Here is a 144,179-nt window from a genome sequence, read left to right as displayed (position 1 = left end):
ATAAAAACTATGGACTGCAATTTTTTCGAAATAATGCCTAGGAAACAAACTAGATCGCATTTTTAGTGTAGGCATCCATTTTATTCATTGACATTTTTGCATGCAAGCTTACTTTGGGGTCAAAAGAAGACAGAGAAAAGAGAAAAAATAGGAACCAAAACTTAATAGGATAAATGACTCTTTATGTTAGTCCTTCTCTATCCCTAAAATACTTTTTACTGTAGTATCTGGCATTCATTCATTCATTCATTCATTCATTTTGTTGTTGTTATTTATCCAGTTATTTTCTTGCAGAATTAACATTTCAGTAGCGCTGAAGACAGCTCTCTTGCTGTGTTCCCTTGAGAGCTTCCATCTGAAATGAATGAACATCAAGGCCAAATTTGGAACTACAGGGACAGTTTTCAGTTTATTCACTTTATATATATTCACTGAACCCTGAGTCAAGGTTCCTAGGTCATTCCATCTAAATTTACTTGGATATATTTGAACTCGATGAGTTGTCATTTCTTCTGAAGGCAAATTCTGACAAGACCATTAGTGATGCATGATATTTTATGAAAATAAAATGTTTCAAAAGTAAAGATTCAAACTGTGAAATCCTCAGTAGCGTCAAGGAGCTGCGTTTATAATTATTTTTAATTAAATTTCACAGTCAAAGTATGCAATATAAAATTCATATGGATGCAAATTGTTGCTAGGGAGGTTGGACTGTAGCAGAATGTGTTTTGTTGCATTAATTTTTAATTTTCTCTAATTTCTCGTGTGTTTGGAATGTCAGACCAATTTTTTTTTTTTTTTTTTTTTTTTTTTTTGAGATAGAGTCTCGCTCTCTCACCCAGGCTGGAGTGCAGTGGCACGATCTCAGCTCACTACAAGCTCCGCCTCCCGGGTTCATGCCATTCTCCTGCCTCAGCCTCCTGAAGCTGGGCCTACAGGCGCCTGCCACCACACCCGGCTAATTTTTTTGTATTTTTAGTAGAGACAGGATTTCACCGTGTTAGCCAGGATGGGCTCAATCTCCTGACCTCGTGATCCACCCGCCTTGCCAGGATTACAGGCATGAGCCACAGCACCTGGCCCCAATTTTTTTAACGTTGTCTCTGCCTCTGATTTTTTTTTTTTTAATGTTGTCTCTGACTCTGATATCCTTATGTGTTGTTCTTCTCTCCTTAAAAGCTTTTCAACTTCTCATGGGAAATTTAGCTTCCAGATTATGAGGATTTCTGTCACCCTGATCCCCTCTTATTTAACCCTTTTTATTCTATGTTAGATAACTATGAAATAATAAAAAATAAAGGCAAGTTTAACATGAATTTAGTGTTTGTTTTTAACTAACATCTCATGTAGAATGAGTTTAAAGAAAATTTTTGGTAGCATTTCAAAATAAATGTACACCAAACAAATTGTCATGTTAAGGGGAAACGATTCAGAATTTATCCTCTTTCTACCTATTGATCAATACCAGGAAAGACTTTAAATGCCTGTAATCCCAGCACTTTGGGAGGCTGAGGCCAGTGGATCACCTGAGTTCAGGAGTTTGAGACCAGCCTGACTAACATGGTGAAACCCTGTCCCTACTAAAAATACAAAAATTAGCTGGGTGTGGTTGCAGGCACCTGTAATCCCAGCTACTCAGAAGGTTGAGGCATGAGAATCGCTTGAACCTGGGAGGCGGAGGTTGCAGTGAACCGGGACTGTGACATTGCACTCCAGCCCGGGCAACAGAGCGAGACTCTGTCTCAAACAAACAAACAACAACAAAAACCTTTAACCTCAAATGTAGACTATTCCAGAGTTGTGACACTGTATCTATTTAGTACTATCTAGTAATAGACACAATTATTATTATCATCCAGGAGATTTTCTTGTATTGGTGTTTACAAAACAATAAATAACATTTTCATTGTAAGTTGACAATTATTTAACATAGTTGTAGACACAGATGTTAAATGTTTGATACAACAGACATATTTCTTGACCTTACTGCTTATAATATAATGACATATACAGACTTACAGGCAGGTGATTTTAATAATGTGCAGTGAGTGCAATTATTAGGTAAATATGCACCTGAACTATATTTAGGGAACCAGAAAAGGCTTCTGCAGGAAGAGATGCCTATGCTAAAATTTGAAGACTTGGCAAGGATTAGCTAGAGAAATGGGAAAGGTTGGCTTGAAGATGGAAGATGGGAAAGGGAAAGGGTTTTCTAAACAGAAGGAAGAGCCTGACAAAGACCTTGATTTTAAAGAAAGCATGTGTTTGAGGAGTTGAACACAGTTCAAGGCAAGATGTCAAGCAGGATACACTAGAGGATGAGTGTGCAGAGATTTGTAGGGTGTGGAAAATGAAGGGGCTGATAATGAAGCCGTATTAATGAGTTTGGAGTTTAACCTATTGACAGAGTAAAACTACTGATGGTGGTCGGGGACCTTTACTAGGCAGGATAATGGCATAAAGATGACTCTGGCTTCCTTGCTGATAAGGGGTTGAAGGACAAAACAGGGAGAGCAAGAAGACCAGTTAGGAAGTAATAAGTTGTCCATGGAAGGAGCCTTCACTAACGGAGAATTTTCCTGGATTAAGAGAGAGGGTTAAATTAAGACTTTTTTTTTTGTAAAAAAATTTATTCTGGTAAAATATATACAACAGAAAACTTGCCTTATTAAGGGTACAATTCAGTGTCATTGATTACATTTATAATGCACAATAATCGCCACTATTTCCAAAAGGTTTTAATCATCCCAAACAAGAAACATTTAAGAGACATTTAACATAGGACTTGGTGACTTACAGGAGATAGAGTGGCAGAAGCAGTAAAAAGTGATATTGAAGGCTACTTGTTATAACTGTTGCTATCATAGCTTTCAATTCTTTTATTTAATATTTTCTTGAACCTTCTGTGCTGTCACTGTCAACATTTCAAATTCATGCGTTTTTCAAGTGTCTTTGTAAATCTCCTGTAGATGGATTTGCTTTTTTTCTCCAATAATACAACTGTAGAGTGTAGTCCATTCATATTTAGGGAAGTATGGGTATATTTGAATATATTTCATCATCTTGTATGTGCTTTGATCTTATTTTTGGTTTCTGGATATTTTGTAGGTTTTTTTTAACTTTCTTACTGGCACAGCAATTTATTGGAGGTTATTTCTCCCATTTTATGTCATTTCTGGAGCTTTTTAAAGAGAATATTATTTAGCATATATCTAGCAAGATTCTGCCAGTAAAGAAAGTATTCCCATATGTGGGGTTTTTTTTTTTTCAGTTTTTTTGTTTATTTACTTATTTACTTATTTATTATTTGAGACAGAATTTCGCTCTTGTCGCCCAGGCGACTTTATTTATTTGAAAATAAAGTAATATGAGAAGAAATGTAAAGCTCTCTTTCCCATTTTACCCTACTCTTCCCCAAGACCAACTTAATTACTTTTAATGATTGTGCTCTGGAGAAGAGCAACATATTCAGGCTCATTAGTGGCACCTACAATTCTGATTACAATGGCTTGCATTAGAGAAATAATAATTTTTATTTAGGAAAAGACTTTTGTTTAACATATTGCCGATATTCTTGTCTCCCTAAGAGAATGGAAAAGGACAGAAAAAAAAGTAAAATATCAGACATGAAAATAAGAACAGACATTTTTTCTCCTTCTCTTTCTAATAGAAGAGATTGATAATAAGGCAGGGGATTTTCAATTTCAGTCCACCATGGTAGAGCCTCAAATTGTCTATGAGATTGTGTACAGTTATTTAAAGTAGTTATTCATTTTAATTGACAAAATTATATATATTGTGTACATTATGTTTTCAAAAATGTATACATTGTGGAATGGCTAAATTGAGCTGATTTAACATATGCATGACATCACATACTCACTATTTTTTGTGGTAACACTTACAATGTACTTTTTAAGCAATTTTCAAGAATGCAGTTGACCCTTGAACAACATGGGTTTGAATTGTGCAGGTGATTTACACACAGATTGTCTTCCACCTCTGCCTGCCCTGAGACATCAAGACCAACACCTCTTCTTCCTCTTCTCTTCAGCCTAATCAACATGAAGATAATGAGGATGAAGACCTTTATGATGATCTACTTCCACTTACTAAATAGTAAATATATTTTATTTTCCTTATGATTTTCTTAATATTTTCTTTTTCTCTAGCTTACTTTACTGTAAGAATACTGTATATACTGTATATAATACATACAACATTCAAAATATGTGTTCATTGACCACTTATGGTATTGGAAAGGCTTCTCGTCAACAGTAGGCAATTAGTAGTTAAGTTTGGAGAGAGTCAAAAATTATATTTGGATTTTCAGCTGCGTGGATGGCTAGCACCTCCAACTCTTACATTGTTTGAACGTCAACTGTACAGTAATTGTGCACAGTCCTTTCCAAGAGCTGTGAAACTTTACTTATCTAAAAACACTTAGCCATGTATTTGACCAACTGAGCTTAGAATATGCTACTTCTACCCCTACCCATTGCTCTTATCTAGGAATACTTTGTAGTCTATAAAAGAGTATCCTATAATGGTAGGCAATTCTCAGACATAGTTCTAGCCATATTGGTTTAAAATCTTAAATTGTCTCCCTTTGTCTAGAGACAATTTTTAAATTTAAATGCATACAAGGGGAAAACTTGTAATATAAATGGATTATTTTGGACCAGATATAATAGGGAGTGGAAGAACGGTCCAATATAAAGAAAGAATGATCCAATTAATATTCAAATTCATATTAAAGTAGAAAAGCACTCACCTATCCCTGTGCGTGTACATGTTTGCATGTGCTGAATTTGAGCTTAGTTACTCCGCATGACTCCATTTGTGAGGATGTTGTATAGAAACAAACAAATCACTCATTTGTTTGTTATACACAATCGTCATGATCTTCTTGACTTACCTCTGTGCACTCTGCCTAGACTATTTTTTTCCATTCTTTTCTGTGCTCCAACCATAACGTATAGGGGGCAATTGTGCTATTCTAAATATATAACCTAATTTATGCCTCTGTGAATTTGCTTCTGAATTCTCTTTGTCATGAATATCCTTTCTTGCCTTGCCTTTTTTTCCTGTCTTGAAAAACTGTTATTATTTTACTTATATGGCAAAGTCTCCTATATGCAGTTTTCCCCAATTCTTCCACCCCAACCCTCAAAATGTTACCTATTTGCTCCTCTTTGCAGGGATTCAGTGCATGAATCTGTGTTATCATACTACATTCTAGCTTATGGTTTCTATTTGAATATTGGTACCTTCCAGCAACTTGGGCACGAAGGAACATGCCAAATCTTTGAAACCCTAGGAACAATAAAAATGCTTAGCATATAGTAGGTATTTAACAAGTGAATCAGGAAGAGGGAATAAAGGAAAAAAGGAAGAGAGAGTGAGTGAAAGGGGGTTGGTTGGGGAATACATACGTGCTGACTTATTACCTTAGATAAGTTATTACCTCCCTTCTTTTCAGTTTTTTGGAGGAAAAGTAATACCTATCTGGCAGGTTTGTTCTAAGATTCAAAAGAAAGGTAAAAGGAAAACACTAGAAATGGCCAGATATTTTGCTTTACTAGATAAAACTTTATCTAACCTTCATTTACTTTTCTTCAATGTGTAAGCAAACAATAGAGTGCTTTGTGATGAGGCCAGTTAATGTAACAGACCTGAACTAGTGCCAATAATGAGTTTTATGTTTCTTCTGTGTTGAGCAGCTTTCATGCATGAAAACCTTATGAGGAACAAGCAGCTAATCTTAAAATGCATTTTACTGATGCTTTTAAGTAAGAAAAACATACGATTCATACTAGTTAAAATACATAAAGACCCAAGTGGTATTAAAATTGAAGTTCAGTCTGGGTGCAGTGGCTTATGCCTGAAATCCCAGCACTTTGGGAGGCCAAGGCAGGCAGATCATGAGGTCAGGAGTTCGAGACCAGCCTGGCCAACATAGTGAAACCCCATCTGTACTAAAAATACAAAAATTATCCGGGCATGGTGGTGCACACCTGTAGTTCCAGCTACTCAGGAGGCTGAGGCAAGAGAATCACTTGAACCCAGGAGGTGAAGCTTGCAGTGAGCTGAGATAGCACCACTGCACTCCAGCCTGGGCAACAGAGCAAGACTCCATCTCAAAAAAAGAAAAAAAATGAAGTTCAATGTAAAAATAGCCTTAACATTTCCTTAGGTAAAGTTGAACTTTGTGTACAAAAATTTAAAATTTAAAAATTTGAACTAACTATAATACATATCAGGTAAAATAAAAACTTTTTGGGTTCCTCATTATTATGGATATTTGATTACCTAGAGAACAACTATTTTGTGAGTGAAAATAAACAGGAATATTTTATTTTATCCTCATTTAGTTAATCTAGAGAGTTCATTCATTGCTTCAGAACAATTTCACAAATTTAATTTATCATATATTTCAAGATTTACCTGATGAAATATCGATAATAGTTTATACATGTTCTAATTTCAGCTAGGAGGAGCATCAAAGAAATGCACTCAAGTCAGCTTTTAAAACTTCTTGATGACAATTCCGAGGTACCATATAATAGTACCTGAATTTCTTTAGTCTCAAAAAAGGAAAGTGTCACACTGAGGCAGCTTATGCACACTGCACTTTTACAAATCTAGAAACAGCATTCAGCATTTCTGAAAGGAAAAATTAAGATTCATCTCTGTACTAGTCTGTTTTCATACTGCTATAAAGAACTGCCTGAGACTGGGTAATTTATAAAGGAAAGAGGTTTAACCAACTCACAGTTCAGCATGACTAGGGAAGCCTCAGGAAACTTACAATTATAACAGAAGGTGAAGGGGAAGCAAGGCACCTTCTTCACAGGGTGGCAGGAATGAGAAGTGCCAAGTGAAGGAGAGAGACCCTTATAAAAACCATCAGATTTCATGAGAACTCACTCACTATCACCCCTGTGATTCAATTACCTCCACCTGGTCCCTCCCTTGACACATGGGGATTATGGCGATTACAATTCAGGATGAGACCTGAGTGGGGACACAAAGACTAATCATATCAATCTCAATACATTTTTTGCTAAATCTAGGTAGACTCCTCTGCTGAGTGATCATCTATGTAGCACATTATCATCATGAAAGTTTCTGGGCAGTTCAGATACATAAGAGGTATGAGGGTATCTAAAATAATTTTATGACCATAATAAAATCACATTTGGCTTCTGAAGCAATAACTATGGTATGGCATATAGGTTAAATTCTTATAAACCAGCTATATTTAAAACATAGTTATAACTGGCCGGGCGCGGTGGCTCATGCCTGTAATCTCAGCACTTTGGGAGGCCGAGGCAGGCAGATCACAAGGTTAGGAGATCGAGACCATCCTGGCTAACATGGTGAAACCCTGTCTCTACTAAAAATACAAAAAATTAGCCAGGCATGGTGGCGGGCGCCTGCAGTTCCAGCCACTCAGGAGGCTGAGGCAGGACAATGGCGTGAACCCGGGAGGCGGAGTATATATATAGTTATAACCAATGAATAGAATGTAACTAACAAAATTAATTGCAGCAGACTTATCACTTATCTCAGTAAGTGGTACAAAGAAAAAGAGGACTTTTACTTCCATGGACGTAGGCGGTAATCCCAAAACTAGATGACTCTTTGAGAATCTAACTTTCTCTGAAAATGACTGCTGAGATTCCACTTGAAAACCAACATCCTTCCCATCACCATCTCAGAAAATGGATCTTCAAGACTAAAAGATAATCCATGTTTAAATTCCAGTAACATAATGTATTCAAAGCATTTTCTTTGATGAAAATTCACCTTCAAAAATCTATAGTTTTGTTCTCAAATGTCTATAAAATAGAATCTGCTAGTAGTCCTCAAGATTTTTTTTCCCATATTTATCAGCCCACTTGCCTTTCCCTTTGCAAATGACTGTTTAATGCTCAGGACTATGTTCTAGTTATAGGATTTATTCCAAACATTTAATGAATTTTGAAGCGAAAAATTTAATTGTTATTAAAATACTAAAAATATCTGTCTTTTCTTTTAAAAAGATTTCTCTTTCTCTCAGGCAATCAAACTAAGAATTTCTAGTACAGAAAGACATCGTTCTGGTGAATATTTTATGGCAGTATATAAAACAGGATGTTCCTACTATTTTTACTGCCATAAGATTCCAAATATTTTAGAGCTTAAGTTTTACAAAAGTTGCTGAGAATCAACCACGAAAATTGCATGGTAGGCTTATTTGCATTGTGTACCAGGGAGAATATTTTTAGCTCAGAGTTATTTTAGACATGACCGGGTAAAAATGAACTCTCTTACTACCCCAGGAGTATGCATACATTTCTACAATAAATAATGAAGAATGAAAAAGTATGAAAAATATTACTGCATTTGGAATTAGGTCTTTTCTCCAAGTTCTTTGAAGGGAGGTTAATGTGTAAAAGGGCATCCCTATTCATGGAAATCTGAATGCTAATAAACAATACATAATGCTAGTGATTATCACCTAATTTCAATATTTATTAAAAACTGCCATTGCAGAGCAATCAAAGCACATCGCGAATTGTGCTGTTATCTACATTTGGATAAGTTTTCCATAAATATTGAGTCTCAGTCATTATTATTAGTATAAATTATTATTAACTTCTTGGAGACTTGAATCTATATGGAAAATGATTAAATTTTACACTATTTTCTTTTGTCTCTATTATATTCTTTATACATATGATACAAATAAAGGAATAAGCTATTCAATGAGGCCAGTAAAACATATTTTATGGAGAGGGCTATTTCTTAGAAAAACTATAAAGTCACGAAACTTGTTTTTGACACCAACACATTTCCACAGTTAGTGTTGTTTCTTGGCAACTTTTGCATCAAAGACAAACACAACTTCCTTTGGAATTTCAGGACTCTTATGTTGTTCTCATAGTGCTCACAATGCACTATAGAGACCCTGGTAGACAAAAGGTGCATTCATTCTCCCAGCAGAATTCACCTTTCTAATCAGTGAAAAAACAATATTGCCTGTTCTGTGTCAGACAGTATGATAGGAACAGGGTGTGTATTACACAAATGATAATCACTTAAATAAGATGTTTGTAACATTCTTTGCCCTATAATAGTTCACAGTCTAGTGGAAAAGATGGACATGTAATTAAAGCATATTACAATAAAAATAACATTAAAAAGAACGTTTATTTTTCAGGAACGATTTTAAACACTTTTACATGTATTAATCCTTACAGCACTCCTAGTAGGCAATGTCAATATCCCCATTTTATAAATGAAGAAACTACGATGCAAAGCAATTAAGTGCAAATGGGTTATTGCCAAGGAAGAGGACATCTAACTTGACCTAAATGATTCAGACATTGATTAAGAAAGGCTTTATAGAAGCAAAAAGCCTGAATTAAACTTCCAAAATGATTAGGATTGCAATGATAAAGAAAAAATAACGAGACAGGAACTGTGTTCACAATATATGAAGTATGGAAAAAATAGCAAGATATCATCTCCACATTAAATATATATATATCTTTTATATATATATATATTAGCTGGGTGTGGTGGTGCATGCCTATAGAACCAGCTACTCAGAAGGCTGAGGCAGGACGATCACTTGAGCACAGGAGGTCAAGGCTGCAGTGAGCTAGGATGGTGCCACTGCACTCCCACCTGGGTAAAAGAGTGAGACCCTGTCTCTAAAAAAGTTCTTTTAGAATAAAAAAAAAAAAACCAACAAAACAAAAAGAAAGGAACAAAAGGTGAAAAAGTCACACAGATGTGAGAATATATGCCAGATGGAAAGTACCAAGTCAGTATTCAGTTTGCCTAGAATTTAAGACTGAATGGGAATGAAAGGAATGAAGCCAGAGAATTATCAGCTTATGAAGGGTTCTGTGTGCTCTGCTAAGAAGCTTGATTTTATGCAGGAATTTTTAAGATATTCAGCAAAAGAATGAATCTTCACCCTATCAACTGTCACTCACCAAATATAATTTATTATTGTCCCTTTTTTGTTTTTTGCTATGGCTCTCCTTGTCTAATACCATTAAAAATAATTGGGCCGGGCGCGGTGGCTCAAGCCTGTAATCCCAGCACTTTGGGAGGCCGAGACGGGCGGATCACGAGGTCAGGAGATCGAGACCATCCTGGTTAACACGGTGAAACCCCGTCTCTACTAAAAAATACAAAAAACTAGCCGGGCGAGGTGGCGGGCGCCTGTAGTCCCAGCTACTCGGGAGGCTGAGGCAGGAGAATGGCGTGAACCTGGGAGGCGGAGCTTGCAGTGAGCTGAGATCCGGCCACTGCACTCCAGCAGTGACACTGCACTCCAGTGGGTGACAGAGCGAGACTCCGTCTCAAAAAAAAAAAAAAAATAAAAATAATTGGATGTAGATGAATATCTACTAAAGCATTATTTTTTCAAAGATACTTACATTTCATTAAGATATATTTGAAGATAACAAAGCCTTTAAGTTTCTAAGACAGATGTTTCTAGACTTACAATGTGGTTATGTCCCAATAAATCCACTGGAAATCAAAAATATCCTAAGTTGAAAATGCATTTAATATCCTGAAAAACCCATTGCAAAACTGAAAAGTTATAAGTTGAACCATTTTAAGTCCAGATGCTCCTCCACTGAGGATGGAATTATGTCCTGATAAATCCATCATATAAGTAAAGAAATCCTAATTCAAACCAGGGTAAGTCGGATATCATCTGTATTGACATTTCAGGTCACTTGGCAGAATCGTGAGTTGCTTTTGGGCAGAGAAGCCATTTTCTTACTCCTGTGAATAATTCAAATGGTTCGTTACAAGAAAGTTGGGAGAGTAGCAAATTAGAGGCCTCTGGATTCAATGTCCAGGTCTGTCACTCACTTGTTGCAAGTAATTTAGCTTCTCTCAGCTTCTCTAGTCATCCATTTTCTCAACAATGAAATGGGTAGGAAGAGAGACACTGAAAAGCAAGGTTATTTCAAATACCTTTTCAAATTCTTATATTTTCATTCTATGACACTAATCTTGACCTATTCAAAAAGCAAGTTCTAATTGCAGAGTGACATTTCTCTAGGAATATCTTTTACAAAATAGTGTTAACTCTCCAGAAGGGCAACATATTGATGTGAAAAGCTAAAACTTTGGTATAACCTCCAAACATTTAACAGGAGATTTTTTGTTAAATATAGAAAGCAAAATGACAAAACAGTAATGCTTTTCCCCTTAAAAGGGTCATATAATTAAATCTGTACGAATAGTCTTATGCACATGATTACATTTAAGGAAGCAGAGTCACATAATTGAAATAACTTTTCAAACATCACATATTTCAGCAGTGGTGGAGCCAGACGCTAAACCTCTGTTGTCCAATTCGAAGTCCACTGCTTACTTTACCACAACAGTTGTTGTTACATTGACAATTAAGGCTTATCATTATAGACAATTTCATAAGCAATAGGAATATTTTATTTCAAATAGAGTTAGAAAGACAATAGACATAAAATCAAATGTGTTAATCATTTGAACCACAAAAAGAGAAGCTTGCATTTCCAGCAGTGTGTGAAGTGTAAGGTGGAAAATGCAAACCTGTCAATGTGCCCCCATTTCTATAGAACATGTGGTTTAGCAGGATCACTGGGAGGGAACACACACAGCGACCACAGAAGGAGCTTGCCCTTGGAATATTCCTGTTTATTTGAATTTACAACAAAAGTTGATCTTTCATTGGCATTAAGAAGTTATATAGCCTTCCTGAACCTGCTTTTAAAATAAATGTGTCTAGAGTAAAATTATCAAATTGTGTTCCTTAGATGTTAAAAAATATTGCAAAGGCAGTAAAATAGACTTCTTATGGTCTTAAATATGCTAATTAATGTTTATGTTAAGTCTCCAAGAAGGGGTATAAAGGCTATGAGCAATGAAACATTTCCCAAACTGTTTTGACCAATAAAACTTCCCCTACCAACAACACCTACACCCCAAAAGCATGTAAAACAAATGAAAAGGCTGATAAAAATAAGGATTTATGTTTTTCCCCAGTAAAATAGAATAATCTAGAGGCATAGCGAGATAAAATTTAAGTTTTCTAAAGAAGATTTAATAAGTTGATACCTACAGGGCATTTTAATATAAAAATTTATGTTTGTGCTTCCACTATAGAAATACGTAGAGAGTTTTCAATATTTTAGTCTTTTGCCAATGTATAGTGATCAGAAGTGGCATCTTGAAATCAAATATGCTTATTTAATAAGACTATAGCATACCTTGGAAGTATGCAATAATGTGTAGAAAAGTCTGGATGTGCAGAGAAGTTACGGGGGACATAACTGGTAAATGTGAAACAGATTGTGCAGTGATTTATGAACACTACAAAATACTTCTGGTATCCAAATATTAAATAAAATTAGCAAGGAAATATTATATAATATTGTTCTTCCTATTTTACTATAATGTATTTTAGGAACCATGTTTTTACACTATCACAATCTGGATACATCCAATTGCTGATAATATTGGACATGTTTATACAAAGGATTACAATATTTTATTGCTCAGATGTCCAACTTTAAAGATGGGTATTTTATGAGAAACATACAATGTAAAAGGAAAATGCTATAACATATGATTATCTCTTGTGAAACTTTATGTATGAAATAACACAGCTTCAAAATGCATAAAGCAAGAACTGCATTAACTGTAGAAACAACAAACGGGAAAGATAGACTCAAAAAGATGCTAAAGACTTTCTTCCCTCTCTAAGGTCATGAAAGATAAAATACACAAAATATTCAAACAGAAAAGGAAAATATCAATAAAATATTAAATATAATACATACACATAAACATATATACTGATATGTTTCATTATATTAAAAAGAGACCCTTATTTCAAATGGTATGGGATATTTAAATAAGTCAGACAATAAATTTGAAAATAGAAAAAGAACACATGTAATGCTCTTGGGCTTAGAAAATGATACCCAGTGCATGGTGATTTTGCTCGAGTACTTTGCCCTGAAGGACTTTGGAACATCTCAGAAGCAGTCTCAGAACCAAGTTACTCCTTCCTCAAAGATATGATCAGAGATCATCTGCTGTAACTTCTACCTGATCCCCTCACATCAAGTATTGCCTGCCACCTAGAAATCACGCTTCGCATAGAAGTCAGTGGTATCATAATAAACAGCAATCAACAATCCAGCATTCAGTTCCTTTAGCTCTTCTTTCCATTCTAAGTCTACTTTTATTCATCAGAACACCCACATTTTACTACAGATTTCTGCTCTAACAGATACCAGTTTAATCTTTCTCCCTTCTGCTATTTTCCAGGGTTTGTATTCCTTACATTTGTTTACTTCTTTTTTCACCGAGAAGCTCTTAGTTCCACTTGTAACTAAATTTCTTACCCGAGTCTCTTAACTGCCACTCTATTTCCCACCTTGTGTAATTCTCACAAAAGATTCACTTAACTTGATATGTATTTATGATTTTTTTCTCTATCTAGGCATCAGACATATGTTATTCACTATTGCACTAAAATTGATAATGCAAAAATTTTATTCTATGTATCATTTCAGGGAACTTTTATAAATTGCAATGACTGGTAGTAACATAACAATGAATATAATTACTATACTTTTCAAGGATTTACAAAATGTATACTCAGTATAGGAGTTACATACTTAGAGGAATTTAAACTGACAAAGGTACCACCCTCATTTTGGGCAATAGCTAAAAGGAAATAACATCTAATGCTTCAGTTATGTGCAGCTCTTAAGTACTCTTCCCATGGTAATTGCCATTGTGAAATTAATAAAACTTGTCACGCAAATGGTGCACCAGTGAAATTAAGAACAGTAGCTAGACTTTGCATCCTTTTTTTCCCCTCTTGATTTTAACCAAGTAACCTCTAAAAATTAAGGCAACTTTTCTTGGATATCTTAATTACATAGTTATTTGCACAAATGACTCTGTAAGATTTTATTGACATATATCTTTCAAGCCAAACTAACATGGTATTATTCTCTTACAATTGATTGTCATAAATAATCTGGTCACTGACAATCTGATATATTATTACAAGGAAAAGTAGAAAAAAAATATTATTTAGGTTAATTTGACTTCTGCCCCCCAAATGCTTAACTTTAGTCACTCTTTATGATCTAAGAATCTATAGAAGATTAAAAAGTAAATAGCTAACTGCTCTTAATACTAATGATGGGGAAAAGATAAGTAGATACACTAGTGATTAAAAACACTCTAAGATACACTTAGGATGACATCGGTATGCAGATCTATACCAGTAATTACAAACAGAGCATTTTAATTCTTTCCTCACTTTTATTCTAAAGATTTTCATAAGAAATATTTGCTGATTTCAACTTACATATTAATAGAGATGTCGCTGACAAGTTGAGTAACTCCAAATTAGGATGTAAGAAAATGTTTAAAAAGTGTAAAGACAAAACTCTGTGACTAAATGAAGTTTAGTATTCAGGCTTTAATGATTAAATTGACCACTAACACGACATACCCATAGAGGATCATGTGAAATAAAGATGGGTGATATTAGGCAATGTGTGTGTCCATGCAAAATATTAACAATCTTTTATCACAATAATACAAGTCTCACTATCTATTAATGGTATTAAGATATTGAAGAAAAACAAATGAATACTTTATTAAATTTAACTTTCTATATTGACTCACATATTTAGCAACCAAAAATAAATTTAGTCACATCAATATTAAAAAGTAGTTTGCTAAATCACAACTGTTACTTTATAATAACAAATGTAAAAGTAACTGCAGAATAATGATCATTAATTTTCTCAAAACTAAATCACTCACTTTGTATTTAAAATAATAAAATACTTAAGGGGCTTCTTGTCAAGCAATTATGTTTTAGCATATCAATAAACACATTATTATTTATACATAGAGATAATTTTCTGAGAACCAGGAGTCAAGATTACTTCTAACAAATTGATAATCACTACTAATGTGTTTTATTTATTTTTAAAGTGGAATATTTTTTATGTCATATTTTATTTCTTCATGATGACTGCATTTTTATTATGAATGGCTTCATATTGCATACACTAAAATGCATTTATTATTTAAAATAGAGCAGCAAATTTTAAAATGACATTTGTTGTATAAGCAATTTTATGAAATAATTCGTCAATTATTTTTAGGTTAACACATTCTTTGCAAATATAGCATATACTTACTTAAAATCAACTATTTTAATCAAATTCATTTAAACTCGAGTAACATGCATTTTCGAAACACTGAAGAGGTCAAAGATGATGATGATAAGATTCTTCTCTTACATAATTTCAGTTTGATAGTATAAATTAACCATATATACAAAATCCTAAAATGAAAGATAATATGATTGCTATTAATGATAAAAATGATTGTGGGACATCCAGATGAGATGTAGGAGAGATCCTAGACAAATAGCTGATTGATCAATCATTTGAAGTATGACAAGAGTTAGTTGGTAATTAGAAAAGTATGTTTAAAACAAAGAAAAACAAAAAGTAGAATGTTTTTTATTTCTAGGAAAAGCAAAAGTTGTACTAAAGTGAAAAAGAAATAATATACTAACTGAAACAAATAATATTTGCTAGTCAACATTATGCTAAAATTGATTTATTGAATCACTTGAATATTGTTTAACCATATCACTAATCCACAATCAGAGGACAGTATATGATGCTAAAATAAATAAGTCAAGATATCACAACAAGCTTTTATTTAGATAGATGGCAATAAAGACCAGAAAAATAGCTATCAGAATTAATATTATTATCCCTGGGAGCATAATGGCTTAGAAGATGAACAATTATCACTTTTCATTATTAATCTTTCATACCACTTGATTTTTTTATTTTTAAAATGCATGTATAATTTTATTAAAATTTTACATAACAAAGAGAATAATTGAAGAAATAAGTGGAAGAAAAAAAGGATTACAGAACTAGAAACTTAAAAAAAACTTTCAGAAAAATATCTAATACAAAGATAAGAATAAAGAAAATTAAAGAGGCAAAAAACGAAATATTTAGAGGATCAATCCAGGTTGTTCATCATTTGATAAAGGGAATTCCACGATTATCAAATAAGTAATGCAGCTGGCCGAAAAAGAACCATCTTAGGTAACTAACACACATCAAGGTTCTCCAGGAAGGAGATCTTCAGGAACTCCACCAGATTTTTTGTTTCTTGTTTTACATTTTGTAATATAAAGTCACTGGTGATACTCATATAGAAGTAATTCTAAAAGTGACTTAAAGATTAAAATATTAAAACAATTAAATCAAAATAGTTTCAAAAGATAAAACTAGGAATACTACCAAAAGCTACTATTTCAAGTATTTGACAAAGAAAAGAAGCTGAAACTGATGGCTAAATGTATTACCAGTGTCAATAGTTAGGAAGATTTTTAGAATGTGGGAAACTTAAGCATGATTGTAGGCAGAGTGGGAAGTCAGGGAAGGGAGAATACAAATTTACAATATATTGGTGTAAATGTTACACTTTATTGAAGGAATGGGACTTCTTATAGAGGAAGTTACAAGATGGCTTTCTCTTCCCATATCATTATCTTTAAAATAGGTCTGTGGACTTATTCTATACCAATTCTAGATGAAATCTCAGGTGGATAGTATAGCCGTCTTTGTTGTGCTCAGGCATGAATTTATAGTGTCATTTTGAAAGACTAAATATTCCAATCCAGTCTCGTAAATCAAAACACAGTCAATGTAAAATTCTCATTTCATCATTTTGTTTTTATTGAGTCTGGGAAACCTATAGTGGGAAGCTGGGGTGAGGTCAACATCTTTCTCTTGCCTCTTCTTACGTCACACTCACTGGCTACTGCTTGGGCTCAGGGAGTGAAGTTGTAAGAATGAGAAAAGATGACATTTTATGTAAGCAGAGTTGTCATCAGACAATGTTATCCTCTGGCTGAGGCAACTGTCCAAAACCAACTCTGCCATTGGCCACATGGGTTCCTGGGAAACCCATCCCTGATGGTACCCACCACAGCCTCCACTCCCACCCTCAGCCCCCATATCTGGCAAGATGCTTATGAACTGGCCTCAAGTCTTAGCTGCCAGAGGTCATCCCTCTGTTACCGTTATCGCCAATCATCTCCTCGGGTAAAATTCCTTTTAGTAAAGATAAATTCAACCATATTTCTTCCATAAGGCCAACATCTAGCCCAAAGAAAACATAACTGAACTTTTGCCCAGACTTCTGGAGATACTGAAGCATTTCTCTCCTAAGGAAATATTTCTTGGCCAGGCACGGTGGCTCACACCTGTAATCCCAGCACTTTGGGAGACCAAGGTTGGAGGATCACCTGAGGTTAGGAGTTCAAGACCAGCCTGGCCAACATGATGGAACCCCTGTCTCTACTAAAATTCCAAAATTAGCTGGGTGTGGTGGCGGGCACCTGTAATCCCAGCTACATGGGGGCTGAGGTACGGGAATTGCTTGAATCCAGGATGCTGAGGTTGCAGTGAGCTGAGATCATACCACTATACTCCAGCCTGGGCGGCAGAGCAAGACTCTGTCTCTAAATAAATAAATAAATAAAATATGTCTGCACTCTCCAGCTCAAGCCAGTCTCTGACCTTTAAGCTTTTAAAGCATGACTCAGGTCCAAGTCCCTATATATTACCCAACAAAAACAACAATAATAATAGTAGTAGAACATACACCACTCTCTGTGTATCTTCCTGAAAGCTCCCCTCAGCTGATGCTTCCAGTACCTTCTCTTTACCCCTCCATGTCCATTCTCTATCTGGCTCCAACCCTTCCTGTTTGCCCCTGGGATGGTTTGTCACAGCTTCCAGTTCTCTGGCTCTGGTTCTGTCTAGCACCATCAGGAGACGAAAGTGTGGAGGAAATAGGAGCTGAGGCATTGGTTGTTCTGACCCTGTCCCTGCCAAGCTTTGGGTTGGCAGTGGCACTGTTCCTGTCTTAAAGACCCAGCTCCTCCTGGAGGCCTGTCCTCAGCTATGTTGCCACAGGTCTGGGTTCTGAAACCCCCATTTCTGTTTCCCTCTTTAGGTTCAGGGATGGTTATGGTTGCTCTGCTGCTCACACCAGATGCTCCATTTTTGTTTTCCCACAGCTTCTCCACAACTTTATAAATAGTTCCTCTATTAAAATTTTTAATGAAAACTCAGTGTGTTATGTGTTCCCTACTAGGACCTCAAATGTTGTGCTTGGATTAATATGAGACAAGGCACCCTACTCTCTCTATGCTGCTCTTTAACATTTTATACTATTCCATTGATTGATTTGTTTTTTGTTTGTTTGTTTTTTGAGACAGGTTCTCACTCTGTCACTCAGGCTGGAGTACAGTGGTGCAATCCCGGCTCCACTATAGTCTTGAACTCGTGGGCTCAAGCAATCCTCCTTCCTTAGTCTTCCGAGTAGCTGGGATTATAGGCATGAGCCACCATGCCTGGCCCTTACTAATTCATATTAATATGCCAACTACTCTCTTTTAAAAAAATCCTCATCAGAGTCTTACCAAATTTAATGATAAATTATAGTCTTATCTAACCTGAAAGTACATGATGGCCTAATGCTGGAAGAACCAGTTTTATAACTCTAAAAACACTTGGCAGAAGTGAATTAGCACCTCAGTGAGAATGTGGCAAAAAAGAGAAAATAATGAGGTCTGAGTGAAGAAGAAAGGAATGAAATGTTCAGGCAGGAAAATGAGGAGAAATATTTTTTCCTCTGAGATAACAGAAAAGTAAAAAGTTATATGGTTGCAACTTCTAGGGAGGCTGAGGTGACAGGATGACTTGAGCCTGGGAGGTGGGGGTTACAGTGAGCTGAGATTTCACCAATGCACTCCAACTTGGGCAACACAGTGAGACTCTGTCTCAAAAAAAAAAAAAATTGCATAACTAAACATATAAAAATAGTTTCCAAATTTAAAAAAATGAGTGAAATAGTTGCTTCTGAGCATTGTAAATTTTTCAGGAATGCAATTATCCTTAGTCATTTCCCTTAGAAAGGTTATTGATAGTTTTCAATTTATTTATTTATTTATTTTGAGATGGAGTTTTGCTCATGTTGCCGAGGCTGGAGTGCAGTCGTGTGATCTCGGCTCACTGCAACCTCTGCCTCTCAGGTTCAAGTGATACCCTTGTCTCAGCCTCCCAAGTAGCTGGGATTACAGGTGCCCACCACCATGCTCGGCTATTTTTTTTGTATTTTTAGTAGAGACGGAGATTCACCATGTTGGTTAGGCTGGTAAATTGTTTTTTTTGACTGAGTCTCACTCTGCTGCCCAGGGTGGAGTGCAGTGGTGTGATCTTGGCTCACTGCAACCTCCGCCTCCCAGGGTCAAGTGGTCCTCCTGCCTCAGTCACTCAGTAGCTGGGATTACAGGCACACGTCACCATGACCAGCTAATTTTTGTATTTTTAGTAGAGACGGGGTTTTGCCATGTTGGCCAGGCTCGTCTCAAACTCCTGACCTCAGGCAATCCACCTGCCTCAGACTCCCAAAATGCCAGGATTACAGGCGTGAGACACCACGCCCGGCCTGTTCAAATTTAAATTTTGTGATAAAGGTCCTTGAATCTAGGCAAACCCTTTAATGGAAACTTTTCCAAATGTTTATTTCTGCCACGTCCATTCACACATTTTTCAGTATGATGCACATATAAAAATGTGAATATTCTGAGATTTTACCCTTCTTGCAAGTTATCCAACCACAGATTTAGGAATGATGGCAGAAGATGATATGGTTCTCTCACAACAATAACAGTAGCCAGAATACCAGCATGTTTTATATCGGTTCTCCAAGCCCACTTTACACAAGTCAGTATGAAGATGGTCAGATGGCAGATGCTGACACAATGAGTTTGATTACAGGAAAGAAACCCTGAGCTTAGGGAACCCACAGCTTTTATAACAGGAGGTACACCTGCTTCTTCTTGGCAGGGTGACACTATCACAATCTCTAAGGCTCCAAGCCAGCTTGGTCTTTGTTCCAGAGAAACACACTCCACTTTCCAGGGCTTACTATATAAATATCCATGATTAAGTAGTCCAAAGGGCAGTCAGTGTCCCTACTTGTAAGATATGCAGAATTGCAAGGAACACATGAATAACTGTCTTACAATAGCATGTACTTATATTTAACATAAATTTAGATTCGCAATCCCCAGGATTTAAATCCCTGGATTTCTATCTAATCCAGAGCTAGCTTTTTATTATTGCTGTATTATATCCAAAAAATATTAACCTTCTGTTAGGAAGCTTCTATTTCTGAGATTCTGTGTCAGTGTGATTTTGACAATATAATGTTGTCCTCTGTGAATTTACATTAATTTGGGTATATAATCTGTGATATTATCTTGAATACAAGGTATTTAAAATGTTCAATGATAGAAATTCACATATTAAATTAGTTTCCTTGATTTTTGTAACTCAGATTATATAGTTATATGTCTAGAAAAAGAATGCATAATGCTGTAAATTTTACATCAGTTGGGATCTATGACCATTTCGGTCATTTAAAAAAATGTTGCAGAGGACCACCAGGAAACTGTTATTGACAATGTAACATCTGAGTTGAAAACAGATTAATGCAGCAAGCAGACCTAATAGACATCTACAGAACTGTCCACCGCAAATCAACAGAATATACATTCTTCTCAGCACCACATCACACTTATTCCAAAATTGACCACATAATTGGAAGTACTCCTCAGCAAATGTACAAGAACAGAAATTATAACAAACTGTCTCTCAGACCACAGTGCAATCAAACTAGAACTCAGGACTAAGAAACTCAATCAAAACTGCTCAACTACATGGAAACTGAATAACCTGCTCCTGAATGACTACTGGGTACATAACGAAATGAAGACAGAAATAAAGATGTTCTTTGAAACCAATGAGAACAAAGATACAACATACCAGAATCTCTGGGACACATTTAAAGCAGTGTGTAGAGGGAAATTTATAGCACTAAATGCCCACAAAAGAAAGCTGGAGAGATCTAAAATTGACACTCTAACATCACAATTAAAAGAACTAGAGAAACAAGAGCAAACACATTCAAAAACTAGCAGAAGGCAAGAAATAACTAAGATCAGAGCAGAACTGAAGAAGATAGAGACACAAAAAACCCTCCAAAAAATCAATGAATCCAGGAGTTGGTTTTTTGAAAAGATCAACAAAATTGATAGACTGCTAGCAAGACTAATAAAGAAGAAAAGAGAGAAGAATCAAATAGATGCAATAAAAAATGATAAAGGAGATATCACCACCGACCCCACAGAAATACAAACTACCATCAGAGAATACTATAAACACCTCTACACAAATAAACTAGAAAATCTAGAAGAAATGGATAATTTCCTGGACACTTACACTCTCCCAAGACTAAACCAGGAAGAAGCTGAATCCCTGAATAGACCAATAGTAGGCTCTGAAGTTGAGGCAATAATTAATAGCCTACCTACCAAAAAAAGTCCAGGACCAGATGGATTCACAGCTGAATTCTACCAGAGGTACAAGGAGGAGCTGGTACCATTCCTTCTGAAACTATTCCAATCAATAGAAAAAGAGGGAATCCTCCCTAACTCATTTTATGAGGCCAACATCATCCTGATACCAAAGCCTGGCAGAGACACAACAAAAAAAGAGAATTTTAGACCAATATCCCTGATGAACATCGATGCAAAAATCTTCAATAAAATACTGGCAAACCAGATCCAGCAGCACATCAAAAAGCTTATCCACCATGATCAAGTGGGCTTCATCCCTGGGATGCAAGGCTGGTTCAACATACGCAAATCAATAAACGTAATCCAGCATATAAACAGAACCAAAGACAAAAACCACATGATTATCTCCATAGATGCAGAAAAGGCCTTTGACAAAATTCAACAGCCCTTCATGCTAAAAACGCTCAATAAATTCGGTATTGATGGAACGTATCTCAAAATAATAAGAGCTATTTATGACAAACCCACAGCCAATATCATACTGAATGGGCAAAAACTGGAAAAATTCCCTTTGAAAACTGGCACAAGACAGGGATGCCCTCTCTCACCACTCCTATTCAACATAGTGTTGGAAGTTCTGGCTAGGGCAATCAGGCAAGAGAAAGAAATCAAGGGTATTCAGTTAGGAAAAGAAGAAGTCAAATTGTCCCTGTTTGCAGATGACATGATTGTATATTTAGAAAACCCCATTGTCTCAGCCCAAAATCTCCTTAAGCTGATAAGAAACTTCAGCAAAGTCTCAGGATACAAAATTAATGTGCAAAAATCACAAGCATTCTTATACACCAGTAACAGACAAACAGAGAGCCAAATCATGAATGAACTCCCATTCACAATTGCTTCAAAGAGAATAAAATACCTAGGAATCCAACTTACAAGGGATGTAAAGGACCTCTTCAAGGAGAACTACAAACCACTGCTCAGTGAAATGAAAGAGGACACAAACAAATGGAAGAACATACCATACTCATGGATAGGAAGAATCAATATCATGAAAATGGCCATACTGCCCAAGGTAATTTATAGATTCAATGCCATCCCCATCAAGCTACCAATGAGTTTCTTCACAGAATTGGAAAAAAATGCTTTAAAGTTCATATGGATCCAAAAGAGCCCGCATTGCCAAGACAATCCTAAATGAAAAGAACAAAGCTGAAGGCATCACACTACCTGACTTCAAACTATACTACAAGGCTACAGTAACCAAAACAGCATGGTACTGGTACCAAAACAGACATATAGACCAATGGAACAAAACAGAGTCCTCAGAAATAATACCACACATCTACAGCCATCTGATCTTTGACAAACCTGAGAGAAACAAGAAATGGGGAAAGGATTCCCTATTTAATAAATGGTGCTGGGAAAATTGGCTAGCCATAAGTAGAAAGCTGAAACTGGATCGTTTTCTTACTCCTTATACAAAAATTAATTCAAGATGGATTAGAGACTTAAATGTTTGACCTAATACCATAAAAACCCTAGAAGAAAACCTAGGTAGTACCATTCAGGACATAGGCACGGGCAAGGACTTCATGTCTAAAACACCAAAAGCAATGGCAACAAAAGCCAAAATTGACAAATGGGATCTAATTAAACTAAAGAGCTTCTGCACAGCAAAAGAAACTACCATCAGAGTGAACAGGCAACCTACAGAATGGGAGAAAATTTTTGCAATCTACTCATCTGACAAAGGGCTAATATCCAGAACCTACAAAGAATTCAAACAAATTTACAAGAAAAAAGCAAACAACCCTATCAAAAAGTGGGCAAAAGATATGAACAGACATTTCTCAAAAGAAGACATTCATACAGCCAACAGACACATGAAAAAATGCTCATCATCACTCACCATCAGAGAAATGCAAATCAAAACCACAATGAGATACCATCTCACACCAGTTAGAATGGCAATCATTAAAAAGGCAGGAAACAACAGGTGCTGGAGAGGATGTAGAGAAATGGGAACACTTTTACACTGCTGGTGGGATTGTAAACTAGTTCAGCCATTATGGAAAACAGTATGGCGATTCCTCAAGGATCTAGAACTAGAAGTACCATATGACCCAGCCATCCCATTACTGGGTATATACCCAAAGGATTATAAATCATGCTGCTATAAAGAAAGACACATGCACACGTATGTTTGTTGCGGCACTATTCACAATAACAAAGACTTGGAATCAACCCAAATGTCCATCAGTGACAGACTCCATTAAGAAAATGTGGCACATATACACCATGGAATACTATGCAGCCATCAAAAAGGATGAGTTCGTGTCCTTTGTAGGGACATGGATGCAGCTGGAAACCATCATTCTCAGCAAACTATCACAAGAACAGAAAACCAAACACCGCATGTTCTCACTCATAGGTGGGAACTGAACAATAAGATCACTTGGACTCGGGAAGGGGAACATCACACACCGGGGCCTATCACTGGGAGCGGGGAGGGGGGAGGAATTGCATTGGGAGTTATACCTGATGTAAATGACAAGTTGATGGGTGCTGACGAGTTGATGGGTGCAGCATACCAACATGGCACAAGTATACATATGTAACAAACCTGCACATTATGCACATGTACCCTAGAACTTAAGGTATAATAATAATAAAAAAAAAAAGAAAACGGATTAACGATGAAATCCTTTTAGGAAATAGCTATAACAATAAGTTGTACATTTTAACGTATAGTGTGAACTCAATAGAAGAAAGACGATACAAGTCAAAGATAGAAACTTTGGGCTATCAATGTGGAATTCAGCGGAAAAGAACAAGTAAATTTATCCTGGTGCAATTTAACACTGAGCCTTCTGCCAACTTCCCCCTACTCAACTAACCAAGACCTTACAGGATTTGGGAGTATACTCTTAGTGAACACAATTCAGCTGCTCCCAACTTTAAGAAGCAAAACTCTACTTCCTTCAGCAGTCTTTTTCTTGAAGTAATTGCTACTTGCCCGTTTTTATCCTAGGAGTAGTTAAAACCCAAAAGTCAAAATTAATTGTAGGCATAGGACACAGTATCTAAGCTTTTGGCCCAAGGTAGAGAGGCATCCTTGAGACTCAAAGGTGATGTCACCAAGTATGCCAGGGTGACGTGGCCACATGGGTCAAAGCCTTAATTATAAAAAGTGTCTCCTTGTTCATTGTGTCCTCACTATGTAACTTTTTCAGGAGCCTGTGACAGCCATAGAAACCAGATCAAGGATTCTCAAGACCCAGGACTCTGCTAATACTTTTCCATCTCATTGCAGTGAAAATGTCTTCTGCTTTAATCATAACCAACACCACTCACTCTTGCCTGTGTTTAGTACAAAGAGCAAGGGGCAGAGTACTCGTCAACTTAGGGCGAGGAGGAATCAGTAGAGAAAGCATTCATGAAAAAAGGTTTACATCTCAGCAATTTCTAGGCACAAAAGACTTATGAAATTCTAACACTTTGACACAGTTCTTTTTTAGTATTTTGTTAGATACAAATACACATTTTGAAAAATCATTTTATAGCAATTACAATATTTGCCAACCTGTTTATACCATGTAAATTCTATCTATAAATAGGTGGAGAGGTAGTCATAATATTGGGGGGCATGTTGCATAGTATCTTGCACCATAGCTCACTATCTTTTATATAATATGCTTTAGTATGTTCAGTAAAACATTTTTAGTAAAGGGCTCAGAAATTATGATAGAGTAATACCAGTCACAGAATCAAGAAAGGCATCTAGTCTTATCTACAAAAGATTTTAGAAATAATCTTGTATCATAGCCACTAAATTGAATAAACATTAGACCACTTTTTATTCCATTATAATCTTATTTTCTCTCATAATGCTATCCATTAAAGAATACATTCTATTGTAAAAGCTCCTAAGAAAGTATCAAATCTTCCTTTGTTCCATTCCAACTAAGCTGTATTGCCCACCTGTTCTGTGCTTGCTTAAAATATAATGAGAAAATAGAATGACTATCTAAAGTGGTTTTTAAAAAGACTGTATCATAGATCCTGTGAAATTCTTCCTGATTTAAATCCTTTGAGTGGATGGATATCTCAAAATGGCAAATGAATTGGCCACAGAACAGTGCACACTATTCAAGGTTTGTTCATGGAGTCTTATTTATCACAGTGATCTGTGGGCATGATAACATAATCTATACAGTGTTCATTTTTCTCTTAGGTGGTCTGGGCATTCTTAAGCCATTTATTCAAACATTATCTTTTCAATTCTACCTTATAATTTTTATTTCTAAAGCTAAGTGTACAGGTACAGACCAGGTCCCTGTACCTGAGTAATGGTTTTCTAGGATATAGTAAAATGCAGGAGAAATTGAAAAGCAAATGGGTACAGGTGAATTCAAAACTCTTCCCTCCCCACATCGAAGCCCAGTTGAAGGTTAGCATTTGAACAGAAAACATCTTCATAGACATGAATGGGAAAAGTTAATGCTCAGAATCCAGAAGTAAAATGCAACCATTCCTACTCACTGCTTCTAGAAATTACTTTATAAGTGATCCTGAGGAATTCTTTCACTGTCTCTCTCTCTCTCTTCCTCCTCCCTCATCTCTTCCCTCTCCTAATTCTGGCTTAAATTGGCACCTAAGTCAAATGTAGCTAAGCAAACAGACTAGAGTCTCAGTATAAGACAGATATATATGTATGCACAGTACACATATATATTTACATGTATATATATACACACACATATATATGTATTATTTTTCTCCTAATTCTACCCACAAAAGAAGCACTAATTCCTTAAGTGCCATAAGTGAATTTTGTGCACAGATGGTTTTGAATACCTGTCCCTACTGAAAGGAACAAGAGCCTCTTGGAGAAATGTCTGGTTCCAGGGCTGGGACAGAGAAGGTACATGATGAAACTGGAACACCTTTTTGTGCCAGAAAGAGAGGAAGTGCTCAAGAAAACAATGGGGCCATGTCAAAAAGAAATAGGCAATACCTTGAAGGGGTTCTTGCTGACCAAATCTAGGGACAATTTGAGTATCAAAATAAATGAGGATTGCAATGGATTGTAACGATTAAATAAAACAAGATGATTAAATAAAGTAGGAAATTATTCATCTATTATAATAAGCAAACAAACAGATACATGCATACATAAATGGATAAATAAGCAGAGGAGAAAAGAGAACATTTCTTTAAATTAGTGTGCCCGCTGATACATGTGAAAGGAAGCATCATGGAGTGGCGGTGTGGAGGGAGGTGGGGTGGGGAATACCATTTGCAACGATGGTGGTAAAGAATAATTCAGGCAAGAAATATCAGAATACTTATCTTTGGGAAGAGGTGGATGAGAAGCAGCCTGCTTGCATGTTCTCCAAGTGTCTCCTCACAGACTGCGATTCATTACAAGGAGAAAAGTACTAACATTTTTACTTAGCATAATGCATTTAAAGTAAGTCTTGTCTTTATATGTATTAGTACTTCATTACTTTGGGTTTTTTTTTTTGGTTTTTTTTTTTGGTTAAGTAGCATTTCATTGTATGGATATGCCCCAATGAGTTTATTTATTTACCAATTAATGGACACTATAGTTGTTTTCAGTTTGGGGTTGTCCCATATAAAATTGCTATAAACATTCATGTACAGATACTGTACAGACATACATTTTCATTTTCCTTGGTCAAAACCTGGAAATGGAATTTCTCAGTCATACAATAAGTGCATGTATGATTTATAACATAAAGTGCTAATCTGTTTTCCAAACTGGCTATAGTAATTTACATTCTCATCAAAAACATATGAGCATTTTGTTGTTCATCCTTACCAGAACATGGTTTTGTTACCTTATCTGTATTTTAAATGTTCCAATAAATAGTGACATTTTCTCATGGTTTAAATTTGCATTCTCCTAATGATTAATAACATTGGTCATCTTTTTATTTGTCATCACTATCATTGTTTTTTGGTGAAGTGTCTTTTCAAATATTTTACCTAATTTTTTAGCCAAATTGTTTGACTTCTTAATATTGAGTTGTAAGAATCCTTTGTATATTCTGGATACAAATTCCTTATCTGATATATGATTTGCAAATATTTTCTCCCATTCTGTGGATTATCTTTTAATTTTCTTAATGGTGATTTTTTAAGAGCAGGAGTTCTTAATTTTTAAAAAGTCTAATTTTTCTATTTTTATTTTTATTATTTATCCCATTTTCTCACTTTATCTAAGAAATCTTTTCCTAACCATGTTCATAAAGATTTTCTCAGATATTTTCTTCTAGAAGTTCTAGAGTTTTACATGTTACATTCAGGTTTCTGATCTACTTCAACTTAATATTTTTTATAACAAGAAAGGTGAAAATCAAGACTCATCTTTTTTCATATGATCACCAAGTTAATCAAGCATCATTTGTAAAAAGTCTCTTCTTTCACCATTGAAAATCAATCATTGTAGAATACTAGCTGGCTATATATATGTGGATCTATGTTTAGACACTCTATTCTGTTCCAAATTATTCTGTAAATTTCTACACTACCTCAATGCAACCTTATATTACTATAGCTTTATAGTGTGACTTTAAATCAAACCATATGAATCCTCCACATTTGTTCTTTTAAAATATTGTTTTAGTTATTCTCAAGGTTTGCATTTTCACATAAGTTTTAGAATCAGCTTGTCAATTCAACAAAAATACCTGATGGGATTTTCACAGGGATTGAATTAAATTTATAAATCAATTTTAGGTAGAATTGAGATATAAATAATATTTAGTCTTTTATTCCATAGACATAGCGTATCTCTCCATTGCTTTATGTTGATTTTTTTATCAATGATTTTTAATTTCCAGCACACAAACCTTGCTTATATTTTACTAGATCTATTCTGAATAATTTCATGTTTTTGATATATTGCAAATGGTATTATGCTTTTTAATTTCAATTTTCAGTTATTTTTAGCTCATATACAAGGGTGTGATTACATAAAAACATATATTATGTATGCATATGTATATATATGTACACATAATATATATATAGTATATATACATACACATATATATACACATATAATATATATATGTTGATCTGGCATTCTATGACCTTGGAAATTTCACATTTAAATCAATTTAGCATTTTTGTAGCCTTTCTGAGATTTTCTAAACAGCTAATTATAAATGTCTTAATAAAGACAGTTTTGTTTTTCCCAGTCTGCATGCCTCTATCTCTTTTTCTTCCCTTATTTTCACTAAGATCTCAGCCTAATGTTGAATAGAAATGGTGAGAACAGACATCGTTACCTTGTTCTCAACCTTAAAGGGTATTCGTCAGTCTTTCACAATTTAGTATTATATTCACAGTAGGTTTTGTCAACTTGAAAGTGTTCCTTATCTTTCTGATTTGCTAAGATCTTTATAACTACAACTAACAAATGTTGACTTTTATCAACTGTATTTTGCATGTATTGAGATCCTCCAGGAGCTTGGATGTCAGTGCTCCTGTTGCAGGGCCAGACAATAAGATTTGTATGTGTTTTCAAGCAAAAAGTTGAATCTAAGCTGCCTACATAGGCCCAGGAATAAATGCTGTACCCTCAGTTGACAGGGACTAGAAAATTCCTCCTCTCCAGTCAGAGATATGACAAGGAATCTTGGTTCTGCTCTGATTCTGGACACTAAGCAGATAATCAAACCTCAAGTAGATTTTGAACACTAATCTGAAATACAATTATAATAATAGAGTTCTTGATTTCAGACATTAACATAAAAGTTGTTTTTGAGTTCATTATAGAATCAAAGGCTAAATATTCTGAAGAGATATTTCTGCCATACAGGCCACATGGTATCTTTAATTGAGAATAATGAAAGCTAACTCCTCTAAACTCTTCTTACTGTATTGAAATTTAAGGAGAATATATGATAGAGTATGTATTGTTTTCATTCATTCAACAAATATTCATTGAATGTGTCTGCTAGGGGTCCAGGCATTTTTCAGGCTCTGATATGATGAAAGGAAAATATGAAAAACCATGTCTTGTTCCAAGGGGAGATTATTATTATTATTTACATGGTACTGCAGTCAAATGTGTTCAGCTGATTAGAGTACATATTGATTGAGTATAACATGATAGCCTCTCTTAAAGTACTTTTATATCCTAAAATGTTTGTGAGACCTTTCCTAAATAATCACTTATAATCTAAAATATATACATATATGATTATATGTATATATATATATCTCTTCATTATTATTTTCAATAAGAATATAAAAACTGGCTTTGTTCTAGGAAGTTACTTTGCTTTGTGATATTTCTGCATTTATTTATCATCTATACACCTCTTATTAGATAGAATTATACTGAGTTGCTACAAACGAAATAAGCCAATTTCTATACATTATTTGTTTGGTCAAATAATGCCATGTTCAGTCTTTGAAATGTATCTATTCTTCTGCAGTTATTTTAAGATACATGCTTCAGTTTATATTGACAGCACCATACTAATCATTTTATAAAAATATATGAAATTTAATGGCTGATATTCAATATTAGGCATATTTTTTGCTCCTATTTTATCCACCAAAGTAAAGCCTCCTCCTAGTGCAGATTTAATTATTTGAGTAACCACCATTCACCCCTGCTATCAAATATTTCCAAATTAATTACAGGTATTTCCATGTTTTTGCCCTATTTTGATTTGTCCAACTATTTAATTTCTAATTAAACTCATTTTACTTAAGTTACAAACTAAGCAGATGTCTAGATTTGTTGTTGTTTCCAGATTTATTTCAGACATTAACAAAGCTATAGTCGGTCCTTAATATATTTAATAGAACAAAACTCAAGTTGTTGTTTTGCTAATTATTCCCTATATAGATTAAAACATCAATCCCTGTTAAAGCATGCTATTTAGTACTAAGTTTTGTTGGATGAAGGGAGGATCAAACTAGGGCATGTCATTTTTTGACAACAGAGTTAACTGAGTGGCTCTGAATTGCTCATTAGGCATAACTTTCCTCTAACACCATTACATGTGAGCTTCCAGTAGGAGGGCCTTCTCATGGAGGGTGGTTATTCATCAGTCAGGAGGATTTAAGTGTGTAGAATCACCAGCTAGAACCTCCAGTATGCAACAGACTTCCTTCTGCCTTCGTGTGTAATAGTGGTCTTTAAAGCTGGAGCTTTTGCTGAATGTTGTTGATATATTACCACAATATGGAGAAAATGCACACTATTTCCTCGCTAATCCAAAGCAGGCAATAGCATATTTCTAAATTAATAAGAAACCTGAAAACCACAAACATTTATTTCCATAACCTTGTTGCTGACATTAGGATACATGTAAAAATTTAATCCAAGTTCAACTTAAATTCTTCCATCAGTTTTTATTTAGTTGCTGTGGAGTTTTATAGGAAATTCAGATAGCTATAGGTTTCCGCTATAAGCTCTCTTCAATAATTTGATTCTTGCCAATAATAAATCTGTCCATCATGGTAAGTGATGCTTTTGTTATTCAAATTGCCTTATGTTTATTTAACACAAAACTCTATTTGTATATCTCCACTGAAACCCTTGGTAAGTTTTGATTGTCTATTAAATTGTGTTTTAAAATTGGCACTGAGTTTCAAATCACACTGTATAAACTGCCAGTGCTGTGACACTCATTGTTTATTTTAAAGCCATGATAAGTATAATTCGCTTTTCTTCTAAATGGACTCAGTTCCAAGTAGAATTACAAGGGATAACAAAATGTCTTTGAAATAAATTTTGTCATAAAGGAAGAAGCAAACAGTTCTTGATATGAATCAAGAAATTTAGATTATCCTCCTGGCCAAGCAACCACCTGCTTGCAATTTTGTAAAACAAACTTGGCTTCATTGACGTCTCTCTCCTTGTCATAAAGTAAGACAGAAATAATTGAATTCATTATTCTCCCTATCAGTAAATAATTACTTTTAAAAAATAATTTCCTTAAACTTTGAAACTATGACTTTAGTTTATGATTATTGTCTTTAATTATTGGCAATACTTTGAATAATTTAAAAATGCTAGGCTATGCATGTCCATTGTACTCATTTTATGCCTCAAAAAAATCACAATTGATGGATTAGTCTTATTTAGAAAAACATATAGAGCTTTAAGTATAAAAATGCAATGTTGAGGCCGGGCACAGTGGCTCATGCCTGTAATCCCAGCACTTTGGGAGCCCAAGGTGGACAGATCACGAGGTCAGAAGATCGAGACCATCCTCGTGAACACGGTGAAACCCCATCTCTACTAAAAATACCAAAAAAAAAATTAGCCAGGTGTGGTGGTGGGCGCCTGTAGTCCCAGCTACTCGGGAGGCTGAGGCAGGAGAATGGCATGAATCTGGGAGACAGAGCGTGTAGTGAGTGGAGATTGTGCCACTGCACTCCAGTCTGGGCAACAAAGTGAGACTCTGTCTCCAAAAAACAAAAAATAAAACAAACAAACAAACAAAAAACCCAAAAAACATTGCAATGTTGATTTGAGGGTTTTTTGTTGCTGTTTCTCATTAAGTTCACCTGTAAGATTTTACTTTCAATGTAGCATAGTATCATTGATTTTACTTACGTGTGTTATTTTTCATTTTTTTTACTGAGTATACAATATATCTTTATTCTTCAGTGTTATTATTGTTTATATGTCAGGTAGGAATGCTGATCATTTAGGGTTTGGAAGTTTTCAAAGCCTATAGCATTTTGAAGTCAATGCCATAGGCTTTCAGGATAACAAATGAAACCGCAAAAGGACTCATTTTCCATTTGATATCTTACAAATACAATTATATAAGGAAATTCCCTTCACCCACTATAGGATTCTGCTCTCAGAAATGTCTCTGTTTCCAGTGATTTTTGGAGCAAATGGCCCGCAAATGAAAATCTCACTTAATACAAACATGCTTCCAGAAGTTTTAGACATGTTACCAATTTTAGTTCAAATTTAATATTTTAATAATTGTGTTATGAATACTAGTACTAAAGCATCAATTGTAAATCAGCATTAGGTTCTGTGCTGAAAATACAGTGCATATACAGGCCACATATTCTTAAAAAACCACATAATAGTAGAGCTCACGCTTGAATAGTTTAAGACCTTCTGGGAAAAATAAATCTGATAAATTAAAATTTGCATACATTTATGAAAGTCCCTATGGAGGTTTTGCCCATTAATGGGCTTAAAAAAAAGGACAGCACATCTCTTGTAAGAACAATAATTGGTGGTGTACAGTGAAATTTTTCTTTTAGGGTTTCTGTTTTTAAATTTTTTTAAAAATTTTACTTTAAGCTCTGGGATACATGTGCAGAACGTGGAGGTTTGTTACATAGGTATACGTGTGCCGTGGTGGTTTGCTGCATCTATTAACCCAACCTCTAAGTTTCCTCCCCTCACCTTGGTGTGTGTTGTTTCCCTCCCTGTGTTCATGTGTTATTATTGTTCAACTCTCACTTATGAGTGAAAACATGCAGTGTCTGGTTTTCTGTTCCTGTGTTAGTTTGCTGAGGATGATGGCTTCCAGCTTCATCCATGTCCCTGCAAAGGACATGATCTCATTCCTTTTTATGGCTTCATAGTATTCCACATTTTCTTTATCTAGTCTATCATTGATGGGCATTTGGGTTGGTTCCATGACTTTGCTATTGTAAATAGTGCTACAATAAACATACATGTGCATGTGTCTTTATAATAGAATGATTTATATTCCTTTGGGTATATACCCAGTAATGAGATTGCTAGGTCAAATGGTATATCTGGTTCTAGATCCCTGAGGAATCACCATACTGTCTTCCACAATGGTTGAACTAATTTACATTCCCCACCAACAGTTTAAAAGTGTTCCTATTTCTCCACAACCTCGCCAACATCTATTATTTCTTGACTTTTTAATAATTGCAATTCTGACTGGTGTGAGATAGTATCTCACTGTGGTTTTGATTTGCATTTCTCTAATAATCAGTGATGTTGAGCTTTTTATCATGCGTTTGTTGGTCATGTAAGTATCTTCTTTTGAGAATTGTCTTACAGTGAATTTTTATTTACCTTCCTTTAATTTCCAGAAACTTTCCAAGATTACTTCCCTGACTGTTTTGTTGATATGTTGCTTTCTGAGAGTAATATATATGTTTAGAGATATTTTTGTATGCATGTACTATTTCTTTCAATACTTAGACCATCTCTAATTTTAGGATTTACTGATATTGACTCCCTCGAGCTCAACTGTGGTTATAGCAAATTAGAGTAATTCCAATCTCTTCCCATCAGCATTCATCAGCTAGCTAAGGGTTATCTCATCTCAGCCTCCTTCACTTTTCCCGATGCTTCTTTTCCAAAGTTGATACCACCAGTTTGTTACTTTTATGTTTTTTAACCTCCAGTTCCCTGGTTGTTTTGTTTGTTTTCTCTAATATTTCCACATATAAGTAAATCAAGGTCTATTTTTACTAAAACCATAACTTCTAAATTGTGGTAAATAATAACAGGAATGATTTCAGAATAATTAACTGGAATTAATATCTATAAATAATATCCCTCATCTGAATTCATAGCTTCTTAGGCGTTATGTCATCTTAAAAAGTAACTGATTTGGTAAACAACATCTACAAAAAATCCTGCATTATACTTAATGGTGAGGAACTGGAAGTATTTTTGCTAGGTTTAGAAACAAGGCCAGGATATCCTCTCTTACAACTCCTATTCAACATTTTACTGGAAGAAATAACTGACGTAATATCTGAAAAAGAAGGAAAATGTTAATAGATTGGAAACGAAGGAAATAAAATGTCTTCATTTGTAGATGACATGGTTGACAATGGAGAAAATTCCAAAGAAATGGTTTTTTTTTTGTTTTTGTTTTTGTTTTGTTTTGTTTTGTTTTTTTTGAGACGGAGTCTCACTCTGTCACCCAAGCTGGAGTGCAGTGGCCGGATCTCAGCTCACTGCAAGCTCCACCTCCCGGGTTCACGCCATTCTCCTGCCTCAGCCTCCCGAGTAGCTGGGACTACAGGCGTCCACCACCTCGCCCGGCTAGTTTTTTGTATTTTTTTAGTAGAGACGGGGTTTCACCATGTCAGCCAGGATGGTCTCGATCTCCTGACCTTGTGATCCGCCCGTCTCGGCCTCCCAAAGTGCTGGGATTACAGGCTTGAGCCACCGCGCCCGGCCCTAGAAATGTTAAAAAATAAAAATACCGGCCGGGCGCGGTGGCTCAAGCCTGTAATCCCAGCACTTTGGGAGGCCGAGACGGGCGGATCACGAGGTCAGGAGATCGAGACCATCCTGGCTGACATGGTGAAACCCCGTCTCTACTTTAAAAATACAAAAAACTAGCCGGGCGAGGTGGCGGGCGCCTATAGTCCCAGCTACTCGGGAGGCTGAGGCAGGAGAATGGCGTGAACCCGGGAGGCGGAGCTTGCAGTGAGCTGAGATCCGGCCACTGCACTCCAGCCTGGGCGGCAGAGCGAGACTCTGTCTCAACAAAAAAAATAAAATAAAATAAAAATAAATAAATAAATAAATAAAAATACCACCAAGATCAATAAGGCCAATACGATACAAGGTTAATATATGAAATAAATTTCTTTCCTATATTCCATGAACAAACATTTCAGAATTTTAAAAAAGAATGACACAATCACAATAGCACCCAAAAACTTTTTCATTAGTACCAAAAAATGAATTACATATGTATAAATATATACAGAGTCTATATGTAGAAATCTACAAAACATGACAAAAGACTAAAAGAAGATCTAAATAAATGGAGAAATATTCCATAGTCATAGATTGGAAGATTCAATATTGTTTGATGTCAACTGAATATATAGATTCAAAATAAAAGCAATAAAAATAAAAATTATATTTAATAGTTCTTAGCAAATTGATTCTAAAGTCTATGTTGAAAAGAAAAAGACCTAAAATAGGCAAGATAATACTGAAGAGAAAAAAAGTTTGAAGACTCATGCTACCTGGTTTTAATATTCAGTATAAAGCTACCATAATCAAAACAGCATGGTGTTGGTTAAAATAAGACATATAGATCAGCGGAAGAGAAGAGAGAGTCCAGAAGTAGCACACGCAAATACAGTCAGCTATCTTTAAAAAGGGGGAAAAGACAACTCAATGGAGAAAGAATTATATTTTCAACAAATGATGCTGAAGCAGTTATACATCTGTGTGCAAAAAAAGAACCTAACAACAAACGTTATACATATCACAATAATCAACTCAGAACAGATCACAGAACTAACTGTAAAATATAGAGCTATAAAAATTCTAGAATAAAATACATGAGAAAATTCTATGTGAACTTGAGTTTGGTTATGCTTTTAGCTTTAATACCAGAAGCACAATTTGTGGAAGAAAAGTTTGATGTTGGGCTTTATTAAAACTAAAGTGCCTGTTCTGCAAAAGACAAGTTAAGAAAATGGAAACACAAACCACAAACTGGGAAAAAATGTTTGCATAGCAAAAATCTGATAAACGACTGGTATTCAGGATATACAAACACTTCTTAAAAGTCAACACTAAAAAACCAAACATCCTAATTTAAAAGTGGGCAAAAGATCTGCACAGACATCTTACCCAAGATGATATACAGATGACAAGCACATGAAATACATTCTAATAATTTGTCATTAAGGAATTGCAAATTAAAACAACAACCAGATATGCACTTATTAGAATGGCTAATATCCAAAAAACCAAAACTACAAATTGCTGATGATATGGAACAACAGGAAATCTCATTCATTGCTGATAGTAATGTAAAATGATACAGTCACTTTGGAAGACCCAGCTTGGCAGTTTCTAACAAAGGTAAACATAGTACTATGATTTGACCCAGCAGTCATGCTTCTGGGTATTTACTGAATGTTTTTTAAACAATTGACCACACAAAAACCTGCAGGTAAAGTTTATAGTGGCTATATTCATAATAGCCAAATTTGGAATCAATTAAAAAGTTCTTCATTAGGCAAATAAACACACTATTATACTTTGATGCAATGGAATATTATTCAACAATAAAAAGTAAGGAATTATCAAACCACATAAGCACATAGCTAAGTCTTAAAGTACATATTGTTAAATGAAATAAACCAGGCTGGGCCAGGCACTCATGCCTGTAATCCCAACACTTTGGGAGGCCGAGGTGGGCAAATCACAAGGTCAGGAGTTCGAGACCAGCCTGGCCAACATGGTGAAACCCCGTCTCTACTAAAGACACAAAAAATTATCTGGGCATGGTAGCGTGTGCCTGTAATCCCAGCTACTCTGGAATCTGAGGCAGAAGAATTGTTTGAACCCGGGGAGCAGATGTTGCAGTGAGCTGAGACCACGCCATTGCACTCCAGCTTGGGCAACAGGGCGAGACTCCGTCTCAAATAAATAAATAAATAAACCGGGGGGGCGGAGCAAGATGGCCGAATAGGAGCAGCTCCAGTCTCCAACTCCCAGCACGAGCGACACAGAAGACCGGTGATTTCTGCATTTTCAACTGAGGTACTGGGTTCATCTCACTGGGGAGTGCTGGACGATTGGTACTGGTCAGCTGCTGCAGCCCGACCAGCGAGAGCTGAAGCAGGGCGAGGCATTGCCTCACCTGGGAAGCGCAAGGGGGAAGGGAGTCCCTTTTCCTAGCCAGGGGAACTGAGACACACAACACCTGGAAAATCGGGTAACTCCCACCCCAATACTGCGCTTTAAGCAAACAGGCACACCAGGAGATCATATCCCACACCTGGCCGGGAGGGTCCCACACCCACGGAGCTTCCCTCATTGCTAGCGCAGCAGTCTGTGATCTACCGGCAAGGCAGCAGCGAGGCTGGGGGAGGGGCGCCCACCATTGCTGAGGCTTAAGTAGGTAAGTGGGTAAACAAAGCTGCTGGGAAGCTCGAACTGGGTGGAGCTCACAGCAGCTCAAGGAAACCTGCCTGTCTCTGTAGACTCCACCTCTGGGGACAGGGCACAGTAAACTAAACAAACGCCGCAGAAACCTCTGCAGACGCAAACGACTCTGCCTGACAGCTTTGAAGAGAGCAGTGGATCTCCCAACACGGAGGTTGAGATCTGAGAAGGGACAGACTCCCTGCTCAAGTGGGTCCCTGACCCCTGAGTAGCCTAACTGGGAGACATCCCCCACTAGGGGCAGTCTGACACCCCACACCTCACAGGGAGGAGTACACCCCTGAGAGGAAGCTACCAAAGCAAGAATCAGACAGGTACACTCGCTGTTCAGAAATATTCTATCTTCTGCAGCCTCTGCTGCTGATACCCAGGCAAACAGGGTCTGGAGTGGACCTCAAGCAATCTCCAACAGACCTACAGCTGAGGGTCCTGACAGTTAGAAGGAAAACTATCAAACAGGAAGGACACCTACACCAAAACCCCATCAGTACATCACCATCATCAAAGACCAGAGGCAGATAAAACCACAAAGATGGGGAAAAAGCAGGGCAGAAAAGCTGGAAATTCAAAAAATAAGAGCGCATCTCCCCCTGCAAAGGAGCGCAGCTCATCGCCAGCAACGGATCAAAGCTGGACGGAGAATGACTTTGACGAGATGAGAGAAGAAGGCTTCAGTCCATCAAATTTCTCAGAGCTAAAGGAGGAATTACGTACCCAGCGCAAAGAAACTAAAAATCTTGAAAAAAAAGTGGAAGAATTGATGGCTAGAGTAATTAATGCAGAGAAGGTCCTAAACGAAATGAAAGAGATGAAAACCATGACACGAGAAATACGTGACAAATGCACAAGCTTCAGTAACGGACTCGAGCAACTGGAAGAAAGAGTATCAGCGATTGAGGATCAAATGAATGAAATGAAGCGAGAAGAGAAACCAAAAGAAAAAAGAAGAAAAAGAAATGAACAAAGCCTGCAAGAAGTGTGGGATTATGTAAAAAGACCAAATCTACGTCTGATTGGGGTGCCTGAAAGTGAGGGGGAAAATGGAACCAAGTTGGAAAACACTCCTCAGGATATCATCCAGGAGAACTTCCCCAACCTAGTAGGGCAGGCCAACATTCAAATCCAGGAAATACAGAGAACGCCACAAAGATACTCCTCGAGAAGAGCAACTCCAAGACACATAATTGCCAGATTCACCAAAGTTGAAATGAAGGAAAAAATCTTAAGGGTAGCCAGAGAGAAAGGTCGGGTTACCCACAAAGGGAAGCCCATCAGACTAACAGCAGATCTCTCAGCAGAAACTCTACAAGCCAGAAGAAAGTGGGGGCCAATATTCAACATTCTTAAAAAAAAGAATTTTAAAACCAGAATTTCATATCCAGCCAAACTAAGTTTCATAAGTGAAGGAGAAATAAAATCCTTTACAGATAAGCAAATGCTTAGAGATTTTGTCACCACTAGGCCTGCCTTACAAGAGACCCTGAAGGAAGCACTAAACATGGAAAGGAACAACCGGTACCAGCCATTGCAAAAACATGCCAAAATGTAAAGACCATCGAGGCTAGGAAGAAACTGCATCAACTAACGAGCAAAATAACCAGTTAATATCATAATGGCAGGATCAAGTTCACACATAACAATATTAACCTTAAATGTAAATGGACTAAATGCTCCAATTAAAAGACACAGGCTGGCAAACTGGATAAAGAGTCAAGACCCATCAGTCTGCTGTATTCAGGAGACCCATCTCACACGCAGAGACATACATAGGCTCAAAATAAAGGGATGGAGGAAGATTTACCAAGCAAATGGAGAACAAAAAAAAGCAGGGGTTGCAATACTAGTCTCTGATAAAACAGACTTTAAAACATCAAAGATCAAAAGAGACAAAGGAGGCCATTACATAATGGTAAAGGAATCAATTCAACAGGAAGAGCTAACTATCCTAAATATATATGCACCCAATACAGGAGCACCCAGATTCATAAAGCAAGTCCTTAGAGACTTACAAAGAGACTTAGACTCCCATACAATAATAATGGGAGACTTCAACACTCCACTGTCAACATTAGACAGATCAATGAGACAGAAAGTTAACAAGGATATCCAGGAATTGAACTCATCTCTGCAGCAAGCAGACCTAATAGACATCTACAGAACTCTCCACCCCAAATCAACAGAATATACATTCTTCTCAGCACCACATCATACTTACTCCAAAATTGACCACGTAATTGGAAGTAAAGTACTCCTCAGCAAATGTACAAGAACAGAAATTATAACAAACTGTCTCTCAGACCACAGTGCAATCAAACTAGAACTCAGGACTAAGAAACTCAATCAAAACCGCTCAACTACATGGAAACTGAACAACCTGCTCCTGAATGACTACTGGGTACATAACGAAATGAAGGCAGAAATAAAGATGTTCTTTGAAACCAATGAGAACAAAGATACAACATACCAGAATCTCTGGGACACATTTAAAGCAGTGTGTAGAGGGAAATTTATAGCACTAAATGCCCACAAGAGAAAGCAGGAAAGATCTAAAATTGACACTCTAACATCACAATTAAAAGAACTAGAGAAGCAAGAGCAAACACATTCGAAAGCTAGCAGAAGGCAAGAAATAACTAAGATCAGAGCAGAACTGAAGGAGATAGAGACACAAAAAACTCTCCAAAAAATCAATAAATACAGGAGTTGGTTTTCTGAAAAGATCAACAAAATTGACAGACCACTAGCCAGACTAATAAAGAAGAAAAGAGAGAAGAATCAAATCGACGCAATTAAAAATGATAAAGGGGATATCACCACCGACCCCACAGAAATACAAACTACCATCAGAGAACACTATAAACACCTCTATGCAAATAAACTAGAAAATCTAGAAGAAATGGATAATTTCCTGGACACTTACACTCTTCCAAGACTAAACCAGGAAGAAGTTGAATCCCTGAATAAACCAATAGCAGGCTCTGAAATTGAGGCAACAATTAATAGCCTACCAACCAAAAAAAGTCCAGGACCAGATGGATTCACAGCTGAATTCTACCAGAGGTACAAGGAGGAGTTGGTACCATTCCTTCTGAAACTATTCCAATCAATAGAAAAAGAGGGAATCCTCCCTAACTCATTTTATGAGGCCAACATCATCCTGATACCAAAGCCTGGCAGAGACACAACAAAAAAAGAGAATTTTAGACCAATATCCCTGATGAACATCGATGCAAAAATCCTCAATAAAATACTGGCAAACCGGATTCAGCAACACATCAAAAAGCTTATCCACCATGATCAAGTGGGCTTCATCCCTGGGATGCAAGGCTGGTTCAACATTCGCAAATCAATAAACATAATCCAGCATATAAACAGAACCAAAGACAAGAACCACATGATTATCTCAATTGATGCAGAAAACGCTTTTAACAAAATTCAACAGCCCTTCATGCTAAAAACGCTCAATAAATTCGGTATTGATGGAACGTACCTCAAAATAATAAGAGCTATTTATGACAAACCCACAGCCAATATCATACTGAATGGGCAAAAACTGGAAAAATTCCCTTTGAAAACTGGCACAAGACAGGGATGCCCTCTCTCACCACTCCTATTCAACATAGTGTTGGAAGTTCTGGCTAGGGCAATCAGGCAAGAGAAAGAAATCAAGGGTATTCAGTTAGGAAAAGAAGAAGTCAAATTGTCCCTGTTTGCAGATGACATGATTGTATATTTAGAAAACCCCATTGTCTCAGCCCAAAATCTCCTTAAGCTGATAAGCAACTTCAGCAAAGTCTCAGGATACAAAATTAATGTGCAAAAATCACAAGCATTCTTATACACCAGTAACAGACAAACAGAGAGCCAAATCAGGAATGAACTTCCATTGACAATTGCTTCAAAGAGAATCAAATACCTAGGAATCCAACTTACAAGGGATGTAAAGGACCTCTTCAAGGAGAACTACAAACCACTGCTCAGTGAAATCAAAGAGGACACAAACAAATGGAAGAACATACCATGCTCATGGATAGGAAGAATCAATATCGTGAAAATGGCCATACTGCCCAAGGTAATTTATAGATTCAATGCCATCCCCATCAAGCTACCAATGAGTTTCTTCACAGAATTGGAAAAAAATGCTTTAAAGTTCATATGGAACCAAAAAAGAGCCCGCATCTGCAAGACAATCCTAAGTCAAAAGAACAAAGCTGGAGGCATCACGCTACCTGACTTCAAACTATACTACAAGGCTACAGTAACCAAAACAGCATGGTACTGGTACCAAAACAGAGATATAGACCAATGGAACAGAACAGAGTCCTCAGAAATAATACCACACATCTACAGCCATTTGATCTTTGACAAACCTGAGAAAAACAAGAAATGGGGAAAGGATTCCCTATTTAATAAATGGTGCTGGGAAAATTGGCTAGCCATAAGTAGAAAGCTGAAACTGGATCCTTTCCTTACTCCTTGTACGAAAATTAATTCAAGATGGATTAGAGACTTAAATGTTAGACATAATACCATAAAAATCCTAGAGGAAAACCTAGGTAGTACCATTCAGGACATAGGCATGGGCAAAGACTTCATGTCTAAAACACCAAAAGCAACGGCAGCAAAAGCCAAAATTGACAAATGGGATCTCATTAAACTAAAGAGCTTCTGCACAGCAAAAGAAACTACCATCAGAGTGAACAGGCAACCTACAGAATGGGAGAAAATTTTTGCAATCTACTCATCTGACAAAGGGCTAATATCCAGAACCTACAAAGAACTCAAACAAATTTACAAGAAAAAAACAAACAACCCCATCAAAAAGTGGGCAAAGGATATGAACAGACATTTCTCCAAAGAAGACATTCATACAGCCAACAGACACATGAAAAAATGCTCATCATCACTGGCCATCAGAGAAATGCAAATCAAAACCACAATGAGATACCATCTCACACCAGTTAGAATGGCAATCATTAAAAAGTCAGGAAACAACAGGTGCTGGAGAGGATGTGGAGAAATAGGAACACTTTTACACTGTTGGTGGGACTGTAAACTAGTTCAATCATTATGGAAAACAGTATGGCGATTCCTCAAGGATCTAGAACTAGAGGTACCATATGACCCAGCCATCCCATTACTGGGTATATACCCAAAGGATTATAAATCATGCTGCTATAAAGACACATGCACACGTATGTTTATTGTGGCACTATTCACAATAGCAAAGACTTGGAATCAACCCAAATGTCCATCAGTGACAGATTGGATTAAGAAAATGTGGCACATATACACCATGGAATACTATGCAGCCATAAAAAAGGATGAGTTTGAGTCCTTTGTAGGGACTTGGATGCAGCTGGAATCCATCATTCTTAGCAAACTATCACAAGAACAGAAAACCAAACACCGCATGTTCTCACTCATAGGTGGGAACTGAACAATGAGATCACTCGGGCTCAGGAAGGGGAACATCACACACCGGGGCCTATCATGGGGAGTGGGGATGGGGGAGGGATTGCATTGGGAGTTATACCTGATGTAAATGACGAGTTGATGGGTGCAGCACAGCAACATGGCACAAGTATACATATGTAACAAACCTGCACGTTATGCACATGTACCCTACAACTTAAAGTATAATAATAATAAATAAATTAAAATAAATAAATAAATAAATAAACCAGGCCAAAAAGGCCATGGCTTCATACTGCATTATTTAGTTTACATGACATTTTGAAAAAGGCAAAATTATAGAGATAATTAACGGATCAGTGGTGTCCAGAGTTTCAACACAGGGTGAGAGTGGTAAAGCACAGGACATTGTTTAACATGCAGAAAATCTTCTGTATGATACTGTAATTTTTGATACATACTACTATGTATTTGTCAAAACCAATTGAACTATAAAACATAAAAATTGTTCCTTGGTATATGCAAATTTTAAAAAATCAATTATTTAGAGGTCAAAGGCATCCCTGATAGAATGCAGAATGTGACAAAAGGATCTAACCATATTACAAACTCTCCGAGGGTGGGGAGGATGGGAGCGCTGAAGTAAGGAAGTGCTAAAGCAAAGCAAAGCAAAACAAAACAAACAAAAATATCCTAAAACGCTCAGTAATGGGGATATGTCAGGGACAAACAAACCAACTGAAGGAGCTCTCAACAAAAGCTACAGCAATTTGAGCAACAGAAAAAAATACAGTAGTATTATAACTCAAAGTGTAAATAACTATGAATTCAGACTAACAATAAATGATGTGTAAATAAATAAATGAGAAAAATAGATAAATATTCTGATCAGAAGAAGTCCAAATAGCTTATGTGGATACTCTGCCCTCAGTGAGATGGGGCATAACTCCTTGTTTTTTAAGTGTGGGCTGTGCATAGGGACCTCTTTCCAAAGACTGCCATATGTGATACTTAATACTGAGTGTCAACTTGATTGAAGGATGCAGGGTGTCGATTGCTAAGTGTGTCTGTGGGGTATTACCAAAGGAGATTAGCATTTGAGTCAGTGGGCTGGGGAAGGTGGACCCACCCTTAATCTGGTGGGCACAATCTAATCAACTTCCAGCAAATATAAAGTAGGCAGGGAAACATGAAAGGAGAGATGGGCCTAGCATCCCAGCCAGATCTTTCTCCCATGCTGGATGCTTCCTGGCCTCGAATACTGGACTCCAAGTTCTTCTGTTTGGGGACTCGGACTGGCTCTCCTTGTTCCTCAGCTTGATGCAGACAGCCTATTGTGGGACCTTGTGACTGTCAAATCTAATACTTAATAAGCTCCCCTTTTATATATATGTATATCTATCCTATTAGTTGTGTCCCTCTAAGAGAACCCTGAGCAATACACCAAATGAAAATTGGAAAAAACAAAACAGAGTAACTTTACAGTGGAGAAATTTGACAAACACTACCCTAGTCAAGTAAACAAAGTGAAAATCAACAGCGATATGCCTTGTTGACAATATGTCATTGAAATGGTGTGATGAAAATGGCACTTTTCCACTGTGGTCTTCTCCAGAAGACATAACTTCAGTCTAATCATGAGAGAAACATCCATCAAATCCCAACTGAGGGTCATTCTACAAACTAACTAACAAGTACTTCTCAGAATGATCACAGTCATCAATAACATGAAGACCAGCAGAACTGTCACAGCCAAGAGGAGCCTATAGAGACATGACAAACATATGTAATGTATTATTGTGGTTGGGATCATGGAACAGAAAGTGGATACTAGAGAAAAACTAAGGAAATCTGAATTAAATGTGGGCTTCAGTTAATAATAGATCAATATTGGGTGGGCGAAGCAAGATGGCCGAATAGGAACAGCTCCAGTCTCCAGCTCCCAGCGCGAGCGACACAGACCGGTGATTTCTGCATTTTCAACTGAGGTACTGGGTTCATCTCACTAGGGAGTGCCGGACGATCGGTGCTGGTCAGCTGCTGCAGCCCGACCAGTGAGAGCTGAAGCAGGGCGAGGCATTGCCTCACCTGGGAAGTGCAAGGGGGAAGGGAATCCCTTTTCCTAGCCAGGGAACTGAGACACACAACACGTGGAAAATCGGGTAACTCCCACCCCAATACTGCGCTTTACCAAGGGTCTTAAAACAGGCACACCAGGAGATTATATCCCACACCTGGCCAGGAGGGTCCCACGCCCACGGAGCCTCCCTCATTGCTAGCACAGCAGTCTGTGATCTAACAGCAAGGCAGCAGCGAGGCTGGGGGAGGTGCCCCCACCATTGCTGAGGCTTAAGTAGGTAAACAAAGCCTCTGGGAAGCTCAAACTGGGTGGAGCTCACAGCAGCTCCAGTAGGCCTGCCTGTCTCTGTAGACTCCACCTCTGGGGACAGGGCACAGCTAAACAACAACAACAACAACAACAACAACAAAAAGCAGCAGAAACCTCTGCAGACGCAAACGACTCTGTCTGACAGCTTTGAAGAGAGCAGTGGATCTCCCAACACGGAGGTTGAGATCTGAGAAGGGACAGACTGCCTGCTCAAGTGGGTCCCTGACCCCTGAGTAGCCTAACTGGGAGACAGCCCCACTAGGGGCAGACCAACACCCCACACCTCACACGGTGGAGTACACCCCTGAGAGGAAGCTTCCAAAGCAAGAATCAGACAGGTACACTCGTTGTTCAGCAATATTCTATCTTCTGCAGCCTCTGCTGCTGATACCCAGGCAAACAGGGTCTGGAGTGGACCTCAAGCAATCTTCAACAGACCTACAGCTGAGGGTCCTGACAGTTAGAAGGAAAACTAACAAACAGGAAGGACACCCACACCAAAACCCCATCAGTACGTCACCATCATCAGAGACCAGAGGCAGATAAAACCACAAAGATGGGGAAAAAGCAGGGCAGAAAAGCTGGAAATTCAAAAAATAAGAGCGCATCTCCCCCTGCAAAGGAACGCAGCTCATCGCCAGCAACAGATCACAGCTGGACGAAGAATGACTTTGACGAGATGAGAGAAGGCTTCAGTCCATCAAACTTCTCAGAGCTAAAGGAGGAATTACGTACCCAGCGCAAAGAAACTAAAAATCTTGAAAAAAGACTGGAAGAATTGATAAATAGAATAATTAATGCGGAGAAGGCCATAAACGAACTGACAGAGATGAAAACCATGACATGAGAACTACGTGACAAATGCACAAGCTTCAGTAACGGACTCGATCAACTGGAAGAAAGAGTATCAGTGATTGAGGATCAAATGAATGAAATGAAGCGAGAAGAGAAATCTAAAGAAAAAAGAAGAAAAAGAAATGAACAAAGCCTGCAAGAAGTATGGGATTATGTAAAAAGACCAAATCTATGTCTGATTGGGGTGCCTGAAAGTGAGGGGGAAAATGGAACCAAGTTGGAAAACACTCTTCAGGATATCATCCAGGAGAACTTCCCCAACCTAGTAGGGCAGGCCAACATTCAAATTCAGGAAATACAGAGAACGCCACAAAGATACTCCTCGAGAAGAGCAACTCCAAGACACATAATTGCCAGATTCACCAAAGTTGAAATGAAGGAAACAATCTTAAGGGCAGCCAGAGAGAAAGGTCAGGTTACCCACAAAGGGAAGCGCATCAGACTAACAGCAGATCTCTCAGCAGAAACTCTACAAGCCAGAAGAAAGTGGGGGCTGATATTCAACATTCTTAAAGAAAAGAATTTTAAACCCAGAATTTCATATCCAGCCAAACTAAGTTTCATAAGTGAAGGAGAAATAAAATCCTTTACAGATAAGCAAATGCTTAGGGATTTTGTCACCACCAGGCCTGCCTTGCAAGAGACCCTGAAGGAAGCACTAAACATGGAAAAGAACAACCAGTACCAGCCATTGCAAAAACATGCCAAAATGTAAAGACCATGGAGGCTAGGAAGAAACTGCATCAACTAACAAGCAAAATAACCAGTTAATATCCTAATGGCAGGATCAAGTTCACACATAACAATATTAACCTTAAATGTAAATGGACTAAATGCTCCAATTAAAAGACACAGACTGGCAAACTGGATAAAGAGTCAAGACCCATCAGTTTGCTGTATTCAGGAGACCCATCTCACATGCAGAGACATACATAGGCTCAAAATAAAAGGATGGAGGAAGATCTACCAAGCAAATGGAGAACAAAAAAAAGCAGGGGTTGCACTACTAGTCTCTGATAAAACAGACTTTAAACCATCAAAGATCAAAAGAGACAAAGAAAGCCATTACATAATGGTAAAGGAATCAATTCAACAGGAAGAGCTAACTATCCTAAATATATATGCACCCAATACAGGAGCACCCAGATCATAAAGCAATTACTTAGAGACTTACAAAGAGACTTAGACTCCTACAATAATAATGGGAGACTTCAACACCCCACTGTCAACATTAGACAGAGCAACGAGACAGAAAGTTAACAAGGATATCCAGGAATTGAACTCATCTTTGAAGCAAGCAGACCTAATAGACATCTACAGAACTTTCCACCCAAATCAACAGAATATACATTCTTCTCAGCACCACATCACACTTATTCCAAAATTGACCACACAATTGGAAGTAAAGCACTCCTCAGCAAATGTACAAGAACAGAAATTATAACAAACTGTCTCTCAGACCACAGTGCAATCAAACTAGAACTCAGGACTAAGAAACTCAATCAAAACCGCTCAACTACATGGAAACTAAACAACCTGCTCCTGAATGACTACTGGGTACATAACGAAATGAAGGCAGAAATAAAGATGTTCTTTGAAACCAATGAGAACAAAGATACAACATACCAGAATCTCTGGGACACATTTAAAGCAGTGTGTAGAGGGAAATTTATAGCACTAAATGCCCACAAGATAAAGCTGGAGAGATCTAAAATTGACACTCTAACATCACAATTAAAAGAACTAGAGAAGCAAAAGCAAATACATTCAAAAGCTAGCAGAAGGCAAGAAATAACTAAGATCAGAGCAGAACTGAAGGAGATAGAGACACAAAAAACCCTCCAAAAAATCAATGAATCCAGGAGCTGGTTTTTTGAAAAGATCAACAAAATTGACAGACCGCTAGCAAGACTAATAAAGAAGAAAAGAGAGAAGAATCAAATTGATGCAATAAAAAAATGATAAAGGGGATATCACCACCGACCCCACAGAAATACAAACTACCATCAGAGAATACTATAAACACCTCTGTGCAAATAAACTAGAAAATCTAGAAGAAATGGATAATTTCCTGGACACTTACACTCTCCCAAGACTAAACCAGGAAGAAGCTGAATCCCTGAATAGACCAATAGCATGCTCTGAAATTGAGGCAATAATTAATAGCCTACCAACCAAAAAAAGTCCAGGACCAGATGGATTCACAGCTGAATTCTACCAGAGGTACAAGGAGGAGCTGGTATCATTCCTTCTGGAACTATTCCAATCAATAGAAAAAGAGGGAATCCTCCCTAACTCATTTTATGAGGCCAACATCATCCTGATACCAAAGCCTGGCAGAGACACAACAAAAAAAGAGAATTTTAGACCAATATCCCTGATGAACATCGATGCAAAAATCCTCAATAAAATACTGGCAAACCGGATCCAGCAGCACATCAAAAAGCTTATCCACCATGATCAAGTGGGCTTCATCCCTGGGATGCAAGGCTGGTTCAACATATGCAAATCAATAAACATAATCCAGCATATAAACAGAACCAAAGACAAAAACCACGTGATTATCTCCATAGATGCAGAAAAGGCCTTTGACAAAATTCAACAGCCCTTCATGCTAAAAACGCTCAATAAATTCGGTATTGATGGAACGTATCTCAAAATAATAAGAGCTATTTATGACAAACCCACAGCCAATATCATACTGAATGGGCAAAAACTGGAAAAATTCCCTTTGAAAACTGGCACAAGACAGGGATGCCCTCTCTCACCACTCCTATTCAACATAGTGTTGGAAGTTCTGGCTAGGGCAGTCAGGCAAGAGAAAGAAATCAAGGGTAATCAATTAGGAAAAGAAGAAGTCAAATTGTCCCTGTTTGCAGATGACATGATTGTATATTTAGAAAACCCCATTGTCTCAGCCCAAAATCTCCTTAAGCTGATAAGAAACTTCAGCAAAGTCTCAGGATACAAAATTAATGTGCAAAAATCACAAGCATTCTTATACACCAGTAACAGACAAACAGAGAGCCAAATCATGAATGAACTTCCATTGACAATTGCTTCAAAGAGAATAAAATACCTAGGAATCCAACTTACAAGGGATGTAAAGGACCTCTTCAAGGAGAACTACAAACCACTGCTCAGTGAAATAAAAGAGGATACAAACAAATGGAAGAACATACCATACTCATGGATAGGAAAAATCAATATCATGAAAATGGTCATACTGCCCAAGGTAATTTACAGATTCAATGCCATCCCCATCAAGCTACCAATGAGTTTCTTCACAGAATTGGAAAAAAATGCTTTAAAGTTCATATGGAACCAAAAAAGAGCCCGCATTGCCAAGACAATCCTAAGTCAAAAGAACAAAGCTGGAGTTATCACACTACCTGACTTCAAACTATACTACAAGGCTACAGTAACCAAAACAGCATGGTACTGGTACCAAAACAGAGATATAGACCAATGGAACAGAACAGAGTCCTCAGAAATAATACCACACATCTACAACCATCTGATCTTTGACAAACCTGAGAAAAACAAGAAATGGGGGAAGGATTCCCTATTTAATAAATGGTGCTGGGAAAATTGGCTAGCCAAAAGTAGAAAGCTGAAACTGGATCCTTTCCTTACTCCTTATATGAAAATTAATTCAAGATGGATTAGAGACTTAAATGTTAGACATAATACCATAAAAACCCTAGAAGAAAACCTAGGTAATACCATTCAGGACTTAGGCATGGGCAAGGACTTCATGTCTAAAACACCAAAAGCAACAGCAACAAAAGCCAAAATTGACAAATGGGATCTAATTAAACTAAAGAGCTTCTGCACAGCAAAAGAAACTACCATCAGAGTGAACAGGCATCCTACAGAATGGGAGAAAATTTTTGCAATCTACTCATCTGACAAAGGGCTAATATCCAGAACCTACAAAGAACTCAAACAAATTTACAAGAAAAAAACAAACAACCCCATCAAAAAGTGGGCAAAGGATATGAATAGACACTTCTCAAAAGAAGACATTCATACAGCCAACAGACACATGAAAAAATGCTCATCATCACTGGCCATCAGAGAAATGCAAATCAAAACCACAATGAGATACCATCTCACACCAGTTAGAATGGCAATCATTAAAAAGTCAGGAAACAACAGGTGCTGGAGAGGATGTGGAGAAATAGGAACACTTTTACACTGTTGGTGGGACTGTAAACTAGTTCAATCATTATGGAAAACAGTATGGCGATTCCTCAAGGATCTAGAACTAGAGGTACCATATGACCCAGCCATCCCATTACTGGGTATATACCCAAAGGATTATAAATCATGCTGCTATAAAGACACATGCACACGTATGTTTATTGTGGCACTATTCACAATAGCAAAGACTTGGAATCAACCCAAATGTCCATCAGTGACAGACTGGATTAAGAAAATGTGGCACATATACACCATGGAATACTATGCAGCCATAAAAAAGGGTGAGTTTGTGTCCTTTGTGGGGACATGGATGCAGCTGGAAACCATCATTCTTAGCAAACTATCGCAAGAACAGAAAACCAAACACCGCATGTTCTCACTCATAAGTGGGAACTGAACAATGAGATCACTTGGACTCGGGAAGGGGAACATTACACACTGGGGCCTATCATGGGTAGGGGGAAGGGTGGAGGGATTGCATTGGGAGTTATACCTGATGTAAATGACAAGTTGATGGGTGCTGACGAGTTGATGGGTGTAGCATGCCACCTCAACATGGCACAAGTATACATATGTAACAAACCTGCACGTTATGCACATGTACCCTAGAACTTAAAGTATAATAATAAATAAATAAATAATAGATCAATATTGATTCATTAATTGTACAAAAGTACCATACTAATGAAAAATGTTAATAATAGGAGAAATTTGATGTGGGCTGTATAGAAGTCTCTGTACTATCTTAGGAATTTTTTGGTAAATCTAAAACTATTTAAAAATTAAAAGCTTATTAAACAGAAATTTAAAATGTGATTGATAAAGTAGTGTAATTATGCAACTGATACTATAGTTAAACTAATAAGAATATAATTAGATTCACGTGTACTGATATGGAAGAAAGTCAAGGATACATTATGTAAAAAAACGCAAATTGCAAAAACATTGCATTGTTGTGACCCACTTTATGCAAAAATGTAACACATATGCATAGACCCAAATATTTGAAGAGGTACACATTAAAGTGTGGTTACTTAAAGATAGCAATAACATTGAGGGTTGTAGAAAATGGGGTGAATATGGGCATAGACCTTTTTTTCTATACATTTCTCTTATTTGAATATTATACAATAAACATGTATTTGCAGATACTTATGTTATGATTTAAAATATTTTTAGATATATTTTAACTTCTTTTTGCTACCAAGCCTGCCTTAATCCATTATTCCGTTTCATTAATGTAACATCAAGTGTCTTCTCCAATGCTTCTTTTTGCTAGGCATGTAAACAAGAATAAGTTTCTCCCAGGTTAAAGAGGAAAATAAGAAAACAAAATAAAACAAAAAAAGCTACCTTATGCCTTTGAGTTACCCCATATTTTTTTCTGCCAAATTTCCTGAAGGTGGGTGTCTATCATCATTATTTCTATTTCCCTATGTAGTTTTCTCTGTCAGTTCACTGAAGGCTGTCTTCCACCTTTACCTCTCTACTCAGTCTAGCGTATGGCAACCTTCCTGACAGTGTGGTGCAGAGGGTAAAGCTCTGGGCAGATCTGGGCTCTGTGTCTGAGAATTTGCATATTTTACTTTACTTTCCTAATCTCAATTTCCTTATGTCTAAAACGAGGACAGTATCTTTCTTGCTAACTTCTAGTATAGAAACTGATACATAATATATTTTAAACATTGATCAGATGATCTAAAAAGCAATTTCATCATAGCATCATGGCAAAGATGTAATCCCTCATCATCTTTTCTCTGGATTCTTGCAGTGGTCTACTAGTGTCATAGATGAACTAACCTCCCTAAAGAGTCTCAGTGTGTCTGCCCTCACAACCCTTCAAATCTCTGTCAACACAATATCCAGAGTGGCCCACTGAAACTTAAAAAGTGTGCATGTCTCCTCTCTTCAGAACTTTCCAGAGCTTACTATTGCACAAGAATGTGAGTTTGTGTAGTGTTTGTATGGGCATGTATATATGTGTGTGCGTGAGAGAATGTGTATTTGTGGGGTAATCCTAGGAATCACCAACACTGGAGTGGAAAAATATGGCAGGGAAGAAAGGAAGCCAATAGAAGGTTTGTTATCAAGCAGCATACTGCTGTGGGCACCAGGTGCCTAGGCTCAGTAAGAAACTCAGAAGGATAGGGTGAATATGACCCAGAGTCAATCCAACCAAGGTTCCAAGAAGCTGAAAATTTGGTCCACACCATCTGCCAGTTATTGGTTGATGGCTGCTTTGGGAAAGGAAATGGAAGGAATGCATTCATTTCTAGTATGCCCAATCTACTTTATCTTTAAGCCTGGCAAACTGTAGCAGCCAAAGAGAGTGCTCAGTTGAAGAGCTGTCAATAGGGAGTATACCCAAAAATGGTGAAAGCCAAGGAGATATGGATGGGTTGCTGACAGCATCTGCTAAAATGTCTTTTTTTTTTTTTCCAAATATCTCATGTATTTGTATTTCCTTTCTAACCCCATGCATCATTTAAGGTTCTTTAGGAAACAGAAGGCATATTCAAAGGGGATAAAGACAATTTAACAAAATGGCTATTTATAAATAAATATGTAAGAAGTTTTCAAGAATTTCACAAGTTACAAGAAAGCTAGATGGACTAAAGCTATTTCCATTGTCTAAAGGAGGAAGGATAAGGAACAGACACTTGAACCTATTAGATGTGGCCTTAAGTAACAGAAATCAGGCACTGCCAAGCTATGCCTCAGCAGGGAAGGATCCTGAGAAACCACACTCAGATTGATCTCTCCTCCAACCTCTGATCTGCTGTCTTTGTCTTTTGTTGGTCAAAGCAACACAAAGCCAGAGTATAGAAAGTGAATCAGTACTTAGGAGTCAGTGGCCAGAGCTCAAAGCTCACTGAAGTATGAGAAGCGGAGCCAGAGGAACAGGTGGAGAATATTCAGCATGACTAGGGCAATGCAAGCTGCAAGAGAGCCTGATTTTTGTCCCTCTGTTTCCTGCACTGTTCCCCACAAATAGAACAGTGCCTCACACATAGTCAGTACTAAATAGATATTTGTTGAATGTTTCAGTCCATTCATAATACTTTTGCTATTCATTGTAAATTATTCCAGGATTGCACTTCGTTTTAACTTTTGCCTTCCAAAAAGTGCAAATTGATATCTCAATATTGTGAATGAATATCCTTAAAATGTTTAAGTGCTTCATCACTGGGGAGTGTCACAGCTTCTAATAATCATGATGTAAAGATTGGTTTTAAAAAAGTCATCTTCTCTTGTAACTCAATATTTCCATGTCCTCTTCTAAATGAAGCAACAAAAATGGTTTTCCTGAGTTTGCCAGAAAAAGTCCTTACTCAAAAATTGTTTGACTTCCATGAACACAAAATAATTCCATTTGATAAGGCATATTTTATTAGTATTTGCCATTACTGTTAAGGAAAGGCATATGTAGGAGATTGGCTGGTGCTGATCTTGGATGATCATATATCAGAAAAAAATATATTAAATTACACTTGAGCATTTCTATATTTCTAACTTGAGAGAACATTTCTGTCAGTCAGTGATTCAGGATCCTGTATTTAATTAACTGTATAACATTTACTACAATTTTGGATTTTGTCATTTTTTTATTGAAATAGTTTAACAAACATGATTCATTGAAAATAATATTCTCACTCCATGTTAAAAATACTTTTCTAATTTTAATTTTTATACTCAACTTTTTTTACCTTATATTCATCAAAAAAGTAAAAGTGAATGTATTCCCCCAAAATTCATTTCTACCTGGGCTCTGTAAATGTGACTTTATTTGAAAATAGAACATTTTCAAATATAATAAAGTTAAGACGAATTTACACAGGAATGCTAAAGATCTGAAATCCAATATGACTGATGTTCTTATAAGAAGAGGGAAATTTGGAGACAGACACAGGCACACAGAAGAGATGCGTGTATAGATGAGACAGAAGTTGGAGTTAGGTTGCCACTGGCAAGAGTACCAAAGATTGCTGGAAACCACCAAAAACTAGGGAAGAAGCATGAGTTAGATTTTCCCTCTGAGCTCTCAGAAGGAGCCAATCCTATCCACACCTTCATTTCAAATGTTCAGACTCCAGAACCACAAGAGAATAAATATCTGTTGTTTGAAGTCACCAGGTTTGTTACAGTAGTCCAAGGAAATATATATAGAATAAAATACAGTACCAGATCTGTTCTCATCCACCAGGAAACATTTTTTGGAATATTAATTCTGGAAATGAAGAGTTCACTGCCATTTTTTTTTCTTTTTTTCTTTTTTCTTTTTTTTTTTTTTTGAGATGGAGTCTCGCTCTTGTCGCCCAGGCTGGAGTGCAATGGCACAATCTCGGCTCACTGCAACCTCCGCCTCCTGGGTTCAAGTGATTCTCTTGCCTCAGCCTCCCGAGTAGCTGGGATTACAGGTGTACACCACCATGCCCGTCTAATTTTTGTATATTTAGTAGAGATGGGGTTTCACCCCCCCCACCCCTTCGGCCTCCCAAAGTGCTGGGATTACAGATGTGAGCCACCACACCCAGCCGATTGCCACTTTTGGTGTATCAAGAGTCGGCCTTTATTAGCAAGTATTTCTATCTGCCAGTTTGGGTTGAGCAAAATTAGAACTGACAACGGACCAGATGCTTCTATTATCAGTATTTCAACCTTCAGAGGATCTGGATAACAGTTTTCAAGTAACTCTCATAGTAGCCCAAGCTTACTTAAACTCTAAAATGAAAGAATAGAAATAAACTCGGGATGCCAAAAAGTCATATATTTATCTGATTTAAACTCATCAAACTGAAATTTAAAATAAAAATTATCTTGAAAACCTGCTACATAGCAGAAACTGTGTTAGGTTCTGGGAATACGACACCAAATAAGACAATTTCCCTGATTTCAAGAAATTCGAAGTATAACTGTAATATACAATAAATATACAGTGAAAAGGGAAACATAAGGCTACAGAAATAAAATGAGGCATATCATGTTCAGCTATATGCTGAAGGCATTTGCAAGTCATTGAGTTTGAAGTTGGGAAGCAACAGGATAAAATTTCTTGTTTAGAAAACAGCACGGGGTAGAGTGGAGGGTAGTTTGGGCAGATGCAAGCCTGGAATGACTGGGAGATCAGTTAGGCCATAATAGCTGACATTCTGAGAAAAAGGTGAGGTGGCTTCACATAGAGAGTTAGCTATGAAGAAATGAAAGTGAGAAAATGGACAGATTAAAAGGATGTTTAAATGGTTAATTAGCAAAGTTTAGGGATTTAATTGGGGGTAGAGATGGGAAGGAAAGAGAGTGGGGAGGGAAAGGCAGACTCCAGTTAGTGGAAGTTAGTGGCATTATGGTGCAGTTTTCTCCAGGCAGGAGGCCCAAGATGAAGGGCTGGGTCCAGGTACACAATGGAGAGGCAGGTGCAATGGGCTACATTCAAGAAAACAGATTTTCTGTTATTTACATTCAAATTATTTTTATACCCACCCACTCCCAAACACGCTTTTTTATTCTTTCAAATGAATTCGCCTATTTCTCTCTATTTATGAATAGCATTTGGTTGATTTGGCTCATTATTTAACTAAACTAAGTTCAGTCAACTTTCGAAAACAGCAAAAACAGGCCAAAGTGGGAGGATCACTTGAGGCTAGGAGTTTGAGACCAGCCTAGGCAATATAGTGAGACCCCTGTTTCTACAAAAACAAAACAACAACAACAACAAAAAGTATCCATGTGTGGTGGCATGCATCTGTAATCCCAGCTACTCTTAAGAGGCTGAGGACAGAGGATGGCTTGAGCCCAGGTGTTCAAGGCTGCAGTGAACTATGCTCTCGCCACTGCATTCCAGCCTGGGTGATAGAGAGAGACCTCGTCTCAAAAAAAAAAGAAAAAAAGGCAAAAGTTTTTTTGATATTACACAGCTAGATATTTTCAAAACATAATTAAAAAAAGAAAAGAAATAATTTGAGGTGATTGTAAAGGATGTAATTTTAAGTAAATTTTGAAAATCTACATGCATAGTCCTTGCTCTCGTTAGATGGTACATATTTAACTGAACTTTGCAGGTGATGGCAGAGACACGCGTTAATAATAAACATGATGACTTGAAGTAGTAACTCAATTTATTATTTTAAGATATATTAAAGTATGATAAATTCATTTAAATGAAAAGAGAAAGTCATATTTACTTTCATGGAAATATTAAGTAAATAAAAAGTACAAACATTGTTCCAGCAATAAAACTGAAACCCTTTAATGATCTGACCCAAGGCCTCAGCCTGGCTTTCAGTTCTAAAGTCTCTTCATTCTAAGTGCTTGTTCTAACACTGGATCCCTGTGTGGTTTACTCCAAATTCGGATCCCAGGCTGCAAATTGCATGTAATCAAAAGGGAAAATACCAATAACTATTACTAAATTAGAGAAACAACTGGCACGGAAGAGTGTGAGTCAGAACTACTAGTTTTCTAGAAGGTGTTTTTTTTTTTAATTCAAAAATTGAAGCATGGACAGGTGTATTCCATGAAGTAGTGGGGCAACAGTAACCTCAAGGTAACCACATGCTCTGCACAATGAATACTTCAAATTTTCCAAGGTAAGTCTGCAGAAAATAGGAAATGGATTCTTCACCCCGCAATTTTTTTATTTCTAAGGTTACATTCTTTTAACTTTTCAGACTTTTACTACAGTCTATATTACATACTGAGTGTTTCTTAGAAAACTAATAAAGTTGAGATCATCTGAATTGCTTTTCTATTTTTCTATTTCTTTGCACACTGGTATGAATCATACTTCTCTAAGCAAATATGTTCCTTAATGTATTACTTTTCTTACCTTGAAAACTCTAAAACTACCTACTCTAATTTATAATATCACAGAACTTTACTCTGTGTTTATTATACATATACCCCAATTCTGTTATTTTTATTCTACATTCAACCCTCAATAGGTTTTCACTGTCTTTCTTATCATCTGTGTAGGCATTAGTCACTAGAATAGAAACTTCTTGGGGTAAAAAATGTCCCAATATTCCTAATTATATCAGCTAGCTTCCAGCATCATACATGAGATAGGTATTTTACCTGTTGTTTGAAATTGACAGAGCCTTATAAAACCATATAATCACTCACTGGTTTGGCATTCTACATGGCAATATTTATCAATCATTATGAAATGCAAGACACAATACAAAGTGTATATTCAATCTTATACAGAGCATTTGGGGACATCTATGTTGCAAAATTTAGAGTTCTATTTATTTGGATTTGAGAATGACAATGTGAAGTGTATGCCATTTTAAAGTCACACCTATTCCAGCACTGGACAGCACCACATTTTGCCTCCCGTGTTTCCAGATCAGGTTTTGCCACCAAATGAGTTCAAGTTGTGTCAAGTTTTGTTGCATAATACAATGCTTAAAAATCTTCTAGTTTTAAGAGCTGGTATTCTGGTTTTATTGTTGTTGTTGCTGTTGTTTCAGAATTTTAAACTATGGAACACATTGTCAGACAAACAGTGATCCAAAGAAGGAAGAGATAGGCATTTCAGGAAAATGACATAAAGCGTAAGAAAATAAAGATGAGAAAAGAAAAAAAAAAAGAAGAAGAAGAAAAGAAATACTTCAGAAAAGACATGTAACTCAGAGAGCTGGGAGTGTACATCTTGAAAAGGGGTCAAGTGCTGGAGCAAAGCATCAAGGTTGAATTATAAGAGATGTATATGTTTTGCTATTTTTTTCTGGCTTTACTGAGAAATAATTGACAAATAAAAGTTGTATATGTTTAAGGTATACAAAATAATGAGTTAATATGTTTATGTGTTGTGAAGTGATTACCACAATAAAGCTAATTAAAACACCTATCACCTCACATAGTTACTGGATTTTTGTGTGTGGTGAGAACACTTGAGATCTACTCTTCGCAAATTTCAACTATACAATAGAGTGTCATTAACTATAGTCAGCATGCTGTACATTACATCACTTGAACCTATTAATCTTATAACTGGAAGCTTATATCCTTTCACCAATTTCTCCCCATTTTCCCAACTTCCTAGTCCCTGGCAAACACCATTCTACTCTCTGCCTCTGTGAATTCGACTTCTTTAGATTCCACATATAAGTGAGACCATACAGTATTTGTCTTTCTGTGTCTACCTTATTTCACCTAGCATAATATTCTCCAGGTTCATCCACGTTGTCACAAGTGGCAAGATTTCCTCTTTTCCATAGCCAATATTGTACTGTATATATACCACCTTTTTTTCATCCATTCATCTGTTGGCAGATATTTTAGTCTGTTTCCATATCTTGGCTATTATGAATTAGACTGTGGTGAACATGGGAGTGCAGATATCTCTTCAAGATACTGATATGTTTTCCTTGCATATATACCAAGAAGTGAGATTGCTGGATCATATGGTAGTTAACTTTTTGTTTACTTGTTTTTAAGGAACCTCCATGTGGTTTTCCATGATGACCACACTGAATTAAATTCTCACCAAGAGTGTACAAAGATTCCTCTTTCTCCACGCCCTTGCCAATGCTTGTTATCTCTTGTCTCTTTTTAAATAATAGGCATCCTAACATGTGAAATGATATCTCATTATGGTTTTGATTTGAATTTCCATGATGGTTTGTGATGTTAAGCATTTTTTTCATGTACCTATTGGCCATTTTTATGTTTTCTTTAGAAAAATGTCATTCCAGTCCTTTTCCCATTTTTAATCAGGTTTTTCTTTTGCTATTGAGTTGTAGTTTCATAGATAATTTGGATGTTAACCCCTTAATAGACATATGGTTTGCAAATATTTTCTTTCACTCCCTGGGTTGCCTTTTCATTTGGTTGACTTTTTTTTGCCTCTTCCAGAGCAATTAAATACACTATTAGCTAGGCTAGCCCTTATTTATTCATGACTCCCTATCTCTAGACAGAAAACTTGGAGAACAACTAGTCCCTGTATCCTGCCGCTTACTAGATGTGCATGTTCTAGACACAAAATTCAAGCTAACTATATTCATCCATTAATTTAACAAGCCATTATTAGCCAATGTGTAAGACATTGGAGGTTCAATGGTGAAAGTTATACCAATTGCATTTTTGGTACAATTACTTCAATAATGTCAGACATTACAAAATTACAAACTGAAGCATACTCGGATGGAAGGAATGAATGTCCTTCTCAGAGAGTAAGAAGGAAACTTTTCCACATCTGGTGGGGCTGATGTTCCCTGAGGAAGTGATAGCTGACCTGACATATGAAAGTGAAAAGGAAAGGAAGGAAGGCTATCAGAATGGGAACAAACATGTGCAAAACCCCTGTGGCAAGGCAGAGTGGGAGGCATCAGAGAAAGTGAAAGAAACCCGTGTGGAAAGAAAGCCAAGGAGCCACTGCCTGTATATGAAACCATCACTGTTAGCCCTCTAGAAGCCTTCTGTCTGCTCTTCCAGTCACAGCCCCCTTTCTTCCACTAAAGGAATAGTTACTATACTGTTCAAATATTTATGGCAATAATTCCTTATTATATTTAGTTACCACTCTTAAGAATTTCCTTTTAAGCGTATATAAATGGAACCATAAAGCATATAGTCTTTGTGTATGATTTTACCTACAGTACATTTTCTTTTTCAAATTTGTTTATGTTCTTGAGTCACATATTTCATTCATTTTGTATGTTCGATAGGATTCTTTGTATGAATATACAATAATTCATGAACTTAATGCTTTGATGAACATTTTTGATGTTTCTGTGTTTTTACTGATCACAAATCATATATGATTAAACATCCAGGCACACATATGCATGTCATTTCTCTAGCATAAACAGCAAGAAATATATATATATATGAATATGAACATATGCAAACACCAGTTCATGCATAATATAAAATTATGGACTATTCTATCTCCTTTCACATATTTTCTGTTTTTGTCTCTCTTTTCATCATTATTGATAGTTTCTTCTTCCATCTCTTCCATTTAATGATCTCTCTGCATCTTATCCATTGAATTCTTAATTTAGGCTATTTCACATATTACATTGCTTTAGTTTTAGAATTTCTATTACTTTCTTTTCTGAAAAATCTGCCTGACAGACCTCTCAGTCTATATAAACACAATCTAACACAATTTTCTATTATGACAGAAATATTCTATAAATCAGTACTGCACAATGTAGTTATTCAGCTCTTGAAACATGGCTAATTAAAGAATTGAATTTTTATTTTTATGTATTTATTTATAATTATATTTATTTATTTATTTATTTATTTATTTATTTTTGACGGAGTCTTGCTCTGTCGCCCAGGCCGGAGTTCAGTGGCACGATCTCGGCTCACTGCAAGCTCCGCCTGCCGGGTTTACGCCATTCTCCTGCCTCAGCTCCCCAAGTAGCTGGGACTACAGGCACCCGCCACCTCACCCGGCTAGTTTTTTGTATTTTTTAGTAGAGAAGGGGTTTCACCGTGTTAGCCAGGATGGTCTCGATCTCCTGACCTCGTGATCCGCCCGCCTCAGCCTCCCAAAGGGCTGGGATTACAGGCTTGAGCTACCGCGCCCGGCCTCAATGTATTTTTAAGAGTGTAAAGGAGTCTTGATTCCAAAACTTTGAGAACTGCTGCCTTCTTCTCCACTTTCTCCTTCTCTAGAATTTCTTCATTGAAAGAAACATCCCTTTGCCATTCCATATTAACTTACAGAGTTCCATTGAGGCCAGTTTTGCTACCTCCCTCCCATCTTTCCGCCTCCCTCTCTTGACACAAAACCTGACTACAGGACTCGATCAGCCCACCCATTTCCAGTGATTAGCTGTCAGGTGGGCTAAGCCAAGAAAATGTGGGTTTTCCCTGAGACTAGACCTCTCCTTCTGGGAGATCTGGAATCACAGGGACAAGGTTGGCCACCTTGGGGTAGTCAGAATTTATCTCGCCTAAACGAGGAGAGGTTAGGCAAGTTTCTACAAAGCCAAACTGCTTTCTAGATAATTATACTTTGTGCCATGACTGTGAGAATGCCCATTTTATTGCACACTTTCTAACATTTTCACCAAACTGATAAATACAAGCTGGTACCTAGAAGAAAAAAAGGCCGGGCATGGTGGCTCATACCTGCAATCCCAGCACTTTGAGAGGCCAAGGCAGGTGGATCATCTGCGGTCAGGAGTTCGAGACCAGCCTGGCCAACATGGTGAAACCCCATCTCTACTAAAACTACAAAAATTAGCTGGTGTGGTGGCATGCACCTGTAATCCCAGCTACTTGGGAGGCTGAGGCAGGAGAATCACTTGAACCCAGGTGGCGGAGGTTGCCGTGAGCCAAGATCACGCCATTGCACTCCAGCCTGGGCGACAAGAGCGAGACTTCATCCCAAAAAACAAAAACAAAACAAAACAAAAAAGTTACCATACAAATAATTTGTTCCATCTCTAGAAACCAATTCAGCAATGAGAACTGAAAACCACCACTTGGAAGGTTTCAAACATTTAGCTCTACCTATTGATGTCTAAAGCACTAGTTAAGGTAGAAACACACACACAGACACACACACACACACACACACACACACACACACACACACACACACACACACACACCATGCATTCAGTACCAGGAAACTGACTGACTAGATGGTACAGTCATCCAACAGAAAGCGCACAATAACTGAAGCCACTGTAGAGGAGTAAGTTATGACATAGATCTACAATATTGTTGAGTGAAAAAGCAGATTACAAAAACAATCTGATTTTTCAAGGGAGAGGGAACATATACAAGCATAGGAGAAAAGAGATGAGCAGATGACTGGAAACATACAAAATTCTGATAGTGGTACCTTCTGAGTAGTAGAATTATCGGTAATATTTTCTAGTTTTGCCTAAAAATTTTCTATATTTCTTAAAATAAGAAGGTCCTGTTATCCATATTATAAAATATCCACCACCCCAGGAAACTTAACCTTCAGCACAAACTCTACAACATGTTAAAAGTTTGTTCAGTTTTATATTTAAGAGACAATCTATTTTGAAATACATCTAAAATGATGACCAGTATTTAAACTTATGCATTAATATTTTTCAATCATATGCTTCAAATTTTGTAATTTTGATAAGGTTAAGCTTCATATCAATCTTGAAAAGGTAAGTTTTCTATTTGTCTTTAAAATATGACCTGCAATAGGACAGTGTTTAAACAGTGAATGGTGCTCAAACATCACAATATAAATTCAGGCAGCGTTCCTTACATAGAATGTTTAAGTGCTTCTAACACTGTTCTTTTTCACCGGTTATGAAAACACATTACAATTGTCTAAGCATCGGCCGGGCGCGGTGGCTCAAGCCTGTAATCCCAGCACTTTGGGAGGCCGAGACGGGCGGATCACAAGGTCAGGAGATAGAGACCATCCTGGCTAACACGGTGAAACCCCATCTCTACTAAAAACACAAAAAATTAGCCGGGTGAGGTGGCGGCGCCTGTGGTCCCAGCTACTCGGGAGGCTGAGGCAGGAGAATGGTGGGAACCCGGGAGGCGGAGCTTGCAGTGAGCTGAGATCTGGCCACTGCACTCCAGCCTGGGCGACAGAGCGAGACTCCGTCTCAAAAAAAAATAATAAAATAAAATAAAATAAAATAAAAATAAAAACAATTGTCTAAGCATCTAATTATTCAGGTCCTTTGTTTCTCCTTCATTCTACTATTTTTACAGTAATTTTAAGGCCTGTGAGGATGAAACTGTCTGTGATGGCTACCACAAAGATTACTATAAGTGGACAAATTTCAAACAAGTTTATCACCACTACCATCCCTACCATAAAACTGTCTTGATCAAGGGCAACACATTTCAAGGTTAACCAAGACAACCTCTCTACCTGTCACTGCTTAAGAAAATGATTTTTTGGTCTTATTTAGAAATAACTTTCTGTATCTATCTTTCTCCATAAATTCACTGAGACCAATGTGTGGCTCTATCTCAAGCACCAGCAAGCTAAACTGCTTGCCAGAATGTTCAGTTTTTGTATCTTTCCAAATATAGGACACAGCTCTCTTTTGATATCATAATTTTTTGAAAATTGATGCACAAACTTCTTGAAAGTACAGCCAGGCACGGTGGCTCGCACCTGTAATCCCAGCACTTTAGGAGGCCGAGGCAGGTGGATCATGAGGTCAGGAGTTCAAGACCTGCCTGGCCAAGATGGTGAAATCCATCTCTACTAAAACTACAAAAATGAGCCAGGTGGAGTGGCAGGTGCCTGTAATCCCAGCTACTCAGGAGGCTGAGGCAGGAGAATCACTTGAACCTGGGTGGCAGAGGCTGCAGTGAGCTGAGATCGTGCCACTGCACTCCAGCCTGGGTGACAGAGTGAGAATCTGTCTCAAAAAAAAACCCGAAAAACAAAAAACAAAAAAACAGAAAGTTCAGACATACAGCAGTTGTAATTCTTCTGAAGGCTGGTTGTGGGACACATTACTTTCATACTTGGTTGTTCAATAAATCTGGGGTGAAGAATAAAGTAAACTGACAGAATTACCATATAAACTAAAATTCTAAGTGCTCTGATAACAAAATAAACTTAAAATACACACACATACACACACACACACACACACACACACACACACACACACACACACACGGTTTTCCCCGCTAATCATTTTACAACTAAACAACCAAGTAGATAACCCAGAGCCCACAAAAGCTGAGTAAAAATTCTAACACTTGGTTAAATAAAAATGCACATATTCCCCTCTGAGCTAAAAAAAATGCTTAAGTATTCAGAGACAGCAATTACAGCTACTGAGAACATCACTGTAAGCAAACTGAGGCAGAGAAAACAAAGGTGCTGACGAGGAATTGAACCACCTAAGCTGCAGAAACCCACTGGATGGTTTCCTAGGTTCCGAGTTGGCATTATCTTTCAGAATGATTTCTGAAAGAGACACATAATACTGTTACAAAGGATCTGGAGAAAGGGATGCTTGCTTTATCACTCTGGCTCTCCAGTCATGCTTCACATTTTCACTGCTTACATTCTCTTTCATGTGAAGTCAATTTACAGACTTCCATCAAGCCCTTAGAGACCTTTTTGCACTATCCATGACAAGTTCTTGATGTTATCTCTGCACTTTTGACAAATTCTTAGCAGTTAACTTACAAGGCAGTTAAGATTTTTGTTCAAGCACAATATAGCTAGAATAGGGTCATATACTCAATAAAATAAATATTTACCAAGCATTTATTGACTGGAAGATAAAAAGCACAAAGCTTTTTATCTTTGACTGGAAGATAAAAAGCACAAAGCTTACAGAATATAGCATGACATGACCAAAGCAAAAATAGCAAGGACTAAAGGCGGGAGGAAGGGAAAATATCAGCATGAACTGAATATGACCCAGAAGAGCCTTGATGGTCAGACATGTAAAGAAAAATTGGGTAGGGTTAAGGGGTGGAGGTCAGGGACACATTCTACAGGGGAAAAACAGCTGACACAGACGCCTGAAAGGAAAAGTGGGCAGAGCACCTGTACAGGACTCTTACCTGCCGCCTCGAGGGTACAATGGGCCTTTCCAGAACACAGCAGCGCGGCCAGGCCCTGGGGAGAGGGATCGCTCAAACAGCACCAGAGGCTGCATTCCAACTTTTCCTCTGTCAACGACTCCGTTTTCACTGTTAGTTTCTCCTTAAACACCAACTTAAAAACAACTGGCTGAACAGGCGGGAACAAGGAAAACCTGACTGAAGAATGAGGCCTTAAAACTTAAGGGCCTTGGGTCCTGGCGCGGTGGCTCATGCCTGGAATCCCAGCGCTTCGGGAGGCAGAGGTGGGTCATTTGAGGTCAGGAGTAAGAGACCAGACTGGCCAACACGGTGAAACCCCATCTCTACTAAAAAAAACACACACACAAAAGTTAGCCAGCCTTGGTGGCGGGCGCCTGTAATCCCAGCTACTCGGGAGGCTGAAGCAGGAGAATCTCTTTAACCCGAGGACTGTCAAGAGACATATCCTGCAGTGAGCCGAGATCCCGCCACTGCACTCCAGCCTGGGCGACAGAGTGGGACTGTCTCAAAAAAAAAAAAAAAAAAAAAAAGAAAAAAAAGAAAAAGAAAAGAAAAAAGAAAGAAAAGAAAAGGAAAAGAAAACTTTTTTTGAGAGAGAGAGAAGTATCCGTCTTGTCCCCCAGGTTTGAGGGCAATGGCTTGATCTCGGCTCACTGCAACCTCCACCTCCCAGTTTCAAAAGATTCACCTGCCTCTGCCTCCCAAGTAGCTGGGATTAAGGCGCCTGCCACCACGCCCAGCTAATTTCTGTATTTTTTAGTAGAAACGGGTTTTCACCATGTTGGCCAGGCTGGTCTCGAACTCCTTACCTCGGGTGATCCGCCCGCCTCGGCCTCCCAAAGTGCTGGGGTTGCAGGCGTGAGCCACCGCGCGCAGGCAAAAGAAAAACCCACGAAAATCTTAAACGCCTTTTCCCTTCCGCGCCTGGGCTCAAACAACGCTGGAGGGCCCTGCCCCGCCCTGTCGCGGTCCCGGGAGCGGGCCGGCTGACTGAGGGCGACCTTGGGTCCCGAGAGGGCTCCTGCTGCGCGGGCTCCCACCTCGGGGAGCGGCGACCGGGGCCAACACGGGCCAGCAGCCCCCAAGCCAGGCCCGCGCGAGAAGCCGGAGAGACGGACCCTCCGCCTCCTCCCAGCCAAGCCTCCCGCAGTCCCAGGGCCGGGGCCGGGCTAGTCGCAGGAGAAAGTAGGCGAGGAACTGGGGCCTCTCCGGGGCAGGCTCCCCTTTGTCCCGGGAATCCGGGCGCCCCCTCTCCGCCCTCGCCCTGCCCAGCGAAGCCGCCGCCGGGCGCCTCACGGTGATGTTGCAGTGGAGCCTGGGCGGCGGCTCCAGGCTCCTCGTTCTTGTGGAAGATAGAACAGCCAGCAACTTAAGCTTGGCCTTGAACCCTGACACGGACATCTTCCCCTCATCTCCGGCCGGAGGGGCGCGGAAGGGGAGGCGGTCCTGAGCCGTTGTCATTGCCGCGACGACCTGATGGGACAGCCCTGCGGAGCTCTCGCGGCTCCGCCTCTCCCCACCGCCTCAACCTTCGTGGGAGTGCCTATGGAAAATGGCAAGGGGCACGGAGGCCTTGGAGGGGAGCTGTGTGGCGCCCGGGGGGCTGCTCCCTTTGTAACCGACTCCACCGACAGAAGGCATGCCTCCTGTCAAGCGGCAGCTTAAAAGGGCAGCAGCACCACCGCCCCCGCTACAGCCTGGGAAAGGGCAGCCCCCACCCTGCCACCGTCCCCGTCACCTCTCACCGCTCAACCCTCACCCCTCAAACCGGGGGATACACTAGTCCAGAGCGTGTGCGGGCTCCCAGATGCCCCCTCCTCCTCTTGACCCAGCACCTTTCTGCCCAACCCGTCTGGTCCCTCCATTCCTCACACTCCCCTACTGGAGGCTCAGGGTGGCACAACCACCAACTGTAGTGTGTGTGTTTCTCTTGAGTGTGAGTGAGTGTGTGTGTGTGTGTGTGTGTGTGTGTGTGTCTCCCAAGGGAACAGAGCACTGCTGAGTTCAGGCTGATTATTAGCTCCTGGACTGTTAGCAAAATACAGTCACAAGAAGGCTCTGTGCTGTTTTGTCTTTTGTGGTGACATCATGTTGCTCGTGTTTTGTTTTTCAGAGTTCATTAGTTTCTATTTGTTCTCAGTTAATATCCAGCTCAATAGATTGTGTAAATAGAATACCCCCAAACTGAAAGTCACCTACATAAAATATAGTGAAAAATATGTCACCCACTTAGAGTTGAAAATGTGCACAGGTTAGTTTGGTGTAGCTAACACTGGATACTGGGTAAGGGCACAGGATCCCGAGACTAGACTGCCTGGGTTCAGGTTCCAACTTAGCCACTTGCTGGCTGTGAAATACTTGACAGCTTTAAGCCTCAGTTTCTTTTTTTTTTTTTTTTTTTAAACTTAATCCCAAATGTGATAGTAAGTCTCAGTTTCTTGATCTGAAAAACAGAAATTATTCAATGAGAGTCTATGTGAAAACTTCAAAGCTTTTGAAGCCACTGCCTGGCTCAGGAAAGTCCTCAGCTTTAGCCGTTATTAGCTATGATTATTGTTGTTTTGGCAACACGTGAATTAATGAGGTAGGAAAATGCTCAAGGATGACAACCAAGTATATAAATTATCTCATCAGACCCAGAGAGATGCATATGTGTGCATGCTCATGTTTCAGCTCAGAGCTCTTTGTCTAGAAGGCTCTTGAACTCAGAGGCCCAGGCACTATCAACTTGACTTGGCAGTGGAGTCATCACTTTTGTTGATCAATGAAATTGACATAATGCTCTTTTTGTTGTTGTTGTTGCACCAACCATGTGCCTAGAGCTAGCTGTGTCAAGAAGAGCATGCTTCAGTTGGCTGGAGTGAGCAATTCAACTTGTGGAGGAATGAGAAATGTTACTGTTGAGACAAGAAACAAAACCCCAGGGTAAGGTAGGAATCACTGAAAGTCAGGCAGAGGAACTGGCCTCCAGTAATGAGTTAGGCTTTGCTGGTGTCTGGCCCTACAGATGGCTCTTCGGAGAGGAAAAAATTAAGCCAGGCCAGAGAGCACAGATCCTAAGGGAATGCTGGCAGCTCTAGGCTGTCTATGGAAGAGAAGCAGAGGGTGGCACCTGGTTGAAAGAGGGGGCTGGGTGTCATAGCTTGAGCCTGTGTTTACAGATGGAGTACCCTGATTCCTGCGACTGGGGAAGGAGATCATGCCCGGATCAGGGGACCTCAAATCAGAACCCTTCCCACCCACACACCTTCTTTTCAGGGCATCTTTCATTGCAAACAACAAACAAACTAGTCGGAAAGCTCAGCAGATTCTCACGGTGGTGCCTAGCAGGCCAGGCCTAGCTGCCCTTTACCCTGTGACTGAGGGTGATGCCACTGGCCTGTAAGCACCCATTGGAAAATCTTTACATCCATGGACATGCCATGCCCCACAGAGACAGCTGTGCATGGCTCTTTAGGTTTGGGGTGCTGTCCTGGCAGTTGCCTTACAAATATGTAGGATTAAAATGGGATGCCCTAGAGCTTATCTAACATTTATCCTCCTCCCCCCCAAAATGAAGGGGAACTAGTTTTGTTTGCTTTATGGAAGATGGATCTGTCATTGTTTTTAGAACCTTCGGAGAAAGATTTCTTGGGAGGAAGCTATCTTGAACCCGCAGAGATTTTTCTCATTTTTCGTTGCAAACAACAGATAAACTAGTTGGAAAGCTCAGCAGATTCTCACGGTGGTGCCTAGCAGGCCAGGCCTAGCTGCCCTTTACCCTGTGACTGAGGGTGATGCCACTGGCCTGTAAGCACACACTGGAAAATCTTTACATCCATGGACACGCCATGCGCACAGAGACAGCTGTGTGTGGTTCTTTAGGTTGGGGGTGCTGTGCTGGCAGTGCCTGATAAATATTTAGGATTAAAATGGGATGCCCTGGAGCTTAGCTAATCTTTATCGCCCCTCCCACCCCTCTAAAATGAAGGGGCTGTTAGTTTTGTTTGCTTTGTGAAAGATGGATCTGTCATTGTTTTTAGAACTTTGGAGAAAGATTTCTTGGGAGGAAGCTATCCTGAACCCCCAGAGATTTTCTTATTTACAGGTGCACCAGCTTTAGAGTCCTAGATCTTCATCCTGGCTCAGCTACCCTCCAGCTGTGTGACCTTTGAGAAGTTGCTTGACTACACTGAGTCTTGTCATCTATGAGTGAAGGTTGCTACATTGCTACTGTGTGGAGCACCTACCCCCAGGCAGTCTTATAGGGTGATGGTGAAGATTAAATGCAATAGTAAGGCTGAAGAAGGAGGATCGCTTGAAGCCAGGAGTTCAAGACTAGCCTGGGCAACAAAGCCAGACCTCATTTCTGTGAAAATGTTTTTTAAAAAATGAGCTGGACTTGGTGGCTTATGCCTGTAGTCCAGCTACTCGGGAGGCTGAGGTGAGACCACCTGAGCCCAGGAGTTTGAGGCTGCAGTGAGCTGTGATTGCACCACTGCACTCCAGCCCAGGCAACAGAAAGAGACCCTATCTCAAATAAATGAGTAAGTAAATAAGTAAAATAATAAAATAATGCATGCAATTAGTACACTAGTACATGATCAGGCACATGATAAATGCTCGATAAATGGTAGCCCTAATAAACTTTGTAATGTTGTAAAGGAGGATGTCCTTTGGACTCAGCCCAGTGACAGAAGCATTTAAAGAGACTGATTTGTATGGTGGCTATTTCCTACAGGTACAAGCCTGTACCTCCAGGGACCCAAGGAATTGGCTCAATGGGGCACCTTGTTCTATTTACTCTTGTTTTGGGCAGCACCGATTGCCCTAGGGCTAAGCAGGACTGCCACCACAGATTGCCAAGAGTATCCCCCTCCCCAAGCTAGCCATGGGAAAGCCACTTGCATCATAAGACTACAGGAAATCAAAGGGCATAAAAAGCACGATTTAGTCACCTACTCTCCAGTTGATGGGCAATAGGTTTTTGTTATTTTGAACAGAGCTGTTAGGAACATCCCTTGTCCACATACCCTGTTTTATATAGGCAAGAATTTCTCTTGCATGTAGAGTAGAATTGCTAGGCTGGGAAAAGTGTGAATATTCAACCTTATGAGATGGAGCCAAACTGTTTTCCAAAGTGGTCATACCAGTGTATATTCCCAGCAGCAGTTCTTAAGAGATCTCAGGATCTCTATCTTATGGTGAGGTCACAAGCAGTCAAAAAGAATGAACTCCAGCTATAAACAACAATAAGAATCTTAGCAATATAATATTAAGTGAAAAAAACAAATTCCATAAGGATGCATACAGCATACTTTATATAAATTGGAAAAGCAAATGTATATATAGGCTGGGCATGGTGGCTCATGCCTGTAATCCCAGTACTTTGGGAAGCCAAGGCAGGAGGATTGCTTGAGGCCAGGAGTTCAAGACCAACCTGGGCAACATAGCAAAACCCTTTCTCTACAAAAACTAGAAAAATTAGCCAGGTGTGCTGGTGCAGGCATGTAGTTCCAGCTACTTATGGGGATGAGGTGGGAGGATCTCTTGAGTTTAGGTGTTCAAGGTTACAGTGAGCTATGATTGCACCACTGCACTCCAGCCTGGGCAACAGAATGAGACCCTGTCTCTAAAGAAAAAAAAAAAGTAAATAAGTAAAATTTAAAAACAAAATGTGGGCTGGGCGCAGTTTCTCACACCTGTAATCCCAGCACCTTGCAGGGCCAAAGTGGGTGGCTCATGAGGTCAGGAGTTCAAGACCAGCCTGATCAACATAATGAAACCACATCTCTACTAAAAATAGAAAAATTAGACGGGTGTGGTGGTGCATGCCTGTAATCCCAGCTACTCAGGAGGCTGAGTCAGGAGAATCACTTGAACCTGGGAGGCAGAGGTTGCAGTGAGCCAAGATTGTGCCATTGCACTCCAGCCTAGGTGACAGAGCAAGACTCCATCTCAAAAAAAAAAAAAAAAGTTTTTTAAAATACGTAAACAACATTGACAAACAAAAGGAAACATGACAACTGATACCAACAACTCCAAGGATCACTAGTGGCTATTATCAGCAACTATATGCAAACAAATAGGAAAACCTACTAAAAATGGATAAATTTCAAGACGCATCCAGACTACCAAGATTGAACCAGGATGAAATCCAAAACCTGAACAGGCCAATAACAAATAATCAGATCGAAGTGGTAACAAAAAGTCTCCCAGCAAAGAAAAGCCTGGGACCTGATGATTCACTGCTGAATTCTAGCAAACATTTGAAGAAGACTAATACCAACCTTACCCAAACGATTCCAAAAATAGAGGAGGGAAGACTTCCAAACTCATTCTACAAGGCTAGTATTACCCTGATACCAAAACCAAAGATACATACAAAAAAGAAAACTACAGGCCAGTATCACTGATAAATATTGATGCAAAAATCCTCAACTGAATATTAGCTAATTGAATTCAACAGCACATTAAAGTTGGGGTGCAGTGTCCCAGGTTCACCCAACCCTTCCCGTTTTCCTCTCTGTGTGTGTCTACTTTGCTGTGTTCCCTGGTGGCAGCGGGGGTGGCAGTGTTGGTGTGTGGGCCTCCCAGGACAAGGGGAAAGTGAGTATGCCCTTTTCTTGCCTCCTGCCAGGCATCTGCAGCCTGGCACAAGCTCTGGCCAGGTCTTCAAGCAAGGAACCTGGAGATGTTCTTTTCTAATTTCTGGATTGGTAACTTGAGGCAAATTCTGGATACTAGAGTCAGAACTAAGACAAGACTTGAATCACAGGAGTCTGTGGTCCTGAGAGGCAGAGGCGTGAGACCTTCTAGAGCTGGGTGTGTGTTCAGGCCAGTTGCTTCTCTCTGTGCCTCAATGTTCCAGGTACCCTTGGAGGGGCTGAGATCCCAGGGATCCCTGGAGCCTGGCTGCATGGCCTGGCCACCCTGATGCCCTTGTGTGCTACATGACAGGACAGCAAGGCCAAGGAGAATGGCTCCAACAGCTTCATGCACTCCATGGACCCACAGCTGGAGTGGTAAATGGAAACTATCCAGAACCTGGTGGAGTCCTACATGGCCATTATCAACAAGACCGTGTGGGATCTCATGGTTGGTGTCATGCCCAAGACCACCACGCACATCATGATCAACAACGTGCATGCACCGCCTCATGGTGGGAGGGGGCTCCTGTGGCACAGGGCATGCAGGTGGCCATGTTGGCCTGGGGGAGATGCCGACCAGCCCTATGGGACCAGGTACGGGGAGGGATACATAGTCCAAACCAGAGGTGTCTCAGAAATATAACATGGGACTGAGGACAGTGGCCCATGCCTGTAATCCCAGCACTTTGGGAGGTCAAGGCGAGAGGATAGCTTGAGCCCAGGAGTTTGATTCCAGCCTGGGCAACATAGTGAGACCTGGCCTCTACATAAAAATTTTAAAAATAGCTGGGCTTGGTGGTGGCACGTGCCTATAGTCCTAGCTACTCAACAGGCTGACATGGGAGGATCACTTTGAGCCCAAGAGGTTGAGGCTGAACTAAGCGGTGATCTCGCCCACTGTACTCCAGCCTAGTGACAGAGCAAGATCCTGTCTCCAAAAACATTTTGAAAAAACTGAGTAGACAGGTGTCCTGGTGGCATGATAGGTCCAGGGTCCCCTCCCAGATCTGTGACCTTGGACACGTGACTTTTCCTCTGGACCTCAATGTCCCTTTCTGAGTGAGAAAAGGGCTGTGGGGAGGCAGATCTTTGAGTCTAAGTGGTGTAGAAGCCACATCTGAAAAGCCATACTCAGGACTCCAAGTCCAGCACACAGTCGCACCAGGGCCTGGTGGGAGGCCAGGGCAGCACAGGTATCAGGTCCAAACCTCCTTCCCTCATTGCCCACTCTCAGACCAAGGAGTTCCTCTTCTCGGAACTGCTGTCCCACCTGTACTCGCATGGGGACCAGAACACGCTGATGGAGGAATCAGCATAGCAGGCACAGCGGCGCGACAAGATACTGCACATGCACCACGTGCTGAAGGAGGCGTTCAGCATCATGGGTGACATCAACATGACCACCATCAGCACGCCCATGGGGGCCCATTGACGACTCCTGGCTGCAGGTGCAGACCGTCCCGGCCGAATGGAGGTACCAGGGCTGGCCCCCAGTAGCCCCAAAGCACCCCAGCCTCCATGACTGAGCCTGGGAGCTCTTGGAGCAGGCTCTGTGCCCAAGCTGGCAGACATGGGTGCTCTCTGGAGCTTATGGTGTAAGGGCTGAGATCCTGGAGAGGCTTGTGTGTGGGTCTGTACTCTGAGGTGGCCAGAGGCCTAGCAATGTAATCCTGGGCCCGCTGTACCTGTTGTGCAGTCTGAGTCATGCGCCAGGGGAGGGCATCCAGCTCCCAGTCTGGGAGTGCTGAGAGCCAAATCCACTGCAGAGCAGGGGTGATAGTCAGGGTCATAGCTCCTCTATCTGTCGGCAATCCAGTAGTGATCTAGGATAAAATCTTGAGAGTTCCATACACATGATCATCCCACAGCACACCTCACAGGCCAGGCAGGGACACACAGCCCCTTTCTCTCCCTCCCAGGTACCATCATAGCTGCTAGTGTGTGCCTGAAGGCAGGGTCCCTGGCCCCCACTGAAGCACTACCGCCAGCCAGCAGAGTCACGCACCTTGGCCTGCTGCTTCTAAAGGTCACCTCTGCTATTCAGCCAAGGGGACCACAGTGCCTGCTGGCCTGGCTGAGCTCCACTCAGCAAGCCCACCCACCTTCCTTGCCATGGACTCTCCCTCTTCTGCTTCTCCCAGCAGGAAGGGCCCAGCCTCACCTGTGTGACCTGCAACCCCCAACGAGCTGAGGCTCCCCCTCCTAGACTTATACATCTATAGCCTATGGCATCTGGCTGCCTACCCTCCCTACCTCCCCCAGGGTCCTGGGCTTTCTGACTGCCCAGAGGGATCTCCGGCAATCACTCCAGCCATCCATCCCTTTTAGCTTCATCATCCTGGTTCAAGCACTGTTCCTTCTCTATCAGGTCTGGTGGCTGCTGCATTGGGTTCCAAAAAGCGAGAGGTGGCCCTGGGCCAGTGGGTTGGAAGACAGGGTGACCAGAGAAGAGGGAAGCCCGAGGGGGCTTGGCATTGCTCTGAACAGTGGGTGCACTGCCTGGGTGCCCTGGAAGAGGCCAGCGTGTGTGGGGTGGGGAGGGCTGCCGCAGCCCCCAGGCACTAACCATGAAGCTCCGGCTCCTCCATCTTCCTCCCCTTTCCTTTCCAACCCCTCTTTTCCAGGAAGCTTGCCACACTCACACATGCGCCCTCCCCTCCCCGGCCCTACCACAGCTACTGTGGCACACCTGTGCTCTGCACTTGCCTCTCCAGCTCTCTGCTCGCTTTTCTCTCTCCAGTTTTCTCTCTGCTTTCTCTCCAACTGCCAGCCGATTGGGTCAGGCAAGACCATCCCGTCCTCAGAGCCCAGGCACCCCTTCGACCTCTAAACAGATCCCTCCACTTCTTGGAGACCTCCCTTTCCAAGCCTGCCTGGGCAACTGTTCTGTGACTTGACAATGGCTCCCCCAGCCCCAAAGCCAGCCCCCTACATCTGTGACTTAGTCTGTTGTAGTGGTGACCAGACACATCCAGGTGTGACCATTGCCGAAAACTTGTGCCCCCTCTGTGGTACGCCCCTGCCCTGGTCTATAAATATCTTTAAATATATATATATATATATATATATACACACACACACCCCAACAGGTGGCCGACCACCTCGCCTCTAGCGCTGGGAATCAGTCACCGTGCTGGTCTTTTGGAGTCTTGTGGCCCAACAAGAGAAATCTGTCCCCTAACATTGGCCCTCCAAAGTGCACCACCTCTAGTGAGCCTCCCTGTCATGCCCGGCCTGTGGACAGCCAACACCCGCTGTCCCTCCTGCCCCCAACCAAGCATGGGAGTGCTGTGCAGGCAGCTGTGTGGCTTGACAGCCTCTGCCAGTCCTGCTGTCCCTCGGCTGAGAATCAAACCATTTCTGGATGACGTGGAAATGCATCCTCTGCTGGCCGTGTTCTCTATGGAGCTCACAGGAGGGGAAAGACCAAGCCATTTCTAGGGTGCTGTTGGGAGTGGTTAAAAAGGCCATAACCCTTTCCAAGGGACACTTTTCCTGGAAAGCCCCTGAAGCTTAGCTGGCTCTTATCCTGTGAAGCCAGCTCTGGCCAACAGGGGGCTGCCATGAACTCAGCCTGGAGGGAGATTGAGGAGCAGCCAGCACTCTAGAGGGACAGATGGGACAGGCCACCAGGTGCAGACAGTAGAGGGAGGCAAGGGGACAGAACGGAAGAAACCTGGGGTGGGTGGAGGTCAGTGCCCTTAGGTGCTGGTACCTGTCTTCCTGGCCACCGCCAGATCAGGCTTCTGAGTCTGTTGGCTGTCAGGGCCAGACTGCACCCCATAGGCTCCATGGCAGTCCCCATGGAATCCCCCTGGTGTCACCAGGCAGCAACAGGTAACAGGCCTGGAAGGTCCCCAACAGCCCAGCTGGACGTGCTCAGACACTCTGGGGCTCCCCATTCAGTGGCACAAACTCCAGGACCCAGTGAGGGAAATGGGAACACACCAGGCCAAGCAGTATGGCTAAATCTATTTATTCCAAAATAAAAAGCAAAATAAACAGGAGTCCAATCACCAGGGAGTCACAACTCCATCCCCTCCTCCTTCCTCTGTCCTATGCTAGCAATAAATAAGTTTCCCAGCCACAAATAATTATTAGACCCTCCTCCCCATGTGCCAGCTCCAACCTCCGCTAGCTACGATACAGGGGCGGCCCTACCCTCTGGAATATACAAAACATTACACAGACACAATATGTACATCGGGGAAGGGGGCCACCCCAGCAGCCTGTGCCCTCGCCTGGTCCACAGTTCGCCCCACTGTCCCGCCTCAGCTACCTCTCTGAATAAGTAGATTGGAGACCCCCTGAGGGAAAACTTGCTATGGTGAGAGTAAGGAGGCCATCAGACCTCCTCCGAACAAACCAACTCCACCAGCCTCTGGCTCTTAAATAACAATCATCATCATCCAGAAATATAAGGACTCAGCCCTGGTCAAGGCGGCGAAGGGTCTGTTTGTCTTTCCCCAGTAGACAGAGGTCGTGTGTTGCTACCCTAATTGTAACAGGGTGACTGGGAAGGGGTGATAGGGACATGGTGGCGGTGGAGACTCCAGCCCCATTTCTCCAGGCTTTGCTGACAGGGGCCTGCTTTTAATTTTTATTTTTATCCCATGACTTTAAAAAAAATCCCATAACTTCTTTTTCATAACTTTTTTTTGTAACTGTTCATAAAACTTTTTTCTACTTTTATCCCACAACTTTTTTTTGCCACAACTTTTTTACATTTTTTTATCCCACAACTTTTTCACCCCATAACATTTTTAATCCTGTAATTTTTTTATTTTGTGTTCTTTTAATAAACAGTTGCATATATTCCAATTTTGTAAAAATGACACAGATTATCTCATGCCAAGCATGCTCAGCATTTGCGCAGTATCAATACCTTTAATACTATAGATTTCAAGACTCGCAAAATAAAATTTTAAGGCAAAAACAGCACTTTGCAACAATTTAATAATTTATTACATTACAGTAGCATCACACCAGCAGTCAATAATGCCACTTCAGGCAAAAGTCTTTCAGTATTTCCATTATACATTCTGTTTACAAGAATTCATAAATTGGTAAAATTCATTCTAAGAAAACTTGGCAACTAAAGCTTTGGACTGGAACTGGCATTTCTTTCTCTACTTTTCCTTCCTACCGTTTCTTTCTTTTAAACTGCAGTATTCATATTTTAAAATGTTTTAACTTATTTCAGAACATTAAGATAGCAGTTACATTTTTTAATACTTATATTATTTTTAAATGACTCAGATAAAGTTTTAGAGAAACTATATTATGGATAGGGCTAATTTATACTTTCAAATTTTCTAAAAATCAGCTTTGGTTTTAGAACTGATTGTTTTTTCATCATCTACCGTCAACGATGGGAGCCTTTCATTCCTCAGAAATAATCCCTTTTTAGGTCATTGAGAAAGAGTACAACTGCTACAGCTCATGGTACAATATCTTCATGAGCCCAGAGCACACACAAATCCTGAGGGAACTACCACAGTACAGCGCTCATTCTTGGCACCGGAACAAATGAAACGCACTCTATCCTGCACACACCTGCCAGAGCAGGCCACTTTCCTCTTCTGTGAGATTTAAATATCCCCCAAAATGTTATTACTCCCATCATCAATACACAGAAAATGGGGGAAAGGCTGTTTCCAGTTCTCAGCCTTTAAACAACTCTAAATGTCAGTACTCACAGTGGCATATATTACAAAGTAATAAACAGTGCACACTTGAGGGCAAACCACATATTGAGCAGTGATTAAGATTAGATCAAACATAATAGCAGAATATAAGCAGATTTTATCTGAATTCCATAATGAATATACATGCTGCAATAACATTAAAAAAGCATGGCAGCCTATTCCAAACCAGCAACAATAGTTTTGTGCAAATAGTGGGTCTTTGTGTGTCTGACCTCCCACCACGTAAGGGCAAACTCGATATGCATGCTAATGACCTATAATTATGAAATTAAAAAAAGAAAAATGCTAAAGAATGCCAGAGTGAATATCAGTGAAAGCCACAGAGACCCACTCTCCTTTAACTTTTTACAAATAAACTTAAATTATAAATTAGAAACACAAATAATCATGAGTGTCTCTAACATTCAAATGAAGTAAATGAATTGGGTAGGAGATTAACCCCATAACTTGTTTCCTTTTGTAAAATTTCTTGACCAGCTCTTTGATGATGGTGATGTTTATCTCCTTCTTCTCGGCAACCAAGCCCGGCAAAAGAATGGCACACAGGGGTTGATGCCCAAGCCTGGGTGCTCCACGCTGTCGGTGAGGTTCACCTCACAAAGATCTTTGGGGAGAGGGAGGCGGGGATCTGAGCGCAGTGCGAGCCTCTCCTGCCCCTGCCTGCCCACCTGCCTGAGGACTCTACTCACCACCATGCTTGTCGGCAGCCCCCAGCTCCTGCGGGGCTGGGGCTCCCAGACTGGGCTCATCAGCAGGGTTCTGGGCAGTGGCCGGGAATTTGCTGTGCCCCTTGTTGTAGTCCCCACAAGCCACATCATTATCTCCTGCAGCTCCAGCAGCTTCACCTGGATGGAGGGGTGCTCAGCTGTCATGCTGCTACCCACCCTCACGCCCGCCCTGACCCCCACCCCATCAGAGATGTTGCACACCCTACTTTCATCTCCTCCTTGTCCTGGGCCAGCCTGATGTAGTCCTCCTCCTGGTGCCGCATCTTTGGCACTACCCCCTGGCTCCATTATAAGGTGATGAACTTTCCTGAGGGAGGACAGGGCTCAGACGCTGAGACCCCTCTGACAGCCCTGCAGTTCCCACTGCCATGCCCTGTCCTCCAGCTCACTGATGGCGTCTGTCTTTCCAGTACTGGATGAATCGAAGTTCTAGTTTCTCCACCCACTCCCTTAGGTCCGCCTTCTCCTCCAGGAGGTCCGTAAGCCCTCTCTGGAGTCAAAATAATGAGGTCATATCTTGGCAGCGACCTGTCCCACCCCTGCCCTTCTTGGCCCATGCCAGGACTCACTCACCTCCAGCTTCTCCATGACCTCCTGCAGGGCCTGGTGGGTCTCCCCACTCATAGACTCGGCCCCAGTCACTGGGACTGGGATCACTGCTTCTGGCTCCTGCTGGGCAGAGGCCACCGGGTGAGCCAGGCACTGGCAGCACACTCTGTGCTCTTTCACCTGCTCTTGTAACCATGCCTGCTCCTCCTGGGCACTGACTTCAGTGGAGTTGTAAAATGCCACCTGAAGACAAGAAGTGAGCATTCTTGTAGGGGCATACACAGAACAAATGGGGCAGAGAGGTGGAGCGCAGCCCCTTCCCTTGGGGCCTCAGAAAGTGCACCTGTTGGTCACAGGTGAAATGGTGTCTGACCACTGGCACCCAGAAGGGGTGAGGGTCCAGAGAAATCAGAAGGCAGGGAAACCAAGAACATAAAGGGGTCTTGGAGGGAGCACTCAGGAAGGTGGCAAAATGGGTGCAGGGGGTTCAGGCTCACCATGGCCTCCCAGCTCTCCAGGTCCTCCGGGATGCTTGGCATGGGCTGAGGTGCCTCCTCCTCCTCACTGTCCAGATGTCCTCCTCCATCTCCTGTGGGGGGTGGCCAAAAGGGTCCTTAGACAACCTAACAAGGGAGGTACTGTGGGCCCACCTCTACCTCCACCATCACTGTATAAGCCTGAGCCAGCCCCTACCCAGAGAGGAATAAGCTGCTGTTCTTTATTTTTACTTTTAAGAACCAGGATCTTGCTATGCTGCCCAGGCACAGTCCCACTACTAGTCGCTGCTGGAGTTCTGACCTGTTCCATTTCTGACCTGGGCCAGTTCAGCCATCCTTAGGCAACTAGGTGGACCCCGCTCCCAGGAAGTCACCATATTGATGCCGAACTTAGTGTGGGCACCCAGTCAGCATAAGGACCAGCTGTTCTAAAGGTCTCTTCCAACTCCTTAATCCTGTGCTGCTAACAGTGTCCCCTTCCTGCTGGGGCTCTCTCCTCTTCCTCTGAGCAGGTTCCCATACCTTCCCCAGGGAGAGCCGTGAGGCTCAACTGAGCCTGTAGGGGCTGGTTCTGCTGGCTGGCAGCTTCCAGACGCTCCTAAGGGGCAAGGAAAGAGTGAGAAGGCACGGAGTGTGCCAGGGTGTCCCCCTCAGCAGCTCCCTCCCCTGGGTCTCCTGCAACTTTTGGCGGGCCATCTTAGCCACTGCTTTGCCCCAAGCTTCCTGCTGATGCAGCTGGTTCGTTAGCTGGGTCTGCTGTAGTAACTGCCTGTGCAGCGCCTCCTTCTCAGTGGTCAGCTGCTGATAGGTGGACACCTGCTGCTGGTAGGTGGCCAGGTACAGCTGCAGGTGACCCAGGTAATGGTCTGGCTGCTGCTGCAGACTCTGAGCCTCTTGGCTCTTCAGCTCCACCTGCAGGAAGACCCTGGGCATGAGAGCACCTGGTGGCTGGCTTCCAGATTCTGGGTCCATTGATAGGGTAGCCAGAGAAATGTGGGGCTCTATCGCCTGCCCAAGCCCCTGGCCCCTTGTTCTGGGCCTAAGTGACTGCCTCCTTTTCCTAGAACCCCATGCCTCCTTCCCCAGCCTCAAATCTCATACCCTCTTCTCATCATTTAAACTGTAGGCCACAGACTGGTGGAAAAGCAGTGGGAGACAAACACCATCTGCTAAGTGTGCTACATGCCTAATGCTTTCCAAGTATTATCTCATTTAATCCTCAACTCCTCTGTAAGGAAAATGATAACTTCCTTTTGAAGTTAAACAAACAGAGACTTAGAGATGCAAAGTACTTGAATGGTGACCTGTGGAACTGAGGCTGGAATCCAGTTTTAATCTAAGGAGTATTTTTGTTTTGTTTGGAGACAGAGTGTCACTCTGTGGCCCAGGCTGGCATGGAGTGGTGCAATCTCAGCTCACTGTAACCTCCACCTCCTGGGCTCAAGTTATTCTCATGCCTCAGCTTCCTGAGTAGGTGGGATTACAGGCATGTGCCACCATGTCTGGCTAATTTTTTTTTTTTTTTTTTTTTTTTGGTAATTGTAATAAGAGATGAGGTTTTACCATGTTGGTCAGGCTGATCTCAAACTCCCTACCTCAAGTGATTCTCCTGCCTCAGCCTCCCAAAGTGCTGGGATTATAGGCGTGAGCCACCGTGCCTGGAATAAGGAGCCTCATATACCACTGTCTCTTCCCCTGTGATTGGGGGGCTCCATACCTCTACCTGGGATGATGATGTCCAGACCTGGGAGGAGCCCAGGGCTCCACATGTCTAATAGTCAGAGGGCAGGAAGCAAGAAACAGTCACAGGACTGCCCTGGAGGGTGCTGGGGCCACTTGACCCCAGGCTGGAGTGGCCTCTGTACTGGCACCTCCCCTCCCCAGAGGCTGGTGCTCGCTTCCCAGCCCTTCTTGGATAGGGGGTGGAGGTTACTGTTTCCTTCACCTCGCTCAGCTTCTCCTGCAGCTCCTTTACCTGCTGCTCCAACTGCAGTGCGCTCTTGTTCTCATTGTTCTGGACAGAGAGAAGCAATCAGCAGCCACCCACTGCAGCTGGAGAACCAAGAACTTGGTGTCTGCCTCCCATGGCATCGGGAAGGGTGGAGGCAGGTGAGAAAAATCATCCCCTCTCTCCACAGCCTCCAGCGCAGCGCTCTGGCTCACAGGTGCCTTTAGAAGTAACATTTCACATGAGGGCTACAACGCCCCTACCAAGGCCTGGAGGACTTGGTAGGAGGGCAGCCTCCCCAGGTGGGGCAATGCACCAGCTCTTCAAAGCCGCTCTGTGGCTCGGCCAGCTGCTGAAGCCTCTCCTCCTGCTCTTGAAGCCTCTCCTTTTGCCCCCAGATCAGGACACTCATGCGCTGATTGTTGTCCACCTGGGCTTGGAGTTCTCCTGCCATTCTCTCCACCTCCTTCCTCAGATGCTGCAGCTCGACCTTAGAGGGCACTGCTGGAGGCTCCAGAGGCAGGGGTTCAGCGGAGAAAGGAAGCAGGCAATAAGGGCCTCTGGATTCTCAAAAAAACAAACAAAAACACCTCCTGTTGGTGTACAGCTCCTCTCAGGCTCCCCAAACTTGACCACACTGCTAATAATTCCTCACACCCAGATGGTAGCCAATCTTCCGAACCACATTCAGATAGAGAGCACTGTGGGTGACTGACAATGGGCCTTATTTGCTGATGGGGACACTGAGGCTCATGGAGACGACAAGACTTGCTATCTCCTGGCACAGACCCCTTTTCCTCTGCCTCAAAGCCCTTCTATCCACCCCCCTCCCTGGGGCACTCTAAGCCACTCCCAGGGCCCTCTGATGCCAGGCCTGTTCCCAGGTCATGCCAGCCCCATCTTACCCCTCTGGTTTTTGAGTTTGGACAAGCTCCTCTCCAGCTTCTCTACCCAATGTGTATCATGCTTCTTCTCCTTCTTCAATGTGCAAACCTGCCCAAAGCACGGGGGCAAAGGGCCCTGGAGAGAGGGGCTGGTGGCTGGACAGGCTGCCATCTCCCTCTCTGCTCCCACCTCCACAAAGCCCATGACCACCTCTGGCCGTACTATTCCCATTTTACAGATGCCCAGAAAGATCCGTGACCTATTGAAGGTGGGGGACTGAAGGGTCAGAGCTCCCCTCCGGAGACATTTTCCTCATCCTCTGCTGCCACCAGGCCCTCTCTCCTTTTATGTGTTGAGCATATTCATCTCTCTCTAGCTGGACTTGTTTAACCAACTCCTTCAACTGCAAGAACAGGCACAGAAGTTAGGAAGGGCCGTCACTGGTCCTCACCTGCTCCTGGCCACCTGGGGTCATCTTCCTTCCACATCCCTCCCTCTGCAAAACCTCACCTGTGTTGCATGTGTTTCAGCAGTGCCTGCTCCCGTATGGACTGCTCTAACTGCCACTCAATAACTGCTTTACCGCGGCTCGAGGTCTGGATGGTGAAGAGTGAGAAGTTTCCAATCTGTGGATCCTGGGGCATTCCACAGTGCCCCTTAAAAGGGCTAGGGCTTGGCTCAATATACAACTCGGTCAGTAAAGATCAAGGCACTTCCAAGCCTATGGTCTGGTTTTTAAAAGAACTCAGCCAAGTTGGAAGGGACAGGGAAAAGATCGAATTTACAGCTGGCTAACAGACATCCAGAGAGATCAGATAATATTGCTTTGTTATTCCTGTTATTGCTACCACTGTTTGAACTTTTATTGAGTGTTTCACCAGGTACCATGCTAGCAATCCCATTTAATTCTTGCAACCACTGTAGGAGACAGTTACTATGATTACCTCTATTGTGTAGATGAAAAAACATGGAGTATTCGAGGTTAAGTGCTTGCCTAAGATCACTTAGGCAGAGCTGGGATTTGAACACCCAGGTCTATCCAATTCCCAAGCCAATTTTTTTGTTGGGGGTGGGGGCACAGATAGGAAGGTGAAAATTAATCTTTTTTCACTATTTGAAAGGATGATACATTCATATAGTCTAAAACTCAGAAGGAATACAAGGGAAGTGTCTCCCAGCCACTCTGTTGCTATCTCCTGAGCTTTTTATGAACCCTTAAAGACATGTTTTATGTATATTATCATAGTATGCACACACACACATACACACACACACACACACGTTTACTCTCACTACAGAAGTGGTAATATATTAAAAGTATTCTTCTGTACCTTCACAGTACAAGTAAGTACCCAATACCCCACCTAGGACTTGGCCAAGACCACAGCCAGGTAAGGGCAGGGCAGGCACTTGGCCTCCAAGCTCTGCATCCAGTACTCACTCCCCACAGTGCCTCCCAACTCACCCACAGCAGCTGACTCAGCCCCAGGTTGCTCTAACAACCATACACAAAAGCAGAGGGAAAAGGCCATGCTGTGTTCTGGGCAGGACACTCCATCCTGTAGAATGGAGCTTTAGGCTCACTCCTCCATCTAGGAAGCCAAGCTGCCAGGGGATGGGACAAGTGGCTGAACTCACACTGATCTCCTTCTTCTCCTGTGTGGCAGTGACAGCAGAGAGAGCCCACTCTAACTCTGCTATATGCTGCAATGAATGTTGCAGGCAGCCAGCCACATCCTTGGATTCATCTGTAATGAGACAGTTGAGATGGGGCCCAAAGAACTCCCCCTAAAGACATGCCAAAGTGCCAGGTTGAAGGATGACAGGGTGCCCAGATTCCTACATTCAAAGTATCTGAGAGAACGTTTCATGTAATACAGGTCTGTATTAGTTTCTCCTTCTGTATATTCAATCTCTGGATTTGAACCTTTGGGAGAAAAGCCAAGCAAGTGCTGAAAGAGAAGGAAAGAAACATTCTCCGGAGGACAGGAGAAGACTTCACACCCTCCACTCACCTCTAGCTCCCTTTTGGCTTTCTGTTTCTCATTGTTTGCTTTCTTTTCCTACAGGAAGAGGAAGACAGAGTTCTTACCAGGGGGAGGCAGAGATGGCACAGCAAGAGACAGGCCCCCAGAATGCCACCAATGCCCCAGGACAGGCCCACCCGTGGGACCAGGTTATCAGGGACCCTGTAGGGATGGGGTGGATCTGAGGGTTGAGCCTTCTTCCCTAGGCTGGGAGTGGGTGAGACGAGACCAGGGCTTCTACATCTGAGTGCCCCCAAAACCCAGCAGTCATGTCGTGAGCAAACAAAGAAATCACGTCACTTCTTCCAGCTGATGTTCTACTTATTTCTTCTGTTGTTTCTGTTGGGAGAGTCAAATTAAGGTGATGGAGGGTGGCCCCCTCAACTCTATTCCCCAGACCAGGGAGCAGCAGGCAGTGGCCAGGAAAGGATTTTAAAGGCAAAGTTCTCAGACCCAAAGGGAACACTACCTGGTAAATTCTCCTCAAGCTCCGAAGGACAGAGGATTTGGGTCTTTGTTGGTTTTCAACCACAGCCACAGAACTCAGTCTTAATCTGGAATCTCTTGAGAGGAGAGTAACATAAGCCTCTAGAGATGGAGTTTGAGAGAGGCCACCCCTTCTGCCAGCTTGTGATTTAGAAAAGTGTGTTCATTCAATAAACATTTACTAAGCATGTATGGACCAGGAACGGTTCTTCACAACACATATAGGATGGAAAAGGACAGACAGGAGCCCTTGGCCCTAAGGTTTCCATTCTAGGGGGCCTTTAAATCTCTGACTCTCAGAACTAACAGAAAGATACTCTGGTATTCCCTACCTTCTCTGGAAACACGAACCCAAAAAGGAGAGGTGGCTTGTTCAGAATCAAAGAGCAAATTAGGGACTGAGTCACAGCAGAAATATGGGGCCCCTGACAACCAGTCAGGCTAGCACTTCCCCGAGGGGCAAAAACCCCAGGGTGTGTGTAGCTAGGACTCAAGCAGGGGTGTCTGGAGAGGAGAGAGTCAGCAAAGAGGGCAGCAAAAGAAGAGCCATCCTGCATGCTCTGGGTTCCCTCCAGTTGAGGCCTGGGTGCCCCAGCTCCCTATTTGTCCTTGGCACCAGGGGCCCCCAGGCCCTTTCTTCAGGGTCCCAAGGGGAAACTGGAACCCAAGATTGGCAACGTGGAATCAGGGAACCCCACTGGACTCTTACTAAAGATTTGATGGTGTTATTCAGTTGACTGATTTTTACAGACCTCAAGTCCAGGACTACGGCTGGTTCTTGGCATGGGTTCTGAGGTGCATGCAGTAAGGAGGACGTGGAGGAGGAGTGGGTCAAGAAGTAGAGAGAACAATCATTAGGATTGGGGTGTGTGTGGGCTGTCTCAGCTGGCAGAGGGGCACCCAGCCCTCACTGTGGGAGAAGGTTGGAAGGCTGGCCTGCAGGGCCACTGCACCTCCGCCCAGAGCCTCTTACCTCCAGATCCTTCAAGGTAGCAGATGATGTAGGGCCCTCCCCATGGATACCTGTTGCTGACTATAAGAGATGAGAGTGTACGTAGGGATGTTCTGTCCACCTCAGTGTCTAAGCCCTCTAACTTCCTTTCTTCCCCATCAACTGGCAACATTTTCTTTTCTGCCTATCTTGGACCCTTTCTCCCAAAACTCCTCTGTGCCAACTTCTCTCATGGTTCTTATCTCCCCACCATCCCACCCTGGGACCCTTTCAGTGAGTCCTGATGGCAAGTGACTGTTCTCATTGTCCTGGCTTCCCTTTGAGACTGGGGATGAGGAAAATCAAACAGCAATGACCATATCCTGGATGTCCTGGGTGTTTACAGCAGGTCATGTACTAGGGATTAACATAAAAATAACAATGACAAATCTCATTTAAACTTCACAAAGGGAAGTCAAACAATACCACCTCTATTATACAGATGTGAAAAGAGAGAGGCCCAAAGAGCTCAAGCAACTTGCCCTAAATCATATCCCTAGCAGACGGAGAGGCAGGATTCAAACCCAGAATTCTTAACCAGTACCTAACAGTCCATTCACAATCTTAACAATTACCCTCCACTGACCCTTGGGCCCCCTGTTCCCAGGAGCCTGGCCAGCCAAGACTCACATCTCCAGGTGAGTGGCAACCATCAGCAGTGGCTGTCTCAGGGCCACTGCCGTTTGTTTTCCTGTTCCTCTTTGCTCCTGCTGGAATGCCAGGGCTCTTTCTCTGCCAATATTCTTTTAACTGTGGGAGAGAAGAGCATTAATACTCATGAGTACTATCAGCCCCTACAGCCACATCCTCCTTTACAGTTTTTACAAAATACTCTTATACACCAGCTGATTTTATGACACCAACAACTGTACAAGGTGTTGGTACAATCATTTAGTGACTGAGGGGGATTGATATCATGGCTAGAGAAAAAAAAAAAAAAGAAAAGAAAAAAATGTAACACTGGAACTTTGAAACTCAGTCTTCTGACTCCAAGCTTTGGGGTTTTGCCAAGAAACAGTGGCTGCCAGGGACCAAAACCAGAGGCAGAGGTAAAAAAGTAAACATTAAGTAGGCAGGAACTGTATGCCGTGTGGTTTAGAGTCATACATCCTCACTTGTCTATTAGTGTGAAGCAGTGCACCAGTACCTCTCAAATTTTATATCAATGTGTCCTCATGGCAGAAGGAAGCCTTTCTGTTAAATCTGGGAATTTATCAGAAAGAAGACAACCCAAACCTCATTTCAGAGAGAAGTCTGGTATACTCTTAGAAACCTATGTTACCTAGGTGACGTATGTGACATCCCTAAGTACATTATTGTTTTTTCTCTTGATCTCAAGAGAATCAAGGGAAACCGATGCTTCAGAAAGATGTCCCACATTTATCCTGTGGCACTCAAAGTACCCCAGGTTCAGATAATATGAGGAAGATTCAAGCTGTCAAGTTCAGTTTCCCAAGATCTATTCCACAGAAGATGAGCAAATCTCACTTCAGAGGCCACTGAATGAAGGGCAGTCTGGCCCCAGAACCATGGAGAATCAGAATATGAGGTGGAGAACTCAGAAAAAAAATGTTGAAATCTCTCTGGAAAGTAGAAGCTTGGGAGAAAAGCCAAACCAAACCCATTCCCCCATTGCCACTCAGAGATACTGTTAATGTTTTGAGCTCACAGGGGAAGTGTAGGCTTTCCCCACTGTCAATGTCTATGTGAAGGGAGTAAGGCAGCCTGAAACCTCTTGCTCCTAGGTCCTATAGTCTCCATTCCCCTTCCAGCTGGAAATTTGTGCTGTGACCAGAGGAACCAGAAATGGGGTGAGAATGCTTAGGGGACTGTGTCGTAAGATCAAAGACCAGTCTTGCAGTAATGACAGTTCCTAGGTGGACTGTGACATCACTACATTCCACTCCTCCTGGTTGGGGGAAAGGACCACATCAGTGTGATGTCTGAGTAGCTGCTCCATGATGGGGGAGGGAAACACAGGGTTGAGACCCAGGTCCTTGGAGATGCCAGCACACAGAACCCAGGAGGTCAACCTTGAGGCAGCAGGAGGGGAGGGCAAAGTCTGCAGCAGGGAGCCCCAGGAGTCACCAGCCCAAAGTCACCCAGGGATGACTACCAAAGGCAGGGCCTGCGCCTGGGGGACCCAGGTCCTTGGAGACACGAGCCTAAAGAGCCCAGGGGGGGTCAAGCTTGGAGTGGCAGGTGGTAAGGGCCCAGTAATGGAGTGGGGAACCCCAGGAATCACCCGCCCAAAGTCACCCTGGGGTTACTGCTGTGGGCAGGGACTGGGCTGCTTGCTGAAGGGGCGGAGCTGACTGACAAGACTCTGGTTGGGGGAACCCAGAGAGGCCATGGTTGGGGGGCCCAGTCCGATGTGCCTCAGAAGCGGTATGGACTCTGGCAGTGGTCTTGTCATCAGAGGGGATCTGTGGCTGGGTTGAGGGGCCATGACATGGTGCGTTTTTACGTTTTTCTTTGCTGCCGCCAATTTGCTCTGTCGAGTTTCTTCTGCCATCATGGGGTCGGGAGGGAGGGGAGGTTGGGACCACATCAGCGAAATCCCAGCAAGCACTGATCAACACCTCCAGTCACCTACCAGGCAGCTAAGCCACTGATCCACAGGAGGCCTAACCAGGGCCCCAGTAGAATGCAGAAATGGGGCGTGGCCTTAATGCTCCAAGCTCATTGGTCACTGAGCAAGATTAAAGGGAAAGGGGGTGTAGCCAGGCAGCAGTATGTCCAGAGGGACCTGCGGCTCACAAAGAAAGCTGCCCTCGCAACCGTTGTCCCCGCCCACTCTGAGGGGAGGGGCTGCCCAGTCTGGGATGAGGGAGGTGCCAGCTTTTGTTTTAAAAGCTTTAAAACTTTAAAAAATATATGTGTGTATACTTTATATATATGTGTGTCTGTGTGTATCTATGTTTTCCTTCAGAGCTGTGTTCATTATCCAGTTTCTATGCAAGGTCTATGATTTTGGCCTATATTTTTCATCTTCAAACACAGTACAAAAATTACCAGTATTACCATAACTGAGATACAGATCCTATAAAAATGGAAAATCCGTAGCATGCCTGATGATTGATGAAGCAGATTATATTATCCAACATTCTAATAAGATAAAATAATCACAATAGTTTGTCTTTTTTGGAAAAACGTTTCTCTTATTCTCCTACGTTATAGTTAAGATTTTTTTTCTTAAACAAGAAACATGTCTAATATCTGTAACAACACAAAGCTTTTGGGCCGGGTGTGGTGGCTGGCGCCTGTAATCCCAGCAGTTTGGGAGCTCGAGGTGGGTGGATCACCCGAGGTCAGGAGTTCAAGACCAGCCTGGCCAATATGGTGAAACCCCATATCTACTAAAAATACAAAAACTAGCCAGGCATGGTAGTGGATGCCTGTCATCCCAGCTATTTGGGAGGCTGAGGCAAGAGAATCACTTGAACCCAGGAGACGGAGGTTGCAGTGAGCCAAGCTCACACCACTGCAGTCCAGCCTGGGTGACAAAGTGAGACTCCATCTCAAAAGAAATAAAATAAAATACAAAATAAATTTTAAAAGCTTTCAATTTAATAAGCACTCAAAACTCTTTACCAGTTTAAAACAAATACAAGGCCCATTTTTCTAGAATCACCTGGCCTCTCTAAGCCTTGCAAATGAAACTGAATTTCTCACTTCATACTTGGCTATGACTTACAATCATGAAAACCAAGAATTGTGTTATGTCACTGTGTACTGCTTTTTACCTGAATTCCACACGAGACTGGGATCAAGGGTTGAATCTTTCATGATTTGCTCCATAACCTGTGTGCTTCTTATCCCAGACCAAACCAAGCTTTTGTCTAGAGTTCTATAATTTACAGGTAGTAGACAAGAGTGGTTCTCAGTAATGTCATCTCTGGACTAGCAGCGCCAGAAGCACCTGAGAACTCTTTATAAGTGCAAATTCCCAGACCCTACCCTGGACCTGGTGAATCAGAAACTCTGGAGTAGGGCTCAGCAATCTGTGCTGCAGTCATCCCTCCAGGTATTTAAGAACCTCTGCCATACAGCAGGTAGAAAAATGTGTTTCCTTCTGGAGGCCCAAAGCCAGGGATACTATATATTCTGTCTTGATACAAAACAATGACATGCAATTAAAACACATAACTCTCCTTCCTACTCCCACCCTCCATCCAATGTGTTTTATTTTTATGAGTTCAATAAGAAAATAAGTGGCATTCAGAGGTTTACTCTAACAAGTATATTTACAAGAATCAGTTCTTATCTAGCCTGATCTCATACAAAACCATTTACATCCTCTTACTGCTAAAGTTTTTTAAAAAAATCTTCACAATGTAAGTCTCAGGCACACTAGGAGTTCTATAATAAACCACCAAGTAGATCAGAATGTCCAAACTTACTAGAGAAGAAAAGTGGCATCATTGGCTATATTTCCAAATTGCATCCAAAGGAAATTTAAGTTCTGAAATTTTTTCACCTTCATACTTCCAAGTTAATAGAATTCAACCAGAACACTCCATTTCTTCAAAGCCTCTAGCCAGGCAAAGTTTTACTGTATTACTTCTTGCTTTCAATGGATATAGGCAGAGTCCTGGTAGGCACATTTTGTATACGTGCAAAGATGCAGAACTAAACTGTTCCATCTGTTCCATATTAAAACAAAAGTCCTGTAAACCTTGGATGGTGAGTGTAATACTTCAGCACTAGCACCAAAGTTCAAATAGGAAAAGATGCCAAAACACCACTAGCAAACAAAACTAAACTCTTGGCCGGGAGCAGTAGTTCACACCTGTAATCCCAGGACTTTGGCAAGCCAAGGTGGGAGGATTACTTGAAATCAGGAGTTCAAGACTAGCCTGGCAGCATAGCGAATTCACATCTCCATAAAAAAATTTAAAAATTAGCTGGGCATGGTTGCACACACCTCTAGTCCCAGCTACTCGACAGGCTGAGGTGGGAAAATTGCTTCTGCCCAGGAATTTGAGGCTGCAGTAGCTATGATTATGGCACTGCACTCCAGTCTGGGTGACAGAACAAGACCTAGATGATTACATTCTCTCTTGCTCCTGTTTACACTAAAATCACTAAGTTAAAACGCTTTCAAGTTTGGCAGGATAAACATTAAGTGAAATGTGACTTTGAAGTTTGGAAGGAGAAAGAAAGAAGGAAGGAAGGAAGGAAGGGAGGGAGGGAGGGAGGGAGGGAGGGAAGGAGGGAGGAAGGGAGGGACGGACGGACGGAAGGAAGGAAGGAAGGAAAGAAGGAAGGAAGGAAGGAAAAGGAAAAGAAAGGAAAGGAAGAAGGAAGGAAGGAAAGAAGGAAGGAAGGAAAAGGAAAGAAAGGAAGGAAACAAAGGAAGGAAAGAAAGAAAAAAGAAAAGGAAAGGAAAAAAAGGAAAGGAAAGGAATTAATATACATCCAGCTATTAAAAATGATGATGCCAGAATATATTTACTGCCACAGAAATATATCCAAAATATAATAAGTGACAGAAGGCTATTATGATTCTACTTTCTAAAATGTTTACATGCATAAAAAAGGGTAAAAAGCAACAAACTAGAATGTTTTCGTGGCAAATTAAAGATTTTTCTTAATATTTGTCATCCAAATTATTACAAAAAGAATGTGATTTCCTTTATAATCAGGGAAAAGTGTTAATTTCATTTATCTATATTTAAATCTCTTTTCTTTTTCTTAGTTTTTCTCCCATATGTATCCCATGTAGGCTAGAATCCCTGCCTCTTGAGGGAAACCAGCCCATTTTTGGGAAGTGCACTACATAAAGTTGTCCCATCTTCCTTTTATTTTAAGACATCTGGAGACATTTTTGTTTCAAATTCTCTTATTGTTCTCAGAATATATATTTTAATATATGAAATTGAGGAAAAGACAAAGGAAAGGCTGACTCCCTACCACCCTCCTGGGGCTACTCTTCCAATTTTTGCTGCTATTGTTATGTATTAATATTCACTGGGTACTAAAAAGATGGGCAGCCCCTTAGATCCTTTTTTCTTATCTCTTTCTCATAATCCTACTTTATTCCTTCATTCACTTATTTTTTAAAGGGTCATTGTGTACAAATATATAGTTTTTATTTTAAATATAACTATCTATAAAAATTTTAAATATAACTATCTATAAAAGTATGTGCAACATCCCCTTCACAGTCTTATTCTCCTTCCACAGCCAAACATTTTTAATTCATTTCTTATATATCATTTCAGAATTTATCTTTGCAAATACACATGTATATTCTTATTCTACTCTTCTCTCTCAACACAAAAAGTAGCACACCATACATACGATACCATTCCTTCTCCCTTTTAAAAAACACACACAATAGGTCTGAGTTCTTCTACATGACTACAGAGGTCTTTCTTATTCTTCTTTTCAGCTGCACAGCATGCATCGTTAGGATGTACCACAGTTTACTTAACCAATTCCCAGTTGGCAGACAGATATCATCCCTATCATACTATTACAAGCAATAATGCCAAGTATAACCACCCACACACACCAAGTTCATTTCTGAATCTGCCTTTCATGAAGCCTCTGTTTGAATCACAAGGTCACAAGGCTGAAAATTAGCCCCTTTCTTAGTTTTCATTATGTACAGCAGTATGTAACAAAAGACTCCGTTGGGCAAAGCAAACGTACCCTTTGGAGATTTACTTCATAACAATAAATAGATAAACAGAACACCAAGGAGAACCATTTCTATTTAACCATGTGCATGTATGTATACAATCATGCATATGCGTAGGAAGTATAAATCAATCCATCAAAGCATTAAGCATTGTCTCAGTATGGTGGATCTATGGAGTGCTTTGAAGACCGCCCTCCTTTCCTATCAATTCTTTCTAATTTCACAACAGTAAATATGTATACTTTTGCAATATAAAATTTCAAAAAATGCTAACTCAAATTAAGTTGTATATATTCCTTCAGTCTGTCCTATATTTGTATGGTGCTCCAGAGTGCTTAAATATCACTTCATTAAAAAAATTTATTTATTTTTCAAATATAGAGATGGCAGGGTCTTGCTCTGTCAACCAGGCTGGTCTTGAACTCCTGGACCCTCCTGGATTCTCCCACTTCTACCTCCCAATGTGCTGGTATTACAAGTGTGAGCCATCACACCTGGCCGGCTTCATTTCAGAAATCTTTCCCCAGCACTCCATATATTACAAATAATACCTTTTTCTTGTTTAGAAAGCATTTTAGTGATATCTCTATTACCTCACTTGTCACATGATAATCAATTGCTCACCCATCCATCTCCCTTCATTGCTCATGAGCTCCTTGAAAAGAGTCTGATTTTCAGCACCTTGAACAGTGTGCGACACTTACATGCTTCATACATAGAGAAGGAAATGATTTCACTACAGTGTAATTATTCCCAGAATTCAATATCTGTATTTCTAAATTGTTCTAGATAGTCTGCCAACAACCTGAGAATGTTATGTTTTTTCCCTAAAACTTCCATCCATTACCGAGTGTCTACAGTCATAGTTAACTCAATTGTGACATGACCTCTGGCCAAGCCAAGTCATAGTTTTTTTTTTTTTTTTTCGGTTTTTTAGGTGATTTTTAATTTTAATTTTTGATTTTGATTGTTTCCTTTTTGTTTTTTTAATCTAGCAGTGTTTGGTAAACTTCAATGTCTCTACATTCCTGTGTCTTAGCACCTACTGGTCTCTGCTTGGAATAATGTCTCAAGATTTTAGTCACCTGGAAAAAATTTCTACTCACCCTTAAATAATCAGCTTAAATAGGCCAGGCATGGTGGCTCATGCCTGTAATCCCAGCACTTTGGGAGGCTAAGACAGGGAGATCACCGGAGGTCAGTAGTTCAAGACTAGCCTGCCCAACATGATGAAACCCCGACTTTACTAAAAATACAAAAAATAGCTGGGTGTGGTCTCGGATGCCTGTAATCTCAACTACTCAGAAGGCTGAGGCAGGAGAATTGTTTGAACCTGGGAGGCAAAGGTTGCAGTGAGCTGAGATCGTGCCATTGCACTCCATCTTGCGTGACAGAGCAAGACTTCATCTCAAAAAAAATATAAAAAATTTTTAAGAAATTTTAAAAACTTAAATAATACCTTCTCTGAGAATCCTTTAAATCTTCCTATTCTTTCAGGAAGAGTTGAAAATTTCACAACTTTTGAAACATTTGTGCCTCTATTACTATGTATCAGGCACTGAACTGAGTACCTAGGATAGAAAGATGAAACTGTAGATCCTGTCCTCACGGAGCTCATGGTCTAGTATGGAAAACAGACATATGAACAAATAACCACACTACAGGTCTTCAGAGCTCAAATCCTATCCTAAATACTGCTAAATAAGTGTTCTGTGAGATTTTGAAAGTACCAGGGCCAGAGACAATATGGCTGCTTGGATGACTTTCCATCCAAGTTAACATTCGGCCCTCATCACCAAAGGTGATATGTGTGTGCCTCTTCCTTGCAACCCACCAGGGCCTAATGCATCATATCACCACTTCTGAAATTATGAAACAGGCTCAGAAGTCCAAGAGCTTGACCAAAGTAACTCAGTTGGTAAGTAGCAGAACCAGGTCAGTAGGATTCTTCTTCAATATCCTGCCAGTTACATGGGCAAGTGACCTCAAAATCAACAAAAGACAAGTAGAGGTTGACATGTGTCAATGGAGAGAGGCTCAAAAGGAAGAGTTTATACACAAGAATAGTATATAAATGTTCTGGAAGTATGCCTGGGGATGTGAAGTAGGCGTGGGCACACCAGGTTTCACCTTGGTCAAGTGAATCTATAACTGCAACCTGGGCCTCACCCCCCGAGCTCCAGACTTAGCTATCTGTCTTTCTTACTCTAATATAAAATCCACAGGGCAGGACCTTAATCTCTAGCTTGTTCATCACAGATTAAAGCAGAGCCTGGCTTATAGTAAGTACTTAATAAATACACAAATGAATAAATAAACATACATGAGTGAATAAATAAACTATCAAAGAAGCTAAAGAAACATTCCACATTCTTGGGGGAAGGGATTACCATGAAACAGACCCTAGCAGTCACTTACGAATACAGTTGGCCTTCATTATTTGTGAATCCCATATTTGCAAATTTACTTACTTGCTAGAATGTCTTTGTAATCCCCAAATTAATACTTGTGGAACTCTCAAGGTGGCTCCTGGATAGACACACAGTAGTGAAAACTCTGTCACTCCTTGCACATGTCCCAAGCTAAGGTCAAATTAGGTGACCCTCAGTCTTCTTGTTTCAGCTTTCATACAAAGATGACCTGAAGACAGAGACAATAGAGGACAGCGCAGGGTCGTGCAAGAAGCTGTGGCTCTGGGGCCAATAGGGCAGGGTCTGAATTGTAACTCTGGCACCTGTTAGTGGAGTGACCTCAGGCAAATCACTTAACACTTCTGTACTTCCTTTATTCTTTTGGAAATAAAGAAAATTCAATCTACCAGGATGAGTTGTTTTTGGGAATTAAGATTATAACCTACGTGAGATATGTATATATGTACATATATACCCTGGAAACAAGGTTTTAGAATTTGATTAATTCGGTGTTCTGGGCAACTTTATGGAATATTACTACTGCAAATAATAAGAATTGACTGTAATTATTTATAAAGAAATAACAGAGATATAGACAAAACAATTATTTGGATGAGCTAGAGGCAGGCTTCAAGAAGCCTCTGAAGAAACAGAACTTCACCAGGCACTTAAGGTGTGGAAAAGGCTTGCGAGGAGAGAGAATGGTGCCTACAGAGAGAGGTCCAAATGGTGGAAAAAAACAGGTAGAGTCAGGAAATGGCATTTCAGGAAGTCTAGAGCAGTAGAAGATGAGGCCAGAACACGGTGCCACAGCGCTTCTCTGCACCCTGTATACACCCTGTACCACAGAACCTCACTCTCTGCATTAAATTATTGGTTTCTAGTTCTCTCTTCCATTAAACTGTGAGCCCCTCAAGGTCAAGGTCTATAAGAAGAAATCACAGCTACAGTTCTCTAAATTTGAAAACAAGTTATTAAACACAGATACACCCAAAAAGACTGTACAAAAATAATGTTGGATTTCAACTGCAGTCATAGGAATTCACAACTGGTATACATTTGCAATCTGTCCAGGATTTTTCTCTGATGACTGCTGTAACACTGTCATAAATCCTTTTGTTTTAGACACCAAGACATTTGTTAGAATGTCTCAGAAAGACATTCTAAAAGAGCAAGAAATATCTTCATCTTTTTTGTGTAACTGATTGATTGGTTGATTGACTGAGATGGGATCTCATTATGTAGCCCAGGCTGGTCTGAAACTCCTAGATTCAAGCAATCCTCCTGCTTCAGCCTCACAAGTGGCTGAGATTACAGGCACACACCACCACCGCGGGCTCTAGTGTGATATATTAACAAAGCCTAAACATACAGTCCATTAGACAAGGCTTCCACCTCAGAGTAAAGATTTTTTTAAATTCACTCTAATAGACTTATTTCTCTATATGCAAGATACAATTTTACCATAGTAAAACACAAAGAAGCATATTGATATACACATATGTTACAAACAGGATTAAAAAAGTCATATAATTTTCTCCACAAAAGCTTGCAAAATCCTGGCCAAAACATGGTAAACAGGATGTTAAACTCACAGCTTAAATTTCCCCACTGAGACCTAGGAAAAACAATGCCAGTTTCTGTACAGTCACGAAACTAAGCACTGTGAGAATTTAAAAGATTTGGTAAACTTGTATATTCTCCCCACCCCCATACACAAGAAGCCAAAAGAGCCTAGCAGTCTTACCCCAATGCTTCAATTTCCTCCAGCCTCCAAAACAAAACCCTCACTGTCCAACATCTGAATTTATATTTTCAAACGTCTAAAATCTTAATCAAAACTAAGAGCGGTGCATTAGCTTTGCCCCCATAAAATTCTTGGTATAATTTTACTTAGGCACAACACAGATTGTACTATTACTTGAAAACATGGATAGAACCAACATTACTAGAAACCAAACGAATGTATTATGAAGGTGAAAGGGAATAGGGAGTGTTGTTTTTGAACAGATTCAACGCTGTTATTCTCCACTCATAGGTTGGGTGTGATCACATCACATCCTGCTGTACAACTAAGTATGTCCTATATTTTATGACAAAGTAGGGTAACAAATTATTTATTGAGGACCTGTTGTGTACACAGAGGCATGCTAGAAGCTGTAAAAGACTTGATTCTTGCTCTCAAGAAACTTCCAAGGTTGTAGACAGCCTAATAGAATGTAGTCAAAAGCAAATACTTCAAGCACTACCCATCACAATTACCTCAGGTATTTACTTTACCCTTCTACAAGTCTCTGAATATTTCGAGGCCCCCTTTCCTATCTCTGTGGACTCTATGGCTCAACATTCTTCACAACCACAGGCTTTCCTGGACTTCATGTTGTTATTGAATCAGCATTTCTCATTACCTGCCTCATTTGCCAATTAAAATTCCACTTTATATTCAACCACCACTTTGGCTTTGAAGCCACTGCCTGATACTGACACTTCGGAGGTGTAGTATGACTATTCTTATATGTCTCTCTCTACTGATGAGGATCCTCTTTTAGTATGAACAGTACCATTGACTTCCAACCAAGTAGTTTTGATAATATCTGAAATATTGAAACATATTTCATAATACTCCTAAAACAAATAATGAGTGGTGTTCTCTCAAATATATGTATAATCAAATGTGAAACTGAGAAGATTGGGAGGACCTGAGACTCAGAGATTGTATTCAGGACTTTATAGTGGCATTTATTTGACATAATTATGCATTTAAAAAATAAGTTAAACTGTCATCAGATCAGTTTGAAAATTATAGAGGCTTTTGTTGGTGAGAAACGTATTTTATATATAACCATTTACTCATAGAAATATTTTTGATTAATGCTATCTGTTAAACACTTCAGTTCACAATATTTCACCTGTTCACAGTATATATCTTTTGGGAGCTTTCCTGGAGAAGCCGAGGACCACGTGCTAATTGCTATCTGATGTTATTCTGGGAGGACAACTGATTGTCTTTGGGTTGCAGGGGGTTGGAACTTGAAGGCGGATCTGAGTCTAGAGATCTTGCCACTGACTTTGGGAAGTCTGTTGATTCTACCTTTGGAAGTGCCTTTAAATGCCTTATTAGGAAAGCCAGGCATAGTGGCTCACACCTGTAATCCCAGCACCTTGGGATTATTGATTAATAAATCAATTTCGGAAATGCTTGGTAAATTCAACAGGACTTCACAGAACAATGAATTTATATGGCCATGTTTTTTTTTTTTTTTTTTCAAAGAGCATTCACAAGACTTTCTAGTACACCAGTTTGGGAACTGTTGGTGGAGGAATCAGGGTAATTAGGATTTGGACTATTCCAGGTAGAGGTTGTCACTATATTCAACGAATTGTTCTTAGGCTTTACTCTTTGTATATATCAGAATTACCCATAGCAAATTAACAAGCAGATATATAAGAATTGGGCCCTGGCTCAGGCCTAACAAATCAGAACATCTGAAAAGTATGGGTGTGGAAAAGCTTCTAGATAATTCCATGTTCTCCAGAGACTGAAAACCACTCAATTACAATAGGTCTTCTCGCCCCTTGCTAACTAAATTGTTAATCCTAGTTGAGTATGCTTCTGTTTTGTTTTTTTGGGCCTGGTCCAGGGACTAGACTGTTGCTGCAATTAAGTTCAATTTTATCATTCTTCCCACAATATCTGTATCCCGATTTTCAGATTCCTTTTCATCAGTGGGGCAAATTTATAGGTCAGTATAGGACAAGTTTTAAACATTAATGGAAAAGAGATTATATTATATTGATATTGTTCTTCTAATCTGGCAGCCTTGAATTTCATTTAGAAAATGTCTCTATTTCTAATTTTACCTTGGTTTTGATATATTTTACTATTAGGGATCACATAAATGATTTTCCTCTTTTTCATGACTTCCTTGTCAACTAATATATTTTTGAAAGCTTCTGGTTAACTTCTAATTACAGGTAAGTTCCATTTTCCTTTTGCTTAACAGGCTCATTGAGGTTTTTAATTGAGATGAAATCTCACTCTGTCACCCAGGTTGGAGTGCAATGGGGTGATCTCGGCTCACTGCAACCTCCACCTCCCAGATTCAAGTGACTCTCATGCCTCAGCCTCCCCAGCAACTGGGATTACAGACACCTGCCACCACGCCCAGCTAATTTTTTTGCATTTTTAGTAGAGATAGGGTTCCACCATGTTGTCTAGGCTGGTCTCAAACTCCTGACCTCATGTAATCCACCCAACTTGGCCTCCCAAAGTGCTGGGATTACAGGTGTGAGCCACCATGCCTGGCCACTTCTCCCATTTTATACAGGGTCGCCTTTTGCAACTTCTAAGAGCTCTTTAAAATAGTAAAGCCCTGCCATAATGCAGCCAAAAAACTAAGATATAAAATGTGTAGAAACACGCTTTTCTTAACTTAATGAAAAAGCATTTTTCAATCAGTCCGTATTTTCACTAAAAGGACAAAAATAAAAGATTCAGAAACAAACTGTATATACAAAGTACATATACCCTGAAGCTCCCAAATGATTGTGAAGCAGTCACTTCCAAACCCTACTGCCCACCACCCAGAACATGAAGAGAAAATAAGAATGTTGGCCTTTCCCATTCTCAATTATCAGTAGCAAGGTACTCAAAGCCCAGTTTAAAGAAATGTTTCTGCAGCGGCTTTACTGTACTGGGGATTTAGCCCCTTCTATTCTTCTAACTCACTGATTTCTGCTTGTATGTCTTTAATAATTTCCCCATTCTGCTTTCCTTCAGGTTTTTTGATCATTCTTTCTAAGAATGAGTTAGAGGTTTCATTCATTTTCATTCTTTTCTTAATGACACAAGGATTTTAAGGCAATGAACATTCCTCTGAGCTCTCCTCTAGTCTCTAATAAGTAATGATTGCCTTATTGCTATTCTCTAGATATGCTACAGTTTTAATTTCAAATACCTTTTTGACCTAAGGGCTGTTTGCATGAATTTTAAAATTCCACAAATCAACATTTGTTTTCTGGTTTTGTTACTAACTTATAGATTTAACTACGATCAGAGAATGACATCTGTTCTGTTTCTGCTTTTCAGTATTTGAGGTGTTCTTCACTGAAAACAATTAGCTCTTGAATGTTCCAGATAGGAAGAGGGACGCAGAGGGCACGAGAGAGGAGTAGTTAGTAGAGAGGAGTAGATAGTAGTATTCTAACTATGGTTCAATTCTAAGCATTCTAAAATTTCACTGGATTTTTTTAAACCATGAATTACAAGGGTGTTAAATTTCCAAATTCATGTAGCTTTTGGTTAATCTCTTCATTATTGCCTTCTAACCTTAATTTCTTATTTAAATTATAAATTGTATGGTATGGATGGTACCAATTGTTTTTAAATATTCTGACTTGCTTTATGGATTAATATATAATTAATGTTTCTCCCACAGTCCACATATGCTCAAGAAGAGTATAGAATATCTAATTATTGGGTACAGAGGTCTATATTTGTCCATTATATCATTTTCATTTATAGGTTATTGAAACCTATATATGGGCATTTGGTGTAACTTACTTATGGTAAGCAGGGTATGTTGAAATCTCCAAATACGATGGCAGACTTGTAAATTTCTCCCTGTGGTTTTATCAGATTTTCCTCTGTATTTTGCGGCTATTTTGATAGGTACATAAAATATGAAAATTGCTACATCCTCCTAATTAACAGCATCAAGTTCTTACTAATGCTTTCTGTACCAAAATCCTATTTTGTTTGATACTGAAGCTCCATCACTTGTTTTTGGTTAATATATACTGGCATATCTTTATCACTCTCTCTCCTTTATAAAAACTTTCAATCTTTTCACATCTTCTTATTTTAAATATGATGGATTAAAACAGCTGGATATTGTTTTATTAGTTCCATCTGTCTAATTGGTAACTTTAGTCCATTTTCATTTGTTGTGATTGACTTACATGGACTTCCTTCTATCCTTTGGAACTTCTATTTCTCTCACTTTCTAACATAATTTTAGTATCTCCTCCTAGAATTCATCTAAGACATATTTTAGACCTCATTCTGATCTCCCTCTCCCCCTCCCCAATCCCACCAACTTCTGCCCTATCATTTATTCCCATGTCTCTCTGTGTAACATACTGACTTACTTTTTGGAGATAATCGTCTAACCAATTAATTTTTTCTTCTGGTGTCTAATCCATCCACTGAGTCTCTTATTTCAACAATTACATTTTTTATTTCCTTATTTCATTCTATTCTGAGACACAGTCTCACTCCATCACCCAGGCTGGACTGCAGGGGCACGAACCTGCAGACTCGGCCTCCTGGGCTCAAGTGATCCTCCCACCTCAGCCTCCTGAGTACCTGGGACTATAGGCAGGTGCCCAATACCCAGCCTTTTTTTTTTTTGTGGTGGTGGTGGGGTATTTTTTGTAGAAACGAGTTCTCACCATGTTTCCCAGGCTCATCTCCAACTCCTGGGCTCATGCCTTCTTCCCACCTCAGCTTCCCAAAAAGTTCTGGGATTACAGGTGTGAGCCATCGTACCCAGCTATATATTTTATTTCTGTAAGTTCTATTTCATCCATTTTCCTTTCAGGTCTTCCTCATCATTCCTGGTGGTCTTACTGCTCGCTCAATTTTATAAGTCCATCTTTTTTTTAAATAAATATTAGACTCCACAAGTAACTATTTTCTCACAATTCTAATAATTGAAGTCTGTGTTCTGTATCTGATAATTCCAAAACCTATAGTCTGTCTTTGGGATTATTCATTGTTTCTGACAATTCTCAAATATGTTGAGTTAACTACCTGAATGTTGTGATTTCACTGAATTCATAGTTGCCTGCTTTTAATCATTGGGAATCCTACAGGCTTAAGTTAGAGATGCTTTCCCACAAAAAGTATCTGTGTCTGCTTCTGATGAGTGCTGTGGAGACAACTAACATGAGACCACTTTACCGCCATGTGTAATCCTGACATTCTCTTGGATTCTCTTGGAGAATCTCAGGGTTACACAAGGTTCACAAATTTGGCTCCCCGACCTTGCTCATTTATATACAGACTAGACTGCTTAGTATAGGTGGTGACTCCCTTTCTCCTACCCTGGAAAAAACAAAACAGATCTCTCATCTGAATGTGATCATAGCCTAGGAAATTCTGAAGGTGAATAACTGGAGGCTGTGGGCAGCAGCGAAAGACAAGTGTCTTTTCTGACCATAGAAATAGGTCAGAAGCTGCCCTAAAGGCTGTGTGCTCCAGGATTTCACTATTTAGCTCAACTACCAGTCCCTCCATAAGAATGAACGGAAGCTTCTTAGAGCACCATGTTGCCTTTGAATCACAAATTTTTGCTAAAAGTCAGGGTCATGCTAAAAAAAAAAAAACCTACAGCTTTGGAAGGCTTTCTCAGTAATGTCCTAGAATTAAGGTTACAGCCTGCATTCCGTGTTAACTGAACAGAAAACCAGCCTGACCAACATCGTTCTGCCCCGTCTTGCTCTCAGCTCCTCTTGGTTGGGTGCTGGCAGCCAGACTGTCTGGTTTTAATCCTTGCTATGCCACCTGTGACCTTGGACAAATTACCTACCTCCAGTTACCTCATCTACAAAATGCAGACATTAGTAATACCCTCTTTTTAAGTTACTAAGAGAATTGAAAGAGTTAATAAAATGTGAAAAATAAAAAGACTTGGTAAGCATAGGCACAGAGGGAAAAAAAGGAAAAATTAATTAGTTAATTAATTTTAAAAAACACTAGTGCCTAGCACATAAATGCTCATCAGGAATTAAGTCTATAGCATGAACTCAATTTGGCAAAACTTCGAAGTACATATAACTTTTAACTTACTAGGGTATACAGACCAATAATTAATTTACAACTGCAGACATATTTGCCTACAGTAAATATAACAAAGACTAAACAAGCAGATACTAAATCATGAAGCAATTATCAGTTAGTATCTTTAATTTTCTTATACTTTTATATTTTCTATAGATCATCTTTTCAACAAGAAGAAAACAAACTAAATGAAAATGAAATGAATTCTCTCAAAAAGAACTAAGTCAAGACAGGAGGAAGGCTCACAAAGTAATATAAAATATATCTTATGGTCTCTGTAAAATTCTTAATAAAAGTAACTTCTTTGCTCCAAGCTGCACTCTGGCTTTGCCTTTGAGTCAGGTGGCATTTCTTTGCACAATGACCGATTCTATTGAGTAGGCACTGCTTCAGCCCTACAGGAAGAACAAAACTTCTCTAGAACACAGCAGCATTCCTGATTTCCACTTGAGAAGGCCTAACGAAAAGGCATATATCTCAACAGCGGCAGATCAGTGTGAAAAGGTCTGGAGTCAAGGGGAAAAAGTAAAATTGGACCATTTCCAGAATCTCACAAAAAACAACAAACCAATGTTGGCAGTGCCCAACATAAGCAAATTAGAACCTTAAATAAAGGTCACTCTTAATGTCTATCCTAGCATAGACCCAGCACCAAGCAAAATGTCATTTTACTGGTTTACTTTTTTCATTCTTGAAAGTAGGAGCTATGAAAAAAAACCACTAAAATTTCTTTAAGAGAACCATCTACTTACAATCTAACTTACATAATCAAAACACTCTATTGAGGGTGAAAATTGAGTATTATAAGAAAATAATCACCTGTTTTGTGCGGCGTTCCATACATAACACTCCTCCACCCAATACATGCCTTAAAAAGAAAAAAGGAAACATACAAATTTATCTCAAGAATTATCCTTGCTTAAACAATTTCTACGTGCCATTACTAAGGAAGTATACACACGGTAAAGATAAGAAGAGAACTCACAAACATGAACATACTTGTTAGGGATATAGGATTATGGGTAATTTAAAAATTCTAATGGTATTACTCTCATGTAATTGCTCTGAAATTCTAGTCAATTGTTTGAAATGACTCTTAGAACAAATACAAATTTTTAAGATGTTGAAAACTAAGAACTTAGCCCTAAATATTCCAAAGAATAGGGGCAGAAGAACCCGTTTCCTTAAATGGCATTTAAGTATTCTTTACAACTGAAACTTTCTCTCCCATCCTGTGATGGCCAAGAGTTGTTCCTCTGACAATGGCACTGACCTTCCCCTATCCAAAATATGAACATCTGCATGGTTTCATGGTTCAAATTGTTTTCATCCATTCTGTTGTGAGAATCAAATGGTTCAGACCATGCAGCTCCTCTCTGGGACTCCTCAAGTCCTTTCCAGGTCTGAAGACTATTTTCTGAACCAAAGACATCTTTTGGGGATGTACCAAATCTCCCATTAGAAAATGATTTAGAGCAAGATGTTTCAACCTTTTAACTCTTTCTCAAACAAAATAACTTCATTTCTCCTTTAATGTTATTTTGAATTTCAAAATACACAGATAGCATGCCTAAAATAAAATCAAGGGAATGACAGTTTTATCACACAAACTGTGGTAATTTTGAAAACACAAAAGCTAAGTCCACTCATTAGGTCTATGTGGACACCAAGTCCAACACAATCTGTTCTTTCCTCTGGGGCTCTGCCCATGCCTTTCCCTTGCCTGAGATTCCTTCGGCTTCCTACCCTTCCAAAGGTTGTATTTCCCCCCAGAAGACTTGCCAAGACCACTCTAGCCTGCACATCTTCCATTCCAGCTAACCAAAGGCACACTTGTGTTAACTAAACCAAATTATTTTGCAGAGAAGGCATCTAAAAACTTCTACTGTAGACCATTCACCTTAATAATTGTTATCGTGACTTTATTCAATAATAAAATGAGGGAAAGAAGTCCTCTTCACTCCCTTATCCTGGAGAATCCAAGCAAGTGTCTTTCCCACTTGTTTTGCTCAAACCCTGGGACCTTTCAAAGTAAAAGTTTAATGGAAGGAAAGAAAATCTAAAAGATAAATTCAAAAAATTAAACTTGGGTGAAGAATCATGGGATTAAAAATTTTTATTCTTTGTGTATTTGGTTTCTGAAACATAGAAATCTATCTCTTATTCCTTAAATCTGCCACTGGGCTAACAGAGTATTGTATAGAATATGCACTCACTGATTTAACAGAACATCCAGGCACTCACTGAAATTTTGCTTCCACAACTGCTCAAAGTCTAGTCACTAGTTAATGAGTTAACACCACACTTGATCTTCAAATTTTGGAAATGCTGACGGTAGACAGGGACTTGTTTTAGGAAAAGGAAGTATACAATAGACATTGTTACTCATTACCCAACCACCACCACCTTTCCTTTAAAGTACCCCACTCTTCCGTTAAGGTTGCAGAGTCTCAGAAAGTGGGAAGAAATGAAGTTTTTGCATTTTCAGGTCAAAAGAAAGTACATTTGTACAACCACATAATAACTATGCAAAGATTTGTTGAAATCTAAAAAGCCAGTCACAAAATGTCACGTTTTGGATGATTCTATTTATAGGAAACGTCCAGAATAAGCAAATCTACAGAGACAGAAACTAGATCAGAGGTTGTCAGGATCAACAGTGGGGGAGACAAGTATAGGGAGTGACTGCTAATGGATACGGGGTTTCTTCTTTTTTTGCTTTTTTTCATTTATTTTTATTATTATTATACTTTAAGTTCTAGGGTACATGTGCACAACGTGCAGGTTTGTTACATATGTATACATGTGCCATGTTGGTGTGCTGCATCCATTAACTCGTCATTTACATTAGGTATATCTCCTAATGCTATCCCTCCCCACTTCCCCCTCCCCACAATAGGCCCCGGTGTGTGATGTTTCCCTTCCCGTGTCCAAATGAACTCATTGTCCAATTCCCACCTATGAGTGAGAACATGCGGTGTTCGGTTTTCTGTTCTTGTGATAGTTTGCTGAGAATGATGGTTTCCAGCTGTATCCATGTCCCTACAAAGGACACGAACTCATCCTTTTTTATGGCTGCATAGTATTCCATGGTGTATATGTGCCACATTTTCTTAATCCAGTCTCTCATTGATGGACATTTGGGTTGACTCCAAGTCTTTGCTATTGTTGCAGCAATAAACATACATGTGCATGTGTCTTTATAGCAGCATGATTTATAATCCTTTGGGTATATACCCAGTAATGGGATGGCTAGGTCAAATGGTATTTCTAGTTCTAGACACTTGCAGAATCGCCACACTGTCTTCCACAATGGTTGAACTAGTTTACAGTCCCACCAACAGTGTAAAAGTGTTTCTATTTCTCCACATCCTCTCCAGCACCTGTTGTTTCCTGACTTTTTAATGATTGCCATTCTAACTGATGTGAGATGGTATCTCATTGTGGTTTTGATTTGCATTTCTCTGATGGTGAGTGATGATGAACATTTTTCATGTGTCTGTTGGCTGTATAAATGTCTTCTTTTGAGAACTGTCTGTTCATATCCTTTGGCCACTTTTTGATGGGGTTGTTTGTTTTTTTCTTGTAAATTTGTTTGAGTTCTTTGTAGGTTCTAGATATTAGCCCTTTGTCAGATGAGTAGATTGCAAAAATTTTCTCCCATTCTGTAGGTTGCCTGTTCACTCTGATGGTAGTTTCTTTTGCTGTGCAGAAGCTCTTTAGTTTAATTAGATCCCATTTGTCAATTTTGGCTTTTGCTGCCATTGCTTTTGGTGTTTTAGACATGAAGTCCTTGCCCATGCCTATGTCCTGAATGGTATTACCTAGGTTTTCTTCTAGCGTTTTTATGGTTTTAAGTCTAACATTTAAGTCTCTAATCCATCTTGAATTAATTTTCGTATAAGGAGTAAGGAAAGGATCCAGTTTCAGCTTTCTACTTTTGGCTAGCCAATTTTCCCAGCACCATTTATTAAACAGGGAATCCTTTCCCCATTTCTTGTTTTTGTCAGGTTTGTCAAAAATCAGATGGATGTAGATGTGTGGTATTATATCTGAGGGCTCTGTTCTGTCCCATTGGTCTATATCTCTGTTTTGGTACCAGTACCATGCTGTTTTGGTTACTGTAGCCTTGTAGTATAGTTTGAAGTCAAGTAGCGTGATGCCTCCAGCTTTGTTCTTTTGGTTTAGGATTGTCTTGGCAATGCAGGCTCTTTTTTGGTTCCATATGAACTTTAAAGCAGTTTTTTTCCAATTCTGTGAAGAAAGTCATTGGTAAATTAATGGGGATGGCACTGAATCTATAAATTTCCTTGGGCAGTATGGCTATTTTCACGATATTGATTCTTCCTATCCATGAGCATGGTATGTTATTCCATTTGTTTGTGTCCTCTTTGATTTCACTGGGCAGTGGTTTGTAGTTCTCCTTGAAGAGGTCCTTCACATCCCTTGTAAGTTGGATTCCTAGGTATTTGATTCTCTTTGAAGCAATGGTGAATGGGAGTTCTTTCATGATTTATCTCTGTTTGTCTGTTATTGGTGTATAAGAATGCTTGTGATTTTTGCACCTTGATTTTGTATCCTGAGACTTTGCTGAAGTTGCTTATCAGTTTAAGGAGATTTTGGGCTGAGATGATGGGGTTTTCTAAATATACAATCATGTCATCTGCAAACAGGGACAATTTGACTTACTCTTTTCCTAATTGATTACCCTTTATTTATTTCTCTTGCCTGACTGCCCTAGCCAGAACTTCCAACACTATGTTGAATAGGAGTGGTGAGAGAGGGCATCCCTGTCTTGTGCCAGTTTTCAAAGGGAAAGCTTCCAGTTTTTGCCCATTCAGTATGATATTGGCTGTGGGTTTGTCATAAATAGCTCTTATTATTTTGAGATATGGTCCATCAATACCGAATTTATTGAGCGTTTTTAGCATGAAGGGCTGTTGAATTTTGTCAAAGGCCTTTTCTGCATCTATGGAGATAATCATGTGGTTTTTGTCTTTGGTTCTGTTTATATGCTGGATTACGTTTATTGATTTGCATATGTTGAACCAGCCTTGCATCCCAGGGATGAAGCCCACTTGATCATGGTGGATAAGCTTTTTGATGTGCTGCTGGATTCGGTGTGCCAGTATTTTATTGAGGATTTTTGCATCGATGTTCATCAGGGATATTGGTCTAAAATTCTCTTTTTTTGTTGTGTCTCTACCAGGCTTCGGTATCAGGATGATGTTGGTCTTATAAAATGAGTTAGGGAGGATTCTCTCTTTTTCTATTGATTGGAATAGTTTCAGAAGGAATGGTACCAGCTCCTCCTTGTACCTCTGGTAGAACTTGGCTGTGAATCCGTCTGGTCCTGGACTTTTTTTGGTTGGTAGGCTATTAATTTGTGCCTCAATTTCAGAGCCTACTATTGGTCTATTCAACTTCTTCCTGGTTTAGTCTTGGAAGAGTGTATGTCCAGGAATTTATCCATTTCTTCTAGGTTTTCTAGTTTATTTGCATAGAGGTGTTTATAGTATTCTCTGATGGTAGTTTGTATTTCTGCGGGGTCGGGGGTGATATCCCCTTTATCATTTTTTATTGCATCTATTTGATTCTTCTCTCTTTTCTTTTTTATTAGTCTTACTAGCGGTCTATCAATTTTGTTGATCTTTTCAACAAACCAGCTCCTGGATTCATTGATTTTTTGAAGGGTTTTTTGGTGTCTCTATCTCCTTCAGTTCTGCTCTGACCTTAGTTATTTCTTGCCGTCTACTACCTTTTGAATGTGTTTGCTCTTGCTTCTCTAGTTCGTTGAATTGTGATGTTAGGGTGCCAATTTTAGAACTTTCGTGCTTTCTCTTGTGGGCATTTAGTGCTATAAATTTCCCTCTACACACTGCTGTAAATGTGTCCCAGAGATTCTGGTATGTTGTATCTTTGTTCTCATTGGTTTCAAAGAAAATCTTTATTTCTGCCTTCATTTCGTTATGTACCCAGTAGTTATTTGGGAGCAGGTTGTTCAGTCTCCATGTAGTTGAGTGGTTTTGATTGAGTTTCTTAGTCCTGACTTCTAGTTTGATGGCACTGTGGTCTGAGAGAGTTTGTTATAATCTCTGTTCTTTTACATTTGCTGAGGAGTGCTTTACTTCCAATTATGTGGTCAATTTTGAAGTGTGATGTGGTGCTGAGAAGAATGTATATTCTGTTGATTTGGGGTGGAGAGTTCTGTAGATGTCTATTAGGTGTGTTTGTTGCAGAGTTGAGTTCAATTCCTGGATATCCTTGTTGACTCTCTGTCTCGTTGATCTGTCTAATGTTGACAGCGGGGTGTTAAAGTTTCCCATTATTATTGTATGGGAGTCTAAGTCTCTTTGTAAGTCTCTAAGGACTTGCTTTATGAATCTGGGTACTGCTGTATTGGGTGCATATATATTTAGGATAGTTCGCTCTTCTTGTTGAATTCATCTCTTTACCATTATGTAATGGCCTTCTTTGTCTCTTTTGATCTTTGTTGGTTTAAAGTCTGTTTTATCAGAGACTAGGATTGCAACCCCTGCCTTTTTTTGTTTTCCATTTGCTTGGTAGATCTTCCTCCATCCCTTTATTTTGAGCCTATGTGTGTCTCTGCATGTGAGATCGGTCTCCTGAATACAGCAAATTGATGGGTCTTGACTCTATCCAATTTGCCAGTCTGTGTCTTTTAATTGTACCATTTAGTCTATTTACATTTAAGGTTAATATTGTTATGTGTGAACTTGATCCTATCATTATGATATTAACTGGTTATTTTGCTTGTTAGTTGATGCAGTTTCTTCCTAGCATGGATGGTCTTTACATTTTGGCATGTTTTTGCAATGGCTGGTACCGGTTATTCCTTTCTATGTTTACTGCTTCCACCAGGATCTCTTGTAGGGCAGGCCTGGTGGTGACAAAATCTCTAAGCATTTGCTTATCTGTAAAGGATTTTATTTCTCCTTCACTTATGAAACTTAATTTGGCCAGATATGAAATTCTGGGTTTAAAATTCTTTTCTTTAAGAATGTTGAATATTGGCCCCCACTCTCTTCTGGCTTGGAGAGTTTCTGCCGAGAGACCTCATGTTAGTCTGATGGGCTTCCCTTTGTGGGTAATCCGACCTTTCTCTCTGGTTGCCCTTAACATTTTTTCCTTCAGTTCAACTTTGGTGAATCTGACAATTATGTGTCTTGGAGTTGCTCTTCTCGAGGAGTATCTTTGTGGTGTTCTCTGTATTTCCCGAGTTTGAATGTTGGCCTGCCTTGCTAGGTTGGGGAAGTTCTCCTGGATGATATCCTGCAGAGTGTTTTCCAACTTGGTTCCATTCTCCCCATCACTTTCAGGCACACCAATCAGACATTGATTTAGTCTTTTCATATAATCCCATCTTTCTTGGAGGCTTTATTCATTTCTTTTTACTCTTTTTTCTCTAAACCTCTCTTCTCGCTTCATTTCATTCATTTGATCTTCAATCACTGATACTCTTTCTTCCAGTTGATCGAGTCGGTTACTGAAGCTTGTGCATTTGTCACGTATTTCTCATGTCATGGTTTTCATCTCTATCAGTTCGTTTATGGATTTCTCTGCATTGGTTATTCTAGTTATCCATTCTTCCATTCTTTTTTCAAGGTTTTTAGTTTCTTTGTGCTGGGTACATAGTTCCTCCTTTAGCTCTGAGAAGTTTGATCGACTGAAGCCTTCTTCTCTCAACTTGTCAAAGTCCTTCTCGGTCCAGCATTGTTCCATTGCTGGCGATGAGCTGCATTCCTTTGGAGGGGAAGATGCGCTCTGATTTTTTGAATTTCCAGTTTTTCTGCACTCCTTTTTCTCAACTTTGTGGTTTTATCTGCCTTTGATCTTTGATGATGGTGACGTACTGATGGGATTTTGGTGTGGGTGTCCTTTCTGTTTGTTAATTTTCCTTCTAACAATCAGGACCCTCAGCTGCAGGTCTGTTGGAGTTTGTGTGAGGTCCACTCCAGACACTGTTTGCCTGGGTATCAGCAGCAGAGGCTGCAGAAGATAGAATATTGCTGAACAGCAAGTGTTGCTGTCTGATTCTTGCTCTGGAAGCTTCGTCTCAGAGGTGTACCCAGCCGTGTGAAGTGTGAGGTGTTAGTCTGCACCTAGTGGGGGATGTCTCCCAGTTAGGCTACTCAGGGATCAAGGACCCACTTGAGCAAGCAGTCTGTCCATTCTTAGATCTCAACCTCCATGCTGGGAGAACTACTGCTCTCTTCAAAGCTGTCAGACAGGGACATTTTGGTATGGGATTTCTTTTTGGGGAGATGAAAATGTTCTGAAATTAGTTAGTGGTAATGGTTGCATAATTCTGAATATACTAAAAACCACTAAACTGTACACTTGAAGGCTGAGGCTTATCATATAAAAACTGTATCACAATAAAGCTGTCAGTTTAAAAAATGTTAGCCTATGTCAAGAAATAAAGAAGTAGGATCATAGCTAGAAGATATGGGATATAAAACACATGGAACAATACTGCTCAATAATCTATCTAGAATCACACAATGCTTAAGCTTTACCCTGACTAAAATTGCAAGCTTTGTGTCTTATCGGTATTTCACATTTTTTACTTCTTCCTAAGTCAGCCAATAATCCTTCCTCCTCACTTAATAGTTGACTACAAAGACCAAGCCATTTTGATTCTGCCACCAATAAGCCTTCAAATTTCATTCCTCTTTCCATTTCTATGACTACCAAGCCATTGTAGGTTCTCCTCACTTCACTCTAAGACAACAGCGTGACCCTCAACTACTATCACCCTTTTCTAGGCTCTGTGAGGACAATGTGTCTCATATCCTCTTCTGCTGTCACCAGATTTATTCCAAAATGGTATATTTACTGCTACTCCCTTGTTTCTCAACCAGATACATAGAAAGATAAATATCCAGGGGTACTAGTTTATTACCAGAAAAAAGAAAGATATGTCACCAATCCACAGAACTGTTTGAGCACAAGATATTACGTCAGCACTATTTCCTACAAATCTTCTACATGAATCCTACCCTCCTTGTGTTATGGCTCAAACTGGTCTCGTACACTCTGAATCCCTCATTCTCTTTCCTAGATACCTGATTGTGTTTACCTTTCACCTACGTAAATAATTTTCCTTCAGCCTCCACGAGCTGACCAAACCCAACTCAAATTTCACTGCCCAGCTGGGATCCCACCTACTTCATGAAGAACAACCCTTTGCAGCTTTAAACCTCAGACAAATTAAGTCCATGCTTAGCTTTTCTTTTTCTTTCTTTTTAGATGGAGTTTATCTTTGTCACCCAGGCCGGAGTGCAGTGGCGCAATCTCGACTCGCTGCAACCTCTGCCTCCCGAGTTCAAGCAATTCTCCTGTCCCAGCCTCCCGAGTAGCTGGGATTACAGGTACGCACCACCACATCTGGCTAATTTTTTGTATTTTTGGTGGAGATGGGGTTTTACCATCTTGGCCAGGCTGGTCTTGAACTCCTGACCCAAAGTGCTGGGATTACAGGTGTGAACCACCGTGCCTGGCCCATGGTTAGCATTTGATAATCAATGGAGTACTCAGAGTACTTAGTACTTTTAATCTCCTCTTATATAGCTGGCATTTGGTATCATGAAAAACACTTTACTAGGAATCAGAAGATTTATTTGGGTAGGTCACAAGCTGACTTATTATTCAAATTATTCATCCAAATAATAAGGACCATAACACACTGTGGCAAAAAACAATCAATGAAGAAACCATGGAACAGATTTTAAAACTAAAAATGGCATGATTCATAACTTCATGCATTTGTCTCGCTTCCAGGTGGTATACTAAGATCGCAAACTTACATTCTTGGGATTCTTACAACAAAAAGTTGAAAAGCTATGCTGATCCATTTTATAATCACAGTTTTAAATGTTTTCATACATTTATCCTGAATTTACAGATTTTTGTCCAAATATTTTCCTTGATCTTTTTTTTCTCTCAAATAAGATTCTGAACAAAAAATAACCTGTCTTCCTTTTCCCATGCTTATGGGAATACTGAGTCAACATACACAATTTTATAAACCACCACATAAACTGAAGCACAATACTTATGTCTTTTCTCCCCAGTCAGTAACGGCTTCATTAAAAAGACATTTTGACATTCACCTATGAAAAACAAAAGAACTATGGCCTGGTAACAAGTAAAAGGCTGGTGTGGTGAGCAAGAGACACAAAGGTTAAACGTTTAGTATTTTTCAGCCTTGTGTTTATTTTGTATACGTAAGTATTTGGTTGGGTTACCCAACATTCAACTTCCAAAACTGACCATGAGGTTTTACATCAAGAGAAGTTCTTTTTATAGCAATTTTACTGCCTAAACCAAAACAGTCTAGAGAAGCTCTAAAGGTAACAAAATAAAACAGTACACAATTCTAAACAACTCTGCTTCACACCCAACCTGGGACTGCGACTCACCGTAATAGTATATTTGTGATCAACTTTGAAACAACCTGTCAAAAGGAGACCTGCAACATCTGCCCACTAAAAGGTCACTTCAGCATTTTCTCCTCTGGGGAAGAAAACACATGGGAATCACTCAGAACTCTGGATTTCCAACAGAGCAGCATTTCCCAGAGAGTAAGCCAGAGGACACCATCCTCTGAGATGCTGTCAGGAACATTATTAAACAAATTTGGGAAAAATAGAAAATAGCATTAAGGTTCCAAGAAGTCCTTTGGTAAAAGACATTTTGAACCTGGCTTCCCCCAAACCTTGAAATCCCCACAAAACAAATATATATTAACATACCACTATATTGGCACTCACAGAACATTTTGGGAGATATGGCAAAGATTAGGCTGCAGGTGTCAGGTAAGTGAACTCTTTAAAAACAATATTGAGAAAAATAGAAATTTAAAAATTAAAAGAAAAACAGAAAAGCAAAAGAGAAGTAAATAAATAAAAACATTTTAACAAACAATATTGGGTCGGGTAAAGTTGCTGAGACCCATAATCCTAATACATTGTGAGTCTGAGCGGGATGGATCGCTTTAGCCCAGGAATTCGAGACCAACATGGGCAACATGGTAAAACCCTGTCTCTATCAAAAATACAAAAATTAGCTGGGCATGGTGGCATATGCCTGTGGTCCCAGCTACTCAGGAGGAGGAGGTGGGAGGATGGCTTGGGCCTGGGAGGCAGAGGTTCCAGTGAGCTGTGATTGTACCACTCACTTCAGCCTGGGCAACACAGCAAGACTCTGCCTCAATGAATGAATGAATGAATGAATGAATAAAACAATATTACTTTACTGTGTGGTAGAACTCAAAATGAACTCAGCACATCCATATGTAATACTAAGGGTTTAAAAAAAGGAAAAAACACTTTTTGTCTCTCTGAGCTTTTACAGATGGATATAATGTCCAGATAACTATTCTGTAGCATCAACATCACAGTTAATACATATTCTGATTACACAGAAATGATTCTTGATGTTAGCCCCCAAAACAGATATCTAAGCATGTAAAGCAAATACAACTAAAAATAACTGTGGGAACAAAGCTCTTCTGGAGAAAGTTCTGAAGTCTGAAATAGTCACTCATATTTTTACCATAAATGCAACTATTACTATCTCAACCATAGAAATCATCAAAAAGTAAGGGCTGGATATATTTAGATTTTAATCACCATAATGTAGATTATGTCACATAATAGAATTAGTCAACTGAGTGTTTCAAAATCCTCAAGTTACTTTAAATTGCTCATACTCTGAGGGTCTACAGAACATTTCACAACTAACCTAGCAAACTGCGATCTTTTCTCCACTTCTGTAAGACTTCCAACCACAAAAAAAGAAGCAATACAAACTTCAGTAAAACTGCAAGACAATTACCATTGGATTCTACTAAACTGCAATTATCACCTCTAGAAGTAATTAGCCAGCTCCTTACATCTATGAGATTTCCCATAATGATTCCTAGAGGTATAATTAGGATCACAGGCATGTGGGGACCACTCTGTAATCATAACATTCTCTAAACCCCCAATCACAATTTACATTTGAAAAACACTCGGTTTTTATGACAAAAAAAGTATGTGTTTATATATACGTGTGTGTGTGTGTATGTATATGTGTGTGTGTGTGTATATATATATATGAGTCACTAAAAACTCTACCTATCAGCAACATAATGCTTTATAATGGTTCCAGATGTGGGCCCCAGATCAATAGCATCAACTTCACCTGGTAACTTCTAAAAAATGTAAATGGTCAGGTCCCACCACAGACCTACTGAATCAGAAACCCTGGGACTAGCTCTCCACATGAATTCTGGTGTACACTATGTTAAAAAATAATAATAAGTAAACCAGGCACAGCAGCTCACGCCTGTCATCCCAGCACTTTGGGAGGGCAAGGTGGGAGGATTGCTTGAGCCCAGCAGTTCAAGAACAGCCAGGGCAACATAGTGATACCTCATCTCTATAAAAAAATAAAAATAAATAAATAAATAAAAATAATCACTTACACTTACCCTCCTGAGAGAACAGGTAACACCACTCAAACAAATGGAGGATCAACTGGAAAGTTATCCTAAAAAGCAAATAAGTAAGTTTAATTAATTTTAAGAACATCCTTAATGTTATACTATTTAGAAGATTTTAAAAGAATCTATAAAAGAATATGTACATTTATTATCAGATAAAGGGTGAGAGTCATAAAGGTAAACTTAGTACCAAAAACCAAATGAAATGAAAACCAAAGCAAATAAAAATGAAGTTAAAATCAGGCCCAAACAGAACAGTGTTATTGTAAATTTATGAAACACATGAAGGGGTTCCACTTCAATAGAACTATATAAAGGAACCATTCCAATAAGGATAGACTAGATAATTTAGATCAATCTTCTGACTAAGAACTAGAGAGGTGGACAAAACATAATGATTACAGGGCTGAGAAAAGGGAACACCAGAGAACAAGGTCTTCTTTTTCCCCCTTGGGTCTTCTTCCAATGACAGAAGAGACAAGGAAGAGGTTAAAAAGTTGAGCTAGAACACACAGCCTCACAGAGCTCACAGGGAGGTAAACACTGGAGCTCAGCGTCCACCGAGGAGGGGCCCTGCTAAGTCTCCCGCTCCTTAGGTTGGGATCCTGAAGAACCAACTGCAAATTGCCCTAACAGAGAATGATGGCCAGCTTTAATCATCTCAATCCTTGATTGGATGAGACAATCCCAGGTTGCTAATTTCCAAGCCCCTGGCAGGGGCAAATGTAAATCCTCTCTGGAGAAGAATATCATCCAAGGCTTCAAATTAGTTCTACAATTTTTCATATATAATGTCTATCACTAAAAATAAAAAGCCACATGAGACTGAAAGATGACATAATAGAAAACAAGAGAAGTAAACAACAGACACAAAACCACAAGGAATTGAGATAACAGACTTTGCAGACACACTTTAAAATAACTCTGCTGAACATGATCAAGGAAAGACAGGACAAGACTGAAAACCTGGCAGAGAAATGCAAATTATAAAAATGAACCATATGAAATTCTGCAATTTAGAACTATCACAACCGAAATTAATAACTTAATGGATAAGTTTAACCACAGCAGTAACCTAGCAGAAGAGAGATTCAATAAACTGGAAAAAGGTCAGAAAGACAAAAAGGTAGAAAATAGAGAAAACAAAAGGCAACATATTGAAAAGTTTATAACATACGTAGAGCCCTGGAAGAAAAAAAAGAATGGGACAGAAGCAATAGCTGAAGATACGGATGTGGAGAATCTTCCAAAACTGATCAATGACTTCACAAGATTTAACCACCTTAAACACTTCAAGAGAAACAACGGAAGCTAGCATAAGAGAATGATATTTTCAAGGTGCTGATAAAGGAAACTGCCAACCTAGAAACTTACACTTAATGAAAACACTCTTCAATAATAAAAAATAAAGGAATTTTTCTATCTGCAGACTCACACTAAAGGAAGTATTAAAGGATAGTTTCAGAGGAGAAAGAGGATCCTCGATGAAAATGTGGAGACTACAGAGCATGAAAAAGAGCAAATATGCATGTAGATCTAAGTGAATATTGACTAATTATATAATTATGTGTAGGGTTTTAGATAGTATAGACTTGAAATGTATGAAAACAGTAGCACATATTTGGGAGGAAGGACATGAACTCAGTGTGCTAAGGTCCTTGTATTGACAAGGAAAAGGAAAAAAAATATGAATCTACAAGTTTATGTTAGACTTTCACACATCAAGGACATATTGTAACTATAGGGTAATGAAGAAGAATAAGAACTATGCTGACAGAGGTAGAAAACCAGAGTCATCAAAAAGTCTAAAAGAAAGACAACATGGAGCACAAAGCAAGAAAAACTAATAGGAATGGCTCATCGATAAGATGGTAGACTCGAATCCAAGTATCAGCAATAACTAATTGGCCTAATTAAAAGACAAACATCATCAGACTTGATAAAAGTATATGAAGAGAGGAAGATGAGACAGAAAATGAAAGAGGAAATCTTTTTCTAACTTGCAATAGAAATGTAAGATTATCCACAACATACCAACTTAATGACACAAGATACCAACTTAATGATCGCTACTATAGTCTACTTTCAAATAAAGTAGCTCACCTTTTATCTATAATTTAACAGACATAATGAAAAGTATACAGGTTGATGTAAAGCTTGGTAAAGTACAACTTCATTTAACCTCCTATTATTTAGATCTTTAAATATGTGAATCCCTAAAGAGTGACTATAAAACCCCTTAATTGATTATGGGTGATTGAATTTATTTTAAACAGTTCAGAATAACTCTTCTACATCAAAACCTGGGGACTCTATTCCATAAACTGTATCCTGGACCTCAGGAATCCAAATCTTACAGGGAAAACAAAAGTTGAGGGTGACTGTTCAAACGAAGTTTGAGTTACCTTAGTATATATTAACTCTGAACCAGACTCTCAGGCTCTACAACAATCTCATGAAGTTATCTGACTTCCCATTTAACATCTCAGCCTTCTAAGTTAATCTTAAGGATGAAGAACATTCTCTTTTTCAAAGACTACATCACTAGATGAGTCTAAATAGTTACAAGTCACTTCCTTATATTGAGTTGAAAATCACCTCTTTGTAATCTGACTTACTAGTTCTTGTTTTATGCCCTGTCTTCACCAAAAACAAATAAAAACTAATGCTTCCATATACATACTCTTTCAAATAGTTGAAGACAAGCTATCATGAACCCCCATGTTTTCCTCTCCAAATCCACAATTTCACCAGCTATCCTAGGACGTGGAATAGAATGAATTTCTTCCCAATCCTGGCTGCTATTCTCTAAATAAACCTAAACTTATCTAAATAGACCCTTCTTAAAGTACTACCTCAAAATTCAATTCAGTAATTCTGATGTTGCCTGTAACATCAGAAGACAACTTCCTTAAAAACACAGCAAGTTGGATTTACCAAGTTGCTGTCCAGGTCACATTCCCTCCTGCCCTCACTGCCATCTTTGTGTTATAGTTTATCTCCAGTTCCATTTTGCTTAGTATTCATGATGCTCAAGTTGTCACTGTGGACATCAGAGACTATAAACATATATTGTTCTGGCTCCTTCCTGTACATCTTTCTGAGTCATACCTGCTATTCTCCAAAGTCTGTGAATCCCGATACTAATAACTTGGCAATTCAGTTTAAGGTCCTCTTCAGAAGGTCAGTTAGCTCAAGGCAATCACATTCTTCCCAGGACTCTTAAGAAATACTCCAACCCCAGAAAAAGGCGTTTCTTTCTGGTATCAGGAGCCATGGGCCACAAACACAAATCCAATAGAATTTCAGCCATTTACCTCCCAGATCGTCCTCTCCCTGAAGTCCTAGCTAGAGCAGGACAAAATAATGAAAACACCACCTGCAATCATCAATCCTCCAGTTTCCTGGTCAATATTTCATATTCCCTTCAAGATACCTCCCAAAGAGGGCGTGACAAGGGAGGGGCACACAGGGTGCTACAGGTACTGATAAAGATCTATTTCATACACACACACACACACACACACACACACACACACACACACACACACACACATATATATATATATATATATATTTTTTTTTTTTTTTTGAGATGGAGTTTCTCTTGTCACCAAGGCTGGGGTGTAATGGTGCAACCTCAGCCCACTGTAACCTCTGCATCCTTGGTTCAACTGATTTTCCCACCTCAGACTCCCACGAAGTAGGGCTTACATTACAGGCACCCATCACCATGCCTGGCTAATTTTTTTTTGTATTTTAAGTAGAGATGGGTTTTCACCATGTTGGCCAGGCTGCTCTCGATCTCCTGACCTCAAGTGATCTGTCTGCCTTGGCCTCCCAAAGTGCTAGGATTACAGGCATAAGCCACCATGCCCAGCCAAAGGTTCTATTTCTTCAGTTTGGTGTTGGGCATATGGACGTATGATTTAATGTTTTAAAAAAGAAAGATAGCTTCCTGTTTTTTTGTGTGTTTTGTTTTTTGTTTTAGGCCTGCATGCTTCATTCACTCCCCCATATGAATCCGTAAAGAAGTAGCCATTAGCAACTTCAGTCAATATATACCGGATTCATACTTTAGGAAGACAACCAGTTGACAACCACAACAGTTTCTATGATAACAAAAGTGAGAGAAAATACTGACATTAGGGTCATTTCAAGAAAGTTCAATCATAAGATATAATCCCAAGAAAAAATATACACACAAAAAGGGAAGTACAAAGGTTTTATAAAACTACTATTATCCTCAGAGTAAGAACAATAAAGTATTGTTTTATGTCTGTTTTTTTCATCAAAATACCTCAATATAGCCATAGATTTTAAACCATTACATCCTATCTAGATTCCCTATTAGATCATTAACATTTCTTCTAAATTCCATTGTTATTCCTTTGTAACGTTGATTTTTAGTATCTTAAAAATGCCTTATTAAATATAACACATACATTCAGAAAAGTACATAAAATATACCTTAAGGTATACCTTAACATGTTATCGTAAATTATTTGCCCACGTAACAACCAACCTGCTCCAGAAATATATTCCAGCCAGTATCCAAGAAGCTCACAGATGTCCCTTTCAGGTCACACCTCCCTACCTCTCACCTGGATGGCCTCCTTACCCTAACCTCGATGGAATCACCTCTTTGTTCTTGATAGTTTTACTGCCCAAGTATGGATCCAGAAATAAGTGTTTCTGTGTTTTCTTTTCATTTTTTTAACCCTAAGAAGCCTTTTTAGAAGTTTTCTTCCTAATTCTACCCCCATTCCCCTGTGGTGGAATTTCAACACCACAGATATATTGTATGTCGGTTTATGTTATATGACCCTTTGGAGGGCAGCAGACCATTATAATAGGTAACGTTTTCTTTTACTCTAAAGACCAATTTTCACTCCACTGCAGGTGACACTGCCTCCACTAAGAATGAATGTCCTAACCAACCTTAGTTTTGCCTATTTTTGAGCTCTATACAAGGGAAATTGTACAAAATAGGTTTTGGGGGTCTGGTTTCTTTTGCTTAACATAGTGTTTAAGGTTCGCCCAGCTGGTCCCACTTAGCTGTAAGCCTTTTTATGAATACCACAGTTCTTCATTTTCTTGGAACGACCACTTGGGTTATTTTCTGTTTGGGGCTATTATAAATGATGCTGCTCTGAACATTCCCATCTCCTCATGCCTACGTACTCCTTTCTTGTGCAGTGAATATCCACAAGATTCCTGAACCATAGTGTATGAGTATCTTCCACTTTACCAAATTGTTTTCCAAAACACTTGTACAAATATACACCCCCCATTCAAAAAATAGAGAGTCCCGTAACAATTTTCTTACCTTAAAAGATAAGTTCAGCAAAATATCTCCCAAGCCTTCTTTTTCTTTTAAGATCTGAAGATCACTGTGCAAAGGACTATCAGGGTCAACCCTAAGAACCACAAAACAAAAAACAGTTCAAACAAAAAGGTAATTTTTTTTCAACTAACTCAAAAATGAACCAATCTGAAAGCTAAAATAGAGCACCTAGGGTAAGTTCCAGAAGGAGAAGATCTTAAGCTGCTCTATATCCCCAGGAAAAATAAAGGTCACTATAGCTTCCAGCTCCTTCAGAATAAATGTCCAAAAGAGATCATAATAGCCTAAATCTAATCTAATAAGGAGGTTCAGAGTTTGCAGTCATTCTAAAGGAAAACAGTCACATGTATATAATTTTCTCAAAAATTCAAAAGAAGTTTAATATGCCTTCCTAAACTTGTATTATTAGCCAAGGGGTTCAAGGAGAACAATTTGCCATGGATGGAACTATGAAAAGTTAAATCACTAAAAAAACGGTATTTTTCTACAACTGTCATATATATACATGTCCAATATGATTTCCACTCCCCACTCCCCTGGCCTGTTTTTATTTATTTATTTATTTATTTATTTTTTTTTTTTAAGAGACAGGATGTCTTGCTTTGTCACCCAGGCTGGAATATAATGGTGCAATCACAGCGCATTGCAGCCTTGACCTCTCAAAGCTCAAAACCTCTTCCTGTCTTAGCCTCCCACCACCCCCAGTAGCTGGGACTACAGGTGTACTCCACCCATACATTTTAAAAGTAATAACATAACTATCTCTACAATAAGAGTTGATTATGTTGCTTTCAAAACTGGGGGAAAAGTCATAAAAATCAACTTGGCAATCATTCTCTGTATAATGAAACGTATTACTCTTATTTACTTTCCAAGCAATATTGCTCAAGCTTGAGCTTTTTGCTAGAAGATAAAAAATATGTAAGAGTTCACTCTATCAGGAAAATGACAAAAAGTTTCTGACGGACCTATAAAAACAATTTCTCTAAATCCAAAAAACAAGTAAACTCATCCTATCTTACCCCCTACATCTTTTGGAACTTGGTTGCCTTTGAATTTCACAAAATTAAGCTAGTAAACATTTCCATTTTGGTCCACTTTTAAGAAATGACATTCATAATCTGACAACAGAAAAGAGCAAAAGAACAAGAAGAAGAGCAGGGATTTAGAGATCCTTCCCTGTCATGTAACTCTGTGATCTGTATATGTCCCTGAGCTCTTTCATAAGTCTATCTGAAGCTTGCACTGACCCAGACACTGCAGCATGAAACACAAAAGCCTCTGTTTACCAGGGTCTACTGAGCCAACTAATCTAAAGATTTAAGGTATTTCAACCTGATCTATAAGATTACAGTAGCCAGGCATGGTGGCTCACACCTGCAATCCCAGCAGTTTGGGAGGCCGAGGTGGATCACTTGAGGCCAGGAGTTTGAAACCAGCCTCGACAACAAGATAAAACCCCATCTCTACCAAAAAAATACAAAAGTTAGCCGGGCGTGGTTGCACGTGTCTGTAGTCCCAGCCACTTGGGAGGCTGAGGCAAGAGAATCACTTGAACCTGGGAGGTGGAGGTAGCAATTAGCTGAGATGGCACCACTGCACTCTGGCCTGGGCCACAGAGTGAGACGCCATCTCAAAAGAAAAAAAAGGAAAAAGATTGCAATAAAAATGGATCACCATGGCCGGGTGTGGTGGGTCACACCTTTAATCCCAGCACTTTGGGAGGCTGACATGGGTGGATCACAAGGTCAGGAGATCGAGACCATCCTGGCTAACATGGTGAAACCCCGTCTCTATTAAAAATACAAAAAATTAGCCAGGTGTGGTGGCGGGTGCCTGTAGTCCCAGCTACTCGGGAAGATGAGGCAGGAGAATAGCATGAACCTGGGAGGTGGAGCTTGCAGTGAGCCGAGATTGCACCACTGCACTCCAGCCTGGGTGACACTGTGAGACGCCATCTCAAAAAAAAATAAAATAAAATAAGGATCACCATTCAACATTTTAAGAAGTAAAAAAAAAAAAAAAAAAAAAAAAAATGTCCAATTAAATGAAGTATTATGAAGTTTCAAGAAAATATAAAACCAGATACAAGTCTGGTTGTTTTCCTATTTCTTATAATCTGAAAAACTCTAACCAACATGCTCTGACCACCATGGATTCACGATAGGATAGAAGTCAGTATGAGTCTATTCCAAACCCCAGCAATTTTTGAAAATAATAGAAGACACTCAAGGCGATACATTACTAACTAAAAGAGACTTCCATTCATAAGACTACGAGCAAGAATATTACACAGTCTAGTTCACACATTGAGACACTAAGAAACGTGTGCCTACATGCTACTTGTTTCCGCTTTTCAGTGTGGGGACTTCTCTAAAGATGAAAACACATCGGTATCTTATCCTAAGACTAAATAGAAACGGAACTACTTGTTAGTAATGTGAAACTAAAGGTTTTAAAGACTGCACTATTCTTTGAAAAAGAAAAAACAACAAGTTTACAAATATATTACTTCCTAGCTATATAACCATGAGCTCATTTCCTAGCTATAAAATATGAGAAGTTTCTCCTCTCTAAAATATGAAGAGCACCTATTTCATACAGCGGCTATGAAGACTAAATCAGAAGATATATAAAGTATAAAGTACTTAGCATAGTATCGGTCATGCAAAAGTGTTCAATAATTTATACTTGTTTTGAAGATAACTCAAACTGGAATTGATCACAAGACATGGAAAGTACATTAATTCAAATGCTACAAACTTAGTTTTATAAATAATCAAGATATGAGAAATTGACTAAATGTCTTTCGTCTATGAAAAATTACTAATTAAATTCATATATAACTAAGACTGAATGATGGCGAGTAATCTTTCTGGTTTCAACACTTGGCATCTACTTGCCTAACAATTCATTCCCTGTTTTGGAGAACCTGTGCCCAAGACAAAGTAACTTGTCCTTGGATTTTGTGGAGTTGGTAAACAGCTCTAATAGAAGGCATGAAGTAGTAAGTGTTCAGACTATCATCTGACGTTTCTCTACTCTGTCCGAACATTTCATGTATATACACACAATATTCTCATTTATTTTTCACAGTAGTCATCCAAAAGGTATGTACTGTTTATTCATATTTTAGAGTTGAGCAAAGTGAAACCAAAAAGGTGTGTTTGTCACCAAACTCAGTGTTCTTTTCACGTCCTGCTGCTTCACATAAAAGAGGTGTTAAGTGAAAAGAGAAGAATTATTCTTGGTTTGGTGAGAGCAGGATGGACCAAAGTCAGCCTCATGAAGGAGAAATAATTTGAGTTGTTTTGTAGGAGAGAATGAATGTGAGTATACAGATGCCACAGAAGGAAGGTAAGCAGAGAAAACAGCATAAACAAGCCGGAACGGGGCATATACTGGGATCAGAAGGTGGTTCCAGGATGTGAAGAGCAGATGAACAGGGTAAAAAGTGGCTATTCTTAGATGAGAAAGATAACCTTGGGCAAGAAAACATATGACCATGGCTACGCACGGTGGCTCATGCCTGTAATCCCAGCACTTTGGCAGGCCAAGGTAGGAGGATCACTTGAACTCAGTTGTTCAAGACCAGCATGGTCAACATGGTGAGACCTCATCTCTACTAAAAATCAAAAAAATTAGCCTGGTGTGGTGGCACATGCCTATAGTCCAAGACACTTGGGAGGCTGAGGCAGGAGGATTGCTGGAGCCTGGGACATCAAGGCTACAGTGAACTATGATTGTGCCACCACATTCTAGCCCAGGTGACAGAGCAAGACCCTGTCTCAAAACCAATAAACATATGACTGAATCTACCACTAAGGCGGGAATGGAGGAGGAGAGCAGCTGAATTTGGCAGGTTCACAAATTGCCTGGTATCAACTATAATTACTTAAACAAAAAGTCCAGGCTCTAGCTATTTATACACACTTACACATTTAAATGGTCTTGCCTTTCAGTCTTCCTAATTTTCTCTACTACTGCCAAATGTCCTTTTTCAGTTCCTTCATCCTCCAACTTTTTCCCACTAATAGGCTCTTCTTTCATCTCACAGTGATCTCAGTCTTCTATGTCCTGCAAAAAGAAGAAAAATGTTAGCTTATTCAACCTATTTTTCTTCAGCAGTTTCTTACGCCAAAAGTTAAATTATTCTTGACTCAATGGGGGAAAAGAAACAGAATATATCTATCCTATGGGGAGAGAGAAAAAGCCCCCACATTCCATTCAAGAGGCTCCCAGCTTTTATATCCTATATTTTATTTAAAAGCTAGGCTCTGGGTAAAGCAGATTTCAAAGCTTTATAAAGTCATAGGTATTATGAAATAAGTCATCATTTATTTATTTACTTCTTTAATTTTAATTCACTTTTTAAAAATAGAGTCTCACTCTGTCACCCAGGCAGGAGTATAGTGGGGTGATCTCTGCTCACTGCAAACTGCCACCCAAGTTCAAGAGATTCTCATGCCTGTCTCCTGAGTAGCTGGGATTTCAGATGTACACCTCCATGCCCAGCTAATTGGTTTATCTTTTTAGTACAGATGGGGTTTCACCATGTTGGCCAGGTTAGTCTCAAACTTCTGACCTCAAGGGATCTGCCCACCTCGGTCTCCCAAAGTGCTGGGACTACTGGCATGAGCCACCATGCCCAGCCAAGGTATCTTTTAAATCTCCTCTTAAGAGGAACCATTGAGACAGTTTAGCAGCAGGTGTCAAGAACCTTAACAGTTCATAGTTTGTTCCAGAAACTTGACTTCTAGAATTGTATTCCAAGAAACTAGTCTAAGATGTAAACACAAATTTAGGCATAAGGATACCTATTGCAACCTTGCAACCACAAAAACATACACAAAATCTATATGTGCAAAAATAGCAAAACAGTGAACTCGATTCCATGAGATATTAAGGGGCCACTGAAATACCAACACAGCATAATTTCTCCTGTATCAAAAAACTTTGAAATGAAAAATGGAATACACAAAGCAAAAGAAAGAATTTAAATTATGCTGAAATATGCACAGAAAAAGACCAGAAGAACTTATATTGAAATGTTCCTTTCAATTAATTTTAGTTGTTATCTCTGGAGACATTTGGTGCTTTCCCCTAATTTCAGTTTATGGTTTTACATAGTAAGCATCTATTGACATTAATAACCAAAAAATGAGTTAGAAAAATAATTTGATTTCAGGTGCTCGGGAGGATGAAATAGAAGGCTCCTTTGAGCCCAGGAGTTTGAGGCTGCAGTAAGCTATGATCATGCCACTGCACTCCAGCCTGGGTGACAGGGACCCTATCTCAAAAAATAATAATAATTTAAAAAGAATTTGAATAACACCCCCCAGAACAACATCTTTATTCACATCATTCTGCTCCCTCCCTCCCATACTATCTGTTCTTACACATATACAAATATATGCAGATTTTTTAAAATCCTAATTTGCTTCAATTACCTTAGTTTTCTACTTCAAATGTCAAAATCTCTAAAGGATAGCTTATATTCATCTCGATTTTTTTTTTCCAAGTCGGCTAATTCACTGATTTCTAGACCAGGTTACTGACTATCTTCACTCAAACTCTGCGCGTGACTCTATATGTCATGGAGCTCCCTTCAACATACCTTTTAAAGCAATATCCTCAGCACACTATTCCCTGCTTAAGGTCTTCTTATCAATAATCACACCAAATAGAAACACACGCCTGTCTCGAATTCAAGACTTTTAACCATCTGCCTTTTCTGGCCAATCTTGCTTTCCATGACTTCAACACATCAACTTTCCTTCTCAAAAGAAAAGCATCCAATACATCCAAACACCCCATGTCCAAGGTTGTTCTGGGCCTGTTCCCACGTTCTTTTAGGAGCCTAGAATATCTGCTTTTCAGCTGTCCTCATCTGACATCTCCAAAGTCTAGTCGCTTACCTTTCTAGATTTCCTTCAAAGTTGCGGTCCCTTGTTTATTATATTGTGAAGGGAAAAAATGAAAGGGTACGTGATCTTTAGTACAATGGCCGCCTGACCCACGGAAAAGGTTTAATGTTTTCATGCAGTTTATTCCACCTCAGCTAAACTGCAAAAAAACATTAAAAAAAACTCCCATTCTAATTGGACAATTCTAAGAAGTATTTTACTCCCAGACTCATAAAACAAGCCTACAGCCAGGCACAGTGGCTCACGCCTGTAATCCCAGCACTTTGGGAGGCCAAGGTGGTGGATCACTTGAGGCCGGGAGTTCAAGACCAGCCTGGGCAACAGAACGAGACTCAAACTCTACAAAACATTTTAAAAAATTAGCTGGACGTGGGGCACCTGCCGGTAGTCCCAGCTACTCCGGAGGATTGCTTGAACCTGGGAGTTCAAGGTTGCAGTGAGCCCTAACCACGCTACTGCACTCCAGCCTGGGTGACAGAGAGACCTTGTCTCAAACAAACAAACAAGTCTACCACACTACTTCTTTAGTTCTGAAACACTCTAAAAGTGTATTTTAGATTAATAATTTCCAAAAATAGAAAATGAAAGTCTGAATTAATTATAAGACCCCAAACAGAAAATATCTTTTATTTTTATTTATTTATTATACTTTATGTTCTAGGGTACATGTGCACAATGTGCAGGTTTGTTACATATGTATACATGTGCCATGTCGGTGTGCTGCACCCGTCAACTCGTCATTTACATTAAGTATATCTCCTAATGCTATCCCTCCTCCCTCCCCCGACCTCACAATAGGCCCTGGTATGTGATGCTCCCCTTCCTGTGTCCAAGTGATCTCATTGTTCAATTCCCACCTATGAGTGAGAACATGCAGTGTTTGGTTTTCTGTTCTTGTGATAGTTTGCTGAGAATGATGGTTTCCAGCTGCATCCATATCTCTACAAAGGACACGAACTCATCCTTTTTTATGGCTGCATAGGATTCCATGGTATATAAGTGCCACATTTTCTTAATCCAGTCTGTCATTGATGGACATCTGGGTTGATTCCAAGTCTTTGCTATTGTGAATAGTGCCGCAATAAACATATGTGTGCACGTGTCTTTATAGCAACATGATTTATAATCCTTTGGGTATATACCCCGTAATGGGATTGCTGAGTCAAATGGTATTTCTAGTTCTATATCCTTGAGGAATTGCCACCCTGTCTTCCACAATGGTTGAACTAGTTTACAATCCCACCAACAGTGTAAAAGTGTTCCTATTTCTCCACATCCTCTCAAGCACCTATTGTGAAAATATCTTTTAAAACAAGACCATAAAATTCACATATCTTCTGTTTGGTCAATGCAGAGACAAAGATCTTTGTTCTGAAGTTTGAATGTAAATGCAAAGCTTCAGAGCCTAAAAACATCTAAAATTATATCCAGAACTGACAACTGGCCTAGGTTCAATGTCGTTGGAAATTGCTCTACTAAATTTGCTACCATTTGTATGGGTGCTTCCAAAATTCAGGTGTTTCTAATGTGATGATATTAAGAGGTAGGACCTTTAAGAGGTGATTAGGCCAAGAGAGCTCCTTCCTCCTTAATGGGATTAAGGCCCTGATGAATGAGGCTTCACACATGGGACTAGCTTGCTCTCCTGCCCTTCTGCCTGCTACCATCTGAGGACGCAACAAGAAGGCCCTCAGACATTAAATGTTGGTATTTTCATCTTGGGATTCCCAGTCTCCAGAACTGTTATGAAATAAATGTCTGTTCTGTATAAATTACCCAGTCTCTGGTATTCTATCATAGCAGCATAAAACAGACTAACATAAAATTCCTTGATGATTTTTCAACAAGAGACAGTTTCACTACTTCTGGTGAGTAGTCCCTAACATGTTCTCAAATTCTCCTTTTACGCAAACATAACACTTTTTAAACTTAGTAGTTCCTCTTCCTAAAAATAACCAAATGCAGGTTAAGGACTGATTAGTATAAAATAGAAATAAAGCTTTCATGCTAAAAGTTAAGGACTTTTGTTTTCCACAAAATCCAATCCAAAGAATTCAGATAAAGCAATTTGCTCAAAGGTGTATCATCAGTTAGAGGTAAATCCAGAGTTGAGAAATTACATTCTATTCCAAATACAATGTGCTTTCAATTATTGCACATTAATAGTAGTTTAGAAAGGAAATTTATGGAATTACTCAAATCAAAAATGACAACATTTATGAAATGCCTTTCTTATCCTACTTTAGCCATCTCCTTTTCTTCCTCTTCCTCTGAAGTCACTTCTTCTGTTGCCCCATTCTGAAACAGAGAAAAAATCTGCCAGGGTTACACAGGCTGAATACAGGCTAAGTCCATTAGAAGACTGGTGCCATAGCTTTAGGCACAAACTCTCAACCATCTGTCACTGCAGTGCCACTACCAGAGAGCTTATTAACATTAAATGTTTATTTTTAAATCCAACTTTGATTTGACAAACAACAGTTATCAGCTTTTAAAAACGGAACAGAAAATAAAAGAATTAGGAATAAAAAAGCAATCAAATATAAATATAAAATATAAAAAATATAAGTCAAATATAAAGCAAAACTGAAAAAAGTGTTAAAACAGAATCTAATTTAAAATAAGAAAACATTTTACTTACATGGCTATGTTTATAAGATCAATGGCTTATTTTGTTTAAAATAAATATCACAAACTATCCATTCCCTAAAATAACTACCTTTTTAACTTTTAAAAGCCTGAATCATTATATAAATTCAATTGCCTTTCATTTTAAAAGATCAGATGTATGATTTATAGACACTTCACAAAACTAAGAATTATGAAATGATTACCACCTTCCTAAAAGGCAAATTTTAGTTTTAAAAACATGTTATTTACTACAAAATACCTCTCTGCAAGACAGAATTTACCAACTGACACAATTGACAATCATCAAGTTTAGAAATGAATTTAATGGGGTTTTAGGAAGGGCCTTCATACCCAGTTTGGGCAATTTCAAAGCATAAGCTTCCTGGCCACCGTACGGTATATAAATGCATCTTTAATCATGAAGGCCAGTTGAGGTTAGAACCCAGAATATGTAACATATCAAGAAACTAGGATCCAGAGATCCAGTAAGACCCACAAAGGTCTCAGTAGTTTCTAAGCATCTGTTCTCAGATACTCTGATGGAGGAATACTTAAGAAAAACAACCCATGATCACAGAGGGTGTTAGAACTCTTCTGGATTAGTGAGCTGGAGAATGCCGTGTAGATAAACATACCCATGCAGAATTAACTTGTATTTCCTTTAAATCTGCATCTCTTTAGACATTCTTTGTCTTCTAAAATCTAAATGGAAAAAGGAAGCAAGCAGCAGCTTCCAAAATGTAACTCACCCCTTCTTCATTTCCCTAAATTGATACATTCCAAATCAAACTATTCTGGGTATCTAAAGAATATATACTTAGCCTACAAGTCCCAAAGACTTTGGTTGCATCACTGATTGAAAGACCATTTTTGAAATGCTCATTTCAAAGCCTACCCAGAGAATCAGCTTTGTTGTTGTTGTTGTTGTTGTTGTTGTTGTTGTTGTTTGAGATGGGTCTCACTCTGTCACCAGGCTGGAGTGCAGTGGCAGGATCTCAGCTCGCTGCAACCTCTGCCTCCTGGGTTCAAGCGATTCTCCCGCCTCAGCCTCCCGAGTAGCTGGGACTATAGGTGCATGCCACCACGCCCAGCTAATTTTTGTATTTTTAGTGGAGACAGGGTTTCACCATGTTGACCAGGATGGTCTCAATCTCTTGACCTCATGATCCGCCCACCTCGGCCTCCCAAAGTGCTGGGCGGAATCTGTTTTAAAAAAGCTCTCTGAGGTGATTCTGACATGCATCCATGTCTGTAACCATCAGCCCAGTTACTATCTTTCATTTTACAAAGGACAAAGCTGAGCCCCCACCCCTCAAAAAGGGTAATTTAATCAAAACAAAAAGTGAGTTAGTGTTGTGAAATCCTAAGATGAATTTCTTTTCAGGATGTGGCCTGGTCCTCTTTCCAAAACCCCACCAAAATGACAGTATTTTATTGAAAAGAATAAGTCTGCCGCAGCAGCAGAAAAATAACAAATACAAGGAGAATACCCTGAGTGAACCAAAACCACAGGGACATGCTGGAAGACACAAAGTAGACTGAATCAGACTGCTGGGCTTAACAAGCCACAAACCCAATCCAAATAATGGAAGGACTACTTTTTTCCAGAAGAATCTAACATTCTTTACTGTACTTCTCCCAACTACAGTTGGTAAAGATCACCCTCTATTGATATAGGAAGCCTATCTTGATGGCTTCTTAATGTGAGTGTGAAATCCAGAGATAAAAGACAATCTTTTTAATATAACTCAACACAGCAGCAAAATCTTGAGAGACACCATCTCTGCCTTTTAACTCAGGAGCTAGAAAGCTCTCCTGCCAGCACCTCCCCATCCTCATGCCACAGGATGAGCATGAGTCTGCAAACCAGGAGAGGGAGGCCACAGCAGAAAAGAGTGACAATTCTGAAGACACCTGTGATGGTTAATACTGAGTGTCAACTTGATTGGGTTGAAGGAATCCCAGCACTTTGGGAGGCAGAGGTGGGTCATTTGAGGTCAGGAGTTCAGGACCAGCCTGGCCAACACACTGAAACCCCGTTTCTACTGAAGACACAGAAGTTAGCCAGGCTTGGTGGCGGGCGCCCGTAATCGCAGCTATTCGGGAGGCTGTCGCAGGAGAATCGCTTTAACCCGTGGACTGTCAAGAGACATAGGTTGCAGTGAGCCAAGATCGCGCTACTGCACTCCAGCCCGGGTGACAAAGAGCCTGTCTCAGAAAAAAAAAAGAACGAAGTCTCGCTCTTATTCCCCAGGTTTGAGTGCAATGGCTGGATGTCCGCTCACTGCAACCTCTGCCTTCCTGGTTCAAACGATTCTCCTGCCTCTGCCTCCCAAGTAGCTGGGATAAAGTCACCTGCCACCACGCCCGGCTAATTTTTTATATATTTTAGTAGAGACGGGGTTTCACCATGTTGGCCAGGCTGGTCTCCAACTCCTGACCTCAGGTGATTCGCCCGCCTTAGCCTCCCAACCTGCAGGGATTACGGTGAGCCACTGCGCCCGGCCGGAACACCGAAAAGCTTAAAAGCCTTTCCCCTTCCCCGCCTGGGCTCAAAAAACGCCGGAGCCGCTCTGCACCGCCCTGTCGCGGTCCCCGGAGCAGGCCGGCTGACTCGGGCGACCCTGGCTCCCGAGAGGGCTCCGGCCACCACGGGCTCCCACCTCTGGGCGCGGGGACAGGGGCCGAGACGGGCCAGCAGCCCCCAAGCCTGCCCCGCGCCTGGAGCCGGAGAGACGCGCCCTCCGCCTCTTCCCACCCAAGCCTCCCTCAGTCCCGGGGGAGGGCCGGGTTAGTCGCGGGAGAAAGGGGCGGGGAACCGGGGTCTCTCCCGGGCAGGCACCCCTTTGTTCCGGGACTCCAGGCGCCCCCTCTCCGCCCTCACCCTGCCCCGCGAGGCCTCGGCGCCTCACCGTCATGTTACAGTGGAGCGGGAGCCGGCGGCTGCGGGCTCCTGGTTCTTGTGGAAGACAGATGCCAGCAACTTCAGTTTGGCCTTGAGCCGGGACACTGACATCTTCCACTCATCTCAGGCGGGAGGGGCGCGGAACCGGAGACTGTCCTGAGCCGCTGTCATGGCCGCGACCACCCCGCGGGGCAGCCCTGCAGAGCTCTCCCAGCTTCCCCGCTCGCCGCCGCCTCCACCCTCCTGGGAGCGCCGCTGGAAAACTGCAAGAGGCACCGAGGAGGCCTTGGCAGGAGCTGTGTGGAGGCCTGTGGAGCTGCTCCCATTGTAACCGACTCCACCGACGGGAGGCGCGGCTCCTGTCAAGCCATAGTTTAAAAGGGCAACAGCACCACCGCCCCGCTACCGCCTGGGAAAGGGCTGCCCGCATCCCTGTCCCAGTCCGGGTCGCCCCTCGCCGCTCAACCCGGCGTGCCCCGCGCGCAGCCGTTTTGGCGGGTGCACGAGTCCAGAGCGTGCGCGCGCCTCCGGCTTCCCCTTCCTCCCTTGACCCGGCACCTTTCTGCCCAACCCATCTGGTCCCTTCCTCACACTGGCTGACTGGAGGCTTAGGGCGGCACAACCACCAACTCTCTCTCTCTCTCTCTCTCTCTCTCTCTCTCTCTGTGTGTGTGTGTGTGTGTGTGTGTGTGTGTGTGTGTGTGTGTGTGTGTGTGTTTGCGTGTGTCTTTCTGTCCGTCTCCCAAAGGAACAGAGCACTGCTGAGTTGAGGCTGATTATTAGCTCGTGGACTGTTAGCAAAATACAGTCACAAGAAGGCTGTGTGCTGATTTGTCTTTTGCGGTGACATCATGTTGCTCATGTTTTATGTTTTTCAGAGTTCATTAGTTTCTATTTGTTCTCAGTTAATATCTAGTTCAAGAGATTGTGTAAGTAGAATACCCCCAAACTGAAAGTCACCTAGGTAAAACATAGGAAAAATATGTCACCCATTTAAACTATAGTTGAAAATGTGTACACGTTAGTTTTGTGTAGCCAACACTGGATAATGGGTAAGGGCACAGGATCCCAGGGCTAGACTGCCTGGGTCCAAGTTCCAACTTAGCCACTTGCTGACTGTGAAATACTTGACAGCTTTAAGCCTCAGTTTCTTTGTATTTTTTTTAACTTAATCCCAAATGTGATAGTAAGTCTCAGTTTCTTGATCTGAAAAACAGAAATTATTCAATGAGAGTCTATGTGAAAACTTTAAAGTTTTTAAAGCCACTGCCTGACTCAGGAAAGTCCTCAGCTTTCGCTGTTAAAGTTTTAAAAGCCACTTTAAAGTTTTTAAAGCCACTGCCTGGCCCAGGAAAGTCCTCAGCTTTAGCTGTTATTAGCTATGATTATTATTGTGTTGGCTACACGTGCATTAACGAGGCAGGAAAATGCTCAAGGATAACAACCAAGAATCCAAATTATCTCATCAGACCAAGAGGGAGGCATATGTATGCATGCTTATGTTTCAGCTCAGAGCCCTTTGTCTAGAAGGCTCTTGAACTCAGAGGCCCAGGCACTATCAACTTTGCAGTGGAGCCATCACTTTTGTTGATCAATGAAATTGACATAGTGCTTTTTTTTTTTTTTTTTTGCACCAATCATGTGCCTCAAGCTAACTGTGTCAAGAGGAGCATGCTTCAGATGGCTGGAGTGAACAATTCAACTTGTGGAGGAATGAGAAATGTTACTGTTGAGACAAGAAACATAAAACCCCAGGGTAAGGTAGGAATCACTGAAAGTCAGGCAAAGGAACCGGCATCCAGTAATGAGTTAGGCTTTGCCGGCTTCTGGCCCTACAGATGGCTCTTTGGAGAGGGAGAAAATTAAACCAGGCCTGAGGGCACAGATCCTAAGGGAATGCTGGCAGCTCTAGGCTGTCTATGGAAGAGAAGCAGAGGGTGGCACCTAGTGAAAGAGGGGGCTGGGGGACATAGCTTGAGCCTGTGTTTACAGATGGAGTCTCCTGATTCCTGCAACTGGGGAAGGAGATCGTGCCTGGATCAGGGGACCTCAAATCAGAACTCTTCCCACCCACACCCCTTCTTTTTCAGGCCATCTTTCATTGCAAACAACAGATAAACTAGTTGGAAAGCTCAGCAGATTCTCACGGTGGTGCTTAGCAGGCCAGGCCTAGCTGCCCTTTAACCTGTGACTGAGGATGATGCCACTGGCCTGTAAGCACACATTGGAAAATCTTTACATCCAGGGACACTCCATGCCACACAGAGACAGCTGTGCATGGTTCTTTAGGTTTGAGGTGCTGTCCTGGCCGTTGCCTTATAAATATGTCGGATTAAAATGGGTTGCCCTGGAGCTTATCTAACCTTTATCCTCCTCCACTCCCTGCCCCAAAATGAAGGAGCTGCTAGTTTTGTTTGCTTTATGGAAGATGGATCTGTCATTGTTCTTAGAACCTTTGGAGAAAGATTTCTTGGGAGGAAGCTATCCTGAACCCCCAGAGATTTTCTCATTTACTGGTGCACCAGCTTTAGAGTCTTAAGTCTTCATCCTGGCTCAGCCACCCTCCAGCTGTGTGACCTTTGAGAAGTTGCTTGTCTACACTGAGTCTCGTTGTCACCTATGAGTGGAGGCTGCTACATTGCAACTGTTTGGAGCACCCACCCACAGGCACTCTTACAGCGTGATGGTGAAGATAAAATGCAATAATAAGGCTGAAGGGGGAGGATCGCTTGAAGCCAGGAGTTCAAGACTAGCCTGGGCAACAAAGCCAGACCTCATTTCTGTGAAAATGTTTTTTAAAAAATGAGCTGGACTTGGTGGCTTATGCCTGTAGTCCAGCTACTCGAGAGGCTGAGGTGAGACCACTTGAGGCCAGGAGTTTGAGGCTGCAGTGAGCCGTGATCACGCCACTGCACTCCAGCCCAGGCAACAGAGGGAGATCCTATCTCAAATAAATGAATAAGTACATAAATAAAATAATAAAATAATGCATGCAATTACTACACTAGTACGTGATCAGGCACATGATAAATGCTCGATAAATGGTAGCCCCAATAAACTTTGTAATGTTTTGGGAGAGGGTGTTCTTTGGACTCAGCCCAGTGACAGAAGCATTGGAAAAGACTGATGTGTATGATGGCTGTTTCCTACAAGTACAGGCCTGTACCCCCAGGGACCCGAGGCATTGGCTCCATGGGGCACCTTGTTCTATTTACACTTGTTTTGGGCAGCACCGATTGCCCTAGGGCTAAGCAGGACTGCCACCACTGACTCGATGGCCAAGAGTATCCCCCTCCCCAAGCTAGCCATGGGAAAGCCACTTGCATCATAAGACTACAGGAAATCAAAGGGAATAAAAAGCACGATTTAGTCAGCTACTCTCCAGCTGATGGGCATAGATTTTTGCTATTTTGAACAGAGTTGTTAGGAACATTCCTTGTCCACATCCCCTGTTTTATATAGACAAGAATTTCTCTTGGATGTAGAGTAGAATTGCTGGGCTGGGAGGAGTGTGAATATTCAACCTTATGAGATGGAGTCAAACTGTTTTCCAAGGTGGTCATACCAGTGTATACTCCCTGCAGCAGTTCTTAAGAGATCTCGGGATCTCTATCTTCTGGTAAGGTCACAAGCAGTCAAAAAGAATAAATCCCAGCTATAAACAACAATAATAATCTTAGCAATATACTATTAAGTGAAAAAAATAAATTCTAGAAGGATGCATACAGCATACTTTATATAACTTGGAAAAGAAAATGTATATGCAGGCCGGGCATGGTGGCTCATGCCTGTAATCCTGACACTTTGGGAGGCCAAGGCAGGAGGATTGCTTGAGGCCAGGAGTTCAAGACCAGACTGGACAACATAGCAAAACCCTGTCTCACCAAACACTAGAAAAATTAGCCAGGTGTGGTGGTGCACACTTGTACTCCCAGTTACCCATGAGGCTGAGGTGGGAGGATCTCTTAAGTTTAGGTGTTCAAGGTTACAGTGAACCATGATTGCACCACTGCACTCCAGCCTGGGCAAGAGAATGAGACCCTGTCTCTAAAGAAAAGGTAAATAAGTAAATAAGTAAAATTTAACAACAAACTGTGGGCCGGGTCCGGTGTCTCATGCCTGTAATTCCAGCACTTAGGGGAACTGAGTTGGGCAGCTCACGAGGTCAGGAGTTCAAGACCAGCCTGATCAACATGGTGAAATGACGTCTCTACTAAAAATACAAAAATTAGCCAGGCATGGTAGTGCACGCCTGTAATCCCAGCTACTCGGGAGGCTGAGGTAGGAGAATTGCTTAAATCTGGGAGGCAGAGTTTGCAGTGAGCTGAGATTGCACCACTGCCCGCCAACCTGGGTGACAGAGCAAGGCTCTGTCTCAAAAACTAAACTATACTAAAATTTTTAAAAAATTTTTTAAAGTTGGGTTTTTGACAAGATAACATTGACAAACAACAGGAAACATGACAACTGATACTGCAAAAACTCAGGCCGGGTGAAGTGGCTCAAGCCTGTAATCCCAGCACTTTGGGAAGCTGAGGTGGGTGGATCACGAGGTCAGGAGATCGAGACCATCCTGGCTAACATGGTGAAACCCTGTCTCTACTAAAAATAACAAAAATTACTCTGGCGTGGTGTCAGACACCTGTAGTCCCAGCTACTCAGGAGACTGAGGCAGGAGAATGGCGTGAACCTGGGAGGCAGAGCTTGCAGTGAGCTGAGATTGCACCACTGCACTCCAGCCTGAGTGACAGAGCGAAACTCTATCTCAAAAAAAAAAAAAAAAGTAAAAAAAAACAACAACAAAAAACCAAACCCTCAAAGGATCACTAGTGGCTATTATTAGCAAATATATGCAAAGAAATAGGAAAACCTACTAAAAATGGATAAAGTTCCAGACACATCTAGACTACCAAGATTAAATCATGATGAAATCCAAAACCTGAACAGACCAATAACAAATAATGGGATTGAAGCGGTAATAAAAAGTTTCCCAGCAAAGAAAAGCCTGGGACCTGATGATTCACTGCTGAATTCTAGCAAATATTTAAAGAAGAACTAATACCAACCTTAACCAAACAATTCCAAAACTAGAGAAGGAGGGAATACTTCCAAACTCTTTCTACAAGGCTAGTATCGCCCTGATACCAAAACCAAAGATACATCCAAAAAAGAAAACTACAGGCCAATATCAATGATGAATATTGACGCAAAAATCCTCAACAAAATATTAGCTAACTGAATTCCACAAGCATTAAAGTTGGGGTGCACTGTCCCAGGTTCACTCAACCCTTCCCGTTTTCCTCTCTGTGTGTGTCTACTTTGCTGTGTTCCCTGGGGGCAGCGGCGGTGGCAATGTTGGTGCGTGGGCCTCCCAGGACAAGGGGAAAGTGAGTGTGCCCTTTTCTTGCCTCCTGCCGGGCATCTGCAGCCTGGCACAACTTTGTCCAGGTCTCCAAGCCGAGGACCTGGAGATGTTCTTTTCCAATTTCTGGATTGGTAGCTTGAGGCAAATTCTGGGCACTAGAGTCAGAACTAAGAAGAGACTGAATCAGGGGAATCTGGGGTCCTGAGAGGCAGAGACCTGAAACCGTCTAGAGCCGTGTGGGGAGTTGGGTGCGTGTTCAGGCCAGTTGCTTCTCTCTGTGCCTCAGTGTTCCAGGTACCCTTAGAGGGGCTGAGATCCTAGGGATTCCTGGAGCCTGGCTGCATGGCCTGGCCACCCTGATGCCCTTGTGTTCTCCACGACAGGGCAGCAAAGCCGAGGAGAATGGCTCCAACAGCTTCATGCACTCCATGGACTCACAGCTAGAGCGGCAAATGGAAACCACCCAGAACCTGCAGGACTCACACATGGCCATTGTCAACAACACCATGTGGGACCTCATGGTTGGTGTCACGCCCAAGACCATCATGCATGTCATGATCAACAACGTGCATGCACCGCCTCATGGGGGCAGGAGGCTCCTGTGGCACCGCGGGTGCAGATAGCCATGCTGGCCTGGGGGAGATGCTAACCAGCCCTATGGGACCAGGTCCAGGGCAGAGCTGTGTCATGGAAATATAACATGGGACTGAGGACAGTGACCCATGCCTGTAATCCCAGCACTTTGGGTGGCCAAGGCGGGAGGATAGGTTGAGCCCAGGAGTTCAAGACCAGCCTGGGCAACATAGTGAGACCTGGTCTCTACACAAAAATTTTAAAAATAGCTGGGCTTGGTGGTGGCACGTGCCTATAGTCCTAGCTACTCTACAGGCTGACATTGGAGGATCACTTTGAGCCTGAGGTTGAGGCTGCAGTGAGCGGTGATCTCGCCCACTGTACTCCAGCCTTGTGACCGAGTGAGATCCTATCTCCAAAAAAAAATTTATTTAAAAAACTGAGTAGACAGGTGTGCTGGTGGCATGATAGGTCCTGGGTCCCCTCCCAGACCTGTGACCTTGGACAGGTGACTTTTCCTCTGGACCTCAGTGTCCCTATCTGAGTGAGAAAAGGGCAGTGGGGAGGCAGATCTTTGAGTCTAAGTGGTGTAGAAGCCGCGTCTGAAAAGCCATACTCAGGGCTCCAAGTCCAGCACACAGACCCACCAGGGCCTGGCAGGAGGCCAGCGCAGCACAGGCATCAGGTCCCAACCTCCTTCCCTCTTTGCCCACTCTCAGACCAAGGAGTTCATCTTCTCGGAGCTGCTGTCCAACCTGGCATCCTGAAATTGAACCTGCAGGACAACCAGGTGTCCTGTCCCTGTACTCACGTGGGGACCAGAACATGCTGATGGAGGAGTCAGCAGAGCAGGCACAGCGGTGCGCCGAGATGCTGCGCATGCACCACGTGTTGAAGGAGGCACTCAGCATCATCGGCAACATCAACATGGCCACCATCAGCACGCCCACGGGGTCTGTGGACAACTCCTGGCTGTAGGTGCCGAGAGTCCTTGCTGGATGCAGGTACCAGGGCTGGCCCCCAAGGCCCCAAAGTCCCCCAGCCCCCATGGCTGAGCCTGGGGCTCTTGGAGCAGGCTCTGTGCCCAAGCTGACAGACATGGGTGCTCTCTGGAACCATCAGAGAGCTCATGGTTTATGGTGTAAGGGCTTAGAGCTTGGAGGGGGTTGTGTGTGGGGCTGCACTCTGAGGCGGCCAGAGGCCTAGGAATGTCATCCTGGGCCCACCGTACCTGTTGTGCAGTCTGAGTCATGCTGCCAGGGCAGAGTATCCAGCTCCCAGTCTGGGAGTGCTGAGAGCCAAATCCATTGCAGAGGAGGGGTGAGTCAGGGTCATACCTCCTCTATCTGTCGGCAATCCAGTAGTGATCTAGGATAAAACCTCGAGAGTCCCATACACACGGTCAACCCACAACACACCTCACAGGCCAGGTAGGGACACACAGCCCCCTTCTCTCCCTCCCAGGTACCATCATAGCTGCCAGCGTGTGACGGAAGGCAGGATCCCTGGCCACCGCTCAAGCACCATCGCCGGTCAGCAGGCTCACGCACCTTGGCCTGTTGCTTCTAGAGGTCGCCTCTGCTATTCAACCAAGGGGACCACAGTGCCTGGTGTCCCGGCTGAGCTCTGCCCGGCAAGCCCGCCCACCTTCCCTGCCATGGACTCTCCCTCTTCTGCTTTTCCCAGCAGGAAGGGCCCTGCCTCACTTACGCGACCTGCAACCCCCAACAAGCTGAGGCTTCCCTCTTAGACTTATAAGTCTATAGCCAGTGGAATCCAGCTGCCTGCCCTCCCTGTTTCCCCCAGGGTCCCTTCAGAGGATCCTGGGCATTCTGACCACCCAGAGGGTTCTCCAGTGATCATTCCAGCCATCCATCCCTTTTAGCTTCATCATCCTGGTTCAAGCAGTGTTCCTTCTCTATCAGGCCTGGTGGCTGTTGCGTTGGGCTCCCCAAGGTGAGAGGTGGCCCCGGACCGGTGGGTTAGAAGACAGGGTGACTAGAGAAGACGGAAGCCCGAGGAGGCTGAGCACTGGTCTGACCGGTGCATGCATTACCTGGGTGCCGTGAAAGAGGCCAGCGTGCGTGGGGTGGGGAGGGCTGCCACAGCCCCCAGGCACTACCTGTGAAGCTCCGGCTCCTCCCTCCATCTTCCTCCCCTTTCCCTTCCAGCCCCTCTTTTCCAGGAACCTTGACACGCCCACACCTGTGCCCTCCCCTCCCCGGTCCTCCCACAGCTGCTGTGGCACACCTGTGCTCTGCACTTGCCTCATCAACTCTCTGCTAACTTTTCTCTCTCCTGTTTTCTCTCTGCTTTCTATCCAACTGCCAGCCGATCGGGTCCGGCAAGTCCATCCCATCCTGAGAGCCCCAGGCCCTCCTTTGACCTCTAAACAGATCCCTCCTCTTCTTGGAGACCTCCCTTCCCAAGCCTGCCTGGGCAGCTGTTCTGTGATTTGACAGTGGCTCCCCCAGCCCCAAAGCCTGTCCCCTTCATCTGTGACTTGGTCTGTTGTAGTGGTGAGCTGACACCTCCAGGTGTGACTGTTGCTGAAAACTTGTGCCACCCTCTGTGGTACGCCCCTGCCCTGGTCTATAAATATCTATAAATACACCTACACACACACACACACACACACACACACACACACTCCTACACGTGGCTGGCCGCCTTGCCTCTAGCACTGGGAATCAGTCACCGTGCTGTCCTTTTGGAGTCTTGTGTGCCAATAAGAGAAAGCTGTTCCCTGACATTGCCCCTCCAAAGTGCAGCACCTCCAGTGAGCCTCCCTGTCCTGCCCGGCCTACGGACAGCCAGCCCCTGCCATCTCTCCCGCCCCCCACCAAGCATGGGAGTGCTGTGCAGGCAGCTGTGTGGCCTGACAGTCTCTACCAGTCCTGCTATCCCGCAAACCCATTTCTGGATGGCGGGGAAATGTGTCCTCTGCTGGCTGTGTTCTCTGTGGAGCTCAGGGGAGGGTAAAGGCCAAGCTATTTCTAGGGTGCTATTGGGAGCAGTGAAAAGGCCATACCCTTTCCAAGGGGCACTTTTCCTGGAAAGCTCCTGGAGCTTCTCTGGCTCTTATCCTGTGAAGCTGGCTTTGGCCACCAGGGGGCAGGGCCATGAACTCAGCCTGGAGGGAGCCTGCCGGGTAGCTGGCACTCAGGAGGGACAGAAAGAACAGGCCACCAGGTGCAGACAGGAGAGGGAGGCAAGGGGACAGAATGGAAGACGCCTGGGGTGGGTGGAAGTCAGTGCCCTTAGGTGCTGGTACCTGTCTTCCCGGCCACCGCTAGATCAGGCTTCTGAGCCTGTTGGCTGTCAGGGCCGGACTGCGCCCCCTAGGCGCCATGGCAGTCCCCGTGGAATCCCCTAGGTGCCACCAGGCAGCATACAGGTAACAAGCCTGGAAGGTCCCCAACAGCCTCGCTGGGCATGCTGAAGACACTCTGGGACTCCTCGTTTGGTGGCACAAACTCTAGGACCCAGTGAGGGAAACGGGAGCACACCAGGCTGAGGAGTATGGTTAAATCTGTTTATTCCAAAATAAAAAGCAAAATAAACAGGAGTCGCATCACCAGGGAGCCATGAGCCCATCCACGCCTCCTTCCTCTGTCCTATGCTAGCAATAAATAAGTTTCCCAGCCACAAATAATTATTAGAACCTCCTCCCCACATGCCAGCTCCAACCACAGCTAGGTACGATACAGGGGCGGCCCTACCCTCTGGAATATACAAAACGTTACACAGACAAAATATGTACACTGGGGAAGGGGGCCACCCCAGCAGCCCATGTCTTCGCCTGGTCCACAGTTAGCCCCACTGTCCTGCCTCAGTTACCTCTCTGAATAAGAAGGTGGGAGCCCCCCTGAGGGAAAAGTTACTATGCTGAGAGTAAGGAGGCCGTCAGAGTTATGCTTAAAAATTTTTAATTTTTAAGGTCTTGTCTTGCTACCCTAATTGTAAAGGGGTGACTGGGAAGGGGTGGTAGGGTCATGGTGGCGGTGCAGACTCCAGCCCCACTTCTCCAGGCTTTGCTGACACAGAACTGCTTTTAATTTTTATTTTTATCCCATGACTTGTTTTTTAAATCCCGTAACTTCTTTTTCATAACATTTGGTAACTTTGCATAAAACTTCTTTCTACATTTTTGCAACAATTTTTCACTTTTTTATCCCATAACTTTTTCACTCCGTAACTTTTTAAATCCCATAACTTTGTAAACTTGTGTTCTTTTAATAAACAATTGCAAAGTTATATTATAATTTTGTAAAAACGAAACAGATTATCTCATGCCAAGCATGCCCGGCATTTGCATAGTATCAATACCTTTAATACTATAGTTTTCAAGACTCGCAAAATAAAATTTTAAGGCAAAAGCAGCACTTTGCAACAATTTAATCATTTATTACATTAGAGTAGCATCACACCAGCAGTCAACAATGTCACTTTAGGGAAAAGTCTTTCAGTATTTCCATTATAAATTCTGTTTACAAGAATTCATAAATTGGTAAAATTCATTCTAAGAAAACTTGGCAAATAAAGCTTTGGGCTGGAATTGGCATTTCTTTCTCTACTTTTCCTTCCCACCGTTTCGTTCTTTTAAACTACAGTGTTCATATTTTAAAATGTTTTAACTTATTTCAGAACATTAAGATAGCAGTTACATTTTTTAATAGTTATATTATTTTAAAACGACTCTTTAAGATAAAGTTTTAGAGAAACTATATTATGGATAGGGCTGATTTACATTTTCAAATTTTCTAAAAAACAGCTTAGAAAAGTTCTAGAGCTGAGTTTTTTCCATTTCTGGAAAACCTATCAGGTTTAATCAAATACTTTCAAATTTATTCAGTTGAACTCACATTTTAAAATTCTATGTTTCTGATGAACTCTAACCTTCCAATGTTGCCTTCTAAGCAAATTGAAAGCTGCCTTACACTGAATGAGGAAGAGCACAAATACTTGGCTGAATGAGGTATCGCAAAAGACTGCATGCACTTTGAAGACTTATGTTATTGTCATACCATTTCCATTCTTTTTAGCTTTTTCTTAAATATATGACAAATACCTACACAAAGAGTGGAATTTCAGTCCATTTTAAACCCACGGGCTAGCAATTGTACCACTGTTAATTAGTCGCATTATTTGGTCTAACATTTTTTCTTTATCATTCTGAAACTGGGCTTATCTAATACATTGCTACATTCATACAATTTGGAAGAGTCAGTTGAAGTCACAAGGACCCGATATTTGCACTCTTTCAGTGAATGCAGGGAAATCTGTTATTCCATCGGTAAAATCGTATTGTTGCTCTCCTGTTACTGTCATATTTATAAAAGTATCATGAGGATGCCAAATGCTAAAAATGGAGATCTCGTAACCAGGAAATCCCCACTCCAGGGAGCACACGTACATAGCTCCGTACATCCTAATAAGGTGACATGTTTTGGAACACAAACATTAGAACTTCATGAAGTTTTAACGGTTGATTCTTTCCCAAGCATCACCAAGTTATGACTTAGGCAATGTGTGACTGAAATTCATTCATTCATCATGCATAGGCACAATCACATAAATATTGTACAAAATATGTCCCTAACTGAAACTGAGAGGTACAAAAAAATTTTCACCCTTAGTAAAGGAGTTTGTGAGGAAATACAACTCTGTGATTGTACAGACACGTTTCCTGATAATACACTGACATTCACAAACAGTAGATTGCACTGCAGTTTGTAAACATTTTAAGTTCTCCTTGATTTTTAAAGATAGTATAATACTGTCTACTAAAACTCCTTTCTGTTTCAACTAAGTACTCTCACATATATTAGTTTATGATAATGCTTGTTATTATTTTTGAAAGTGTTTTCCATTCAAGGAAAAGAAGTAAATTCCTATGTCAGAGTAACCAAGGTGGTTGAAGAATAGGTATTAGCTAGAGAGGTCTAGATGGTAAAATCAATCTTCAAGCCTCAAAGAAGCTCCATGAACAGAGAGGAATGCCAGGTGTCACACTGCTTCCGTTCACTCTCAATCATTCTTGACTAGAGCCTGTATGCCTGTTCCATGGATATTTAAACTCTTAAGGGATTCCTTATGATCTTTACTAAATATATTAAGAAGAATGCCAGCCAGCACCCTTTTGTGTATTGGGACATGTAGTCATGTGATTAAAACAGGTAACACGAACTCTGATTTTCAAATGTATTACAGATACAAATGTTCTAAGCAAGAAAGGTTTTCCACATCCACAGTCAATGATGGGAGCCTTTCATTCCTCAGAAATAATCCCTTTTTAGGTCATCGAGAAAGAGCATAACTGCTGCAGCTCGTGATGCAATATCTTCATGAGCCCAGAGCACACACAAATCCTGAGGGAACTACCATAGTACAGCGCTCATTCTTGGCACCGGAACAAATGAAACACACTCTATCCCGCACACACCTGCCAGAGCAGGCCACTTTCCTCTTCTGTGAGATTTAAAAATCCCCCAAAATGTTGTTACTCCCATCACCAATACACAGAAAATGGGGGAAAGGCTATTTCCAGTTCTCGGACTTTAAACAACTCTAAATGTCAGTACTCACAGTGGCATATTACAAAGTAATAAATAGTGCACCCTTGAGGGCAAACCGCATATTGAGCTAATGAAGAGCTCACTGTGATTAAGATTAGATCAAACACAATAGCAGAATATAAGCAAATTTTATCGGA

At 40.6% G+C, this 144,179-nt stretch overlaps 2 protein-coding genes and 2 pseudogenes across 24 annotated transcripts in view; 1 reads left to right on the top strand and 3 right to left on the bottom strand.

Annotated features, from left to right (window-relative positions):
• Positions 1-71,859: 71,859 nt before the first annotated feature.
• LOC144329781 (uncharacterized) lies at positions 71,860-78,481 on the top strand (annotated as a pseudogene).
• Positions 76,423-132,178, bottom strand: LOC100430065 (uncharacterized). Of its 23 annotated transcripts, none has more exons than XM_077940434.1 (22): positions 132,118-132,178; positions 131,534-131,781; positions 128,232-128,288; positions 124,001-124,140; positions 120,046-120,136; positions 114,705-114,763; positions 103,022-103,070; positions 85,930-86,049; positions 85,282-85,341; positions 85,018-85,098; positions 84,292-84,385; positions 83,811-84,161; positions 83,434-83,543; positions 82,306-82,391; positions 81,816-82,198; positions 81,227-81,477; positions 80,938-81,131; positions 79,485-79,560; positions 78,963-79,054; positions 78,490-78,708; positions 77,878-78,033; positions 76,423-77,792 (listed from the first exon to the last, which is right to left on the bottom strand). In XM_077940434.1, the coding sequence occupies exons 15-18, from the start codon at positions 82,024-82,026 to the stop codon at positions 79,509-79,511; spliced, it is 708 nt and encodes a 235-aa protein (XP_077796560.1). In that variant the 5' UTR covers positions 82,027-82,198; positions 82,306-82,391; positions 83,434-83,543; positions 83,811-84,161; positions 84,292-84,385; positions 85,018-85,098; positions 85,282-85,341; positions 85,930-86,049; positions 103,022-103,070; positions 114,705-114,763; positions 120,046-120,136; positions 124,001-124,140; positions 128,232-128,288; positions 131,534-131,781; positions 132,118-132,178; the 3' UTR covers positions 76,423-77,792; positions 77,878-78,033; positions 78,490-78,708; positions 78,963-79,054; positions 79,485-79,508. The 23 variants fall into 23 exon arrangements, with proteins under 23 accessions (XP_077796560.1, XP_077796559.1, XP_077796579.1 ...); XM_077940433.1 differs by lacking the exon at positions 132,118-132,178 and adding an exon at positions 94,420-94,588 and having other exon boundaries at positions 131,534-132,034; XM_077940453.1 differs by lacking the exon at positions 132,118-132,178 and adding an exon at positions 78,123-78,223 and having other exon boundaries at positions 131,534-132,034.
• LOC144330134 (uncharacterized) lies at positions 87,173-87,855 on the bottom strand (annotated as a pseudogene).
• Positions 132,179-141,850: 9,672 nt separating the features above from the next.
• LOC100430473 (golgin subfamily A member 8B) overlaps positions 141,851-144,179 on the bottom strand; it is a 10,198-nt gene continuing 7,869 nt past the window's right edge. The window contains 1 exon segment of the mRNA XM_077938811.1: positions 141,851-144,179. This exon segment is cut by the window's right edge and continues 577 nt beyond it. The gene's annotated coding sequence lies outside the window, so the exon portion shown is untranslated.

Source organism: Macaca mulatta, chromosome 7 (assembly GCF_049350105.2).
Source record: "Macaca mulatta isolate MMU2019108-1 chromosome 7, T2T-MMU8v2.0, whole genome shotgun sequence".
Taxonomy (NCBI): domain Eukaryota; kingdom Metazoa; phylum Chordata; class Mammalia; order Primates; family Cercopithecidae; genus Macaca; species Macaca mulatta.
The sequence above is the reverse complement of the archived record's forward strand: the minus strand, read 5'-3'. Positions and strand labels throughout refer to the sequence as shown.

Coding starts and splice junctions, on each gene's coding strand:
- LOC100430065 (XM_077940434.1), bottom strand. CDS start 82,026: ATGGGAATAGTACGGCCAGAGGTGGTCATGGGCTTTGTGGAGGTGGGA. Junction 81,478..81,815: donor CAAACTCAAAAACCAGAGGG/GTAAGATGGGGC, acceptor TGTTTTTTTGAG/AATCCAGAGGCCCTTATTGC. Junction 81,132..81,226: donor AGAGCGGCTTTGAAGAGCTG/GTGCATTGCCCC, acceptor TTACTTCTAAAG/GCACCTGTGAGCCAGAGCGC.